This window comes from Aptenodytes patagonicus, chromosome 5 (assembly GCF_965638725.1).
Source record: "Aptenodytes patagonicus chromosome 5, bAptPat1.pri.cur, whole genome shotgun sequence".
Taxonomy (NCBI): Eukaryota; Metazoa; Chordata; class Aves; order Sphenisciformes; family Spheniscidae; genus Aptenodytes; species Aptenodytes patagonicus.
In genome coordinates, this window is record NC_134953.1 from 51832161 (window position 1) to 51976339 (window position 144179).

Consider the following 144179-nt stretch of genomic DNA (forward strand, 5'->3'; position numbering starts at 1 on the left):
TAAATAAAGCAGAAAGATGCTGGGAGGAAGAGGGTGCAGGAAAGTCAAATGGGTCCTATGTAGTGCATGAGGCAAAGTATGTCATATATTATGGGGTGACATAACGCATACAGGAACAGAAACTAAAATGAAGTTCAGATATGCCACCTCCCTCTTTCAAAGGTAGGAAAGATCTGAAGTCTTTGGCCCAAATGGGACAAACAGTCATGCCAAAAGACCTTAGCCCCAAAGTGCAAAATAAAGGGAACTGTGGGCATTCCTTGCCACAGTTTATTCAAGGGCCTAAGCATGGGTTTATATGTCCTCTGTGTTCATCGCAGGAGAAAGGCAGAAGATTGGAAGACCTGAACAACTGCAGGTAAAGACAAAAAAATTCTTAATAAGCAACAACTGATATCTACTTGCGGCACTTGGCTCTGGCCACAGGTTTCAGGCTGTGGTGTAATTCACGTGGCTCTCAGGAAAAAAGCTAACATTGGCTGCTCTGCATCATTTACGGCATATGTACTTTGCTGGGCTGCCTCTGTGGAGAAGCGCTCCTTCCCTTTATCCGCTTTTCCCCTGCGGGCCCACTGTTTCATTCAAACTGAAGAGGTACTGAGGCACGCACCCTGCTCAGGGCCCTATTGTGCTAGGTGCCGCACAGACACACGAGCTGGGCTTCTGTCCTTCAAGCTTTGCAATTTGCCTTTCCTAAGAACAGCCAATGTAGGCTTCTCCAGAGAATAACTCGGGACCTAATGAGGTAGGTGTGAAACCCCTTCCTTCTCTTTCAAGGGCAGAAGAAGAAAGAGTAGACAGGGAACTAGCAGGATTACAGAGCTCTTAGCAAGTGCCTCATTAGGTTTGTAACTGGTTATTTAAGTCGATTGGGCAAGAAAAGATTGGCATAGTGGAGAGAGACAGTAACTGTAGAAGAGGATGGAGCAAAAAGCCCATCTACGGAGTAGAGCCTGTCAGGTCTAACAGGACAGCTGGGGAGCACTGTCCAGCAGACTCTGGTGCAGTCGCTGTCTGCACTGTAGAAACGTTTCCCAGCTCTTCCTCTTCCAGGCCACAGGGCCTTTGGAAAAGGCAGAGGGAAGAAACAGGGCTGGGGTGGTGCTCCCAGAACCAACCTGAACTGCGTCTTTTCCAATGGTGTCCTCCTGCCACACAGTCCTGTTAGTTACAGCTACGTTATGGTAGCTTTTTGCTGCTAAGGATATTTCTCAAGTACTCAATTACTTAATAAACAGAAGTGGGTTTCTCTTTTGGGGGGGCAGGGACCCCAACAAAGCAAAACCAGCCCATAACAATAGGCTGCCTTACATACCAACTCCAGAAAAGTCCGTGTTCTCATTCAGGTAGGTTTCTAGACTGGTTGCAAACAGCACCTTCTGCCTGTGAACTACCTGCAATGCAGCGCTGTCTTCCACCGCCCGCGCAGGCAGGCAGCTCCAGTACCTCTCTTGTTGCCTCAGCGCTCTCTCCTGAACCTCACAAAGATAAAATGAGCAGATCACAAGAACTTTAAGGGCTGACAGTTGCAACATGATTTGCACTAGTAAACCAGCTTCACTGTATGTTATTTTTCTTGAGGATGGTCATGGAAGGAATGAAGGTTGTAGCTATTCTCAGCCTTCTCCCAAGAAGAGTGGACAGCTGAGCTTACCAGTGGTGTATTACAGGAATTCCATTAAAGAACCTGCCAGAGGGGCTCGAAATCTCTTGTATCTAAACAGAGCTTGTTCTACTTATTCCAGAAGAAGATACATCTTGTTCCTGTTTCATTTAATCCAGAGTGGATTAAATTAAACAGAATCACAGCAGTCTTATTTCAGAATGAAATGCACATGTTAAACTGTTATCAGACAGCTCCATGCACACACCGGTATTTAAAAGACTTTGAATCAGGTCCTTCATAAGCTCTCTAGGCCAAGGATATTTGTTTACTTTTGCTTTTCCCCACCCTCTGTTGCCCTAGTAAGCTCCTAAGTACTAGTGTGGTACAAATAATAATTTAAAACAAGATCTGAGGCTGCTGCATTAAGTAGATTGCTCACTAAAATTATACTGTACATCTGCAGAAAGCCTGAATAATAGCTAACAGACATATAAACTTCTCAGCCTATGCTTATTTCATTGTGCTATTAACTTTACAGCCTAATTATATCTAAAACACCTGCCTAACCAAACTTATTAATTAATTAGCAGCAGACTGGGAAAGAGGATACTCCTGGGATGGTTAGGGATTGCTGCTGCAGGGAAAGAAAAGAGGAGCTATACAAAGTCAGGGAGAGAAACCAGGAAAAGGAGGAAAGGACAAAAGTTGTAGAAGTTGCTAAAAGAAAGCAGATCCCTCCTCGCCCTATTGTATGCAGGATACAGTACTCAGGGACGGAATCCATAAATACAGATAATTAAAAAGTTACCCTACAGGTCAGACTCTCCAGTCTCCCTCTGACACCCACAGGAAATGCAATATAGATTGAAAAGTCTATGTGCTCATATCTTTTTTCCCCTTTCTGGCTCAGGAACTGTAATTAAAGGGAAAATCAGCCTCTCTCCTGCCTTAGAGAGTATAGTGGCACAGCTGGTTTTCATCTTGGCTAGCAGGCTCTGTCCTCAGGCTACTAAGTGCTGAGTAATTTTTACCAAGCTCTGCTTGCAGATAAATGATGTTCTTCTCTTAGCTGCTGCCAGGCAAAGCTACAAATACTTGATCTTTTATTCTTTTCTCATAAACTCCTAACATTGAATACTAAAAATGCAGCCAGAGATTTTTCCACTGCCATTTATTCTCAGCATGGTCACAACTGTATTACAATTACAGACACCCACACGTTTGCTGAAGCTCAACTATAGTTCCTCGTTAACCTGAAGCTTCCAATTAAAGGCTCCTTCAGTTTCATTGATAGTTTGCATATACTCCAAGGACCCACTTCATTTTTTTTTTCCCCTCAAACACATTCCAAGAGAAGGGCAACTGCTTTAAATAACTTCACACTAATTTTCTGGAAAAGCCTGATGAGCGAGTGCCAGCCTCAAAAGAAAAGCCTGTGTCTGAATATGCAGTTTGGGTAATTTCTCTCACAGCTATAACTATAAAAATATCTGAAAGCTTTTGACTAAATGTGGCACAACTGCTGGGCAGATAAATTGTGGGTTCAAACCAATGGAAAGAATCTAGAAAGGTACAACACTGGAAACCCATTAGTTTAATTCAAGTTTTTTGCAGTGTTTCTAGTAAGATCTTACGTTTTCTAAGAAACTGCATAAGAATTAGTTAAAAATTGTATAGAAAATGATTTAAAAAAATACTAGTTAATCTTGGCAATGCTGTTCTTCCACCTACCTCCAGTAAGCGAAGCCATGAACATGAAGCCAGCACAGGGAGGAGGCTGAAAACTGGTAAGAAATACCATGGCTAATTTTAGAATCAGTTCCAGTCATGCAGTATGAAACGTAGTAACAGTACATATAAAAGTACCGGCACACTTTTAAAAGATAAAACAATGTTTCAAATCAATCTTGATTTCAAAGATATTTTTAAAGTGCAAGACTAATAGTCTGTCAACTTCCTAAACAACCCCATGCCTCTGAAGATCACCTTCCTAGCTCATACACCAATCTCACGGGATTACCAGCTGCTGTTTTAGTAGTATCAGCCCCTGATGCAAGTCTATTTTCTGTTTAAGCCAGAAATGAGGGAGAAGAGAGGAACAATTCTGCAAATCAACAGCCATTTAAAAAAACCCAATGAGGTGGAGGTAGCTTTTCTTTTAAAAAGTGAAAATTTGAACTGCTGTCTTGATGGCTGTGGCAGAGGGCATTTCCATAAACTTTCTTGTGTCTGTTATGGGTGGGGGTACACAACTTAAGAATAGCTTTAGCCTAAACTCTATTTGCACATAGCATGTTTCAAAACATGGCTTAATGCAATCACCGCATTGCGAGTCCAACGTGAAGGTGTCTTGGTCTGTCTCTGCTGCTCAGTCAATGACCTGTGCTTAGATCCAACTTAAACCCTGTGAACATGCAGGACAGGATGCATTTGCATTTTAGGATGGAGAAGTTGGGGGGAAGACTCTGCATCTGGATTCTGAACCAAGTTACAGTGTTGGGTTTTTTTCTCTTGCTAGTCCTCAGGACATGGCTGTCTTCTTGCAGCCCACAGAACTCTATTTAAACACTATGGTAAAGGTATTCTTTTGTAATGTAGTTTCTAATTTTAAGTTTTTTCAAGCATTTAAACTAAATTGTAAATGTTTGAAGCTCCAGGGGAGTGAATCTGTGCCATCTTTCCATTATTAAAGTCTTCAGACCCAGGACTGGACTTTGGTAACTATGTGTCAAGGCGGTGCCAGGAGATGCTGGGGCTTAACAGCATTCCTGTTACTTAAGTGTGAGAGGGAAACAGTCCATGTTAAACACACTTCACACGAAGCATTCTTCTTAAATGCCTTGTAAAACAAATGAAACGCTGGTTAGAAACACATTCACCACTGCTGACCACACAGGTTTTTATATTTAATAGAAATTAAATTAGTAGCTTAATATACATAATGTGACACTTTCCAGTCCAGTAGCTTTCCAATTCTTGCTTTCAAGTCACAGAGCAAATACTGTACAAAAATGGTAACAAAGAGCAACCGAAGAGTAAACACTGTCACTAAAACACTGGACCCAGAAAGGCTAGGTTTATCTGGAGCTACACATGCCAAAGGATACATAATGATGGACCCATTGTGGTACAATCATGCATTACCAATGGATAAATATACTGCTGGCCCTGCACACACTGGTTCCTCCAGGGCAGGTAGCAGCATCCTGAACTGCAGAGCGAGCTGTTTTATCGTGCTCCGTAGCTGTAGTAGTAAGGTTCATCCGGGCGGTATCCATAAGCAGTTGCTGGGCGGCTGGGAACCCCTGGTGATTGACCAAATCCATCAACTCCAATGCTGCAAAAAAAAGAGGAGAGAGAGACTGTAGGTTTTTGTATGGTAGGGAAGGCGCAGTAGTGCTGGTGTCTCCAACTCTTCCTGCCACAGAGATAATTTCGTGAGGCAACTTTGCAAGCCATCTTCTCCTTCTAGCCAGCACTGTTCTGTCTCTTCTTCCCTTGGTGGGAAAAGAAATGCTGCAGAGAAGTCAACACAACTCCTGTCAAGGAAAGCTTTCAAGGCAAATAGAAATCCCAAAAGAGACAGAAGATGTTTCTTCTATCCTTTTATGGATTTACTAGTAAAGGACTTTACTTCTGTGCGTCAATTTCTCTATCTGTACATGAAAGTTAACGTCTTTCAGGAAAGGCTTCAAGCATGCTTCTTGCAAAGCGCACTGGTAACCCTGTCCTACACAGCACATCTGAATAATCTGATTTCCTTCCTTCAGTACATTTCTGAAGCCCCTGGGAAAATACCAGCTAGAAATGAGAAAGTGAGAATATCTGGCACAGCAACATAGTTCAGCAAAGAACAGTGTTTCTGGTAGGATACAAGATTGACAGCCAAATGGCAGAAAGAATTCATCATATACTGAAAAGCTATGTACTAATGAGACAGAATAATTCATTTTTCGCATAGAACAGCATCTTTTACACCTAAAGAGTCCCACAGCAATGAATTAGATACTAAAGCACAAGAACTGCGTAGGGAAAAGTGGCACATATTTCATGCTCAACAATAACTCTTACGCAGGAGGTAGAGGAAAAATGAACATTGCCTAAGATACTGGATTACTGCCTATTCATAGTTATGTCACTTTTTAACTTCCACTTCAGTAGAACGACAAATGGAAAAGGATTCTGATTTATTGTCTGACTAAAGATGCATTGAAAGGAGTTGAACTTCCCCTCTGAAGACTGTCAAAACACAAAGAACCAAAGTGCTTTTGGAGTGGGGAAAAGCTGAACCTCATTACTGCTAATTATACATATGGAACATAGGTTATGCAACAGTCAAGGCTGGGAAAGAATGACCCATCCAGAAGATGTACAATGGGTGGGCCCCAGGCCCTGGCTCAGCAAAAAGCTGGCACTGCTGAATCGGTTGGACTGAAAGGGCTCAGCTGAAGTGGTGGGGGACGATGCCCATCACTCTGTCCCTGCAAAGATACTTTCCTTGGATTGTGCCTCCGTGAGGTCCTAGAAACGGATCCTTGGTACCTGGTTTCTCAGGAAGCTAGTTCACTCATGAGGTATTCTGATAATCATGTGAAGGTGGCAGATCTGAGGCTGATTTTTGTCCTCTGAGAGTGAGAGGACACAGTCAGCAAGCCAAACTGCAGAGAAAATAATTCTGTTTCACCTGAATGTATCTTGAGAAACACAGCACCCTGAAAGTGCTTTGCTGTTTCCACGTCTGCCTGTCCGTATTTGAATTGGCAGTGCCCCTGTCTCATAACTCGTACCCAAAGCCATCAGTCTGACCTTAAAGGCTGATCAGTCCCTTCAGCACGGCAAAGAGAAGCAGAGTAGATGTGGTGTACCCTGTAGCGTTGCAAAGCTATGTGAACACATGCCTCTAGCTCCACACCTTCCTCCGGGCACCCATTCCTTCCTGGATCCACTCCAAAGTCCTATTACTCTTTTCCAAGCCCATTATGAAATGAGCTGGTGACCTCTGAGGCACCTTCTCCAGGTCCCTCCTTTGTACCTGGCAAACAACAGCTTTCTCATTAGCAGGCTTGAAGCTTTAAAAGACTCCTGGAAGAAGGGATTAAGAGAAATCCTGTTACTTTGTCTGTATCTAACTCTCATCTCCAGAAACACCAAACCCTGCACTCACCTTAGTCAGCAGATGGTCCCCGCTTCTACCACTGTTACTGATTTGTAATATGCAAAGGGATTAGACAGACAGACCTCACATGGGCTGCCGTTAGGTATAGCTTTCTGAATGTAGGCCACAAAGCTCTTCCAAACAAGCCAACAGGGACCTAGCATGAAGCTGACCAATTTGTTTAGCAGTTCAGAAAACAAAGAAGTTGAGTAACTACTGTAAAACAATGCTGATTCTTTAAGAGAGTTCTTTCAGTACTGTTAGTATTAGGAGTTAGTAACATACTAAAAGAAGGCATAGTGGGATTTGGAAGTGCAGAGTCCAGTTTTGTTGTGCTACTGTTAAGTTCCCAGTTATACCACACATGTGTAACACTGCAGAGAAGCAGGACCCTTTAAGGCTACCTTTAAACTCAGGAATTCCATTGCTTTCTTCCAAAGCTCCTTAAAGCATCTATGGTTGATTTATAATGAAAAAATATTTTCACAGAAAATGCTTTTCCAGGTTTATCTTTCAATTTTTTTTCTGTTAGTGTAACAGCATTAGTTGTGGATAAGTTGGTTTTATTACTAATATGGTAGAATAGGGGCTCTTTGCATACCTGCTAACTACTGAAAATTTCATTCTGGAAAGATGTTGCAGGTGACTGAGTAGGCTGAGAGTCCTATATGCAGGGAGGCTGCTGACTGCAAGCCAAGCTAGTAGGGGCCATGCCTTGGCTTACAGGGGAGACAACAGTAGCCATCCTCAGGTCTACTGTGGCAGAGAGGGTCACAACAAATGCAGCAGCCGGAGACGTGTCCTGAAGCAGGACTTTCTTCTTAAATGTAAATGTGGCTTCTCTTGGTGCTGCAGAGTTTCAAGAACTTCTTTTGGTCACTCCATTAGATACTCCCAAACTAAAACATTGGGTTTTTGGGGGGTGAGGTGTAATAACGACACCGAGCCACGAGGTGGCAATGGGTCTCTATCACTGCAGGCAGAACTTTCCCAGCTACTTCCAGTTTAGTAATCCTTATTCAAAGAACTTTTAAATGTATTTAAATTGATAACGAAAGCAGGGAAAATATGGTTTCAATCACATTCTCAGCAAATCTTTTTTTTTCATGTATTTTTTTAATAAATGTGTAAGTAATTAGGTAAAGATCCCTAGAGTTTAAACTTTGAGGAGTATCAGTTATTTCCAAATGGTTTAGACATATGTTAGTGTCCTGAAGAAAACTGGAAGAGATGGATCAGCTGATAACTGCTTTGGACAGTTAAAAAAAATAAAAAGAAAGGAACAGAAAATCACATTAAAACACCTTGATCAAATCACCACTCTCTCCTATCTAAATATTTCTCTTAAGTAAATGAAGGCTTGTCCATGCTTCAAAAAAAAAAGCTGGCTTCATTTTTACATGTTAGTGCTCTTGAAACATACCAGCTTTGCCTATTCGATTGTTTGCGCTGGCAGCCCATAGCAAAAAGCTTGCCCTCTTAGTTGAAGGAAAGGCTATTGAACACAGGAGGTAACTGAGGGGTAGAGCAACAAAACAGCAAACGCGTCTGGAGACTGAAGTCTGGCTTACTCATGAGGCTGGCAGGCCAAGGGCAATGACTCTGCAAGAATAACCTACAGAGGTGGAGACAGGCGTTTAAAAACCAAGGCCTGATGAATCCTTGCCACTTCTGCCAAGAACAGCAGAAGGGTAGAGCCAGGAAAGATGGTAGCTTTTCGGCTGTAAACACTTGTTGGGTAATGATTGGCCTGAGATCATGATTTGTGCCATGTGTTCTTAGATTTATACTAGCAATCAATTTCAAAACTTGCTCCTAGGAAAAACGTGTTATTGGCCTTATTTTCACAGCATCTACAGGGAAACACAGTGCTCAGCAGAGCATGTATCAGCCTGTCTTCCTAAAAAAACTTAGGCACACACGAGCAACAATACTCGTCCCCGAATTAGTATTTTTTGCTCCTGTTAGTCAGCCCTGTTCAACTAGGTACCTAGCAGAAGTGCATGCAATCCCTGTAGTTGTAGAGTGGATACAGATCACGCACCACCACAACCAACTCCTCAGATAAATGACTTATGCCATTACCTTAATCTGCAAGTTAAGGCAGTTTTGTTTCACAAAATTACACGCATGCACACAGAGATTGGTGCTTGCTAACCACGTCGTCAAAGCACAACTGTTTTCTTGTGCAAAGTTTACCACCACACCTGGAGCTGATAGAGTTAAACAGTGAACAGCACAGCTAATTACTATGTACTGCTAACCTCAGTTGCTGGTTCATTTTGAGACCCTTTAAAATATGAACCGTGTATTTTACCCCTATGCACTCTCTTAATGATTTGTTTTTTTTAGACTGAAATCACTTCCAGCCATCAGTTATACTCATGGTCTCTACACATGCACTTCTCCAAGCACAAATATTTTTTTTTCCTATTGGTCTGCCAGCCCCTGTCAGAGCAAATTTCACTTTAAACTAAATGCTATGATACTTAAAACCTCTTGGATTACTCAGGCTGCTAGTGTGATCTATGACCTTCCCCAAATGACAGCTGAACTTTCCAATTTGCTTGTACTGCTGGGGAACTGAAGAACACATGCTGAAGAGGAAAACGTTCCTGATGTGCATGAGTGAGGAGAGATTTCTTAACAGCTCTGCTTATTGATACTTACTCTGATTCACAACATCCAAATTAATATGCCCATCTAGGATCCTAGGTGTCCTGACATAATTTAAAATGTAAAGATCAATTGTGTCCCCCCTCACAGCAGGAAATGCGAGCCAGCATCCCACTGTGTCCACAAAATACTTACTTTCCTTAACTCCCTTCTGTGTCCAGAGCCTCAGAGACTAGATAGGCTTTGTGGTGTGTCTGGAAGACTTGGCAGCCTCAGACAGGGAGCACTCTGCCAGCAACCCTCTGCAGGGGTTCCTGTTCGGGTATCTTTGCTGCTTGTGAGTGCACAGTACAGGAAGAGAGGCTCTTGAGCTTAGTCTGAACTAGGGTAATTAGCACCTGGATGCAGACTGACCATGGAGCAAAGCTGCTTTCTTTAAGTTTTCCTGATGTGATAGACACCCAAACCTGTCCACACTAGCATTCACACTGTTACTAGTGCTGGTGCTGACAAGTTGCTCTAAAACAGGTACTAATTCCTCCAGCATAAGCAGAGCCTCAGAAAGGCAAGTCCCAGGTCACTGGGGAAATTCTTGGTCAAAACTAACCCCTTCAAGTCCAACTGGAAATCCCCTGGTAGGATGCATGGATCTCAGAGCAATCCCAGCAAGAAACACTGCTTGAGAAACAGGCCTGCACATTCACAAGAGGCATGAAGCAGCATGGCAAGAATCATACCAGACTGTACTGTAAAAGACTGACTGCCTGTGCAGGTGAAGGTGGCCCAGGAAAAGAGTCTTCACCTTAGAGGGTGAAATACCAGTTTAGGAGCTTACAGGCTTTAGGGCCCAAATTTCATCCTTTTCAGCTTATCAGTTTCATGGTTGGAAGCCCAAAATGAAAGCACCCTGAAATCACTGCCCACTGAAAATGAAATCCAAGCTAAACACATGTGGTGCTTCCGCCACAGCCATGATTTCAGCTACATTTCTTTTCCTCTTAAGCCTGTTCTAAAACCCTGTCAATCCTCCCTCCTTACTCTGCATCAACAAGGCTTATACCAGCCTCATGTCCGAGAGACTCTCAAGCTAGTCACTGGGGATACAAGTTTTATAATTTTATTAAAATAAAATCTGTTTTATTAAAAAAAAAATCTATAAATTTATAATTCACTAGGTCCTCTGACCTTGGTAAGACCAGGCAAACACTACTTACAGCTCTCAACTCATCAGCAACCCTACCACCTCCTAAAGAAGGAATCACACTCAAAGTTCTCCATGTGCTCAAGTGAGCTGTTGAGAGGGTTTGTTTGCAGGCATAAATGTACAGCCCCTGCTTACACACATGGCACCTCTTCTTGCTGCCATTGATCACACCTGCAGCTTTGCAAAACTCCTCCTGAGCATCAGAGAATGAGGTTTGAACCAGAAGGTTTTGGAGCATCCTTCAAAAGCCTGACATCAGTACAGTTCATAGCAACCCCTGTTTCCTCTGTACCTTCTTCCTTTATACACCTTATATTATTGTTTCTAAAACCCACTGTCTTCACTCTCAAAACATCCCCCACCTCACCCCAGGCAGGCACTCAGAATTTTGTGCAGCGCATCCTTGAAGTCCTAATGTTCCCCTTCTGTCAATCTACTTGTGTGTGACAGCACTGTTGATAACATATGGTACGGTTACCATCCCACATTGCCTTATAAACTCTCATGCCATAAACCCCTGTAATCTATAATGCTGTATCAAGTTCCTGTGTATAACAGACAAAACGAGTATGTTCAGATGAATACCGAAGGCTATATTTTTCCCTCAGGAGGTACCTAAGCCTTAGAAATGGTGCACCAGTCTCTAATCTCGAGACAAGGACAGAATTATAACCTGTACAACTGAGATGCAGTTTATTGTTTATACTTGCCAACAAGAGACACAGGAGTTTGCAGCAGCAAAGTCTGTATTTTTTCCTCTTCTCTCAGTGGCTTTTTTTTTTTCCCCCTAACATGTTGGATGAAAGGTGTTAGTCTGTAGGTCTGAGACAACGCCTGTAGTGCAGGGCAGTATTATCACATATGGGATGCGGCAGAGGCTGCAGTCCTGCTAGCTAGATTAGGAGATTGATTAGCAAATGCTGTAGCTCCCTCCCTCCGCAGGTTTCCTCTGCGTAGAGGCCAGGGAAAGGCAGGCAGAGATGTATGGAAAGGCAGGTGGAGCTGGGGGCATCCAGGCTTTGACTCACTGTACAGTGAGGATTCAGGCATGGTGTGCATCCAAGCACAGGAGGTGGGAAATGTTTTTTAATTCCACAGAACAAACACAGACCTCCAGCTTCTTAAATTATCTTTGGGTAAGAAATAGTTAGCTAATCCTCTGCAGGTACCAGCTAACCACCACATGTTAACCAAGGCTCAAAGCCTGTGAAACCCATGAACTCTTTGGCCTTTCTGCTGATGCTCACTGTCAGTTAAATACTGGATGGGATACCATTTTCGTAACACCAGTCATGAAAGAGTGGAGGGCATCAGAAAGTGGCATAAAGCTGGTTGCTCTTCCCCTTGCTTAGAGTCTAGCGATTGAGAAGATGATCCTATTTACTTCTACGTGCCAGCTACCTCTGGTTTTGCTTCACTGACCATAAATTTTGTCTTTCAGAGCAAGAGCACAAACCATGGGTTATAGAGAAACAGCATACAACTGAGAAGCCTTAGAAAACACAATGTTTCTTTTATATAATATCCTGTAACTGTAGATTCTCCCACTACTGGTAATGACGTTAAACTATAAACCACAAGTCTCTTAAATTCTGCCTCTCATGGCCCCAACTTTTTCTCCCCTATCTGTGAAGCTGTTTCTTCCCGTGCTTTCTATCCCTCAAGCTCAAGTGGGAGGGGAGTTTTGTGGCAGGGACTGTGACTGTACCAAGTCCATCTCTACGTTAGCATTGAATAGTAATGTTCCTTAAATAGTAATACTGTATCTGCTCAAAAGATAGAAAATGTCAGAATGAACCTGTGCAATAATACTTTAGCTCCCTTGTGCACCATGATACAGCTTTTATGGATACGATCATGTCTCTCCTTCCATGTGATTCAGCTTTCTTCAGTGCACTGAATGACTTAAAGTTTCCAGTTGCTTCTGGACTTGGTGCCCAGTTGTATCTCAGCACAATACTGCTGTTTCTGCCATTTAATTATAAACAAATGCAAATCTGACAATTGTGGAGAAATGAGTACTGCATCTTCTGCGTCAGGCTCCAGCTATGCACCAAGCAATAAGCATGCCAAAATTCACTGGTGGGGAGGCAGTGTTTAAAAATATATATTTCCCAACTGAATAGTAAGAAAGCACTGAACTAAAAACAAATTACCTTGCTTAGCCAAATTCAGTAAGAGCCTTGCTTGAAAGCCATAGAGCTTGCCATCCCAGCTCTGTGAAAGCAGCCTGGGACTTGGGCTCAGTTTCTTGCTCTGTCAGTTACCTGCTGTGTGATCCCGGGCAAGTTGCTCCTTTTCTCCATGACCTCAGTTTCCCAGATGGAGTATCGAGAGAAAAAACACCCCAAACATTAAAGACATCAAGTGACAAACTACAGTAGTGAGAAGACTCAGATTAGACTGACAGAGATAGAAAAGACTTTTGCTTATTCTGTAACACCCCTCAAAGAAGGAAAAAAAGAGTATTTCTGATCAGCTAGAAAGGCAACAAACTGAGAATACAGCCAGGGGGCAAAATAGCAACTCAAGAACTCAAGTTGTTTCATATAGCTGTCTTGTTTCTTCGAAGGGCATCGGGATAACCTCACTAGCATTCCCTCACCCAGGCTCACAGCTCCACCATGCAGATGGGAGTTTCTCAGCTATTCTGTACCGGATTTGTTAGAAGGTCAAGTGCACAGTCAGACCTGGAATGGAAACTAAGAGTTCTGACTTTCCATTATAAGCCTGACAGAAACATCTCCTGTGCTGTTGGCTCAACAACTGGCCAAATCCACTGATTAGATACATCCATTTCTTAAAAATTAATTAAGAACTAAAACAAAAGAGCCCTGAGGAGCAGGCAATAAAAAGCAAAGATGTCCTTCCCTCCCCCTCCCTTCTTGCACAGTCCACATTATGTCAACTCCATAAATTGAAGAGCGCGTTGCCTTATTAATATAACTAGTAATACGTCTGGCTTGGGAAGGTTTCAAGCATCTCTTTTACTGAGCTCCAGCAATGTCAGTGTTATGTTGGGTACAGAAGCTTCAGCCAGCAGCCTGAGCAGAGTAGAGTAAGATCCTGAAGTGGCAACTTCATAGAGGTGACTGGTGTCACTGACTAGATCAGCTCAGGATCTGGTCCACGTCTTCCACAGGCTTCTGACTAGACTTCCCATTTCCAGATGAGAAGTGTTTCTTGTTTCCTGTGCTAGATTACAGAGCAGGGTCACTGTAAAACGTACTCTGAGATAAACAGCTGAAGTGGAAATGCAAGTTTTCAGTGCCCGGCATTGAAGCACTCATAGCTGAAGAATTATTCCTTTAATTATTTATACAAGCTCCTCAAGTCCAAGCACTGCCACTTGGCTCTGTGCTTCAATAAAAATGGGGAAAACAGTTCCCTCTTGTGCACAAATACCCAGAAAAGCCATGCCAACAGGTTACTGGCTGATAGTCGTGCTGTCTCCAGGGCTCAGCACCAAGAACCAGGCAACTCAATGTGGATGATAATCCAGATGCTGGAGGGAAGGAGGGAGGGAGAGTCAAAAAATCTGTTCTGCTTTGACTTACAGCTGCAGCCAATAAAAGCTTTCAAAGTCTCTTCTGAAAGTTAACATTACTAGGGGATTTGCAGTGTTCACTACAGCGTACACAGCAAATGCAGTTGGAGTGTTATTACTGATGAATCAACTTTAAATATTTTTTACCACCATAGATGATTGTCCAGATTTCAACCGCTTTTATATATCAACACAGGGCCCTAGTGAAATCTCATCAAAATCTATCCCAAATCAGTGATGATTTTAGTGTAAACCAAGAAGGAAGTAAATCTCAATGTCTCTCACTGCTTGCTTTCTTAGGTCTAACACTGGATATATTAGGGAACAAACCAGATACAAATACAGATGTGGAACATTTTCTTGGAGATCTATACCTCGGAGTAGCATTATTATGTAAAAATTTCAACTTTAATTAAATGAACGAAAAATAAAATGTTTCCAAGCTAAAGGTTGGGCAGGGAGTCTTGGAAAAAGTAAAACTTAAAAAGCTCAAAACCCAGAAGGCAAATAAACTCTCTAAACTAGAAGTTGTTTTTTTTTAAACCATGAGATTTAAAAAAAAAAAAGTTTTCCGGAGGGAAGAGAAAAGGGTGGTTCAGTCATCATACTTGAATAACTGAAGCAGATAAAGACAGATTGAGAATCAAATTTTAGAATCAAAACAATTTTAACTATTTGGCAAAGAAATTAATTTGATAGGTTACATTAATTTTTATACTAGAGACTTGTTCGCAGCACACATTCAGTTCAGATAATAACCATAAGAAATATCCCACTGATATGCGGGACATTTAGAAACTACTCATTATAGGTTTAATTTTGAATCCTGTAAGCATGCTTATACATAGCATACAAAACACCCTTCACTTTATTATAGTTTTAAATCTTTCTTCCAGGTCTGGCCTTGCAACGACTTGTCTTGATAAAATAGGTTACTTGAAAAAGGAAAGCTCAATAAAATGAATTATAAAAACAACAAGATTAAACTGATTGTGCTGTTTTTGTACAGTGCAGCTGAATTCTGCAAATATGCTGCTGGCTGTGGTTTGGCATTTAACAGCATGCGATCAGTGAGAAGGAGGAAATTTTATTCTCATTAACTGTTGCAGATTTACTGCAGTGAAAAAGGGCTATGTAACCTGAGAAGTGACAGAATGGAAAGATCAAAGCAGCAGTCTGGAAACTAAATAAACCTTCTGGCTACTTCCTGCAAGGAAAATTCACTCTGGCAATGTAAAACAGAGTCCAGTTAAAAACTACTCTCAGTTTTATGAGCTGTCACAGCAGCTTGAGTGGTTTGGACCAGTCAAGTTTAGAACATTATATTTCCTTGTTTTTGTCTCAGATACTTCTGTAAGCAGTTTTATAGTTTCTTTTTCTTTTTTTTTTTTTTTAAAAGAGAAAAATAAAATTCTTTTCTTTTGGTTGAAATCGAGAAGGTCACAGCTAAACTCATTAAAAACAAGCAGGTCTTCATTTGCACATTCCATTCCCGTTTACTACGTTTTAATATTTTACTTTGAGATTTATAAGCAATGTACATTTGCTTTAATAACTCTTCCGCATTCTGTTCACTTATTGTTTAATATAAGTGCAAATCAGTTTACAGAGCCCAGATGGCTTGTAACCAGGGAGCCAGTCTATTCCTAGTAGCACATCTGGAGGGACTAAGAGCAGCAGACAGAACGTGGGAATTAATTAATGTTACATTTCAGAAGAGACAGACCCAGGTTTGGGGGATTTTTTGGTAAGATATTCCAAAGGACTTGAGCTAACTCCTACAGCATTTCGGTATTCTTTTAAAATTCTTAATAGCCACCTAAAGCATGTCGGTTAAATGAGGCCAACTGCAGGTGGAATATAGTAAAATAAAAAGCAACTAAACAAATGTAAAAGAAGTGACTGCAAGTGAAAGAGGTCCAAGTATCCTATATTCCAAAAGAGCTGAAATGCATTAAAACCTCAATGCTAACTTTCTTCCCAAACAGCATCTGCAACTTGCTGAAAAAATTGCACCTTTAAAATATTCCCAAGCAAGCTATTTCATCTCTTAGCATACTAGTGTAATTGTTCAGAGCAATTAAACAGCTCTTACAGTAAATGAAACAAGTGCAACATGATCCTTCATTACAGACCACACACCTTGGAGAGGTGGTGTGGTCCGGTCACTGGGGCACTGCGAGAGCAGTCAGGAGAGCCACTGCTCTACTCTAGGCTCTGGCACCTGACTTTGGATGAGTAACTTCTCTTCTCCTTGCCTTTGGTTCCCTGCCTGTCTTGACTATCAGCTCTTTGGGGCAAGGACTGCGTGTTGCACTGCAGACATTGTCTGCTTGTTGGGGGATACAAGGAGAGCTGCTTGGAAGCTTCTCCTGATACAGTCTAAGAACAGAATAATAATAAATAAGCACCCAAGCACATAAAAAAAAGTTGCTGTATATAGAATACTGGATGTGAAGAATATTGTCCTCATCTGGATATTCCCAAGTTACAGGCAGTGCTGGGCCCTAATCCTTTAGTGGTGCAGTATGCACAGATCTCCAAATCCTGGGAAAAACCTCATTGATGAATATGGGTCAGAGAAAAATCTTATTCCCCTTGAATAATCAGACTCCTGGTCTTCAAAAATGCTACAATAACTGTCCACATCATAACAGCCTAATTTGATCAAATACATATTAGTGACACCTAAACTGGATTATAATATGATCAGGTTGCAGTAGTTAATTTCTATAAACATGGCTTTGAGAAGACAGTATGAAAAAAACTAATAAAGGTGACAGCTAGCAGGGAATATGACCACTACCTAAAAAAACAGGGAAAGGAAAGAGGTAACTCTGGTTTAGTACTGGTGCAGAAACAAATTATTATAAACTAGACACGAAGAAATTCAAGCTCGCATTCAAAAGCTCTTAGTGATGAAGCACTCATGTTCTGGAAGCACCACTCCCACATTTAAGTACTGAAGGAAAATAACTATACAGGGCATTTTGATTTAGGCCATGATCCAGGATCTGAAGAAATCAAATGAAGTCTTTCAATAAGCTTGTCCCAGACTGCGATCAAAACCCTCTAAAAGGCAGCAGTTCCTGCTTCCTTATTACTATCTTTTAGATGTGAGATCTTAATTCCAAGCATATGCACCACCTGAACAGGCATTGATGAACAAAAAGAAACTTACCTGCCTGTTTCACATGAATAGTCAGTAAATGCTGTATTGTCCAAACGAGAAGCGTGCTTTATCTCTGTTATGTCAAGCCATATAGAGCCATACCAGAAATTTGGTGCAATCCTTGTAACCATATTCAGTTTAACTTCTTTAAAACTAAACATGTAGGCAGTTAGGACAACAGACTATGATAAAAAAAAAGATATGACTCTGCTACCACTAACAACATTTTTGTGGGATTAAAACCAAACAACCCCCTTATTTGTCTCCAGAAACTTCACTGGTTCTGGGCTTCTCTTTAAGGCCTTTTCAAATTCGTTTCAGTGGGATTTACAATTTGCTAGTACTGATGTGTGATAAACTAATAAAACCTGCCTACAAGGTTATAGGCCCAATTTACTAATAAAACCTAATTCGATTCTCTTGGGAAATGCAAATTAAATAGTGTCCAAATGGTAGAAGCTGAGTACAACTCTGCTGAACATACTGCAAAGGCAAAAAAGTGGTGTTTTTTTTTAAAATAAAGTATGGAAAAGAAAAAGTAATACACAGAACTGTAAGAAATATCACTACAGTAAAATGTTTGAAAGTAGAATCATATTGTGATAATAATTTACACCCTATTAGCTTTTCTTTCCATTAATTAAAAGATCTTATATTCACTATATGTCCACCTCTAAGACAGGAAAGCATTACTGCCTCTATTCAAATGATGAGGAAAGAAAGATGTGGATACTTTCAATTCTACTGTAGCACAGACCCCACATGAGAATATGTTTTTTATCTAAGCTAATCTTTCCAAGAACCATGAAACACAGTTTCTTCTGCCACTGATGGCTGTAAAGGGTTGCTGGAGGCAGCTCACTTTTACTGTCTACTGATGTATTAGTTTTTCACCTTCAAAGATAGCCTGCAAGATGGCACTTAGCTACTGAAAGCTGGGAAGGGAATGTTCAAACTTCTAAATAAACTGTGCATATTACTGAAAATACAACATGGATGAGAAATACTCCATAGCAGGGTCACCAACTCCTTCAGTCCTTTCCTTAGGAAGAAGGTTCTTTATATCAACAATATAACCTGTAGGGTTTAGAGACTAAAGCAAGGAAGAGATGAAATCCTAACTTCAATGCTTGAGAAGTACAACATGTGACTGCTTTTAGCAAATCTAATTGAAGATAAGGATCTGTATGGAAGATAGCTATAAATGTCGATGTAGGATATAAGTTACAAGTACAACCATTTAAAAAACATTTTGATAAACATTCACAAAGTGAGCATTTGCCAGCACCTGATGCAGTTCCTGTACCTGACCTGAACAGGAGCTATTCAGCTGTGAGTTCACACCACATTGCAGGAGTCAACAGGAATAGATGGCTACAGACCTAGGTCTTTCCCCATGAAAATTCACATCTGATTTTCATCAGGGTACCCAAGAAAAAAAGCCTGTGGATATGACTATTCTTGCCATTCAGTGTGGACTTTTAGCACATGCAGACATTCCATGTGGGTAGCTTCGCTAGAGATAAGCTAAGTCACAGTAACAGTCTTCCCTGTGCTCCCACCAGGACCTACGGCCATGTATTAAGTTACTGAAGCCCACATCACCGCAGTTTCCATCAACTCAAGACACAACAGTTTGGTTATGCATGCCTGTACTTGCCAACAACAGACACAGCTTAACTGAAGTCAACGCACAGCAGCCTGCAAGGCCCTGGCTCCATATACTTAGGTCACAAAATAGCACAATGACCTGCCATGGCAAAAAGAAGAAATGCAGCTACAGTTTTAGGCTGTAAATCGAGGCAAGAGGAAAGATGTTCCACCAAGGACAGAGACAGACAGTCACCCCATAAAACGGGTTTTGTTTTACATGCCAAACCTCACTGCTTCCTGGGAAAAAGCTTCAATCAGATCTCTGTTGAGAGGAGATGCGAGCACACACGCCAGGAACAGCACACACAGAGAAATGCCTTGTCCTAGTGAAAATGAAGATTGTGCAATGGCAGCTCTGCTACATTTTGTAACGAGGTTAAAGGATTCTGTACTGGAGAAAACTTCCTCGGGAAGAAAAAAAAAAGTTTTGGCTAGCTCCAGCATTCCTAACTATTAATCTTTCTAAAGCTACAGACAGAGAGGATTTGAGAACTCCAATGAAGATATTAACAAAAAATTGGCTTTTGCACTTAAAGTTTGTACCATTATCTAGTTACAGCTGGGAAAGGTTAAAAAGTGGTCTCTTCCCCAAAGGGTGAGAAAAATACTGTGGATATCTCTATTATAAGATATTTAGCCATCACTATTATGTTTGTGTCTTAAAGTAATTAGTCTCTAGAAGGTGATTAAAATTTGATAAATGACCATAGATTCTTGAAGACGTCTTTCAGCTGGTCTTTATCCCTTGCAGCTCAGACACTAAGCTGTCATCACATTAGCCAAAAGGTGAGGGATTTTTTTGTTTGCTACAATCATAAAACTTTCACTCTATATTAAGAGTTATCAGAACCAGGAGCCTTGAATACAGATTTTAATAACAGATGAAAATTTCAAATCTATGCCTAATGCCCATCTGCTTCTGGAAGACAGTAAGATGATTCAAAGCTGGTAATGTAATCACAAAAGTCTTTTCCTAGCCAATGAAAAAAACCTGGATACAAGCTGTCAAAACAACCTCCTCAGCCATGTATTTTCTGCTGAATGGAAAACATACCTTACGATCTGTTTGCATTCTGTTCCAAACCCTTGAGGAAAACAAGAGATGCTGTTTATGTATTTTGTCACCTCTTCTGCGTACATTATATTCTGAAATAATTCTATTTATAGACATCATACACAACAGTACAATCCACTAAGAATATAGTCCAGAAATAAGAGCTGTAAACTATAGCTGCAAAACACACAAGCTAGATTACCAGAAACAAAAGTATTTCTATTTCTAATAACGCCTTGGGTTCCTAAAGTGAGGGTGGCACAGTATTAGAAAAATGCCAACTTTCCAGGTCTTCACTTATGTGCTGCTTCTCCTTTACATTGACAAGTACCAGAAACAACATTATCCCTTGCTTCCCTTCAAAGTTGTTCTGTACTTCATGATGCAGGAATTGATCGTGCAAGATAGCATTCTCAACTCTTGACAGTAGTCCATACTCTAGGTTTCAAAGGAAAGTCCAAGAAACCTTGTGAAGGGAACGCAATGTCTTTGAAAAATGCAGCCCCTAAGATACTCCACTTAATTCGCCAGACCTATAGATGTTCTTACTGCTATACTATTACTTCATGTTTCCCTCTTAAAAAATTATGGGGGCGAACACCCCTATGTGCTAACCCAGTGAGTGCAGGTGCCTATAAATACCTTCACTTTTTTAAACTCCTGTTTTACTCGACTTCAAAAAAAGGACTTCCCTACCCACCTAAGACTGTGCAGCAGGTCTAGGTATGTCGGTCCAGTGACTCCTGGGACAGTGACTCCACAGGAGATGGTTGTGATATTCCTGCTGGGTTACAAGAAAGTCAACCATTTCATCGATTGCACATCTGGATACGGCTGCTGCTCCAATTCCCCTCAATTTTCCTGAATATAACATGGTGGAACTGCAATGGCAGAGGCTGCCCCGGACCTCTGCTAGAACTAGCATCCTACAACCAAGGAAGCACATGGTTTTCACTGTCTGCTCAATGCAGTATAACTGGTATAACAATCTGATATATGGCAGCTGGTGTGGGCTGAGCTCCCTTGCACTATTATTAAATATTGCTTACAGTGAAAATCTTCAAGGTGACTTGAGTTTGGTTGTGGTCCTTGAAAACCTCTCCTCACAAACCCATTTCTTTGGCTCCAAAAAATGAGGTTGATGATCAGAACACACTTAAGCCCTGGTAATGCACTGGGGGCACCAACATTAGTTCAACACTAGCTCAGCTTCTCAGTAACATGCAGGCACTAAAAAGGTGAGTCTTTCTGGCAGACTTGTTAGGCCCTCTTGGAGGCAAGGGGAAGTCCTGATCCAGTCTGAGCACATTGCAAGGATAGGAAATAAACTCAGAGAAATTAGAGACGTAACATATCTTAAGTCTTCCTCATAGGAATGCAGAAAGGAGAAGAAAGAATTAGATATTCAAAGTTGAATAGCAAGAAGTCAGCTCATGGTTGTCACCTACCTCAGATTTCACAGGGTGGTCTTAAATGATGGAAAAGACTCCTTCAGAACTCACCCCATTGCTTAGCAAACAACTGTTTCTATTAAAGAATTAAAAAGCCTAATATAAAAGGCCAAGACCAGAAGACAGAGGCAGAACAAATAAATGTATAACAAAGTATAACAAATGAAAAGACAAAAAAATATGCATCTACTCACTATTAGGCCAACTCTCTCTGAACTCACAAAAAATGTTAATAGTAATTGACTTGCTAGTTGTCTATGCAAATCGTAACTCAGCTTTCTTCAAAAAAGTTTCCAAAAACACATTCAAATATTAATAATAGAAAAATGAACCATTTTTATAACAAAAATCTTGATTTATTAAAAACTGGAACTGGTTAAAAATAAATCCTTGACATAAGGTTCTTGTTAGCTTTAAACTGTAAGCATAAAAAAACCCTAGAATTATGTTTTGGTATGGATGAAATGTACACTATATAACACATAAAAAGAGCCTTGACTTGCTGCTATTATTTTTAATTAGGCTCTCTAGCACGTATGGTTTTACCTTCCAACACCAATTCAAATTTGGGAAAAGGGAGGGTCTGACTCTCCAAACTCATGGGACTGGCAATTCCATGGCTCATGCCTTGGAGCACTAATGCATTTTACATTAGCTCTAAGCATCAGGAAATCCTGGCTTTTGGTGCCAAGTAGTTCAAAACGATAATGATACACATCTGAAAACTAGGATTCGCCGTTCGACTGCCAGTATCTATTCTATCAAACAATTCAGTCCTGCTCTGTTGCAAATAGGACAGAACATTTGCAGCAGTCCACACTGTTTCAAATTAGACTGTGTGTCTGGACTGCAGATAAATCCATGGAGCAATCATCTCGAAAAAAAGTCTTCCTAGAAAACAGAATTCTAATGAGAAATCTGAATATTTACAGAGGCTATCATCAACGGGCAATTACCAAGTTTGTCGTTAGCCAAACTGCAGTTTTCTCTGTTTCTTTCTTGAGGTGAGCCTCCAAAATGCCTTGAGACATTACAAGAAAATTCTACAAATACTTAATTTAACTAAGTATAACACCAGATATATTTTGCTACTCATTTTAGTAGCAAAGTTGTATTCCAACTTGGAATACAATCAGATTAAAAAGCAGCTTACTAATGTAGCTCCCTGATAAGGGATTGAAATTTGAGGTTGAGTGATCTACTTTAACTTTTACCCAAGGACACTCAAGATTTTTTTTTTTCCCAGATGAAAGCTTTCTGGCAAAACAAGAGCATCTTGACTGGGGCTATATCTAAGTTCACTGGAAACAAAGGAGTCTGCAAGCTTCACCTTACACACCTTTCCCCCCACCTCCAGCGGGGGCATGAAGATGACTGGGACCACATACCCACACAATGGTCTGGTTAACACAGAAATCTGTCATCTCCTGGGCTGTATGTCTATTTTAAAGTTGAAAATGGTAAGTCACATAGTAAGACTCCAAGAGTAGCATATAACTCATACTTCCCTCAGTTTCTCTATCACCTGCATGCTCTGAAACAGAGGTTGCGCATTTGGAAGCTATCAGCGCCAGTATCCCCTTCCCAAACATAGGCTCCACACAAAGGGTTACACACTAATCTGAACTTGATCCTTACTGACTATAAACAGTTCCTTTTTTTCAACAGGATCCATCTCTTAAGTCCTACTTTTTTCCCTGATCTGAGCATTTTAGTTATTCTAATTTGTTCTTAAAAATGTTACTACCATTCCACCCTTGCTGAACGTTCAGCTTTCTGGTGTATCACAGGTAGCATAAACACACAAGTGTAACTGTCCACTGCCCTTTAACAATTAAAAGAAGCTAAAGTAAGGGAGAAAAAAAGAATCTTTTTTTGCTTCAGCTGTACATACTGTGAGTTACTCATATTTTACAAAAGGTGACTAAAGTTGTAAGTGGTGAAAATAACATTCTTCCTTTGGAAAGAAACAACTTCAACCACAGGGCTGGGCATGTCCAGATAGCATCCTGTTCAAGTGAATTCTGTACCTTGACTGTAAAGTGTTTGAAATATTTCCTGCTAATGAGTGCACATAATTCATGCTCTATAAAAAGGCATTTCCTAAACGCTACAGGATCTATGAAGATTTCATTCTTTGAAATGAGTCTTTTCTATTTTGAACTCGTGGGAGACGTCTACTCAGAAATTCAAACAGGAACAGATTGCTAACATTCAGAGAAGGAGAGGTCATTGACAAAAGGGGAATTCAGAGAAACATCTCCCAAAAGTCAAGCCGACATCTTTTGCTCATCTAGCAAATTTTCAAAGTAAGCGCCATCAGTAATCTAACTGAGAATATCTTGGGAAGACTTAGGTTAAGGGGGAAAAAACCAAAAAACCAAACCCACAGAAATAGTTTTGGCAGCTGAGAAACTTATTTGTAAAAATTTAAGACTATTGGAAACAAAAGTCTTCTAGGTAATCAGCATCTCAAGCCTCTCTCTAGCTATTTCCCAACAACAATGTCTGAATAGTATTTGAGTAATTGTCATGATGTGTAGTTAGTCGTGTGTTCTAGTTTTACTTTTCTATTCTGCAGCTTCTGGAAAGCTGTGATGTATTACAACACATGTTAATATGTTAAAAGAAACATGTAATTCAGAAGACAGACTAGAACTGCTTTTTCAGTGTAAACCATTTGCACTCCTGTAAGGGCAAAAATTCTTGAACAACCCAAATGAAGCCCTATAAAGAAACCTGAACAGCCATTGTTGGATTATATGCATTCTTTACAAACAGCAATTTACCTGCTAGAGAAGGGATGCTGCCCAACGAGGTCTCCATTCTGAAGATGGTAATCACTGAAGAAATCCGGACTCACCGCTCCATCGGGGGCTATTAGGCCATCTATAAAAACAAGAAAGATACAGTGACTGTATGAAGGAGCATGACTTCAGGGCAAGTGGGCAACACAACCTGTGCTGGTTTGTCTTAGGAATTCATTAGCAACTTGCAGTATTTCTGGGAGGAATGTCAAGCAACAATAATACTGAAAAACAGCAACTTCAATTACAAAAAACCTTACTGGGACTCCAAGTAGCTCAGCCTACTGCCCTGAAAAAAGCTGTACCTAAGAAATATTCTCTTATCCCTTCTTCCTCAGGCCTGTAAAGGTTACATCAAGACCCATCTTGTCTGACTGTCCTGGTTTCGGCAGGGATAGAGTTAATTTCCTTCCTAGTAGCTGGTACAGTGCTGTGTTTTGGATTTAGGATGAGAACAATGTTGATAACACACCAATGTTTCAGTTGTTGCTAAGTAGTGCTTACACTAGTCAAGGACTTTTCAGCTTCCCATGCTCTACCGACTGAGAAGGCTGGAGGTGCACAAGAAGCTGGGAGGGGGCACAGCCAGGACAGCTGACCCAAACTGGCCAAAGGGATATTCCATACCATGTGATGTCACACTCAGTATATAAAGCTGGGGGAAGAAGAAGGAAGGGGGTGGACATTCGGAGTGATGGCATTTGTCTTCCCAGGTAACCATTATGCATGATGGAGCCCTGCTTTCCTGGAGATGGCTGAACACCTGCCTGCCCATGGGAAGTAGTGAATGAATTCCTGGTTTTGCTTTGCTTGCGTGTGCAGCTTTTGCTTTACCTAGTAAACTGTCTTTATCTCAACCCACAAGTTCTCTCACTTTTACCCTTCCAATTCTCTCCCCCATCCCACCTGGGGGGGGGGGGAGGGGGGGGGGCGCAAGCAAGCAGCTGTGTGGTGCTTAGTTGCCAGCTGAGGTTAAACCACAACACTGACCCATCATGAAAGTGAGCCCAGAGAAAAAGTAATGAGAAGGGTCAAACATTAATCTGGGCCAGCAGCATGAAAATAGAAGAGCAGCAAAGGTCTTAATTGTTCAGACTCTACCCTTCACCACTGTATCTCCTAAAACTGGTTAAGAAAAACAGGAAAGCAACTTCAAACCTATTTCGTTCATCTCCCCCATATTTTAATGTCTTCTAGCTATTTCCTAAAAGGGTGGTCTTTTCACATGACACCCTCTCAAGAACATAGGTTACAGTTTTCTTTTGCTTCTTTTATATTAAAACACCGGCATATGAAGATGCAGGTATTTGTAAAGCCAGTAGTATTCCTTAAAGGCTTCACAGTCTCTGCTTGCTTTATAAGGAAGAGAAGAAAATCAGGGGCTACCATTTTCCCTCTGCTACATCAGTGTAACTCCAGAGTGTTTTTGAAGTGAACTGACACCAGCTGAATGAGAGCCCAGCTTAACTCTTTCCTGTTCCCATTCACAAAACACATTTCTTGTTAACATTAAGGGCACAGTTCTTACTTGGTAACTAGTATTAGGCTCTAATCAGATAAAACAAGCTATTTCATTAAAACAGGCCCTACATCAGTTCATCTCCATTACTGTATGAAAATGATCCCAGACTTGCAGTGCAGAAAGCATCCCAATAAAAACAAGGCAGAAACAGGTACATTCAGACTGATACTTCAATAGTTTAACAGGAGAGGGAGAGGGAGAGGGAGAGGGAGAGGGAGAGGGAGAGGGAGAGGGAGAGGGAGAGGGAGAGGGAGAGGGAGAGGGAGAGGGAGAGGGAGAGGGAGAGGGAGAGGGAGAGGGAGAGGGAGAGGGAGAGGGAGAGGGAGAGGGAGAGGGAGAGGGAGAGGGAGAGGGAGAGGGAGAGGGAGAGGGAGAGGGATATTACTAATGACTAGGAAGTTACAAATGCCATTCCACTTTAAAGAAAGAGAGATAAGATCCAGGGAGTCACAGGCCACTTAACTTAACCTCTGTGGTTTCAAAACTACTAAAACTGCCTGTGCAGGAAGCAGTGGAAAGTTACTTACAGACACAAGAGCTTAGAGATGACGACTCAGGCATTCAAACAAATCTCCCTGTGCTTTATGAATTTACCTGATGTTTTTTGAAGATAATATAGTGACAAATGATAAAAGGAATAGAATTGACACATCTAGATTTCTAACAGACATTTGATGAGGTGCTACAGAGATTCATTTAGAAGATAATACCTCATGGGAAAGTGACTGAATACAACGCAACAGATTGTAAATGAAAAATGCTAGCCATGATCAGACTACATTTTAGCAGCATAAGATAGCTGTAAATGGCTATATTCTAATTGTATACATGTGTATACAGTATGTGAAAGGGTATTACTTGACAAGCAAGTAATCTGGCACAGATCGATATTACTGTCTTTCAGCATGTTCAAGCGAGACATGAGTGCTCTGTGATATCATATGGATGCAAAATGACCGACGAAAAAGGAAAGTTCAAATGGCTATTATTGACACTTGTGCCAAGTTTTCCTACCTCACCACCTATTCTGTATTTTTCACAGGAAAGAAATGAGGGGGAACATTAGAACTTTTATACCTGCAGCACTGCAGATCAAAACCAGTCAATTCAAGTGACTATGTATTTTAAACAGTCAAGTTTGGTTAAAACTTACTGGAAAGCAGAGAGACATTAAAAATAACATCTATCTTTAAAGAAAGCACTACATTTTAACTCTGAGGCTAGAGGTACCACTACTTAAAGTGTCTTCAATCAAGAGTGCTACCATTCAAACCATAACACAGTTATGGCTCACATGAATTTATAGGAAAATGAAAGCACATGGATAGCATCAGCTGCATATAATATGATTACACAGTTAAAGGACATCTGTCATGTACATTTCAACATAAATTAGCGTTACATACTTTCAGAGCAAGAGAGACACCAAGCTCATGAAGGTAACTTCAGAGATTCTACCAAGTTTTTCATGTAGGTTTAAATCACTATGCAAGAGATGTTGGTATATCATTGCAATAAGGAACCCATCTTGCCATCAGTGAACTCAAGAACTATTAGGGCTTGTATGGGGAGGACACTTGTACTGAGCATCAGCCATCAGTGCAGGTCATTTCTAAAATTATCAAATTGAAATACAAGCGTTTAATTTCTGACTGCACAAAAATGTGTATTTTTGTTATTTTTTGACTAAGTAATGCTCTGTCCTTCAGAAACCCAAATGCCTACTCCAATTGGTACAATAATCTGTAGCCTTTTCAGAGGAATATTATGTCCTCTCTGGCCACATCTCTAAAGTATAAATCTAGCAGACTTCAGAAGCACACCATTACTGGTACTTGTCAGAAGGAACCTGAGAAGTGAATCCGTATTTTGAATATAATCACATACTCTTATACCTTTAAAAACAAAAGCACTTTTCAAACATCTGCAGAACATATCATTGGAAATCTGCCTCTCCTTCCTGGCCAAATAGCAATTCCAACACAAAAATCTTTGTTCAAATAACATTAAGCCTGTAACATAAATGATTAAAAGCCAGGAAATTCAGTGTTACTGGTGCCACTCCATCTCCAGATTACACTATCGGGAAAAGAAATGGCCCTATGAAATAAGCAAAGGTTTATTATTAAGACCTGTAAAGGGGAGACTACAACAGGCATGCTGGCACATCTTTAACTCAGGAAGCCCGAAGGAGACTTGATGTAATAAAAGACCCTGGTACCATACAACACATGGCTCACACTGCTAACCTTGTAGGTCTAATAGAGCACGATAAAGCTACAGGATTCAAAAGGGAAAAACATACCACTAAAAAGGCAAGTTGCTATGGCTGACATATGTAATCAAAAGTAGAAGAAAAAGAATCCTTAAGTTCTGATATCCTATGAGAATAATTTTTGAAATGCTACTGAGATCTTGCACAACTATTTTCTCACAGCAACTACAAGTAAAGCTTATGGGTTTTAGTGGTTTTGTTTTTCTTATTAATATTCCTGCAAATTCATCCAGAGTCATAGAGTTTTGTGACTCATGCTTCATAGCAAAGGACTGGACACTTATGTGGAAAATAAAAAACCACAGACTCAAACCCAGCAATTAAAAAAAAAAATCCATGGGCACACAGTCATCCAGGAGTTCGAAAAGGCTGTAAAACCACAAGTTTGAGAGCATAAGCCACCTCCTAGTTACAAAAAGTTATGAAGACGTTTATCCAGTGGGCAAATTACTTCATGATTGTCTCCTGCAGAGTTTTTTTGAACCTTCCTCTGAAACAGCTGGCAATATTGGACTAAATACATCAGTGTCTTCATGCAGTATGGCAACTTCTATTTTCTTAGTAACTACAACATCTTTACGGAAGGAGAGACAGAGCAGATTCCACTTGAGATCCCCCAGAACTGTGCCATTATGCACTCCTAACAGGATTAAGCAAAATGATGAGGAATGTCTTTTTTTCTTTAGAAAATGTATTAGGGTTAATCTCAAATAAGAACATGACTCAAGAATAATTTAGGGGTTTTTTTAACTAGCTTCTTCAAATTATCAAGTAATAAAACTTTTTAATATGAGGAACTAAAAAAAAGTATTTACAGAAGAGATCCACATGCTTCCCTAGATATATGACAGCAAAAATCATACAAACAGATTAGCTGAAAGTCACGGAATCATCGCCTCTGCTAAGGAACCTGAAAGTCTGATGTGGCTCAACTGAAGTCTTTCATCAAGATTTGCAATAAAAATTCCCTTACAGAACTAACACACAAGGCAGAACAAAATTCAGCATCAAATCCCATAGCTATGAATTTAACAGGGATGAGAAAAGGTTTGTGTTTGCAAAGCAAACAAGCTATGGACACAAGAAATAGGTGTGAAGAACAAGGCTGGGCCACCTTTATTCAAATCAGTCATCATAGTCCTTTAGCTCTCTGAGATAGGTCTACTCATATTTCTGAAGACCTGTAACGCTTCATAAAGATCATGGATATACAGTACTCAATCCACCTTTAACATCCTAACAAGGACAAGCCCATCCCTGGCTAGCATGCATCAGTGCTGCTCCCAGTGACACAAAAGTGTAACTGTCCCACTGGTTTGAGTCAGCTGATTCTCTCTATAGCCCCAGGTCAAGCTCCCATTCCAAACACAGAGGTAGCAATCCCAGTCCTGAATACTAATATATACTGCCTTACCTGCATTGTAGTAGAGGTCAGGTCTTTCCAGAATATCCCCTTCATGGATGTAGGGCTCAATACGATCATCACCGTACAGATACTGCTCACTGTCATCCATCTGCCGACTCTCCACCATCTCCAGCCACTGAGAGTTGTGCCATCGAAATTTCTCGCTCTGGATTTTTTTAGCCCATTCCTCATCATATTCCTGTTAAAAATCACCACACAGTATTTTAGGATGAAGTATAGACAAAGCTGTTTGGTTTAACAGGAAATAGCAGAGGAATTTAACGTCAGTGAAAGATGTAAGTTTCAGGGCTCAGTGACTTAAATCCTCTATTCAGTTTGCAGAGTACTTTGAGCAAACAAGGGAATGATTTTGCAAGCGCTAGGCATTATTCTGGTTTTGTACATGCAGCAGTACAATCTTCCCTTCATGGTTTGTAACTTTACACCATCCAGAAAAAACTCCTGCTTTGAGCAGGGAAGTTCCATCATCATCAGTCACCTCATTTGGTTTATCAAGAAGAGCCAATTACTGCCAATTTTCAGGGGGATTTCAGTAATTAATTACTAACACTGGCCAAATACCCTGTACGCCCTCATTAGATGAGCATTCACTAGGACAACTAGTTACTAGAAAATACAACATAAAAGGTTGTGATAAAACCAATAAATCTTTATTTTGTTTCATGAGCTCCAATAAGACAGGATTTAATTTTCAACTTCTTGTCAAATTTTGTAATGGTTTTCTGTGTTTAATATTGAATACCTACAAATGTTGTGTACCATTTTGGTGATAAAGAGGATATGGGAATCCAAGATACAAAACTAAAATCTGAGAGGAACTTCTCCAGAAAGCTGAGGAAAACAGGATACAGGTTCTGGCCACTATGGAAACAAAATGTAGGCATGAAATTTCAATCTGGATTACAGCCTAATTGCACTCAAGTGATGTGATATTCAATATAAAGGACCATCAGAAGGAAGTGACATAGCCTATGGTCACTGCAATTAGCTGTTTAGAAGGCTCTTCTAAACAGACCAGACTACGTGGGCTGTTGATTACCACTGAGGGAACAGAGACCTGTGGATAATACTCAGTTTCTCAATATTACTGGAAAGATAGGGCACAGCTAACTATAGGAAATTCATCAACATATGAAATCTGCAGATGTTATCCATTTGGGAAGATTCGCAAATAACGCACCACAGTTAGTACTTTTTTAATCACAGGATTGTGAACAAGAATAACATTCATAACCAAAGTGTTTCTACTTGTGGGAAGAAATATCCTCATGAAACAGGTCCTACTTCACTGCCTTCTAACCAAACTACAAAGGAGAGAAAAACTGAAAATAATTTCTTAACTCTCACGTTGGCTAACACATGATCTAGTCAGACTTTCCTTGGAGATCTAGCTGGAATAGTTTAAGGTTTTTAAAATCTGTTTTACTTAGCCCTGAAGGAGATGAAGAGTGTTCACACAATTAGCGACAATGCCTTGGCTGCGGAAGTGGTAATTTCTTAAACTGCTCCAGCTAGACTTGCAAAAGGAGATCTGTCTATATCCGGAGGTCAAAAAATAGCAGTGAAGACAGAATAAGTTCGCTTAGTGGTTCAGTAGCTCAGGTTAAACTTCTGAAACCCCTATAGACCAAACTTGAGCTTTTAAACTGACTTAATATTCAACCTACCTTGTATTCACTGCTATTAATCTGACATAGGTAACACTCTCTACCCTGTGCCTTTTCCACCCTTCTGACTGGCCGATAACACAAAAACCAGCTGGCCCTGTCATTCTGGCAGAGGCTTCTCTGACATCACTAACAAGTATCTAGAGCATTCAAGACTTCATGGGGAATCGTCACATTGTGCAACCACAAACCCTTATTCTATGGCAATGGGTTTTTAAACTTTGTTTTACTTAGAGAAATGACAAGTTTGTTTCTCTTGGCTTAAAGCAGAATATAAACTCCCTTTTGATGGGACATCCATGCAAGTACCTGCAGATTTGGGGCTCTGATCAGTCTGTGGCATTATTCTAAATTTCTCTAATTCCACCTCTGATCAACACTAATTACTAGACCTAATTCTCCTCCGCACCATCCTGGCACACAAGCAGTCCTGTTCAAAACCTGGTCTCCTGTATAATCCCCATACACAGAGCAGATATCACCTGTGGGATCTATAGATATTCTCAGTGCTCAGTGGCCTCAAGCAAAATTCCAGGTTTCTGTCAGCCATACAGTAATGCAGCAACCTTAGGGAGGGAGAAAGAAAAAACAACACAAAACACCCAAAACATCAAAAAACAAAACACACACACCTATGCCTCATACTGTTTGGAAAAAAGAACATCTCCTGCTATTCCTGCCTCTTGATCTTTTCCCCCACTTCCACTCTCAATTAAAAGGAAAAGCTAGAAAAAACAGTGCAAAACAAGAGTTTCCCTGGAAAAAGCAAGCTCATCACCGAGATTTATAAAATGACCCATAAAAAAAGTGAAAGGGCATGACTTTCAATGATGACATCTGACCAGCATCTTGGAAACATCTCCTTTGTTGCATCTGCCAGAGCTAAACTGTGGGCTATCTATTATGTCAGCCTCCAGCAGTTGTGAATTACTTACAAGCTTTAGAGAAACACCTTGTAACTGCCAGAGATCACACCGCAGTCTTAAGAAAACTATTCCCAGAAATCATGATTGCAAAGAAGTGGGGGAAAATAAACAAATTTAACAAACAGCAAATTAGACTAATATGTGGGAAAGCTGAATCCCTTTTACATTACCTTGTTTACCTTTAAAAGTTCTCAAAAGCAGAAAGGCCAGCAGCTAAATTACCTAATTCACATTTACCATAAATGCACTTTGAAAACATTTTAAACTTCCCAAAGTTACAACCCCAGATGAATCCCACTTGCCCAACACTGCTGCTCCATTCCACACCACTGACTGAACATGCTGAACATCTGTCACAAATAGACATAAACTTCTTATATCCTTCTAAAAAAAAAAAATCAGTTAACATTTCTCAGATCCTAACTGATTTTTTCTTTAGACAATGACAACAGGGCAGAATATTCCTATGTATTCTACATTTCCCATCCTATATTAAGAGGCTTAAAACTCCCAGCTATTTTACCTCAATCATTCATCTAAATTCTGGAAAACAGGATTAGCAACTGAATGGCAAATTAGCAGCTGTAAGATTGAGCATATCTACACATTACTTAAAAATCACAAGTTATCTGTTCAAGCAGTTTGGCTACTTTGTTACATTTGTACCTTGCATTTCACTATGAATGAGCAACAAGAACAAAGAAGTGACCGTACCAGAATCAGATCAACGATCAGTTTTGCCAGGAGTTTCATTCTGGCAGCAATCCTAGAAAAGGATGATTTGCAATAATCTAGAACGATTTACAGAAATGAACTTTTTTTGTGCTGACGTTAAGTACTGCTAGATCAGGAATACGTCTGTAGATTTTCCACAGAAGCGTGCAGAAACACCACTGGGTAAATGATTAATGGAATAACATCAGAATGGAAGAAAAGCTGTAAATGCAGGACTACAGCCAAAAGGCACAAAGAAATCAAATTAAAGAAGTTTAGAGCAAAACAATTCCCTAAAACACAGCAAGTCCTCCAGTAATTATATTTTGAGCTATTAAAAACTTTTTTTTGTATGGGTTTTTTTCATTTTGGTTGGGTTTTGTTTTTTAAACACATGAAGCACACCTTCTTTACTATGGAACTCCTGCAAAAATGAAACAGAAAACTAAACAACATGGAGATACAAACATAGCTTTGTGCCCTCCAGTCCTTTTAAATATTAGGCTACTAGAAAAGCCTCGGGTGGGGGAACAAGAAGGTGGACAGAATGTGCCTATTCTCCAACCCCCTGTCCATCCATCCCTGCTGCCCCCGAGTATTGCATGTCCAGAAACATAAAAGGAGGAATCCTGAAGGTTGATTTTATTCTCTTTGGAGCTCCCTGACATCACTGTTTTTAACATTCGGTTTCCATAAATCCAGAAGTGTCATAGAAGATGTATGGTTTGACTCTGCGAGGAATGTGCCATCCTTTTTGAAGTTCTACTTCCAACTTTGTTTACTACTGAACCATTGAAATATTATGAAGCGTTAACTGGCCTATTATCAGAGCGTGTCTGTTCCCTATCAGGGGTCCCCTTTGTCACTGGCTTCCGTCACACCTTGTATCTGATTAACACACTATAGGATAACATAGAGCTACACAGATCTGCTTTGTGTTCTCTCACAGCTGATGAAAAACAGATTTTCCTTTTCACTTTAATGTGGTTGCCCTTTAATTGGGTCTGTAATAGGGTTCATTTGATGCGATTCCTCATGCTAAACTAAAACTGCTATACAGTAAGTAGAATGCTCATTATGTTCAAGGCTGTAGTTGGTGATATGTTACATTCTTCATTATTTAACCATCCCTAAAACACACAGTTTACATGAAAGGTTAAATTAACCATTTATTAAGAAAGAAAAGATTTATCTTGTCTAGCTATCCAAAAGTTAGGCCTGTCATTTGAACTATGTGCCTCTATAAACCAAGGAGAGAAACAGATGTTGTGGATCACCTTCTGCAGGTGTCTATGACACCTACCTCAGGGTAAGTACCACCAGAGGGCAATTCATTCACAGGCCAAAAAAATCCTTCTACCACTTACACCTGTGCAACGTACAGTCACTTCTTCACAATCAGGTTCATCACTAAATAAATTCTGATGGGAAGCTAATAGAAACCTGTAATATGAAACTAATGGCAAGGCAGAGAAAAGAGTAAGCATTAATGCCCCCTAAATTTAGGTGCCTACATAAAATGCACACCATCCACAGGGTTCCTATATTGTCAATAGCTAAAGAGAGAAACCTTTTTTTTTTTCTTCTCTCCTTTGGAGGAATGTAAGGTATCTCATTGGCAAGCTGTTACAAAAGTAACAGATCAGTGGTTTGGCTCACCTTCCTAGTCTTACAACTCCAAAGAGCAAGCACCAATGCTAGAAGGAAATCTGTCCAAGATTGTTTTTGTCTTCACATAAACCTATCAGGACACGCCTACCCTGTCTAATGCTGCCTACAGTGTGGTTATTCTTCTAGTCCAGGTAGAGTCTTTTCTGCTGGGCACATGCTCTTTGCCACAAAAAGCTACCAGCACCAAAGCAGACTGATTGCAAATTTAACAATGCAGAATTTTATCAGTGAAAACATGTCAACAGTTCAGCCTGCAGCCCCACACCCTAGCTGCAATTCTGCCCTCCTCTCTGTATTCACGATTGTTAGAGGATAAGAGGGGAACGAGAGACACCACAGAAAGGGGGAGTCTTGACAAGTGAAGGGAGAACCTTTTCCCCTGGAGTGACTACAGCACTCTTCATAGAAAGAGGACACCAAGCTGGAGTCAAAGGTTATCTGTTTTCAGAGTATGCTGCCTATTCAAATAAAGCCCCCACCAAATCCCTGTGGTCTGCTCTTCCTTGATTCTAAGAGAGCTGGCCAACATCTTCCACAGCTGGCCCCAAATCCCAGAGCACTGAGGGTTCACAGCACATTCCTGCTTCGTATGTGAAATTCCAGCATTTTCAATATGGAGGATTTGTGTCAGGGCACTTAGCTAACAGGGAAAGATGCACACCGTTCATTAACACAAACATTGTTTGGCATTCATTACAAATACTTGGGGCAAAGAATGAGGGCTGGAAAAAACACCTCAGGCATGAGGCCCTTCCTGAATCACATGGACAATGCTGTAGCTATCTAGAAGACGTTTTGCTTCTGCAGGAAGCATAATAATCCACTCTTGATCATAAGGGAAACAAGATGGTACAGCAGGCCTGGATTCAAAGCTGTAAAAACACTGAATAGGAAAATGGGGGGAAGTGGGGGAGGGGGAAGGCTCGGACTACATAGTCCAAGGATCTGGTTATGGTTAATTAAATATCCTTTGACTAAATGAGGAAAATCATTTAACTGCCATAAGACTGAGCTAGAAACAGAAAAAGGATGAGAAACCTGAAAGATAAATAACCCCCTCAGCTCTTGACAATATTGTCAGAGGTGAACAGAGTAAAACCATCTTGAGTAAGCTGACATTTCTTTCCACAAGCTTTGAGTTGCAGGTGTCCAGGCTTCTGAGTCAGAGGAAAAGGGAGCTTCATTTACTTGAGACTCCTACAGCAGCTGTTGATTCCAGGCTTTCAACTGAGCCATGCGACCTGTCCCGCTTTAGGTGTACAAGTACACTAAACTAGCTGCTTGGTGTCAAGGCTCGGCACATGACATGAGACTGAAGCATTCCTAAATTATCAACGCAGACTTTCTTTTCAACAAAAGGGATCTCTCACATCTACCAGCGCAAAGCTGAGACTCCCCAGTACATACTATGCTAAAGCAGCACATCTGTTTCAGTTCATCAATGGCAGAGTCCAGCCAAGCTATATTAAACAAATCATCACTAGTGTAACATTTCCATAATTTCTGTGACAATTACTTTAGTACAGAAAGCAAATCTCCCCTAAGGCTTATAAGGCATCTGATTTTCTTCAGTGTTATTTCAATCACACTATATAGAGCTTATTGATGAGTGAAAGAAGCATTTGTCTCCCCGAGAAGAAATTACTTTCAAATCTCTTTTCTCCAACATCTAGTTTCTGATTTACATCAGAGGAACTAATCCTGTCAGCATGTATGGAACAACAAGACTGAAAACTTAAGTTTTTCTTGTTGTGGATTTAGCACAGATAAGAAGTTTCACCAATCTTAGAGAGACCGTCTGTTCAGACACCTCAGAAGGCACTGGTTGTGTAAGACTGCCACACAACCAAAAACCTCAGTGTTTACAGGCTGCTTTACCATATCATCTGAGCTGAATGGCAAAACACCTATCAAGATCTGAGGTTCTGATAAATTACTGTTTCATATTTTCTCCCATCACCATCTAGAACATGTTGCCTTTTCTGCCTGTGATTTTTGGTAGTGGGAGACAATGTGCAACCAGCTTACAGCATTGCTGAAAAAGCAATCAATTAGTGGTTCTCTCTGTCTTCCAGAAAAGAAGGCATATTGTGCTTCCCGTTCCCCACAGGGGCATGGTGTTAGTTATGGTTTATGCAACTTATAACCCAACAACTAGATAATAAAGCTAAAAAAACCTTCTCAGAAAGGGAACTCTAACTTACCAGTGAACGCCATTCTAAGTGTGGCACTGCTCCACAACCACAGAAAAAAAATAATTTACCAGCATGCAAACTACTCTCAGTATGTGCTTGATATCTTCTCCCCTATCCCCAGTAACAGCAGTACCACATCATTTCCTCCCTTTATTCCTCCTCAAGGCCCTAGAAGTTCTATCCAGTGCTTCTTGCAAGTTGAAAAGCCTTCCCCATCCACTACCATAGCACTCCTCATTTATTCACAGCTAGCAAAAAGATGACCTCTTCTTAGGGAGGAAAAAAAAAGCCAAGTATATTTTACTCAGATGTTAATATTGAATATGAAGCTATGTCTTAAGGTATTTATTCTTCTAGATTCTATAAAATAAATGTTGCTTAATAATATTACTAATATAATTTTTCAGTAACTAGGTACTACTATGTACCACGTTGTAAAGCTTCCCCATATGAACAAATCAACACCTGAGACACTTGGAAATTGCACTGGCCCCAAGATAAAATAAGCGTTGGAAGCACTCGGATTGTCTGGCCTCACCCAGAAGATAAAAATCTTTCTACTGTTTCCACTGGAGATGTCCCTGGAAATAATTCATCTTGGTAAGCTGAAGATAATGCCCATCATAAGTAAGTACTAAGTGCAAATTCATCTTAGTCGAAATCTTGCTCTTAATGAGTGTCAGCGGCAGCTCTTAATGTGGAGCACGATTTTCATTCCATAGGTCCATGAAGCAAAAACAGAGCCAGATAAAAAGAGTTCCAACACAGAAAATGATATAACATTTTACTTCTTTTTTTTAGATGAATATTAAATTAGAAGGCATTACGAGTAAGTATAACAGAAAAAGACAAAATAGACTATAGAATTGTGCAGCGTAAGTTAGGTCTTACACTATATTAAACCTTTCAGAGAACAAGCTGCAATATGCGTAATTCAACTAAAGAAGAAACTAAGTAGATGATAGGAAAAGCATTAAGGTAGTCAAAGACACTACTCTTGACTCATAGTTAAGTTCTCTTTGGCTTTAAGATTTAATTTCACGATAGCTACTCTACATCCAAAAGGATGTACAGTCTGTACAATCCTAAGACACTACGAAATGCTGAAATTTCTTTTTGTCAATAGAAGTCAATCCAATTAAACAGACCAGGAGGAATTTTAACAATGAAATGCAACTTTTAAGTGGAATCAGTTTCACAATGTCTTTACTTCAATGAAGAACACCATAGAAAATATTAATGCTTCTATAGTCGAGGATCCCCAGAAGCAGATTATACATGCTATAAGAGCTGATAAAGCAATAGCACTTCATAATTTAGTATTCTTTTTTCCAAATTAGCAGTTTAATACAAAACAACTGTCCCAAAAGTGTATTGTGATCAATGGATAGTTGGACAAACTAAGTCATGTAGCTAAAGGAAACCTATCTAAGAGTTGAAGACAATACTAAAAAGTTCAATATTATACTGACTGTTTCCCCAGCAGAAAACAACCAGCTTTAGGACCACCACCCACATTTTCTTTTTGAAACAAATATTGGCATCAGGTGATGTAGAAAAACCTGAATAAAAGCTGCTGGGTAACAAGAGCCATTTGTTTGGAGAATTAAGAAATAATAAAAGCTTAACATACTTATGTGATGTGATTAATTTATTTAAGTATAAAAGCACTCTTTAAGAGTGTCTGTAGTGTAAAGCTAACTGGTATGAATTTTCAAAGTATATATGCGCTTTTTGGAAGTTTGGTACACAGCCTAGATTAATGATTGTCATTGTCTCATGAAAATTCACCTTTTACTTATGAGATTAGAAAGTTACACATGAAAAATATTCTCAATTTGCAAGTTGTTGCTACTTAGTTATTTTACAATTATCTCACGTAAAGAGGTTCTTGAAGGACAGATGATAAAAAAGATCACACCTACCGCTATAATATCCAGAGTGTTGTCACAAACTTTGCGAATCTCAGCATTTTTATCATGCATCAGGTCTATAAGATATGCTGGAGCCTCTGGAAAGAAACTGTTAAGGATAAAAGCTGTATTTTTTTTCACAGCCCTGGGATCTTCCGACTGCAAATTTCATTACGAAACATAGTCAGGAATTTTCTAACACACGTGTTAAGTTCAGCAGCCTTCCCCCAACCACTTTTTTTTTTTAAAATCACATTTTAAGATACCCAAATATTCTTCAAAATTGCTGAAGAAAAGTTACATGCTCCTTACAAAGAAAATACATTCTGATCTGTTACAGGAAATCCATGCACCTAATATTTGAGTCCAAAAGGCATAGATTCTGTGGAATGGTTTAATCTTTTGAGACTGTTACTTTTGTAATCTTTAGGGACTTTCCTTATTTTAAAAAAAGGTTTCCAATGTATATGTCTCAAAAATATTGAAGATAATGTTATTTCCACAATAGGTTAACACTAGTCTCGTTCAAATTGAATGAGAAAAGCGTTGTTCAAATGTTGGTGCTTTATAATTACAGATATAGAAAGATGCAATTTTTTTTTTTTAATTTTTTTTTTTTTTTTTTTTTAAAGATAGCCACCTAGGAGTCCAAGCAGGAGACAAAGAACAACATCCCGAATGGTTTCTTGGATATTCCACAGAGCTCAAAGGAAAAAGGACATTAAGAAGTAGACCTTGTATTGTTAGCAAAGTAATCACTAATCTGCTATCCCTACAAGGGCCCTATTCAACCTATTCTTTATGTTTCAATAAAATTTAACGTTCAGTTAAGGCTCACAAAGACAGCTAATGTCTCCTTCCACAGTTTTCATATCATCTGAATAAGTTCAACATCAGCAGTGATTGAAAGAACAATTAGTAAAGACTGAATAAGTGTTATAGGTACCATACAAAAAAATTTGGATAGATCCATGACACGAGGAAACTGAAAAACAGATTCAGTCATCAACAGACAGGCAAAAAAAGGAGAAAGAGGAAAGCCAGGAACAGAAATCAAAGTCTCCATAGCAGGAAGAAGTTGGGAGACTTATGCTAAACATAAAATTCAAAGAACAATTAGGTGGACAAAAAATACAGAGCAGGCATTATTTATGTTGTCTAGACTGATATAAGAAAGAATGCCATTAAAGTATTTTAATGCACATAACTTCAGACTATGCAATATATATGCATAATGGTGCAGTGCAAGAAGTTTGTCTATGCTATATGTAAGTTTTTCTATGGACTATGATTTTGACTATGATTTGCAAAACAAATTCACACAGCAATTTAGATGGGATAGGAACTACTGGGTCATCTGGTCCAGTGAACCCCCTCCTACCACCCTCCCTGTTTCAAAGCAAACTAACTTTTAATCTCTACTATTAATCTTGCAGTCCCTCTATATACACTGCTTGGATTTTTTATTCAGCTGAAATAAACCATTTACAAAGAAACCTCTGAGATCAGGAGGTTTATGCAAGAGAAATATAGCCCAAACATCAGTGATGGTAAATTAAGTGCTGTGATTCTAGATGTTTAATCTTTAAAAAAAGATACGGGTTTCCTTGATAATGACATCTCTGGTGGCTTGGTGGAAGACCATCTGATAAAATACATAGATGATCTGGCAGACAAACTCATCATCTTCCTGCTGAGCTGCAAGGAAAAACACACCCACAACTTCAGATCTCACAACTAGACGCTCTTGATGCTTAGAGAAAGCCCAGCTCTTACATGTCAGCTAGACAATTCAACGGTATGCATGAGATTTCGTCTCCTGACAACACAAAATGAGTGTTTTCTTCCCTGCTACAGTCAAGTAGAAAGGCCACAGATTGCAGCAGGAGTTGTGGAGGTGTGGGAAAAATCAAATCTATTACACCCCTAGCCAGTATCTCTCTCTCAGTAACGGAGTAATTGCTCCTCCTTTCATATACAAAACACCTACCCCTGCCTTGCAAGAGAAAATGAATGGTGCATTCAGTTACAGCACAGCTACGTCAACTAAACTTCTCTGAAAAAATAGACATGAAGTCAAACATGGCAATATACCATTTAGAAGCTCAATGAGCGCAGGAATGATTCCAGATTTAGCCAGCAGAGCAGCACAAGAGTCATCCATAGAAACTGTTCCAATCATTATCACCACTTCTAAAACAAGGTCATCTTCTGCAGAACCTGGTAAATCAGAAGGCAGAAAGTATTACCTCTTAGAAATTCTTGGCAGTTGTATATTTATCTGTAGATATGATCTGTTCTACAGTGTTGTGTTTCCCCAAACAATCACAAATCATAAAGATAAACAGGCTCTACTCTGAAAGAGCACTCTAAGTATTCTTCAAGAGACTCTACTTTGAAAGACTAACCAAACTTTGTACAGACCTGGTTTTAGTTTATCCTTGAGGTATGGAACCAGTTTGTACTCTTTCAGTACAAGTTCCCAGTCCAGATCTGGTAAGGTCAAATTTGCAAGTGTTCCCAGGCATTCAATCACAAATTCCTCCTCTTCATCATTTGATATTTGAGCTGCTAAATCACCAACATAATCCTAAAGAAAATACAGCAACAAACATTACAGGTTCTGGGGTTCTTCAGAACTCACAACTTGGTCAAATCAAAACTAGTTCTCAAAGAATGCTAAGGAGACCTTTCTCCTGAAATGAGGGCTAATAAGGCAGTTTCAATTTCAGTTGAAGAATGACCCAAGAAAACATTTCAGCATTCTTCCTCTCCATCCTTTCACTTTCAAGAGATGTAGATAGTTTGTTCAGATGGTCCAAAAGTAGCTACTACACACACAGTTTGAGAAAGCTGTTAGAAAATAAAGGAAAGATGACAGCGAACATCATACCACATTAGTGACAGTAATGGAGTCCTCTTCCTGAAGAGTTTGAGAAATAACTACAAGGTTTTCACAGGACATTAACAGGGCCATCATGGATTCTACTTACTAATTCCATACTGCTTTAAGACAATTTGATATTCAATCTTCATTTTAACAGTACGCTCAAAATTTCCACAATTAGGATGTTGTGTTCCCCCCCCTTCTTTTGAAAGGGCAGCTTTACATGGTTAACTGAATATTAAGTATTCCAAGTTTTAGAATATCTACTTATACAAACCACTTGGCAGAGTGAAAAAAAAAAAACAACCCACTTTATTTTGCCCTCTAGCTCTAAAAGCGGAGATTTACGATAACTTAATTGTTATGATGTGCACTCCAGCAGTTGGGTTTTTTTTGTTTGCTTGTTTTTGTTTGTTTCGGAACAGGGACCTACTGGATACAGCTTAAGACCTGTTTTCCCTGTAGTGAGGGATCCAAACCCTGATCTACCAACTGAGATTGCCTTATAAAACAAGACATAAATTAACTCATAACAGCCAAGAAAACTTAAACTGGACACCCTGTAAAGACAAAACACAGCAGCTCTCTAAAGCCAGTCTTTTCCAGTAGGAAGAATTAGAGACCACATTAGGTAATAGATAGTACTTACAATAAACAGGCTTTTAGTTGGCCCATCATGCTGTGAAATATTCCTAATCATCTTCATTAACAATGGGTCCTTAAATTTCAAAGCCCGCTTCATTAACATTTTCAAACCATTTCCTGAAAAGAAACAAACACTTCGGAAATCCTCCAAATAAAAAAAATGAGGAAAGTACTGGCCGATCAAAAAAAGCCAACACCACACACAAAAAAACCACACCTTCAACTTTTAAAAGTTGAAAAGGAAAAAGTGAAGAATCCAGACAGGAACTATTTCTTTTTCCAAGTTTAAGTTCAAAAGACAAGACCTGCTCTGTATAAATTCTATAGCTTCTCTAAAACAACTACTATGACCATATGTACTGGTGGGACACTTAAAGTCAGATAAATAACTAAATGCTAAAGGTGTGCTTAGTTATTTTTTCAGACCAAGAAAGGTTCTAGATCTGAACTATTACCCTATCATCAGTGCAGTTAGTGGAGATGCAGCACAGCTGTTGGCACTAGCTCAGAGACTTCTCTCCCCACTCCACAGAATAAATAGGTTGTCATGGTTTTACAAGATTATTTACCAGTCATGTAGACCACTATGTGGGAATACACATAACAGACATACACAGATTTGAAGTACCTGATTGCACAGGGTAAGTCCCACTGTTACCATTATGTTTCCACATTATCACCTTGCCTATCTAATAAGTGCTACTAGCTTGAATTTAATTGCTACCTTTAATATAAAATTGTATCTCCCTGCTCCCCCTTCTACGGAGCCATGCAGACAATTTTGAAGTGGAATTGCTGGCCATAGAATCCATTGATTGCAATTGTCCCTTCTGAAGTTTAGCAATTTATTACAGTAGTTCATAGTGAAAATTTTGAGCACAAGTGAAAATTAGAGCTACTTAATAATAATGTTCCACTTGAAACTGCTAGTATGAAAGTAATGAAACTTGAAAAGCAATCTAGAGAGCATGAAATGCAGAACGCATCTATACCAAGTAACAAAATACTAGAACCCAAAAGATGCTCAATTTGAAAAAAAATTAATGGAAAGATGCAACTAAATGACATTACTGTGCTATTAATTTGGTACTGGCAGGTGAAACACTGGTTAGCCAAAGATGGATTTTAGGCACCAGGTAGAACAAAATCTCAATCTCTCCATACAGTCATAGTTTCCCAGAGTAGTGTCATCAGTGTGTTTTACAGAACTACATGCACATGAGAGATGTGGGTATATGTGGCTGCTCAGTGTCACTCTTGCCACCAAGACCAATTTTGGGGAGGATGTGGCCATTTGCTTGCAAACATTACCCAAACAGGTGCATTTTACTTTTTAAAAATACATATATAAATGTATAAATAACTCAAATATACATAATTTATATATGTAAGTATATAAAAAATATGTAAACAGTGTTGTCATCTCCAAGAAAAGAGTAAAATTTCAGTATGCTTACCTTCACAGACAAGCTGTACATTTCTTTTGTTAGCAGCAAGGTTAATACAGAAAGAAATAAGTTCCAGGTCAACTCGTTCATCAGGACATTCAAAAAGCATCTTCATTAACTGCCAAGAAACACAAACACACTTAAGTCATTAATCTTTCCAAAGCATTAGAAGAGGAATGTTATGATGTCAACTACAGTAGCTTTTTTTTTTAATTAATATTCAGCATTTCTACAGGCACAGTAGTTAAAAAGGTCAAGGGCACAAGATGTATGGTTCCATTATTTGGGGATAACAATGCTTATAAAGTGCCAAAAACGGCAGTCATTCATCACCTTAAAGTAACTTGGGTTAGTTACATTTTATTGCTACCACTGAATTTTTTATTTTTCCTGTTTTTTAAACTTGTGAATGGATAAATTTGTTTTGAAAGTTTAGGTAGATTTAATATAGAAAAAAACCAATTTAGTTCCACAGAAAGTTGGATTAATACCTGGTTGTTTAATAAAATTATGACTCTGTAAACAGATACTTAATTGCAGAATAATTCTACTACTATTTTGCTTTGAGATTACTCTGTTGATAGGTAAATTAGCTGTGGTGTATCTGCAACAATGTGCTTTATCTTTGTAGCTTCCATTGCTAGAGCTGAACACTGAACACTGCCATATACCAAAGACTTCTTAGTACTAGTCCTATTCTTTTGGTAACGGGACAGAACAACCTGGGTTAACATAAGTAGACAATCGCCTATAACGCTGTTCCAACTCTTCAGCGTCAGTGAATTCCCAGATGATTCCTTAGGCAAATAACCTATGGATTGCCATCATTTTATGCACCTGGTGCCTGTATTGTCCATTACATCACAGGCTATCTAGTCTCATTTTGTTCAATACAAACATTTTAAGTGGCATATTAAATATATGAACATGACTCAAATACATCCATTTCTTTTTCTCTGTTTCTAACCATGGCAGACAAGTTGCATGGCTTCCTCATTGACAGGCTGCAGGACATCATTCTATTTGCTCCTAAAACGTGCTCAGCTCATAAGACACATCAAGATTATAATGCAAAGCAGCGTGATGACAAGACTGAGATTACTGGAAGTAGAAACAACTGAACCTAAAGACAAGCAGGACGTAAGATACAAAAAATGTACCTCTGTGTCAAAAAGAGGTGGGGGGAGAAGAAATCAACAACTAATCACTAAATATTTGTGTGCTTGCCCCCTGGTGGAAAGACAGTTTGTAATGCATTAAACACTAGAGAAAGTAGGTAAACAATCCATTTGGGGGGGGGGGACACAGAAGGAACAATAGGATTGCAGGAATTTCACTCCAAAGTATTTTACTACAGCAACTCTGTATGTTTATCTATTACCAGATAGCAGGCTGTCATTCCAAATGGACCCCAAATAACAAAAACTCAACATATTTAGGTTACAACATAGTTATTAATCTATTTTTCTGGGACTTTCATGCACTAATTTAAAAGCTATCACTGACTTCTTCCTCCCTTTCTTAAAAAGGTAGAATCAGGTTTCCCTAGGTTGTTTTAAGAACTTATAAAATCCCTAGTTTATTAAAACCGTAAGCCCGACAGTCACATAAGAGCGAATTAACCAGAGAAGAAAGTTGCCACTTAACAAGTAGAACATGAGCATTCAGAAATCACCCCCTGCAATTCTTATGTTACAAAACCTTTAAAAACAGATTTTTAAAACCCTTCAAATAATTTGAAGGGAAACATTCTCATTACTTACACAATACAAAATCTGTGGAAATTAGATGTTTAACAAGATGGGATTACACTGTTAATTACTGAACTACTTCTCTATAAAAAGAAAAAAATATATCCAGTTTCAATTAAAGCCGTTCAAATTTTAAAATAATAGTTTCGTACAAGCTCCATGTTTCCCATTATGTCTTCATTTAATTTGATTGCTTCTTGTGCCACTTCAAAAGGAAGAGTAATTGCTGCCAAATAGGAAATATTAAAATTAAATTTGTTCTGCTTTTACTATGTCCATTGTCATCTTTTACTGATTTAACAGGAAGGCAGTAAAAAGACTGCAGCATGTGCAATGAAGAGGCAGTAGTGTTCAATCAGACAAGTCCCATATTGAGTATCAGATACCACAGACCAGGACTGAAATCACTGTGTCTAGACTCTCTGGCACCTGCCTTCACTTATTTACCAGTGACCAGAGGCCAACCCCCACAGCTCTCCATTCACATACACCTCTGTCCAACCCCCTCCCCAAGCCCAGCTCAAACATCTTTGAATGATTATGCCAGAACTGCATGCCTCAGGAATCTCTCCTGACCGGCTACTCCCTAACTCTGCTGTTTGAAGTGATGCTCTGGTTTCTGAACTTCAGCAGATAATGGCGGACAGGAGCAAAGGGTGCTGTCAAGAGAGGACGTTTACCAGCATTAAGCTGAAAAGAAGCTTATAGATCAAAGAGGGGCCAAACAGGACAACCATGGTGGAAAACATGTGGGTAGCTGCGGAGAACTTGCACACTGCTCTGTGGTAAAATATTAAATATCACCATGACATCACTGCCTAACCATGCCCTTTGATTGGCCAGGTTATTACCAATAAAGGCTTTTATAAGCATCTGGATGGCATTTGCACCTATTTAAACAAAACACGCATTGCTGAGGTCTAAACAAGAATGAACTGTTAATACTCACTTTTAACTGTTACTAGAATAGCACCCACTAACTCCTACAATCCACAAGGATGTTTACCTGGGACAGCACGCGCAAGCCCTTGTCAAGCACTTCGCCTGTTCCAAATGACAACAGGGGATGGATTTTCCAATAACTTTCTACAACAGCTAAACATTCATTATTGAGTATTTGCCAGTTTAGATGTACATCTTTTCTCAAAAGAAAACAAACCCACAGAAGGGCATGTGCTACTATTGAAAAGAGAATTTGGTTTTCTAGGGTAGAATCAGATGTCAGGGACTCCTTTTAAAAAGGTCATTTTCTTCTCCTGATGCCTTATCCACTTCCCATGTTTTCTGCCACCTCCGTCTTCTTTAATAACTGTCTTAATTTTGAACATTCATTAATAAAATTCAAGCTCTGATCGTCCAGCTTGTCCTTTTTGAACAGTTGGCAGATGTGATCTGTGAATAATTATATCAACCACTGAAGCATCAATAGCCATAGGTATCCTTCGAATTCTGTAGTTATAGCCAAAGTCCAATGAAGGCAGCAGACTTGTTTCCTGCTCTGTTAGTCTTTGGATACAGCTCTGGAAGCACTACTTTGAGCAGTCACTGCCTATCAGAACAGTGATGTTCACCAAAGCTCAGAGTATGATATCACTGAAGTTTCCACAGCCCCTTACATTTGGCACTGGAGATCTAAGACCCATGCCAAGATTCCCTGAAAGCACGTCATAAGCGAGCCCTGAAACACAGTGCATGAATTCTGCTTTGGCCAGTAACTGCTCAGAACAAAGCAGGTCCCTTATATCATGCAAATGCTTTAACGTATACTTGCTTCTTGTGGCAGAAAAGGCAGTCAGCAGGATGTTTACAAGACCATTTTGTAACATGTACTAGTTATTCCCACCAGTTCTCCCCTCTCTCTTCTCCAAAATCCTCCTGTATTTGGAAAAACATCACCATTTTTGTCATGAGACAATGACTAGAGACATTCTGAAAACTTTCCATGGCAACTTCCCATTCTGGATGTATTTGATGTTAAAAACATGTTTGGCAGGAAAGAAGATACCGCGGTGCAATTCTGAAAAAGCTACCGGCAAGCTTTTACACTTATGCAACACAGGCTTTCTCAACTCCAGCCTCATCAGGACTGAGAAAAAGATCAGTAAGAGAGGATTTGGTACTTGTTAACAAACAAACAAACAACAAAGCACACAAAAAACACACACACAAAACCCAAAACAAATCCCCAAAACCCATGATATTGTGTCTGTGCTTGGATCAAAGACTATGACTGGAGACAAGAAGTCATGCAACAAACTGTAGCCTGAAAGATCGGTGAAGAGCCTTCCATAGTCTTCAAGTCCCCCCTGTTGTGCATGCCTGCAGTTGGAAAAGGAATTGTCACGTAGCAACGTAACACTGCTTGGCTAGTTTCCAGTTCATATCCTGTAACATCGGAGACATTGAAATTTTGATACCCAATGGGATCAGAAAAGAATGTCTTCTAAAACAGTAAAGGAAATACTTTCCACGAGGTTCCCCAAGGACCTGCTGTGCTCAAGCTTTAATCTCTTTCAAGCATTCCCGATCTTCTCTAGAAATGTATCAGGTCACCTGTATTTTTACCAATTCATTGATGCAGCTCAAGTGTTAGCAGCACTGACAGAGAACGTGTCACCTATCCTTTTTCTGGGGACCATTAAAAGACAGCAAGAACACTCAGACTGCCCAATGAGTGGGTGGTTCACTACCGACTCAGCAGCATTGTGGTGGTTCCCACTTTCACCTGTGGGTGTCAGTGCGTGCTCTGCTATGAGTGAGGAAAAGACGAGCACAGGGAAAGATGCATCTTACCACCTCATCAGATATAAAAGCACATACCTGTGGTATACAGTCAGTGTATGCAAACATTGATTTAAAGCGATCATCCATGCTTATGTGATACAGAATACACATTGCTACTTGTTTGTAGTTTTCATTTGCTAGAAGGAGAAAAAAATCCGTATTAATAGAAGCCTGGTATTTTAAGTACTGTAAACATTTAAAGGGGGAAAACAAAAAGCACAAAAATCCTAACAGAGGGAAAATTTAAATTAGAAATGCAACATTAATGAAAGGGTCTCACCTGGCCTACCCAAATGAACAATGTATTTGTGCAAAGAGGGAACAAAGGCAACATTAACTACTCCCCTTCTCTCCAGCACCTCAAAACATTTCCTTAACCCCACTTTGCAAGAAATATATTTTGTGAAAGGAACACTTAACAATGACAGGCCCTCCAGGGAAAGCCTTCATCAGTTTCCAGCTAGGAAATTAAGTATCAAATGTAATGCCAAATTAGCCGTAGATAGTCCTGTTGAAACAACAAGCTTGTCTCCAAATGAAATTATAAAGAATGCAGCAATGCCAGAGAGAAAAATAACAACTACCACCAAAAAGTGTTGTAGAAGGAATTCAGTGCCTTTCAAGTAAGTCACACACTGATTGTTTTATTAGCCTAGATGATATTATCATCCTGTGGGTGCCTTTTGTGTTTGGTACATTTCAAAGACAACAATAGTATATTTTCACATTAATGCTTACACCAAAGAGAGAAAGATTCTCAAGAAAAATTGGAGCAGTTAAATACTTCACGGCCTACTCACATTAACTGAAAGGTTCTATAAAACCAACTTTGACAAATGTACAAGTTTTTTCTTAAGAACACAGACATGTTTGATCCTGACTCACTGCCAAAGTCTGTGCTGAGCATTCTCTTGAGCTCTCCTCTAGCTCTACATTAGCAGGATAGTGGCTATATATGGGATAAAACACTCATCTGAATGTTTATATTAGTTAGACCAGGATGCAATAAGATCATCAACTCAGAATATATTCACTGTTCTTACACAACTGATCAGAAATATCCTACCTTCTACTTCTATTTAAGCTAAGTTAGAATATATCTGTTTAACATTTTGGCAAAGCATCGAGACCTCAAACAGCAACCAACACAGTTAAATTTTTCTTCTGCATACATCATTGGGAGCTGGAATTTCCCTTAAGCAGCAAGGATATGATGCCTTTATCCTGACAACGCAAATTCGTGCTTTTTTTCAAAATTGAATTACCAAAAGAGACCCACGAAACCCTTCTGGCAGTTGCCATACAACAGTGAAGTATTCTTTCCCATGCCAAGCCTAGAAACACAGCTGACCTTTCAGATCCTTCTGGATTCTTACCTGTTTGAAAAAAAACAAGTTGTATCACAGCCCTCCATGCACTTAACAGCTGGACAAAGGATAATGGCCAACTTTGAAAGCTACTCTGACTATTAAAATAAAAGCACAGACAGTACTATAGTTGCTAAAGCATACCCATTCTGTTTTAAGCAAACAAAATGAAGTGTTTATTACCTTCCATGCTTCTCTTGTGACTGGTCATCCTACCTACATGTTCACTTGTAGCGACACTGTAAATCCAACAGTTACATGAAAAAAAAAAACTTGCCATACATACAGCTAAAGGCTGCTGCTAAGCAAATATAAAAATTTAAAGAGTAAGTTATGCCCTGAAATTTCATGGGGCTAGGAAAAAAAAAAAAAGCTGTTTACACTGCTCTTACCACTTCTTTCCATGCCTCCATTTAAGACTCAAACATCAAGACTCAAATTTAAGACTTAAATTACAATTACACTTTGCTGGATAATGCAGGAAACAGTATGTGAAGTAAAAGACAAACCAGTATAAAAGGGAGGAAAGTTGGCTCCCCAGAACAGTAACAGGAAAAACAAACTAGAGTGAAGTTGGACCAGACCTTCAGTGGGTATGAACTGGAAGGCAGTCCACAAGAATGGTGCTACTTTCTATCTGCTTAACCTCCGTCCTTCATGATTTTTTTTCATCCTTATTTTTGCAAAGCTTCATTTGTGCCAAGAGAAAGCATCAGTTAAGATAAAGCCTTACACTTGGTAGCAATAGTAGTTTATTTCCTGGTATTTGGCAATACTGGTAGCTTATTTTCAAATAAAATAGCCTACTGTAGCAGCAAAGGCCTTCTGTTTTTTGAGAAAAAAACTCTTTGCATAATTTTCTCTCCCCTTTTTTCAAAGGTCCAGTCTGTCACAATAACCTTTCTAATGCCTTAAGAACACCTTGGGTATCACTGCTGAATGACAGCACTGCCTTGGTTTCTAAACTGCCAAAAATAATAAAAAATACCTAGATACTCAACTTAAAGTGTGAAGAATATCTAGGATTCAAATAAATTTATTTTCTCTGAATGAACTCTTAATGAGTTGGCTCTTAATGATTAGCACTTAAATCATTCTCCCAAAGTATGTTCCATAAGGCAGATTTCATGACACACCAAAGGCAAAGACAGCTATAGTTTCAAAAAGAAGAGTTGAATTTAAATTTCTTCTTGCTCTGCAGTTACCTGACCCATTTTCCCTGAATTCCCCTGTCCTACTGTCAACACAGGGAACAGAGAGGGGTTTAGAGCATTTAACTCACAGGCTCAGCATGGAAATATTTTTCAATTGTGAATAAATGGAAAAAAACCCCTGAATTCTACTAACCTGGAGATGAAAGTAAACTACAGAACTGAAGTTAAAAGAAAACAGTGTGCAGCTAAAACAGCTTTAAAGTATTTAATGGTGTATGTATTTTAAGTTTCATTTCATTTTAATTTTGCAGAAAAAACAGAATCTCAGGCTGATCTCTGGAAGTTTCACTGGCCCACTTTCCCTATGGAAGCACTTTGGTGGAGGAAAAGCAGAACCTCCTGACTTTTTTCAGTTCTCATGCAGAACAGTGGCAACTCATGATCCAAAGAATCAAACGCTTCAGGAAAATCAAGAGGAGGTGGTTGTTTCTAAGCACAGCCAGCATGATTTAATGCAATTGTTAATCTCACACTCAATTAGGAAGCATACAGCCTATTGGAAAGTTGACCAGAAACAGTGAATAACTAGCTTGTCTAAGATTAGGAAGAGAACAGATTCAACAGCTACAGCGTTTTAAACACCAAGCATCATCTTGCAGGCTGAAGATTGTATAAAAGGATAAGAAGTGACAGACTGAAAAATCCACCAACGGGCCAATTGCCATCCTTTTACTTAGGGACTTCACTCCCAAAAACATAAACTGGCAGCTATTGACTATTACTTGAATATGCCAGTACCAAGATTACTTTTTTTTAATATAATTATTTTATACTCATCTGAATGCTAATGAATAAAGCCCTAAATCATTGTTTAGAGACTTGGCTGTAAAAAATTCAAACCCTGCCCAGTACCTGGCTGGAGAACAGCTTTCCAAAGCATGGAAGTGATACCTTTTCTGCTATTTTTGACCACTACTGAAGGCCACACATGAAAAAGCAGACACTGCAAGAAAGACTTCCTTATGACTTGGTACAGTAGGCATCAATTATTGCTCTAACTAGAAAAAGCAAGAGAAAGAAGAGACAAAACAATTCTCTGCCAAACGTGTTCATAAAAATCACCAAAGTTTTGGTGGGGTGCCAGAAAGTTGTGGCCTACAAACGCTGGTAGTTTTGAGCATCAAACTTTTTATGACTGAAGGTGGAATAGCCAAATGGCCTAAAGCAGTAAGGGCAGCCTGGAAAATAATGGCCTAGTCATTATGGATTCTTCTGGTATTTATGGCAATAAAACATGAATCATAATGAACTCATTGGATATTAAATGTAGGGGTCACGAGTACTTTGATAGGATTTCCACAAGAATTTACCATTAATTAACCAAATAATTATTTGAAAGTGTTACTGAATTATCCTTAGTTCTTACACAGCCATGCCAGAGAAATTGGTCATTCCCAGCCGAGTGTAGTTAATGCCTTAACAAACCGGTCATTAACTGCAGTTACTGATTTTGTGGGAATTATTGTGTTATAAAATACACTCAACAGTTTATAGAAACAATACTTAGATTTTTTTTTTTGCAGCTGTAGTTCAGCTGGAGCAGCTGGGATGGAAAAATATCAGGTCCCTCGGGCTGTTTTCACAACTAGTTTTCTGCAAATTAGAGAGGGAAATAAATACATGATGGGTTCTGTGTTCAAAATGGCTTCAGATTTTTAGCCTTTGAACATTAATAAGAAGCCATGTGCCAGTTCTGTGGACCAACGCCTGAATTCCATGTCTAGTTCTTACTAAGGTTAAAGATCTAAATGGTTCTAGTAGCAGAAGCTAAAGAAAAAAAATACAATTTCTTGATCACGAGATCAGGTCCTACATTTTGGTTGAGTTTGTGAGCTTAAAATGAAAAAATCCTCCATCAGCTCCACGATAACAAAAGAGAAACTCTAAAGCTGTAAAACTGAAATGCCAATTTGAGTTGCAGTAGCAGCATTCAGCTTTCAAATGCTAAAGTAAAAATGAGAATATAAATGATGGACTAAATTATTCAAATGTAACACTATCAGTAATTCAAGTAGCCATCATTTCTAATGGAATCATCAATGCCTCCACATTAGATATGAAATATACCCTATCCAACTCATGTGTAAAATATTAACTATACTATATCAAAACCAGAACACAAACGAAGGTAAATTCCTACTAAAATGGCAGAGTGAATCTTTATTTCAGTTCCAAACTCTGATACTCTGAAGTGAACTCTGCTGCAAAATTAGGCAAATAAGAAATCTAGATGGACAAGAATGTCACAAACTGAATATCAGATCTATACAGTCTCACACTGCTGTCAGAAAAAATTGAAATCAAGAGTTTATTCACATGTATCATAATTAGCAGTGATCTTAGGAAAAAAGTGATAGAAAGGTATCTCTGCTTACCTCTATCCCACATTATTCCCTGCAACCAGCTCTGAAACAGTTGGACTAAGTTACTCCATGTGTGGTTTAGACACATATTGGTTTGATTTGCATATGTAAATATAAATCATATTGGATATATCAGTTTATTTTATCAGAAGAACCTGAAAGAATTATCAAATCTGCTCATACTCAAGGAGACTAGGCATTGTAAATAATACATTATGATATTAATTACATACTAATAACCCCTCTTGTGCCACCTTTATGTTATTTGAAACTGGCTTCATACCATAAGCCTAACTTAAAACCCTGATTTCGCCATGGTTGTGCTTTTTTTTTTTTTTCTTCTTCCCAAAAAGAACTAAGTACATGCCACATCTGAAACATGGATACAATTTTTTCTTCTAGGAAACAAAGGAAGTGTAATGATGATTTCTAAGCCAAAGGACTAATAAATGACTAATTTAGGTTGAGTTATTTAATGTTACAGCTACAGACAAAAATGAAGCTGCACATCTGGAGCCTCAGGCTCAATTTCTTTGCCTGGAACTCTATGCAAGGCAGACTGAAAAATACACAGTAAACACCTCACTGCAGTATTGCTACTCATAAAAGACAACAAAGCATAGCCACCGGGCAGACAATATACTGCTAAATTTAGCTATGTCCTTTTTTGAGGCTTGATCTTCCTACAGAAAAAAAAAATTGTTATTTAGGATGTCCTACAACCAATCATACTTGAACTCATATGAATTCACACAGAAATTGGAATATTATTGGTTTTAATATCCCACGCTGCACAGACCAGAGAGAAATCAATTAGAAGTTCAGATTAGAGAGAAAACAGGAGACAATAGGATTATCCCTGAAGGAAGAAGATAAAGCTACTTCTCTTTTCTCCACAAAAGAAATACATTTTGGTATGACAGGTCAAGCTGTCATAGAATCATAAAATCATTTAGGTTGGAAAAGACCTCTAAGATCATCCAGTCCAACCATTAACCTGACCCTGCCAAGTCTACCACTAAACCATGTCCCTAAGCACCACATCTACTCGTCTTTTAAATACCTCCAGGGATGGTGACTCCACCACTTCCCTGGGCAGCCTGTTCCAATGCTTGACAACCCTTTTGGTGAAGAAATTTTTCCTAATATCCCATCTAAACCTCCCCTGGCACAACTTGAGGCCATTTCCTCTTGTCCTATGGCTTGTTACTTGGGAGAAGAGACCAACCCCCACCTCGCTACAACCTCTTTTCAGGTAGTTGTAGAGAGCAATAAGGTTTCCCCTGAGCCTCCTTTTCTGAGACTAAACAATCCCAGTTCCCTCAGCTGCTCCTCATAAGACTTGTGCTCCAGACCCTTCACCAGCTTCATTGCCCTTCTTTGGACATGCTCCAGCACCTCAATGTCTTTCTTGTAGTTAGGGGCCCAAAACTTAACAGCTATGATCAAGGAAGAAGCAAGAGATGGAATAATGGTAGTTAATTCTTTTTCTAAGAAACTGGAAATTAGAAGAGGTGGTTCTTAGTTTGAATCAAATTAAGAAAACATCCACTTCCAAAGTAGGTGGAAGAAATTCCACACAAAGCTGCTCCTTTAGAAGTCTCCACCAAGCTACATAAATTAAATGCTATACAAATAAATTAAAATTTATAGAAGGACATGCATCATTTTTGCCATATCTGCACGACATTTCATTAAACTACATCAACTGCTCCAATTACAATTACTAGAAAATATTCAGACTTCTCTGCTCTAAAACCACCCTTCCAATCTTCCTGTTTGGAATTCAGTGGGAATGAAAATAGGTGGAGGTTTCCCATGCTCCTGGTTCTGCAGGTGCACAGCTCCATAGCAGAGCAGCCTCAGTTCTGAATGGATGGTGCAGCTATATTTCAAAATGCTCCTGCTCAAAGGCAGAAAAAAAAATATGCAGGTTACTACCTTTCACTTTGAGAAAGGGGTGATTCACCACATTGAAATGGAAACTGCTATTACCCATGTTTCAAAGTCACTGAAGCACAAAGTTGAAGTTCACATCTACTAAGCCCAAAAAGTGGAGTTAAATATTGGCTGAGCTTTTGAGTCTTCCAGATAACAAGAATTAAGTTCCCTATTATTCGAGAGATACTGTTCCTGTGCAAGCGCCAGGATACTCTTATTGGCAAAGTCTTGGAAGAAAGGTAAACAATTCAGTTATAATCTTCTTATTGTGAAACATTACAGTTTTGTTATTTAAAAGGTCATTTGGTGATGATCTACAAGTTTCTCATAGATCTGATAGCTTTTCCAAAAAGAACAAAAAGATATTTGAGGCCCCAGCCTCACAAAAAGTTTTGCTTTACGCAATGAGACTACTCGAATATGTAAAATTATAACCCATCCTGCAAAGCATCTGTATGTCAGAGACCAAAGGAACAGAAATTGATTGTATAGAGATATACTAGCACTATACTCACTACAGTGCAATAAATTTTTATGTTAGCATATGTCTTCCCCTTCAGCTCAAAGAGTCTGAAGATAATACTATCAACTGACAAAGGACTTCTCGCCTTAGTGACTGCAGACAGGGGGAATCTGCAGTTGGTCTCCTGCACTGGAGCAGATCATCTGAGAAACTCTTAGATAAACAGCAGAAACTTGTGAGTTAAGATGTTTCCGCATTTCCAAAAGGGAAACCAGATTGTAACCTTCCCCCTTACTTCCGAACTTGTAAAAGCCTCAGGATCTGTGGGACTACTACATCTGTAAAATTGTTCCACATGACCCTTTGAGACTGTGCTGGTTTTGGCTGGGATAAAGCTAATTTTCTTCATAGTAGCTAGTATGGGGCTACGTTTTGGATTTGTGCTGGAAACAGTGTTGATAATACAGGGATGTTTTAGTTATTGCTGAGCAGCGCTTACACAGAGTCAAGGCCTTTTCTGCATCTCACCCCACCCCACCCGCGAGTAGGCTGGGGGTGCACAAGAAGCTGGGAGGGGGCACAGCCGGGACAGCTGACCCAAACTGACCAAAGGGATATTCCATACCATGTGACGTCATGCTCAGCATATAAAGCTGGAGGAAGAAGGATGAAGGCGGGGACGTTCAGAGTGATGGCGTTTGTCTTCCCAAGTAACTGTTGCGCATGACGGAGCCCTGCTTTCCTGGAGATGGCTGAACACCTGCCTGCCGATGGGAAGTAGTGAATGAATTCCTTGTTTTGCTTGCGTGCGCGGCTTTTGCTTTACCTATTAAACTGTCTTTATCTCAACCCATGAGTTTTCTCACTTTTACTCTTCTGATTCGCTCCCCCATCCCACCAGGGGGGCAGTGAGCGAGCGGCTGCATGGTGCTTGGTTGCCAGCTGGGGTTAAACCACGACAGAGACCATCCCTCTGCCTGCAGGCTTCACAAGGGCTCTGGAAAAGGTGCTCCTCTCTTTTCTACCTTGGTCCTCATACAGGCTTTATGAAGATTATATCAGAGATTAGGAAGACTAGCAGAAGGGCCCCACCCCTTCTTTAATGAGATTTTCCAAGAAACTAGAGCTGCTTGTTTCTGTTCTGTCACACTTTAGGCATTCAAGTTATGCCCTGTAAAGCTTTGGATGTCAACAGTTCATGTAGAAGACTAGGTTTACTTTTTACATTTAAGTATTAATTTGCTCTTGCAATACGCAAAGAAACAATTAAAAGAATTCAGTTAATTACGCAGTCACATATTATAAGCTCCACAGTAGAAATACTGGCTCAGGGGATCATTCCCATTCATCAGTTTAGTGAATTTCCAACAACTCAGCTTCCTCATCTTTAGACTGCTGCCATCTCTCCACTCCTGTCCTTGCTGCTGCCATAAGCATTTCTGTTTTCAGTCAACACTCAAAGTTAGTTTCTTGTATTATACCAAAGTTATCCTCTTCATTAAAAAAAGCTAGTAACACATCTACGTACACATGCGCGCTTGTGAGCAGCACACCACAGCAATGAGCTTTCACCCACCTGAACAGTCAAAGGCCCAGTGTTCAGATTAGTGAGGATCCACCTGCAATAGCTACAAAATGGGAAAACACTGTTTCCAACTCTGGACAGTGTTAAAGGAGTCAGAAAAATCTTAGACAATAGACTTCAAAAACTTGTAAGCTTATATGAAAATATGACGTTATGAACTTCAGTTATTCCCTCCTGACAATTCACTACAATTTACCAGTAGCACGAAGCAGGGATAAGGGGAAGGCTTTTACCTTAAAGTTAGTTGGGATTCTATTTCTGCTTCAAACACAGTATTAGCGATACCAACGTCTCTCTACTTTGAGTTCTGTATTTCTCAACATCAGAAGTCAATTTTTTCTTTAATAATACTGAAGTTTGCTGTCTAATCTATAGTTAAGGTATCTAAATAAATGCTGGGTTCTAAGACACATTGTACACCCAACAATCTCCTTAAGTCAGTTAGACGTGCTAGGTTTATTTGTACTTCTAATAAGGATTTAGAAGTTGAATGTTAAGAGTTTTTGTTTTGTGTTTCTTTTGGTGGGTTTTTTTTTGTTTGTTGTTGTGGGTTGGGTTTTTTTTAAGCCTTGGCCATACTCACCACAAATGATAAAAAAACCTACCATTAAAATAAATCCCTTAATAATTACTGCTTTCCAACAGACTGGTCCCTGTAGTTGAACTGTTACTTAATGTGCTTCAGCCAGCCTCTACTATAAAGGAATGGAGACACCCCAGGCAATATTCACACAAGTAGTATTGGAACCAGCTGCTGCAGAGCCACCTTAGGAAAAAAAGGTTTCTCAATTTAATTGGGAAAACAGGAGGAAGCATAAATTTTACTGCCATTAATAACTTCAAGCAATCCCGATATGACTTTACCTCACCCTGATGGCTGGACATGTGCTTTTTGTTAGGGTCTTTGCCACATCTGACCCCTATTGTTTGCTCACTTGATCAGGTAAGAAAATGTATGTTTCTTTATAGGATAAACGAGGCCTATTAAAGTCAGAAAAAACACCGCAGTAGCCTATAAGAAGCTCTATTTTTCAACAGATGTGTGAAGCTCCATAAGTAGTTCATTACAAAAAGGCCAAGTGAACTCATAAAGAGAACACATCTACTTTAAGCCTTCTTAAAAGAAACTTTCATAAAAGGAATAGAACATTAAAAACCCACAGCACTCCGTTAATTAGAGAGCAAAGTACTTCTTGGGTTTTTAAACAGCAGTCAACATATAATCCAGCTTGGCTACATACCATATCAAGACTTGATTGTTAGGAAACCCAACATACAACTGTTTGGCATTTCTTTGATTGCTCATTAAGCCTAACTTGTAAAGAACAGAAAAATATCAGAGGAATTTCAGCAGCTTCCAGAAAAGATTTTAGATAATAAAACTCGCAAAAATTCTATCAATGAACGCTCATCTACTTGGCCGAATACAAATCCACAAAGCCAGTTTTCTTTCAGTCACTGTAATCTGTACTGGAAAACATAACCCAAGATGTTCATCACCACCTAAAATCTTTTTGAGATTTAACACCTTGGCACTATGTAACACTTTCACAGCCACAACCCTTCTGCACTCCATGTCCCATTTGGGCCCAATCTGTAACTGGTAGTGTGTTGTGACCCACCCACTTTTCAGCTCACCAATACCTGTGTTCAATCAGATTTTTAAAAGTAGCTAGTAACTTCGAGCAACCAAGAAAAGACACTTTAGTCTGACTTCCAAGCATAATGGGTTTCATTCTTTAAGCATGGCTTGCACTGGGAAGTGAATGAAAAGAAAATGGCATTTCAGGACAATATGCATTCAGTACACCCAAGAACTGTCCAGCAGCTCAAAGGGATTTGAGCTAAATGCACACATCGTAGAAAAAAAATGTTTGCTCCCTGCATGCAGCCAGACCTACTCCTTTTACCCTTTAAGCAGCAACACAGTTCCCATTGTAACAGCTTCCACACCATTCCCTATCATTTATATCCTTTTGAAAGGAATAATTAACTCATGGGTGGACACAGAAACCCCAGTTACTGCCTGCCACACCTGCATACTGCCAGGAGCTCCTTCTGAACAGGGGTCCACCAAGAAGAGTTTGCAGCCTGCCATAACACACACAGCAGCACTTGGCTGGTTCTGCTGTACAAACTGCCTGCTGTTCTCACGGAGAATGGAAAATTATTTGTCTCACTTCACAAAGGCTCAGATGCAGAACAAAATAGCACCCTTATTAGAAGAATGTGAATCACAAGCTATGCATATCTTTAAGAGAGCAGTATGAAAATTTTTTTTATTTGCTTTAGCCCATTAACTGAGAAACAAAGTGGATTTGGTCCAAACAAGAAGTGAGGTTTTTTTATTCTTCCTTGTAGACAATGTTTTCTTCTGTTTGCTACCAGGGCATTTACTTTAGCAACCAATCACACATCCAGGGGAAGGATTACGAAAAAGGGTAACATTTCCCTCCTGTCCAACAGTGGAAGAGCATTCACAGGGATAAAGGAAGGATCTGAATCTGTTTTCTTAAAGTTCAGCTCTACGTTTCCCCCTTTCAGTGAGAATACTTTCCACAAACAAATACACTAACCACCAAACTCTACTGTATTTGGAGCAAGTCACTCCTCTACTCCACTTCACTTAAATTATGCCACGCAAAGCAAAATGAGAACACTGTAAGAGTGAAGCAAACCTCCACAGAATATTCTATAGTGTACTGCTTTGGTCTCTCCTTCTGAGGTGATGATTACAGGGCAATGAATCTGTGTTTTCCACATTTCAGGCAAACACCTAGGTTAAACCACTTGGTGAATTCACATGAATCTTCACCTTAATTCACTGAAGCAATACTTCACATATACTGGCACATAAAGCATTCACACAGAGAATGTATATAAAAAAAGACAGATCACAGTAAATATAATTTCTAAGTATTAAGGCAAAGCCACCAGTACAAAAAAGTTCACTGCAAGGCCCTAGTGACTCAACAATTACAAGGTTTTCTTAAAGAACTGAAGTCACACAAATCAACAAAATCTCTTTTCATACCTCTTCGAGCAGCTTGTATATAGAAAAACCTGAATACAGCAGGCTGTATCTCATAGGCCTCCACAGCTCTGCTCCAGCTTTTGATTCTCAAGTCTGAAGCCAAGTTTCCCTCAACTGCACCCAGTTCTTTGCGATTCAGAGCGTAACAAAGATCAGCTGTAGTTGATTAACTTGGGTGCCTGGAGGGAGCAAGAGGAGTCTTGTCATATACAATACTTCAGACTTGTGAAGAGAAGCCGCAAAAACTGGCACGTGGTATGGACTGGCAAAGCTACATGGGGAAGCAGGCATTGGCACTATTAAAAAGAAAAGGCTAATTAAAATGGAAACCAAGACTAAGCAGAATTTCTCATGTCCATGCTTTCAACAGCAGCCTCAACACTCTGGAGTGAGAAGGAAAGAAAGATGGTCCTTCTCCAATATACCCATACCATACTTAGTCCATTCCTTTGATAGCTCAGTTGAAGCCAGTCCATCCTCTCTGCTTCCAGCCTCCACCTACATTTAGTACCTTCCTGCTCCCAAGCCACTAAGTGTCCTTTGGGAAAGCTGCATGTCTTCCAGAACTGCAGACTGCAGCCACCTCAGTGCTCAGCCCTAAACCGCTGCCTGACAAATCTTGTCCTTTAATTCTTTGCAATCTCAACTCTCCCCTTAAACACCTACTACACTTAATTTATACTCATCTCAAACCCAGTGCTAAAGTCTCAAAGGCACAGCATGCACAAATGTTAAATTTCAGTAGGCTGAGTCAACAAACTTGACCTCTTGGCATTAGGAGCTGTATGGTAACTTGTCAACAGCTGTTGAGGTGTGTTAGCACTTTAAGGTGACCTGCAAATATAAGCCGAAGGGTACTGACTTGAATAATGTGTATTTAATACCCAAGTAACCTGTGTAAGAGGGACATCTGGCACATGATTATTTTATTATTAAGGTTGCAGGCTTCCCTGAGACAGGATACACAAAGTGATGTATTTGAGAATTATTTGAATCACCATATCAAGAAGAGTCTCACAAATCACAGAGCTGGCTTAAGTAACAAGTAAAGTAATAGACAATATTTCTACCTACACTTTCTAACCAGCACACTGCAAAATAAGTATCAAGCAATTCTACAGGGAGGAGCTAGGGCAAACAGCACATGCCTCCATGTGCAAAAAAAAAAAAAGGAAAAGAGAAAAAGGAAAAAGAAAAAAGAAAAAGGGTCAAACACGTCCAAGTCAAGGAAAGAACTACCACCCATGGCTAAACAGACAGTGAAGCTTCTGGACGTACTAGTAGAATTTGCTGTAGATTATCCTAACAGCCACTTCAGGAACAGACTGGAATTTTAGCAGCCAGTTCTTCTGAGCTAAACAGCCTTCCGCACAGGCCTACTTACAAGTCCAAGAGAATGGCATTTGAAAAGAAATTCTCCTCTCCACATTAGAATCAGACACTATGTCCTGGTTTCGGCTGGGATAGAGTTAATTTCCTTCCTAGTAGCTGGTACAGTGCTGTGTTTTGGATTTAGGATGAGAATAATGTTGATGACACACCGATGTTTTAGTTGTTGCTGAGCAGTGCTTGACACTAGGCAAGGACTTTTCAGCTTCCCATGCTCTACCGACTGAGAAGGCTGGAGGTGCACAAGGAGCTGGGAGGGGGCACAGCCAGGACAGCTGACCCAAACTGGCCAAAGGGACATTCCATACCATATGATGTCATGCTCAGTATATAAACTGGGGGAAAGCTGGCTGGGGGGGGGGCTGCTGCTCGGGGACTGGCTGGGCATTGGTCGGTGGGTGGTGAGCAATTGCATCGTGCATCACTTGCTTTGTGTATTCTTCTTATTATTACTATTAGTAGTAGTATTTTATTTTATTTCAATTATTAAACTGTTCTTATCTCAACCCATGAGTTTTCTCACTTTTACTCTCCAATTCTCTCCCCCATCCCACCGGGGGGGGAGGAGTGAGCGAGCGGCAGTTGCCAACTGAGGTTAAACCATGACACACTAGAAAGCAGATACTTAACTGATGAGTTTAGTCTGACTCTAATATTAAATGGGGAATTTCTGGGAGCAGGGACTTCTCAGTGATTTGTGTCATGCCATTGCTTGGGGTGACAAGTGCCCAGAAGCCCTAGCCTTTGACCACAGCGCTAGCTGCTGTACAAACAAAAGAAAGAGACAAGTTCCTGCTCCGAAAAGCTTACAATCCAAGCTGAACCAGACTACTTAGCAAGATCCTCTCTCAAATGAGAGAAAATACATTTCCTGACGAGCTTCCACTTCTCAGTTTACTTTACTGCCAAATAACATTGTCTTGAGGAAAAAAAGTATAAAGAAGAGGGATTCTAAATGCCATTTTTCTTCTTCATCCTAGCTCAGCCCAGAGGAGGATATCAAGTGCAAACATGGTTGTGGGGCAGAAAACAAAAAGATCTGAGGCATTTCAGGACATATGAAGTAGCTATTAATCACCAACAGGATTAAGGCTTCCAAAGCAGTGTAACTTTCCATGGTATTAACTTGTATACCAAACAGCAATAAGGCCACATTGAGGTTGAATGTAACATTGAGAAGGCAAACAATCCTAAGAGACTATACAAAGGTAGGGGAGAAAACTCATAGATTCACCATTGCATTCCACTTGTTCCATCACATTTGGATACACCAGCTGCACTGGATTTAGTGCATCCCAAACCCAACATGTCTCAGAAAGCTTTAACATGTCTTGCATCAGTGTTTCACACATTTAGGGCTCTACAATACAAGATTCTCAACTCCCACTTAAAAATGAGCACTCAGCAATTCTTATGGCCAAATCCTGCTAAACATTTAGTTTAGCGGGATTAGAGCGGCCTCTAGATAGTATCAGCCAAAGAACACAGAAGGAGCAATTAAAAACTCCTTCCTGAGAACTCCAGCATACAACAATGATCAAGTTGGATAGTCCTCTGCTTTTTCCAAACTCATTATTTTCTCCATGGCTTTCCCCTATGGACAACAAAGTTTCACTTGTATCTGAAGCACTCACATGATCTTAACACAAATTACGGACTGTCAAGCTGAAAGTCTAAAAATCAGTACCGCCTAGAGTTGAAGCTGACAAAGCTGGGAAATTTCTGATCTCTCTATCTGGACCATTAAGGTAACAAGAGACAGCAGGTGCATCAAGCTCCATTAAAAAAAAAAAAAAAAAAGGAGGTAGTTGGTATCCTCCATCAACCAAGCTCCATGAAGTTTCTGGCTATTTTTCCTATGTGCTCCCCCAAAATTACAAGCATCACCCATGTGTCAGCTCACATGGTTTTCAGGTAGCTAAAGTTATTTTTAAAGACCAGAAGACTCACTCAACAGTTTAAGAGAACCTAGGAATAAATCTACTGGGAACCACATTATTTTAAACTTCCATTTAAACCTGCATCTGAAAAGATGATTTGAGTGATAAAAAGTTGGGAGTAGTGAGTAAGTACTTTGGCAAAGAGAAAAGTGACATAGCAACTTTTACACACACTATATCATGATGCAAACAGCTTCACTGTCCCTGCTGAAATATCTATGTTAGAACAAAAGAAAACATACCTAGAAGCGCAGTGAGTTTTGGAAGCAGACCAACTTGTACCATTTTATTTCTCAGGCCTGTGTCAAAGGAGAGATTTAGTAAGAGTCGAAGAGTGATGTTCAGCAGGTCTTCATGTTCACAGGGTACCATTTTCACAAGTTTTTCAACAATATCCATTTCAACCTGTATATCGAGAAAAAGAAAAATCCATAATCCATCCAAACTTAGCTTTGTTGTCAATGTAAAAGCCCTTTCAGTGTGTTATGTATTCACATGTATGCAAATACATATCCAATTTGTACCCATAACAGTGACTGTCAATGCATTTTCATCTGAAGCAGTTTTGCTTATGTCTTTGTGGTTGAAGTCTTCTAGATTGGGTTACTGGGTAATGTTGATTAAAAAAGTTTTTGAACCGAACAGTTCAGATGTCTTGGAAATATTCCTCACAGTTGGAATACTGCAAGAATGTGGTCAAGACATCACTTGCAAGACTAGATTTGGGGGGGGGGAAACTCATTTAAACTTAAACACAAGCAACCCTGGAGCAACTGACATTACAGTCAAAGAGATACCCAACCAAGAAAGACAGAAAATTGGCATCCAAAAAGAATTTGAGACCTTTCATTATGAATTTCAAATGAACCCCTAGACAGAACTTCGCATGTGCTCTCAGAAGAGGCATGCCGTCCTGTACGTTAATTTAATAAAAGCATGAAAGTCATCTTGAAACATGTATCACTTTCAAATTAAAAAGTGGAATCCAGGAACTGAGAAGTGGTATCAGTTCCTGAGATCATGTTCACTTTACCAGCCAGAAAAGACATCTGAGCATTGACTGGCAAGACTTCAGAAAGTTTTTATCATCTTTTAAGCAACATTTCTCTGCTTTTATTTGACATAATCTTTTAAATGCATTCGTTCTTTGTTTCCCAGAATCTTCTCTGGCCAGAAGGAGGCACATAAAATTACTTCGTATTCTTCAAACTTCTGCATATATGTAACTAGTCTTCCAGTTATAAATACACACAGAATGAATACTAAGAAAAGAAACTACAGCTCTCCCCACATGGCATAGTGCAATAATCAAACAACTGACTGGATACCTTTGATCAAAAACAATCAGATAGCAAGAACTCCTACTTCACTGCTTTGAATTTAATATGGCACTTGAATACCAAAGGAGAGAATGTGCCATAAATATATGTGGATTATTCAGTTTTACTTAGAATCAGGCATTGCACAACTCATCTTGATTCATTTTGCTTTCGACATTTTTGTGTTATTGCCCGATACAAATATTAGAACACCTCCTTCACTGGTAGCTTTCCTTAACAATACTGTGGAGAAAAAATTATCATCTTTATTATCAGTAAGAAATGCTCAGACAGCTGACCTGAAGCATACACACAAACCTTTTTTTAAAAGTCTTTTGAAAACTGTTAAAACACTCTGCAATAAAATAAATTGAACAACTTTATTTCATTTGTCTTTCCACTAAATCAAATGGAATGCGGGAAGTGTGCCAGCAAATCAGTGGGCTGGACAGCTAATCCTTATTTTCCTAATAAAGTCCTCCAGGGCACTACACAAGTATAAACTAAATCAATGACCAATCACCTGATAAACAGTCCACATTCCCCCAAAAACACATGCTTGGTGTCTGACTTTTGTTAAGAAATAGGATACCCATACATAAATAAGGGAGATACCTCTTTGTCTGCAGTGTTCAGTCATTCGCATGCATATGCACAGTTCCAGTAACAAAGATGCAATTAATTTTCTACTGCATTTACACAGATCTTTTCTTGTCACAATCTAAGTGTAACATTAATCTCAGATTACCTCTTGGATATGGAAAATTTATCATTTTCTTTTAACAAACAGGCATAAAGGCACACAAGTGAAGGCATGTATCTACTAAAAGCCATTGGGAAATCAGTAAAGGAGATACGTGGCCAGAGTTTAAAGTCATGAAAAAAAAATGATACAATTTCAGAAGTTTGAGACTTCACCTAAAAAAAGCTTATGAAGAATAACACCGCCTCCAATTCTTGGGAGCTACTGGCAGCATGAAGGAACAGTTGTGAGGTGCCTTTGAAGCTGACCTAGGAAATAAGTAAACTAGTCTAGCAAACTGCAAAAGGATAACTACCTCTCTTTCCAAGACAATACATGGCAGAGACAATAGTATGTAGTCAAAAGAGCCTAGTTTGGGGGAAGGGTCATGGGCATCTCCAGAAGTGGGGGTATGACAAGACTTTGGGGTGCTGACTTCAAAATTTGGAATTTCATGTATCATATTTTGAGGTAGCTTCACTGCTTGAGATGACAGTCCTTCAAAAATTTTTGCAGTATGTTATGGCTGGATGTTGTACTTGTTTTCTTTTACTCATTTTACTAGTAACAAAAGAGGATAATCAGTGCCACGGATATTTAGGGTGGGGACAAAGATGTCTTCCTCTTCCCTCCAACCACACAAAGTTTTCAGAGTCCATACCTTTCCAATATTGCAGTAGCGTGCTATGAGCCTTACCATATCATTTTTGTTCTCCATAAAAATGCTGAGTTTCTTCAAGAAAGATACAACCAGGATAAGCAGCTCAAAATTATCACGGTCCAGTGCTTTCACTAACATATGGACAATGTTCTTGTTTCTCATCTTCAGCTCAATGCGAGTATCCTCAGCAAGATTTAGGAGCAGGTAAAGTGCAACTAACAAAGTCCAATACAAATCATACCAACAGATCAGAGATAACAGAACTAAACAAGTCTCTATATACACACTAAGTGCTTAAGACAAGACTTTCAGAAGCATTCCGCTCCCTTCCCAATGCATTTTGAAGGAAACTGACCATGAATGCTTTTTATTCCTGTTTAGAAAGCATGAAGATGATGAATTCTAACAGTGGCTTTGAAAAAAAAAATTATGATCACTAGAAGCTTTTTATATTTTTGTACTTTCAATTCCAATGGGAACCATTAAAAAGCCCTTCCCGGGAAAGCTTTGCCACTCAGATCATTTCAATCTAACATTAAGTGTAATTTAGTACAAAAACTGAGATAGAGTGAAAGCTCTTCCACTTGAGTCAGATACAGGCTGTTAGGCTAAGTTAAAAAACCCAAATCAAACGTACAAAACCAAAATACCCAACTCCTCCCAAACCAACTTTTCTTTGCTCATGATGTTAAGTGGATCACTTCTGCTATTCTTCCTCTAAGACTGACAGATCACTTTAAAAATTGTTAGCATACTGCCAAACAATCTGATGAAGTACTCATCTTCTCCCTATTCTTTGGCAATGCTCTTCCATATTCATCCACACATTCAGTATGTTTAAGACATCCTGGTTATAACAAGCATCCAATAGAACTCTCTAACCACACTCACCAACAAGGAAACCATTTGCTATTTGGATTTGGTACCTCTGAGTAGCTGTTCCTGCTTGACAACCAGCCCTTGATATTTCTTATAAGTTTTCTCATAGTCCTTTTTCAGGGTTTGATTTTCAGGATCTTCATCAAGTAAATTGCAGAAGTTAAGGAGTTCAGATAAAAGTTATACAGTCTAGATAACTATTGTCCTCAAAGGTGTCATTCAATCAGTAATAAAAAGAAAGAGAGCTATGGAATAACCAGTGTAAAGACCCTACCTCAGCAACAGCTTGTTCCACCTGTAATCTACTGCATGATTTTTTTCCTCTTCCTAGTCCTGGATTACATCCTAATAGTCAGCAAAAATGTTCCTAAGACATACTGCTGATAAAACATTTTTTTTCTTGTGTTGTTTTAGTAACTTCAGCTTAATCTCTTCAGCAGCCCAAACTTCTCACTCTTGGTCTTCTTCCTATCTGCAATTATATTTTGCACTTTCTAGTAAATTCCACTGCTTTCATAGGAGTTGCTGTATGCTCATCTCGTATAACTCAACAACAGCTGTCAAGTCAAGTCAGAATCCATCAAGCTGCCCCAGCATATCAAAAGGATATCAGCTTTCTTCTTTTTAGCAAGTTCTTCCTGCCAAAGCTCATGTCTCTTCAGTTCATGGTCTATGATATTCATACACAGAGCTCCAATTTTGTAGTGTGTGATTATTCCATGAAATTGAGAAAAACTACATTGAAGAAAAAACACCTGTGAGGAAAAAAATAAATGCAAACAACCCCAAATCTGTTTTGACATCTATGGCAGTAATGTCCCAACACTGCACCACGTGAAGTATTAAAAAAAGAAGTATTTACTCTGTGCCCCATTATAACACTTCTCTATTGGAAAATTATTTCAAAACAAAAACAAATCCTGAAAACATGATTACTTTTTCCAAACTTGTAGAAGGACAAGCAACAGCCTGTTGTTCCAAGTCAAAATAAAAACACATTGCAATTTTCATGCGTAAAGGAAAATGTTTTTATATTATAAGTGCTTCAGAGGACCCTCTACTCACCAGAAATATAATAGAGGTCTCAAATCAAATTGCAATGGAAATTCCATTTGAATTATTTCTAGGCAGGGTATGCTGAAACACTGGCATATCTAAGTAAGAGCAAGCACTCACTTCAGTTTTGAATACCATTTCTTCCCTGTAGGAATGCTGAGGGAAATAAAAGGGGGCAGCTCAGCCTATAAGCTATGGGTCAGAATCCTTACTAGTTTCTTCCCAGCTCTACTACACGCTGCCTCACCATGGGGGTTCTTTTTGTGCCTCAGTTTTGTCCTTTATAAAAAGTGTGTTTCCGTCTCACCACATTTTTTTCCTGTTTCAGTGAGGTTTTGTAGTGCAGTGCAGAAAACAACTGAAAAGCCACTAAGCAAAGTTCCTTATGTCCCTATACACAGGGACTCTGCACTCACCTTGAAAAGCAGAAGAAAATATAAATTATATTGGTAGCAAGTTCCACGCTTTGTTTCCAGTCTTCCCTCAGCACTCTAGCCAATGCACCCAGGGCAGTTTCTGAAGTGAAACAAGATTTAGATGAGCATCAGCATTTCACCTCCCTCCTTTTGTCTTGTGAGACTCAGAATTTGAATACACCTTATTCTACATCTATCAGTTTTCTAATGGAAGATTTTCAGAGGTACCTCACTTTAACATGTAACACTGTTCACAAGTTCTGTTTGGAGACAGTACTAAAACAGAGAATACCCTGGGTGGTCATCCAGTCACAAACCCTAAGAAGAGGCAACATGCAAGGAAACTGCAACCAACCATTAACGTCATCTTAAAACTACCACTAACCTTAAGATTTGTGACCTCTGCCAACTCTATGTTCCATACTACACTGTGGCCCCTACCTAAAACATTATCAAGTTCACTTCCAAATCCTCTTTAAATTCTACCTTGACAACTATCATTTTTCATCCACCACTTTCTATTTATTTTTTCCCCCTGTAGCAGCTTTGTATTATTTAATAATTTGGTTTATATTTCTTCTTGTCATACTTCAGCTTACTTTTCCTCTCTGAATCACTTATCTTTTCCATTCTCTTTCCCCTATCTAGTTCCCCTTCACATACACCATGTTACATGATCAGAATGAGAAAAGCAGCAACCGGCAATTTCAAGCAACAGAATATTCACAACTCATGGGGACAAGCCATTATTTGATGGCTTACCATTCCCCTCCTAATTCCAATTCTTAGAATAATCTCGCTTGCTGACATTGCAGGATGGGTAGAGTACATATTGATGTCATCATTTACTCGAGGAATGTGGGGGGTATAAGGGCTCAGTAAAAGAGAAAGGGGGCAAGGAAAAAAATTACTAAATTAACAAGACATGTACCTGCCGTCACTTTGGAGGTCTGGTTTGGATTGCCTTTATCTTTTGTCTGACACCTTTACAGACTATAAGGTCCTTTTTTCACCCCCCAGAAGAGAGGGGGCAATGGGAAATGAGAATGTATATACATGTACACATACATATTTACAAACACACACTATTCCACACTGATGTAGCTCTCAAAATGCACATGGCACAGCACATATGTATACAGACACAAAATGAAAGCAATGTGAACATCGTATCATGCATTCTGGTAAGATTTTCAAATGGATCCATAAGCAAGAAGAGTATGGCGTGCTAGTGAAATACTTTGGTGATGCACCCACATTCAATTTATTAATTCCCTTGGAAATTGGACACCTATACTTATGTCAGCCTGCAAATCCCATTTTCAAAGCAAGTTTCCTGATCTTCAGGATACAGCTCTATATTCTCTCATCTCCAGCAGCAATGCCAACTGAAGTTAACTTAGCACCAAAATAACTAGGATGAGAAAAAACAGCTGAAGCCTATTGAAGCCAGGAAGATTTGTATGTTAGGCCCACCTAAGAAGCATCCATTTGTAGAGAGATCCAACTGGGCTTTCACAGCCAGCTTATTATGGACTGAGAAGCAAAGCCTAGCAAACTACAGAAAATCCCAAATTAAAGGTGAACTACTTTTCCCTTGAGAAGAAAGCACCACAAATAAACAGCATAACATTAAGAGAAGTTACCGTTGGGTTTTAAAGTTACCATTGATAAGCAGTTCTTCCAAATTATCAGGATTCCTAGCCAGCTGTAGGATGAGGGCAGAGCCGCGCACCTTGTCAGGAATGTCCTCATACAGTAACTCAATGTACTCATCCATGTCATTGATATTGGCAACTTCATCAATCTGAAAGCAGTCATAAGCAGGGGTTTCACAGAGAGAGATGTCAATTCAAGACAATCAATCACAACGTTATTCAATTCCAAGACAAAAGAGTGCACAGCTTTAAGACCTTAGGAAAAAATAAAATACAAGGGGAAAAAAAACACATCCAGAATCACTGCCAACGAACACCAGGAAATCTGAGAAGATTTAATTACAAAAAACAAAGGATGCTCAGACATGACTCCCTGTATCCTGTCCGATGTTCCAGACCTCACTTGCTGTCCTGCTGCGTGCTATAGTTGGAGGGGGAAGTATACAAGTCAAATATTTTACCCTTTATGGAGACGATTTTTATTCCATTGTGCAATATTTCCAAACCAAGTTCTTTGTTTAAAAAACAAGAAGCAAAACCCCCCAGAATTCAGCATTTCCTCTCCCCCCCCTTATATAACTGCTTACTTAAGAAGTAAATGGGTTTTGCATTTCTCTTCTAACACCAGTATTTACCTCCATTCCTTCAAATGGGGGTGGATCTTTTGGCTTACTGGATTTCTCTTTCTTCTCTATAAAGAAAAAGACATGGTTGCAGTTAAGTTATGCATTTTCACAGACAAAAAACATATCCAGTATTCTCATAGTAAACATTCTGGTTAAATCAAGGTCAAAGTCCTTTTGTGTCCAGCGGACCTGTCAGACTAACACAGCTGAGGTATGTCAGGTTTCTGAAGCTGAACAGCCCACAGGGAGCAAAATAAATCCTCAGATGCTTTTTGATTCCTCACCCTAGATGATCAGTTACAGCCCAGTCAGCTGGGGAGACAGAGGGTAATAAACATTAGTGCAAGTCCAGACTGACAAAACTCACTTTCACAGTGAGATAACTTAGCAGCTTTGATTCTGCTTGTACACTGTGGCAAAGCTGCCCTGTGATACACCAAGACACATATATACAGAATAAAAGAGGGTAAAACACCCAAAGCAGTTACAATCAAAGCATACAAATAACATTAATCTTTGTTTTAAACTCATCCCATTAGGATAAGAATCCAACTTGAGAACAAAGCTTACCATTTCATGATTGCAAGAAATCTTGCTAACCACAAGGTAAGGCAGGATCAGATGTTAAATATGAAATTGTCCCCTGAGCAGAAAGTTTAAGATGAACTTAAGACATAAATAGGACCACCAAAATGCCTTGGCATCAGAGCAGAGAATTACTGTTCTCAGTAACTTGTTCACCAGGAACTTAAGACAAGATGAGAGAATTACCACAAGCTGTCTGCTACACTGTACCAAAGCTTGTCAGACTCAAACTCTTCACCCCAGCTTTACAGACAGTGCAAATTCAGCCTAGGAACACTATATACCATTGCAACAGGTGACGACAGAGATCTTTCTAGGAAGATCCTCATACAATCTTTTGATGTCACCGCAAGTGCAGATGCAATATGAAGAGGCTGTACCAAACAGTGAAACCTGTACCTCTCAAGTCTTACCAAAGCACAAGGCAGCCAGTAAGAAGCATCAATACTAAGTTTAACTAACTGAAAAAATAAACTTTGGTTGTTAAAAAGATAATTCTCCCCAATCTCTCCCCAAGATTGTAATTTTTTCCAAGTGTGATTTTACTATACATCTTCCCCACTCATTATCTCTGAAGAACTCATATATCAAGTTAGGACCTCAGCTAGAAAAACTTCACACAGTAGTTGTTCAATGCTGAAGCACTCCAGTCCCAAGCTACTTTGTTCCTGTATTATTTACCTTTTCCTGCTGAGGCATCTCTGCGATTCTGCAGATAATACAACAGCTGTTCTACTTCTGCAAGTTTGGAGGGGTGAATGAGCTTGCATTCTTCAACCACCTTTCGAGCCAGGGAAGCAATGTCTGTATTTGCATTAAGACTCTTTAGCCGAATGCTGCAACACAGATAGGTCTCTTTTCAGTTTTTAAATTTTTGTCTCTTCAGTCCTTTGATTTATGTTTATATAGTAATGAATTTCTTGAAGCAGAAATGATCTTGATACCCCCAATGCCTGTGCCATGGCTTACAAAGGTAATGGCAAAGCAGTGGCTCTCTACAGCTCCAAATGGCAAGTAACTGTCAAACAGATTTGAGAGTGTAACTGTCCATCAGCTGACAAGCAGCAACACTAAATGCAGCTGTATGAACAGATCCCTTATAACCATCTTAGACACAGCAGCCAGTAACTTATTTGCAATACCCAAAAAAAGTGCACAGGACTGCAAAGGAATACTGCATACACAAAAAATGCAAAATGAGAAACAGCTATGGGTGTTGACTACACAGGTAGGTTCTTTTGCAGTGCCTGCAGATGCAGTGTCAGGAGTCTCCCATAGCTCTGGCAGACCTGCAGCTAGGTCCACAAGCAATGAGCAGTAAGAAATCTCTGTGGGCATTAACAACAGGATGGATCAAAAAGGAATTCCACCACATTGCAGATGCAAGTTATGCATCATCTGAAGTTATGATTCATCTGAAAACAGATGAACATTTCTAATATCTTTAAAAATTTGAGACAATTTAAGGATTCTCTTTTTCTTCCTCAATTATTCTTCTTGCATGCACTCACACAGGTAGCCACTTCAGCTCAAATTTTCAAAAATAATTCAGTACAGAGATAAAACAAACTTAGGAAAGGTCCAAACTTGCAGCTTGGAAACTAAAGTTATGATAGTTCTCTGGGCTTTTCCAATGGGGAAATGTTTTAATGCTCTTAAAAGAAAAATACCAGGCAAAACTAAAATGCAGATACCGTATTGAAATCACTAGCAGGGGTGACAGATCAAAACAACAGGAGAGCCAACAGCTAGAGCATAAGGCTGTCAGAAGGTTCAACAGTATTACTTGCTCCAACATTAACCATCATTTGAGTAGGAACCAATCACTTGCTCCAACATTAACCATCATTTGAGTAGGAACCAATCACTTCACTTTTCTCTACCTCAAGTTCCCATCACGTAAAATGGGAATAATCACTTTTCTTTACAAAACACCTTGAAGTACATGGATGAAAAGCAGTTTACAACACGTGTTTTAGATGTTAACTTTCCCAGGCAAATGTTATTCCCTGGTTTCTAAACCCTCCACTAATCTAGCACTGAGTTTTATAAAGGTTAGAACATATTATTTCTTACAGTCTGTCGATGCTTTGAGTTATTGAATTTATGACTCTGAAAAACAGAAAAAGCTATCTGAGCTTGCTATGACCTTACATTTTCTGACATTCCTTGCGCTCCCCCAGCATGGGGTCTCCCAACTCTCCCAGAATCGTTGCTTCCACTTCATAGTGGACAATGAGGGCTTTCTCAGATGGATGCACATCTATGTTGCCTCCTTTTACCTTCCTGCCGCGAAGAAAAAAAAAAAAATTACTGATTAAATGAAAAGCTCGGAAAACATACCAGAACATAGATCAGTAACAATGACCTGTATCCTGTTCTATTCAGACCCTAAACCCAAGCACCGCCCTCCTTCCACACCATATTTCATTTCACACAGCTTAGTGCTAGCGGCATATTCTTGACTATTACCTCTAGTACATACAGAAACACCCAAGCCATTGGTCAAGCCTTAGTCACAGAAGTCAAGTAAGGAAGAAACAGGATGAATCTTTGATTTCTAAGTCTCCCAGCTCTCTTAAGGAACTACAGTGAGGAAAAAGATGCATTTCACAGAGGTGGTGAATTTCCCAGTTGATTCCCTCTTACATTGTCAGTATTGAGAAATCTTCTGCTAATGGCATCTATCTAGTGCGGTCATTTACAAATGGAAATTTTTCCTCAAAGACTCTTGGCTAAATCTTAACAGTTAAAAATCTACCAAGAATTAATTACAAATAATTTGAATTTCAAATTAACTATTCTCTCCTGAAGCACAAATCTCTTTGCTACTGTTCTTCACCTCATTATGTCTGTTGCCAGGCTCAGGGGATTACCAGATCAACAGCTGCCATCAACAGGTATAAATCAAGCATGTCTACCTACTTTACTACAGCTACAGATATTTTGGAAAAGCATTCTCCAGCAAAGCACGCTGGGTATGTCACTGCCAAAAGGCCCTCTCCTGCTCTCTCCTCCTTCGTGCCAGCAACTCCATGTCCACACAGAGATACAAGGGCCATGAGGACAGGCCATGAAGATACACCTCATCTCTGTTTTCAAGTGATGGCAGAACCACATCCAGAGAATACAGTTACACATTTCTGTCTCTGGTGGTAAAGCTGACACTTGCCCCTTTTCCCTTTGGTACTGCCAGTAGAGTATGTATAGTCATGCCATAAACCAGGCTGCTAAAACACTGCAGATTAAAAACAACTCCCTAATGTGACGGGCTTGTTTTTTGGTGTGTGGGTGGGGTTTTTGTTTGTTTTAGGGGTTTGTTCTGCTGTTGTTTTTTTTTTAGACAGATCATGTCAACAAACAGATTTCAAGTGGCCTCACCAGTAGTTGTATCAGCATAAATGAGATAGCAGCTAGCTATAGCATTGGGTCAATTACCAGAGAAAACTACTTCAGCCTCACAGAGCTGGAAATGTTAGCAAATCCGGATGCAGCCTTTGGTGTAACCACTCTCTTCAGAAAATGTTTGAAATGTGTGCCTCCACCTACCCAGCTACTATGGTGGCTGCTTTCCCCTCTGCAGAATACAACTGCAAAAAATACCTTTTCTTGAAATACAGCTGCCCAAAAAAACCCACAAACCACAGAAAGGTCTGCTGTGGGAAATGAAGAGTCTAGTTCAACTACCAGCCTTAGAAGGACATAAAGCTACAGGGCAAACAAATATAGCTGCTAAAGAGCAACATCTTCCTTGATGAGATTGCAGCAGAACTCCATTTACCACTCAAGGTTTTTTTGAGGAGACTTGTGGTTTTTTCCTTTAACAGTACTTTGAAGCAGATGCTTCATTACAGTCTGTTCTCTGTTCTCACGAGGTCCAGCCTTGCAGGGTAGAAAGCTTACAGCAAGTCTATTTCAAAAGAAAACAGCTCTCACTCCTCACCCCCAAATATATTTCCCCCATATTTAGACCTACCAGGAGATCCCAACCACAAGAGAATAACACTTCCTATCTATGAGCAGGGATAAAGAGGAAGGAGTGAGACCTCCTCCTTTTGGCAGCAGTAAACCACTGATGAGCTTAGCAACCAGCAGAACCTCAGCCTAAGACTGCTTAAACAGTTTTAGCATTTCCCGTATTTAATTTTTTCCTTAAGAGGGACAGATGAGTAAGCTGAAGAACTTACAGCTGCAGATATTTTCTGCCCTCTCACATTGATAACCACCCTCACTACTTGAGCTATTTCCTAGCTAACGGAGTCACAAATCAATTCACATTCAAGTTCCCTCTCTGAAAAATCTTACCTGGTGAACTGCTTGAAGACCTACACTAAAATGCACTACCCAACCACTAAAGATGTTTTCCATTTGGAAAACACTGCATTCAGATTGCCAGCATCACAAAAAAAAAAAAAAGAAAATCTTTATTTAAAGACACAATCCCCCCCTTGAATCAAACATCTGCTTTACTGATTTTCAACCCATCTTGAGTTTGTAAGTCACATCATAAAACATTTAAAAATACAGACACTCTTATACCTGGTAGAAGCAGCAATGCACTGGGGAGCTTTCACACACATCAGCCCATCCTTGCACTTCACTGCCTGCTTTGTCAACAAGAATCCTGCTCTATTAAAGGTTTAAAAGAGGAAGGCCTTTTCTACAGACAAAAGCTGTGCTAGCTGAGCTCACATAACCAAAGCTGGTGTGTGAATACCCTTTATTAACTAATTCCTTCAGGGGGAAAAAGCAAAACCAAACTATCCTAATTACAAGTGGCACAAATTGTGCACGTGGATAAGGCTGAAAATCCAATAACATATCCTAGCAAGTCAGACTTGGTGGGAGGGGGACTGCTCATGGAGGATGACAAAGGGAAATAGGGATCAGAGGAGTACCAGACTTGCACACAAGCCTAGTCATGTTAAACAGCACAGCGGATGTTGTTTGGTTTGTGCTCCCTAAAAAGAGAGAAAACTACGCTTCTTGCAGGGGTAACTACAAAATAAAGAAGATTCCTCCAAAATCACAGAAGATGGCACAAACAGAATATGCAAGGCTAAAAATAGGCACTGCTCTAAAGTTACAGCTATTTATTTAATTACAGGTGGCCATTTGATTTTTACCTGTTATCACATTTATATGACAGAACTAATGTTCAAAGATTATCAAGAGGCTTTTTTCCACTGTTTCTGATTATGGGTCTTAATACGTGGCATACGAGGAGAAAAAAAAAAAAGGCAAAACCCAGACAGCCTAAACAGCAAGTTCTACAAATGCTAATAACTGGAAAGGAAGTAAAAAAAAAAAAAAGACCAGGAACTCCACAGGATTCCAGATGTGATGGATAAAATCACCCGCATGGTAGGAGAAAGTGACACTGTTCACACATCATATCTTAACAGAAGCCTAGATGGCCTGACATCTTTTGGGATTGCTAGCACTTTTGCTCTGAAACAACTGATGGAGATCCAATAGTTGCCTACTCAGACCCTATTCTTTAGGCTGACTGGTCTCACTGCCAAGCAGACGGATAAAGACACCATTCATTCATCACATCTTTAACATCAAACCCAGATCACCCACTTTATACACCATGGTTACCTCTCAGGTCCATCCCAACTCCCAAACCATTCCATTCATCCCACCTCATTACCTGTCATCTCCCCCCCCCCGATCTGCCATGCCATGATCTAACATCTCCAAATCAGTTCATGTCTCCCAGCTGCATCCTGAACCTGCCCTTACTGCCTAATATCCCCTCCCCGGACCTCAGCCTGCCTGTTCCCCAAAGCAACCACCTGCCCGATCCCAACCCCCAATACCCACACGACCCTCCTCATTCATCTCCTAATAGCATCTATTCTCCTCTCAGCTTGCTGCCACCTCAGTGATTCATCCCAAAACAGTGCATCCCTCCAAACTACCACCTTCCCCCAACCAGTTACCACCAGCATGCCACCCATCCCATCTCTCAGCCTGCCCTAAACCCACTTTATAACCTTCACTCATCCCTAACCCAGCCTCCCAGTCCCCATCCAAGTCTCCTGCCCACCAGACTAGGCAGCCACCCCTCAGCCTGTCCCAAATAAATTTATCTCCCATTCCCAAACCACTCACCTCAAAGCCTCCCACCCATCTTCCACACACACACCACAACCCCCAGCCATTTTCCAAACCAGCCACTCCTCAATCCCAATCCCTCCACCCACCTTACGATCTCCCCTCTCAAAACACTCTCCATTCTCATCTCCCCATCCATAACCTCCCATCCATCCCCAAGCCAGCCCCCACTACAACCTGCAACACCTCAGCCCCACACCCCATCACCTCCCCACAACCCCTTCTTGCTCCCCTAACCCACAACTTCCCACTCAGCACCCACCCACTGAGGCTAAAACGCCTCAGCTCCCTTGTACTCCCCCAACCCATAACCTCCCATCCACCCCCCGCAACAGCCTGTCTCCCACCCCACAACCTCACACACCCCACAGCGCGCCGCGCCGCGCCACGCCACGCCACGCCACGCCACGCCACCCCTCAGGACAACCTGCCACGCCTCAGTCCCACAGCCCCACGCCCAGCCCCCACCACAACCTGCCGCGCCTCAACCCCACGGCCCCCTTCCACCCCCCGCCACAACCTGCCGCGCCTCAGCCCCACAACAGTCGTCTCCCCCCCCACACCCTGTCCAGCCTCCCCGGTTACCTCTTGAGGTACCGGGCGTCCTCGCCCTGCATGGCGGCGGGAGGGGGGAGGCCTCGGCAGGGCGCGGCCCCGCAGCGGTGCTGTTACCAGGGTGAGCGCGAGCCCCGCCCCGCGGGCTCTGAGCGCGCACGCGCCGCCGCCACGGCCCGCGGCGGCGAGTGCCCATGCGCACTGCGTGGCCCCCCGCGGCCCCCCCTGCGCCGGTTGCCGGCCGCGCGCGGCGGGGGAGGGGGCGGGGCGAGGCGAGCGCGGCGCCCCCTGCAGGCGTGGGGGAGGCGCTGTCCCCCCGGACCCGGCCCGAGGCGTGAGGCGGCCTCCCCGCCCCGTCCCCGCCTTACTTGGCGGCCGGGGCACGAACCTTGCTGGCACCCATGGAGGTGCCGTGCCGTGGCTCCCTCTGCTCCCTGTAGGTGCAGTGACCGGGCAACGGCCCCTGCCCACCGCGCTAGGTAAGCTCCCCAGGCCTAGGGCCCTCGCAGAGCAGGGCGTGTAGCTGATCCCCCCACAGGCCTCGGCACCCCCGCGGGGCCGTTACCAAACCCCCTGGTCAGCAGGCCTCAAGGTTTGCCTGCTTCTTCACGGGAGGGCCAGTGGGACATGGCAGCTTGCAGGCCCCACGCAGGGCAGGCTGGGCGAGGCTGGTCCTCCAGCAAAGTTAGTGGTGCTGAGGAAAGCAGGGGTCCAGGTAGGGCATGGCCACAGGTCCTTGAGCCCTGAGGGAGTCAAGAAACAGTCCTGTCCTTACAGAGAGATCTACCTGTTTCATACATGGTACTTCAGGAAGCTGCAAGTAGCAGGAATAAAGGGACTTTATGTTCCTGGTTGCAGTGTTTAGGGGAGGATTGAAGAGGGGCTGTTGTCATGTCCTGCCCCATTATGGCCATCTGAGCTGTCACTTTTCCTGAGCATCACGTCTTAGCTGAGTCCAGCCTTAAGTCAGCCTTGGTCAGCAAGATGTTTTGAAATACAGTCTTCCTCTTGGGTCAGCAGCATTGTTGCTCACCTGCTGATCCGCAGGAGGCGTGTGGGCAATACTGCTATAGCTCCAGCCTCAGCCAGGTGGCTGGAAATCCAAAATTGTGTGGGGATATGTTATATCGTACAGCCAGCACCTGCATCCTCTGTTGCTTTACCTTGTTTCCCAGCCACTGTACAGAACAAGCAAACGACATCATATCCAAGAGGTATCAGAAACCATCTTAATGGTCTGTAGTTTAACTAAAGTTTGTATCAGAGCAGGATCCAGTCCCGAATGGAGATTCCTCTGAGCTATTTGTTCTAATACTCATGATAGAGGTAAACCAGGCCCATCCCCAGCTGCCTAAGGGTCCTACTGTTCGTCTGGTTAGAAAGTAAATGGCTAACACATACAACTAGAGGCAGCAGTGTCTTGTTGGCTTTTTGAACTCTCTCTGTACTTTCTCAAAATAGGATTTTCATTTCTACTTGTTTTTGTAAAATTCAATAAAACTGTTGTGTGGGATTTGCAGAGATTATTTATTTCAAGAGTTATCTGAGGAGCATGGATTGTTGTTTGGGTTTCAGAATAAAAGGACAATACTACTCTGTAGCAACTAACAGCAGTTACATATAAGATGCAGGGCAGATCCATGCATGTTTGTTTTCTGGAGTGCTCTTTGCTGCGCTACAGCCCCATTACATACAACTGAAATGGCTGTCTACCCAGAGTCATAGGGGTAATACAGAAATAAATAATAGTCAGGTACCTAAGCTTCTGTTTTTATTGTGACAAAATATTAAGAATAAATACTTAATGTCTACTGATCCTATTGAACACTAAAATTTTTTATATTTTCATAATCTGTAACAGAGCAGCAAAAAATATTTTGCGGTATCCATACTGTGCCCTGCCTTTGTTTTAACAGAAAATGGAAAAAGAAAGTATCCTGTGAAATATAAAGTGCTACCTTAAAACGATGAATTTACAAAACATTGCTAGAACATAACATTTTTGTTACTATCCTTATTCTATTTTTTATCACAGTAATATTTTCTATTAATGACTGTCATAAAGAAAAATGTATATATGACTACCTGATCAGAGCAACAGTTGTTCAGTGATTTCAGCAGCTCTTCAGATAAGCATGAGGCAAATGTTAAACTCTGAGGTCATATAAATAAATAGTCTGATATTTTCTGAGTACTAAGTACCTGACAATCTCCATCTATTTCACTGAGAATTTCTTTTTTAATCTGGTCACATATGCCTACAAATGGAGAATAGTTATAGAGACCTATCATGGAATCATGGAACCATTTAGGTTGGAAAAGACCTTTAAGATCATCCAGTCCAACTGTTAGCCTAACACTGCCAAGTCCACCACTAAACCATGTCCCTAAGCGCCACGTGTACACGTCTTTTAAATACCTCCAGGGATGGTGACTCAACCACTTCCCTGGGCAGCCTGTTCCAATGCTTGACAACCCTTTTGGTAAAGAAGGTGAAGAAATTTTTCCTAATATCCCATCTAAACCTCCCCTGGCACAACTTGAGGCTGTTTCCTCTTGTCCTGTCGCTTGTTACTTGGGAGAAGAGACCAACCCCCACCTCGCTACAACCTCCTTTCAGGTAGTTGTAGAGCGCAATAAGGTCTCCCCTGAGCCTCCTTTTCTCCAGGCTAAACAACCCCACTTCCCTCAGCTGCTCCTCATAAGACTTGTTCTCCAGACCCTTCACCAGCTTCGTTGCCCTTCTTTGGCAACTATGAAAAAGTAGGTCAAAGGTTACAAGATGAGAATGATGCAAAAGAATGCGAAACCTGAAAAATATGAGAAATGGAACATTTATTGCAGTTAAGCGTGCCACAATGTTTGAGCTAAAATTGGCTGTTTGTCAGGGCCTGAAAGGACAGCGCGGCCTACCTCAGTCTGACAGAGTCCAAATGAAAATAGCTCAGCTTTGTAGCACTTGAGCCACAAGCAGCACCAAGATCATATAATTTTGTCTGTCAGTGACAACCAGTTGATGCTGGGTTTAGAAAACCGCACGGCACAAACACTAAAAACCTTGCATTGCATGGTAGATTCTTTTAAAATTAAATTGTAAAACAAATGCCACCCGAGGTCTGGTTCTACAGCCTTTCCCTGAGCTGTTGATGTTGCTTTGCACAATTTCTTATGTCCCTTTTGTTATAGTGTGATGAGGTTTATGGCATTACCACAGCACCCTGGAGATTCCCCTCACCTGCATGTTAGAAGCATACACAAGGAGAAAGAAAGAGTGGTACCTGAGACAGAAGGGTGGTCGAGTTGCAAAGAGAAGCTGGAATGTGCAGTATTTCTGGGTTTCTCCTTTTTTGTTTTGTTTGGGTGGTTTGGGGTTTTGGTTTTTTTCTTAGAGCAGTTGTAATACTGTTCTAGAGTCAGGTAGAATAGAAGATTTTTTTAGTGAAGGAATATAAAGAAGGGTGGAAAAGAGCATGGGAGTTGCAGAGAAAAGCAGAATAGGAAGAGAACGGTGGAGGAAGTTGTATGAAGAGAAGTTAGGTGAGAGAGGAGCGAAGCAGGTGGGTTGGGTAAATAGAACAAGAGGAAAGAGAACTGTGGAGTGTTCTCAAGTTAAATATATGGTAGAATAAGTGTAGAAGAATTGGACAACAACATTTTTGTAGAATAAGTGTAGATGAAGAAATGAACAATATTCTTATTCTTTGTTTGCATTAAAAAAAGTGAAAACCCTTTTTAATGTCATTGAGGAACCACACTTTTATGAAAAAAAAACTGAGATTCTTTTTCTTTTTTTTTCTCAAAATGTGGCCAGATGTTCTTAACCAGATAGACAGAATACACTGTGACATCAGAACAACACTGACCATACTGTCTCATGGTAACTTAGTTTTATTTCTTCCTATTTGTTCTCTTAGTATAAAACAAATTCATTATGACTGAAAAGTACTGATGCTAAGCCTGATTTTGAAGTCAAAAAAGATGTTTCCATTGTCTTCAATGAGCTTTATGTGGGCCTTTGGTATTGTCCTGGTTTCGACAGGGATAGAGTTAATTTCATTCCTAGTAGCTGGTACGGTGCTGTGTTTTGGATTTAGGATGAGAACAATGTTGATAACACACCGATGTTTTAGTTGTTGCTGAGCAGTGCTTACACCAGTCAAGGACTTTTCAGCTTCCCATGCTCTACCGACTGAGAAGGCTGGAGGTGCACAAGAAGCTGGGAGGGGGCACAGCCAGGACAGCTGACCCAAACTGGCCAAAGGGACATTCCATACCATGTGACGTCATGCTCAGTACATAAACTGGGGAAAGCTGGCTGGGGGGGGGGCTGCTGCTCGGGGACTGGCTGGGCGTCGGTTGGCGGGTGGTGAGCAATTGCACTGTGCATCACTTGCTTGTTTATTATTATTATTATATTATTATTATTGTTATTATTTTATTTCAATTATTAAACTGTTTTTATCTCAACCCACGAGTTTTTCTCACTTCTACTCTTCCAATTCTCTCCCGCATCCCACCAGGGGAGGGGAATGAGCGAGCGGCTGGGTGGTACTCAGTTGCCGACTGAGGTTAAACCACGACAGGTATATAACCACGAGACTGCATGTTGAAAATGCCTTGGGGTCTGATTTCTTCAAAGTTTCACTGAATCCTACACAGATTTTTTTACATCACTGTGAAAAAAAAATTCAAACAAAATAACCAACGTTGCTTTTCTATAGCAAATGGAATTGTTAAAATGTAATAGATTAATTTCTGTCTTGTGGAATTAAGAAACCAAAGCAACCCTGAGATTTGTAATCTCTCCATCAAAGATTGCATCTTGCTCTCAGGAAAAAAAGAATATGCGTGGATTTCAAGGGAAAAATAGTGAATAAGGGATATTTTCTGAGACCTGGTAAAAATGAACTATGTATAAAACTCCTTAAGGCCTTTTATTACCTAAAATAAAGTACAGCAATCTGAGAGGATGACTTTCAGAGAAACATTTTAAGTGATTAGACTGTGCTGCTCAGTGGGGGACAGAGATGATGTTGTTCTGATGTGCTGTCACGTAGTAAGTGATTGAGGTATGGAGGTAATAAACCCTGGGCTTAAAAGTTTATATTGGAAGGAAGAAGTGAGACGAGGCAAAGCAAAATCTGATATGCAAAGGGAAAGTCTGGCTTAACTCTTCTGGATGAAATTAATCTTGGGACACAGATCAAGGTGATTCTTGAATGCCTTTTTGATCAGCAGTGACAGGGACATCTGCACAAGAGAAGGGCATGTTCAATATGACACATGATCGTGCTGGTAAATACTGGATGCTCTTGTTATCCTTGAACACGAGACTTCACAAAAATGAAAACAGGAGTCTCTATGGAGAACTTGATTTGTATTTTATAATATATCTAATTCAACACTGACCTAAGTAAATGCATCAATTTGTGGCTCATTTAAACCAGTGAAGAATATTAGCTGTAGGTTTTCATTGTTTCAGATGTAGAAAGAAAAATTTAAAGATGTGAAAAGAAGCAGACCTCTTCACAGAGAAGCAGAGCTTTCTTTTAACAAGACATTATAGAGCAAAGGGTATACTGTTTTCTCCCTTGGCTTATTCAAATCAGAATTGCTCACTTCCATGAAAGTGATCTTGTTTGATGGCCTTGTATGCTCATTCACTTGGCTGAGTGAGTATATCCACCTGGTGGTGAACTGACCTCTGCCATCTTGTGCCTCAGTGCTCCTCAGCAGCTGGAGTGTTATAAACTCTGCGTGTGCAGACCTGCGCAAGCCTGCAAGGCAGGAATACAGTACCCAAGCTCAGCTGCAGCTGGTGATGTGGCAAAGCAACCATCTACATAGACTTTCAGCGCCTGACTTGAGACTTGAGGGTTACTCCTTGTGGAAAAAATACCAGTTTACTCATGTCCTAAGCAAGGCTGATCTAAGAAGTGTTGGAAGATATAACATGTACCATAATGGTGCTACATTACCTTTTTTTTCCTTAAGGGATCAATCCTTTAAGAGGGAATTTTGCTGTGAGGAACACAGAACAGCAGGTTGTGTATTTTCATAGAATCATAGAATCATTTAGGTTGGAAAAGACCTTTAAGATCATCGAGTCCAACTGTAAACCTAACACTGCCAAGTCCACCACTAAACCATGTCCCTAAGTGCCACATCTACACATCAGTATGTTCTCTGTGTGTATGTTCAGTATGTACGGTGCACTAGAATTTGTGTATTTCATTTCTGCTTATTTTATGACAAACAACCTGAAATGCAGTATCCTGATCCAAAGAGCCAATGATGTGCTTTCAGTTTGGGTTAATTTTAATTGGACTAAGGAAAACGTAGAAAGATTAAATATAAAAGTGTCCATACAAGAGTGAGCAGATGGCCTCTCTCTGCTAATATCATCTTGTGGGCCCCAGTGACAATGAGGGAGATTTCTTGTGCAAAATCCTGGTTCTGCTGAAGTCAATGAGAGTTTTACCATTGACCCCGATGGGGACAGAATTTTACCTCTTAATGTTTATTAGATGCAGCAGGCAGAAAGCAGACTCATAGCTATAAAGGCTATGACATTTTATGGTTCTGACTCTGCAACCACTCAAGCACATGCTTAATTTTGCCACAGTAATAAAGTTAAGTGCCAGCTTAAGTGTTTTCAAGAAAGGGTCTCCTTTACACTTGAACAAGTCTATATTCTATCATAAATCAGGAATTGCCCCTCTTCCTCATCCCTCCCCTCCAAAAGAAAAGGATTCTGTATGTGATCATCAAATTCTTTCTACTTCACTCAAAAATAATTGCCATTTTTTTCAGTTTTTGTCAAAAAAAGCAAAGGGAGAGTAAGGAATGAGTACCTCAGCTGAAGTGGTGTTGCTCAGGTGACATTTGACTTAAAGCAAGTTACTCATTTCAAACAGATTCAAAAGGGAAATTTCTGTTTCCAACAATTCATTATAAGTATCTCAGACAATGGCCATTTCCTTAGAAAAAAATGAAGATTTTGCACAACACTTTACAGCCAAAATATTTTTCATTAAGTTTTTGAACTATCCTGTACAACACTAGCCTTGTTCTTCATATCAGGGCAAATCCTGCTCCTTTTGTAGATAGCAGCATCTGTGTATTTATTTCCACTTAATCTTAACCAAAGCACATGAGGAGTGTAGCAGAGTGGAAGCACAAGGAGAGACATTTAAGCTAGATGAATTCAGACCTGAAATCAAGCATAAAATTTTAGTGGGATAGCACTTAACCAGTGGAATAACTTACCTTAGGATTTATGACTGGATGCTTCCCCATTACCAATCTTTGTGTCAGGAGTAGATGCCTTTGTGAAACAAATGCTCCGGCTTAAACAGACTCATAAGTTCATAGCAAATTGTGCTGAGTCAACCTCTTTCAGTCTATCCCCCTGCCTCAAGCCAAATAATTTGTACCCATATTATTCCTATCACTAATACCATCTTCAGTGATGTGCTTTATAGTCTTCCTGGGGAACCTGTTCCAGAACTGAATTGCTGTTATTGCAGGAAAACCATTCCTTTTTTGTATCAAAGCTACTCAGTCAGCCCATGTTTTTCTTGAAGAGCCATGCCCAAACCTGGGTACAGTACTTCAGCTGAAGTCTTTCCAGTGCTGAATAGGTAAGAAGGATGACTTCATATCATTTATGGGGATGAAGTAGTCCTTCCGCTTGGTAGTAATAAGGCTGGTCTTGATGCAGGGATCTATGGATGGGGGTCTTTGGTGTGTATTATACTGAAGGGCCAACTAGATGGTCATGGAAGTCGTTCCTGGTTTTAAATCTAAGAAAGAGAATGTGGATGATGAGTGTACAATAAATTCTTTCACGGGTTCTGTTCTTACACTAATTTGTTTTATTTACATCGTGGTTGATAATAATAGAGGAAGTAGTCCACTGGGTAGGGGGGATGATGAGTCAGTTTTAGACTCATCAGGAACCCAAGCAGATGCTGTACTTCTGTTTGATTTAGTGCACTTGCCCCTTCACCCTATTTGGTCTTCCCAGAACTGTGGCAATGTGGCTGGGTTGGAAACTGGAAGAATGTATACAACAGAGTCAGTTGTATGAAAAAATGTAGCTTATGTGACAGCTGGGAGCCAATGACAAGCAGGATGCAGAGAGTGAAGGCTCATCATGGGGGCTGTGGCTGCATTTCCCTCACAGTTAGGAGAGCCTTAAGGGTGCACTTGCTTACTGCCTAGACCCCACCTCGTACTCCACCTAGGCCATCAGTTCTGGGTGGAATGATATCAGGCAAGATATCTTTTCCTGAGGAGCTTTCCAAAATGCCTCTGACAAGAGTGGATGTCACTTGCAGGCAGCCTGAGCTCTGGAGCAGTGTGCATTCCAGGTGCTATCCTAGCCGGCTCAGCACAGAAACAGCCAGAGGGATTGCTGGCTGTGAAACACAGTGAAGGAACAGCAGGAGAGTGTATGGGGCGCCTGGAAGAGACTGTGTCAGAAGAGGAAGGTGATGGTATTCAAAACAAGGTGTATGGGGGGCAACAGGAGACTCAAGAGGTGGAAGGGAACATGGCGTGAAGAATATTTCTTCACCCTCCCAGCTGTACTTTCCAGGAGTCTGGAAAGCACTGGGGGAAGGAAGGATTGGGGGCTGGTCTGGCCGGCCCGTGGGTAAGAAAATACGAGAGCCCCAGAGTTTAGCTCTGGTAATTACTGTTTCTCATGAGCTTCTGGGTTACAATAATGGAAGTTTTACAATGCTGTTGAGCTGTGCGTTGAAAAAACAATCCTTCAGCTTTCAACTAATTTAGTTACCATCTGTAAGCTGTTTAGGTAATAACTCCCCTCATTTCACTTTCCCCATTTAATTTTGCTATGTATGCCTTTTCTTCATTACACCTCCTACATATGCATCTGTACGGGCATAGAGTAGCACATAGGTGTGTAACTCAGGATTTTCCGTAGAACTGGAAAACACAATTGTCACTGATGTGCTTTGTGGGCAGAACGGGATAATGCTAGATTACAGTAGCCCATCCACAGACTGTAGGCATTTTGCTGTAGGGACCTGTGGTCTGTTCCTCATACCAGTGTATTTTAGACAGACACAGAAAGTGTGAAATACATAAATAAAAAGTGCTTTATCCTACAAAACTCCAACACTGGTGTTTGTATAGGTGTCTGAGTTTTATTTTGTGCCTTCTGTACAAAACTGAATTCACTGTTGGATTTCAGATTTCAAAGTTAACATATTAAAGTTGTCCTTAGTTCACCCAGGTCCAGCTAAGTATTGCATCTCATATGATTCATAAGATTTCCCTGGAACCCAGGGACATATCAGTTGTTGTGGCAAGGCACAGCGAGGTGAGTTAATTAATAGCATTCCAGCATATCCTGGGCTTTATTGGCTAGTATTGAAGAATCCCAGAAGAAGGAAAGCACTGTAATTGTGCCAGATCCATCCTGTGTTTCCTATAGTTTCGTTCTTGAATTTTTTTCACATACATTATATTGTCTCGATGCCAGTGCTCATGGTCTCTGAAATTAAAAGCATTCCTCATAAAGGGGATTATGAGATTAAAAATATTACTCATAAAGAACACATTGATCCTCACTGGGAGGATGATAGACATAAAAACATCAAATTACTGATGTCACCAAATAAAACTAATTTAGGAGATAGTGCATTTTTAAAGAAATAGTGGGGATGTGTTAGATTTACAAACTGCAAGAACTTTCCTTCCCAGTATGCTCATTCTTCATTTATCATTTTATAATAAGAAAACCCCTTAAACTTAAAGTTAGTCTCATACAAATGTCACTTGCTAGCTTTCTTGCTAATCCAGAGGAAATATTATCCTAGTGGTCCCTGAGGTCCAATGTCTAGGTGTTGGATACATGATAAACTTACTTGAAGCTTTCTTAGTGAGATATAGTCCTCTGGAGACAGCTGTGGATTTAATTTTTCAAGCTTTAGTACAACCTAACCCCTTAAAAATAAGATTTAAGTTTCCCTTGTCAGGTCACTTAAGAGTTTCTTCTTTTATTTTACTCTTTTTTTTTCCCTCCTCTGCTACTTGCTTAGACTTCTAATCCCCAGCCTCTGGAGGAAACATTTAACCATCTTGAACTTTTCATGTCTTGATTATTTTTTGGTTCCAAAGGACAACACACATACACTTGGCTTCTGAATGGTGCTAGTCCGAGAGCTCAGACAGAAAGTGTTTATGCAAATCAAATAGTTTCTAGTCTTGATCATTTAAGTTTCTACTTTCAGTTCTGAACAAAGGTGGTTTTTGCGAATTTTGAGCCACTCCTCTGTGCAAGAGCAGTATTTCACAAGAGGAGGTGTGTTTATAGTCTCTGCAATCCATGTTCCTGTGTGTTTATGCTGTCCAGGACTTGGGCTTAATCTAGTTTTCTTGCCCCTTGATACTTATCACTTAGTTTTCCAGAAACTGAGTTTAATGTTCCAAGGCATGCACAGGATTTAACTGCATAGTTCCTGGTATTGTGAAACTCCACACAACTCGGCAACAAGTTAAAGATGAAGGCTATCCAAGCCAGCAATGTCACAGATACACTGTATCTGAAATGCAAGGGTAGTATACCCATGATACTCTTACTGATCCAGTAAAAATGCTGCTTACAGCTCCTGACCCCCTCTAATTTCCCTGGTGTGCAACCCCCGCCAGCTTCTGCCAGACCGTTTCTTCTCAGGAGCTAAAGGTGGAAGAGGCCTTCCAAGGTCACTTGTCAGATTTGTTCCCTACAGTCAACTTTTCTTTTTTCCTTTCAGCTTGTTTTCCTTTGGCTTTCTCAGGAAATTAGTTTTATCTTGCCTTACCTATCCATGCATTCATCAGGTCTCTTCTTCCTCCCTCTAATAACTTCATGACATGTTGGCCAAGTGCGATCACCATTGAAAGATGTGTGCAGAGTTTGAAAGTTAATTAAGTTTCTAGAGGTTTGTGTGCTCTGGCTGCCAGGTAGATGAGAGAGACCCATGATAGGGACTGCACTGAGGGAGAGTTAAGCAGAGTTCAGCTCTTTGGCAGCAGCAAGGGGTCAGTCACTCTGTGCACACTAGCCAGACAGACAGACAGCACAGATGAACGGGCTGGCCAAGCTGTCCCAGAGCAGCTCCAGACTGGCTGCAGCCCAGGCAGTTTCTTGTCCAGGGTGGATCTTTCACAATAGATGGCAAGTCGGAGGAGGCATGGCGGTTATTTCAGGTAGAAGCAGTAAGACGCAAATCTAAAAGAAACTAAGCGTCATGTTGCTCTATAGCTTACAGAACAATACATTTTCCGGTCTAGTTTTAACTGCCCTAACAAAAAGGATGTTCTCCACCACTGCTGTGAAATAAGCTGCTGTACCAGATCAGGGAAATGCCAATCTTACGTTTGCCATCCTAGCCAACAGCAGGGAGGTGTCCACAGAGCTCCAGATCTGAAAGCCTGGATCTTTACATCTCAACCTCTCTAATAAGAGAGGCATACTGCAGAAGGTTAAATGATCTCTCCAACCCATGGTCTGCCCACATCACTTCTTTCTACAGATCTGTTGTTATCCATTGCACTCTCTGCTTCCTCAGGTTGGAGTTTCTGTTTTGTCATAATATTCACACTCCAGAGAAAGGTTGTCCCCTCCTGGCATCACCACTCTCATGTCCCGTCACATCACTAGCATGTGCCCTCCTATGCCCAGGATGGGAGCCTTCCTGCCTGGGCCTTTTAAGAGTTCAGGAAAATACCTGGTCTGGCTCTGTGCGGGAGCAGTGTGTAAGTGCTAAGAACCAGCCAAAGCACATTTCCTAGCTAATGGATTTGGACTGTTTCCCTAGGCATTGCTGCTGTTTGCTGTCAGAGACAAGATAACTGGGCAGGATGCTTTTTGGTCTGAGCAGATGGGTCAGTCATATGCCTTAGGTAGGATGGATCCAGCTGAGAGGAAGTGGAACGGCATGTTTTTCTGGCAGTGCTGTGTACAGAAGGAGCTTTGATGGTGTGAGTTGCCATCTTTCTTTTGCTTTGGAATTGAAAATAAAGGCTTGAGAGACTTTCTACCTTTACTGCATTTCTGGCAGTTGCGTGCCAGAGCTGAAAGAGATTAAGACTAATTTATCTCCCACTTGCCCAGTTCTCCCACAGGCTTTTCTGTATTGCTTTTTGTGCTGTTTCTTAAGTGTGCAACATCCTCTTTATCCTGGCTCACCAAACCACTATCCCCTCTGGTCACTCCTTAAAAGTCTCTTATGTGCAGTCCACAATGGCTGAGACAGCCAGTTTCCAGATCCCCTTCCTCCTTGGTTAAAGAGCTGTGCCTGCATTCTTAAACACAGAGCTATGGGGGGATGTGAACTATGCACACACGCACGCACAAGGCTACAGCTAACTTGATCCTGCATTTTCCAAAACCCACAAACCCTGCTGCTCGGCCAGAAGGAGATTTTTGTTAGCTTTCACCTAGAAAAGAAGCTTTATCATGCGCTTGAGCCAACAGAGGGCAATATATGCAAAATTCAATATTGAGAAGAAATGCTTTTAAAAGACAACTCTAAGCAGCCCAGCCCTTACTGTATCTGGAGTCACATATCACAGTGAAAGGCAGCATTCCACACTGGACCTAAAACCTTCTCAGGCTCCATCAATTAAACCACCACATATGGGGTGGAAGAGACTCAGCAAGGAACTCTCACTAGGGTTCAATGAAAACCAGATGTTGTGGGCAGAGCTGTCATGCTTCTTATCAAGAACAACAGAGCAGCCCCTGCTGCAGTTTCATCAGGAACCCTGCCCTTCCTTTCCTTCAGCCCCAGCACTACTGAGAGTCCCTAACCAGAACCAAATAAAATCCTCACAGCCAAAGCATGCAGGAGTGCTCCCCAAATATCACTATTTACATTAGCATACTGTTTATGGATCTCCAAATCAGGGTCCCGCTGTGACTGTCGCCGTGCTTGAGACATGATGAGACAGGCTCCCACTCCTACCTAAGAGTGGCTTCACTCACTCCCTTAAATATGTAATTTAGTGTTGGCTCCAGAGCTAGAAGGATTAGGGGGAAAGAACTGTGTATTCCCTCCATAGGGATAAAGCTCTGGCCAATTTCATTTACATGAATTATAATGTATTTACCCATAGGGCTCACATGCTGTGTTTTGTTGCTTTAGATGGAATTCCAGATTGCTAAATTCCAATTGTATAAATGATAACAGATTGCTGCTGTGACTGCACCCATGAAAGCGCACAGGAATTGTGCAGGATATGCCCTGAAGGGCGTGAGTCATCTTGACCTACAGGCAGTGAACTCTGCTTTGGAAATGTCGTTCAAAGCCAGGGTTTCTCATGAGAGATCAGAAGTCCTATCCCAAGGTTGGGTCTTTGCCCAAGGACCTGTTTTCCTCTGCATTTCCTTGGGTCCTTTTGCCACAGGGTGATTTTGCAAGACTGACTAGTCTACTGGTGACAACAACATTATTATTGTTTGCACTTGTAAATGATATGCTGAAACCAAATTTACCTAAATTTAATTACAAATAAACAAATAAAGAAGTGGAAGAAGGGAAATAACCCTGCAAACAAAACAAAACGTTTTGTTTGGCCTGACACAGAAATTTTTTTTCAGATGAGAAAAGAGAAATATTTCAGTTTCTCGTCAACCCAAAACACTCTTTTTTCTCAATTCCACACTCAACTCAAACCCAAATTATTTTCACAGTAATACTTCTGAAGACTGCTGAGTCTAATTGGACCCATGAGCAGAGTTTAGGTGGGTAAGGATTGTGACTAAGAGTTCTGGACTTCAACAAGTCAGACAATTAGTGCATCCATTGTCATATTACTATTTCCCAGCTTGACACCCAGACACTGGCATACACTGTTGCTCTGTTGCTTTTCTGGCTGCAGCAAAGTCAGTTGTAAAGGTTACCACCTGCCATCCAACCTGCAGCTGTTCTTCACTGTCCTCATAACTGCACGTGTTCTCTCTGCCTGTGCCTCTTCTATCAACATGATCCTGTAGTTTTCAGGAACTTTTAAAAACTTATTGTCAAAGATAAAACAAAAATTACTTGCTTTAACCACATCTATTCCTGACAGCATATGCCAGGCGTGAGCATGAGGGAGAAGAATTAATATAGAGGCCTTTTTAAGATAAAGAGACATCTTACAGCAATCTTGATAGCTTGTCCGTGTGGAAATCAGATTGCATACCAGGTGTTTTGTAAGCAGAACACAGTAATTTAAAGGCAAAATTGACCCTTTGTGACCTGCATGATATGTGGAGCTAGTGCACATGTTCTTCTTTTTCTCTTCTGTGCAGCTGATGTGTTTCAGAAGTAGCGTGTACATCTCAGATCTGCAGAGACAGGTAGTTACCTACTAATATAAAAGTAAGTCCAACTTCTCTTTAAATACCCTGATGCTCCAACAAACAAATCTGCCTTGGATCTTGCAGTGGCTCATCATAAGCTGTCTAATACCTTATTTTAAACCTGCTACCATCAAGCAGAGATCAGCTGTAGGTATTTTAACAAGAAGCTGCTCTAGCTGATCCTTCATTTTAATCTGTGATAAACCTGATGTCCTGGAACTGCCTGATCTCATGGGGAGGAAGAAGACACTTGGAGGAACTATTTGTTTACCTACATAAACACAAACACATTCTTGTTTTAGACCAGAAGCTGTTCGAGGCAATGACTGTCATGCATCATGGCTGTGTCTACTGTTATTTTAGTGTAGGGCTTCAGTTTATCCAGAGGTCCAGATTCTCCAGTGTCCCTACTACCAACAAAAAAGCTGGCTTCAACTTCAGAAAGAGTCAAATGGCCGCTTGGGAAAGAAAACTAAAGTTGAGAAGTGGGTTTACTCACATTTCAGCAGTGATCCTACAAGTAGTATGGGTGCCATTGTGCTCATACTCATGCCCCACACTTCTTGTTAATGGATATGTAGGATATATAATAGTGCTTAAATTGTTTGCAGCTTCTGGGTAGACCGATACTACTCCCGTTCAGAATATGGGGTTAGGAGACAGCGCGAAGCAGTTGTGAGTTGTTCTTAGCACAAGACATTAAGATGCTGCTGTTGACAAATAGGCAGAGAATATAGCATCCACTTTTTGAAAAAACATGCTATTTCTGTGGCCTTTTTCAGGCACTTCTGGGCACAAATCTATGTTTCTGCCTAACCTTTGACAGCAATAGGAAGTGCTTTGAAAGTGCTTTAAAAGGCTTGATGCTGTTGTGATTCACTTAGCTGCACTAGTATCTGAGGACTAAGTGTGTGTTCACAGTAACTCTTAGATTATAGAGCTGTTTCTAACAGGGACTTAGTCTTGATCACATGCAAACAGAATAAATAGAATTAGTGTTTATGCAGCCTTCTGTAGATCTTCACTCTTTTTGTGTGGGGCGGGACTACTGTGAGTCAAACCCACCACTAATTTATCAAAAAGAGTTATAACCAACATTCAGCCTGAAAAACTAATCCTGTGAACTGTTGTTTCTGACATATTTGTGATGGATGGTTGAGAATGGTACCTTTGAAAGAGAGGTGCAGATGCACCTGTGCCCATCCCTCCTTATGGGTTTTATGGTGTCTCAGAAGAGCAAAACTCACTTTGCTGAGTGACACCAGGATGAGACCTGTCTCTCTACCCCATCTACTGTTTTGATGCAAGCTTTGAAGTAGTTCTGGGATTTGTTCGACATAGATAGGTTTAAATGTTGCTTGGTGATGGGGTAATAAAAGTCATAGAGACATATACAACATGAGTGCACGTCTTTTTTCCTAACGAAAGCGGGCTAGGAGTACGTTACAAGAAGATCACTAGCAGGGCATTAAAATGATAGGCAGTGACTCTGAAATATGCCCTGTTTCCCATGTGTAATTCACTGTCGTAATTGGCCATATTCTCAGAGGGTGTAAATTGATAGAGCTTCACTGGAGTCACAGTCGCTAGGGCACTTTGTAGGCAGCGGGGAACCCAAATGTGCTGCTCCAAAGAGAAAGTTAAGCCCCCCTTGTGCACAGAAGGCTGGAGAAACTGCCCTTTTCTGCCTTTGCACTTCACATCCTCCTAGCGAATGTAAAAGCCCAGGTCCCCATGGACCATATGAGTGTCAAAGCTATGGGGAGCCCTGGGGCTGTGGTCCCAGCACCCTCCACAGTGCTGTCCCAGGGTTTAACTTCACTAGGACACATGAGGGCTTAGGTTTCATGCTTGGAGTCACTGCTATCTCTAAGCAGAGGGGTCATTTTGCTACACAATGGGCATTGCCAAAACTACAGCCATGACAAATGTGAAACATGGTGTCAAATGCAGAATGGGTGGGCTCTGAATTCCTAGGGGTGTCTTTTGTCGGTGACAAAGTGAGCTTGTGCAACATCTTTCCAAAGCATTAACATGCTGTCTTGATGCATCCGTTCCTGGCGCACTAACTGGCAAGTGGCTGAAAATAGATAAGCAAAGAGAAAGGGCCAGATTTGTGAGAAAAACAAGAGATACACCAGGATTGTGTCTGGGCCCAGATATTTCAAAATTAGTTGGAGAGAACCTGATGCTTCTCTGATAGATACATAACCAGGAAGAAATTTGAGACAGTTATTTCAAGGAATGGCTGAAATTTCTAAGGCTGCATGAACAACATCGCGCTCTGTTCAAGGAAGGGCTCAGACTGTGGTGCAGTGGCATCAGAGCTATCTAACCACTGCCATGATCCCACTCTCCCCACCCCATCCTCAGCTGCCCACTTCTGCCTCCCTTCTTGCACTTTTCTGGCAATTGTAAGTTTTGCACTGAGCTGGTTTGCAGTGCTAACTAGACAGAAAAAGCCAACTGATGTAGCAAGCTGAAATGTCTCAGCAGAGACCCCAACAGTGGGAACGCATGAGCAGGGAGGGATGGGAGCATAGAAACATATCTTCCAGTACTTAGATTACCTTTGGCTGTCATGGAATCACCTCCAGCACACCTCTCTAACAGGATACAGGGAGGACATCTGCACGATTGATAAGGCCGCTGTGTATCATGGCTGTATGGCTACCTCCTCCCCACCGCCATCCCAACTGGCTGTTCCAGCCCCTGTATTGTAGCACATGACAAATTCCCTTATGTCAGCTGCAGGCTGGATTGGGGAACTGATCCCACTTGAAAGAAAATAAGTATATTTTTCTGAATAAGATTTATTCACTGATCTGTTCACCAACATGTTTGCACAATCATGTAGACTGGAACAGCTGGGGGAGCAGCATGCCAATGAAGTTAGGTGAGAATGAGTAGTACAGGATGGTAGTTGAGGAAACAAGAAAGGCAGTAATACCCAGGGATGGTTTTGCCCCTAAATACTTTTAATAAGTAATACCAAAGCAGAGATACAAAGATTGACTCCTCCAAGGAAGCAAGTCATGTTGGAAAATATGCTTTAATTGATGCATTGCTAAATGCTGCTTAGCATCATCTGTAGCCAAATTACTAGCGATTTTCCTTGGTGGAGGCTAGGTCTTCTTTGTTCTGCTCTCAGAATCTTCATCAGATGTTTGTCAGGAGTTGCAGTGCTGCTCAGGACATATGGCAGCCCTTTTGTATTGAAAACATCCAACTTTCTGATCATGTGTTGCTGTGTTATAGTGTGCTTACACTGCAGGCAGCTGGAATAAACAGCTTGGAAAGGGGAAACCCTTATGGGCACAATGTGTGGAGGTCAGTGCAATCAGTACAAAGCCCCCATCCACTTGCTGGGTACCTTTGCAACTCAGGAGGCTTGAAGCTGTACCACACCGAGTGCCTGAACTACCAAGGGGCAAACAAGGTTTTGAAGCAGTACCTGTCTCTCCTTGTCCCTTGAGGGCCTGATCCTCCTCTGGGATGGGACATACTTATGATGTACAGCCCCCTTCAGCAGCTTAGCATTCTCCATCCTAGAAGCACTTCAGCTTCTCACTCTACTCCTCCTCTTCTATAATTTTGCCCGCTGTAGTGGCCTGAACCTCCTTCTCTTTTCCAGCCGATGTATTTGTCTAAGTTTGTTAATGGGCAGTTTATCGCCTTTTGTTCTTCTGTGTATTTTGTTAGCTAAAGCAAAAAGCTCTTACCCTTCCCTGGCTTTACCATTCCTGTGTTCCCAGACAGCAATTTCTTCCAGCTAGCCTCTGCTGATGAGATAGTCTGTACCATTTAAACAGATTAAATGAACCCGGGCAGATTGTAGTGCACAGAGAGTGTCTTGTCCTGCCATACACAGTGGCAAAGCATGAAGTTGAATCTGTTGCTTTCTCTTTGCTTGCTATAATCACAGTTTATTAGGACACACAGTTTGTGTAGAGGCATGCCCATGTTCTGTCTTCTGGCCTTCCTCTTGGGATGCCCTGGACTGAAAAACAAATAGCGAGGGAGAGACAGAGAAGCAAAATCACCCTGTGAGATATAAAAGAGGGAGACGGGAGATCCTGGATAATATCTGAGTTCCTTTGAAGTGAAGGCTGAATAGATTAGGAAAAGTGTAATTGAATTAAAGCCACTCTTTTTTAGAGTAGATATACTTTTACCCTGGCTAAGCAATTTCCTGGTTGAGTTTTTTATCACTTCCCAGCACCTGCTCATTTCAGAGGGCGACACTCCAGAGATTACTCTGAGCCAGTGCCAACAGCCAGCATTTCTCACTCCCCTCTCGCCCGCCTCCACCGCCTGCACTGCTCTAGACACACACCCTGATATAGAATGACAGCACATTGCCACAATTTAAATGACGCTGCCTCTGCCTCTTCGGAAGGACCGGTCCTCCAGAGAGCACCAGCCACAGCAACTGTCCACCCTTGCAAAAAACGTCTTCATCATGGCGTATAAAGCAGCACATTTGGCCTTTAAGTCACGCTGGCACAAGACAGACGAAGAACTCTGTCGGCACAGTATGTCCTTTGTCTTGCATAAGGCGATCCGAAATGACTTCTTTCAGAGTTACCTTTATCTGCTGGAAAAGCTTCCCCTGGGTGAGTAGCTGCTGGGCAGGAGCGTCTGTGTGCGTGTGTGACCATGCTCTGGAAAGGCGTATCATGTTAGATGGTAGAGCGCAGACACATTAATGACAGTAAGTAGTAGTGTGAGAAGCCCGGCTAGAGAGACTGCAGTGCTAGCTAAACCATTCAGTAGTCTCTCTCTCAGCTCCCTCTAATTCAGTACCCTTTTGTTTTACCTAAATACTCCACAGATTATTAGAAGGGGGCAAGAGAAAGACCACAAGAGTGAAAGAAAGTTTGGTTTCTGGCTAATGGTTCCTCTTTTTGTCACAGTTTAAGTAAAACATGCATTGACCTGTTTGGAACTTGGAAGGACAAATGCAAAACTAGCAGAGCTGACAGGCCTTACTTTCTGTTGCCTAATACCTGTTTTGTTGTCATTCAGTGTGTCCTTAGCCTTGTCATTTGTATTGTTTTGGACAAGTGATTGAAAGATAATGATTTTTGAATTCTTTTTTCAAGAGCCTTTGTAATCCCAATCTCTGCAGCAGGCTGTCTAACCTACTCTTTGTAATCTGGGAGGAAAATGCTTCCAAGATATTTGTTTATAGCCAAATTTCAGTGAAAGCCTCTGGTACAGGATGCTAAGACATTTCTTTTTAGATGCAGAAAATGAATTTTCATTTCTTATGAAAATTTGACCCTGAATAAGAAACAAAATTTCCCCAGGGCAACATAGCTAAAAAGTAGATTTGACTTGAGTCTGTATTACATTAGCATGTCACCTTTTAAGCAGAATTATTCAGCCTCCACTCAACGTTAGAACTGTAGGAATTTAAGATGGAAAGGATGTGTCTGTGCAACTACTCTTCACAGTGAATTCTTGAGGGCTCCTTCCTAATTGAATGATCCATTTAGGCAAGTGGATTATCTTACCTGATTGTGTGAAACTATACAGACCACAGTGAGAACTCTCCTCAAAATGGTAGAATTCATGAGTCCTGTAAAGAGAAAAAGCATTTCTGTGTTATCTTAGTATTTTGACGTGGCTTTTCAAATGCAGCAATATCTGCAGCTATTTAAAATGAAACATGGAAGATAAATACTCCTATTCCTAGTGGTAGGTAGCTGTGAACGATGGAAAGGAAGGAAAGACGGAAAGGAAGGAAAGTCAATTATAGGTCGATGGAATCTCAAGAAGTCTATGAAAATATTATTCTTCCATTTGTTTTGAAAATAAACACAACGTATTAGAAACTGAGCAGGATTTCCTACAGTGTTAACTGTTAATGTAAGTACTAATAGATCATTTTAAGGCTAGAAGGTACCATTATGAACATCTAGCTTAGAATTTAATGTAAAAGTTCCTGCATCATGTTTGTAACTTATGACTGGGTCACAGTATATATTTATGAAGACAAAAATACCTTGGTGTAAGGGCTGCAGATGACTGAGAATCCATCAGTCCATCATTAAACTGTTTCCAGGCCTAATTGCTTCACTCTTATAAAACTATATTTTATTTCTTGTCTGAATTTTATTTGAATTTCCATTCCCAGCCAACAAGCTCTGTAGTCCTATCAGACTAAAGATCCCTTCTGCCAGGCTTTTCATGATCTGAATCATTAAAACTTCACTAAAGAGCTCACAAGCTTATTGTCAGCCTATCCAAATTAGTTTGACTCCATGGAAAAGGTACTGTGAGTCCAGCCTTCATGTGAACATGCAGTATGTTTGTTACTCCTTGGTTATTGTCATGAAGTAAAAGTGTGCATAAGGACAGGTACTGTGGGGTAGCTCGTGCGCTGTGAATACACATGCAAGAAACTTCACAGCATGCTAGATGTCATGGTCTGGATGGGTGGACAATCAGATGGGTAAAAAGTGGTTGGGTGATTGGGCTCAGAAAGTCGTGGTCAGATCTTGAGTTCAGTCAAGTAGCGGAAGGGTCTGTCCTGGGACCTATCCTGTTTAACATCTTTATCAATAACCTGGAGGAGGTGAAGGACTGCTTGCTCATTACATGTGCAGATTGCAGCCAACTGGCAGGACTTGTCTGCAAGTTCTAGGTCAGGACTGCCATCCAGAGGCACCTAAATAGGCTGGAGGAAAGAGACAGTGGGAACCCAGTGAAATTCAAATTCACTGAAATTCAAAGGCAAATAAATGACAAGTCCTGCACCTGGAGAGGAAGAACCTTTGGCAACACCACCACCAGCTGGGCAGTGGCTGGCCGGGGAGCAGCCCTGCTGATAGGGTTTTGGTAGACAGCAACTGAACGTGAACCAGCAGTGTGTCCTGGCAGCAAAGGCGGCCAACAGTATGCTGAGCTGTATTAACAAAAGCATGGCTAGTTGATCGAGGGAAGTGATTATCCCCTTTTATGCAGCAGTCATTAGACCATATGCATGGAGTCTTGAACTCCCAATACAGGAAATGACATGGAGTGATTTGGATGACCTCCAAGGTGGTGAGGGAACTGGAGCACATGCCCTGTGAAGAGAGACTAAGGTAATGGGGCGTGTTCAGCCAGAAGAGACAGCTTCAGGGAGTCCAAATATCAGCCTGCCGGTACCTACAAGAAGATCATGAAGAAGATGGAGCTGAGCTCTGCACAGTGGTGTGAAGCAGGAGGACAAGAGACAGTGGCCATAAATGGAAATAAAAGAAGTTCAGACTGGCTATAAGGGAAAACTCTTTCCCCGTGAGGACAGTCAGGCATTGGAACAGGTTGCCCAGCGAGTTCGTGCAATTCTCCATCACTGGAGGCTTTCAAAGCCTAGCTGAATAAAGTCCCGATGAACCTCATCTGACCTCGTGTCTGTCCCTGCTTTGAGCAGAAGTTTGGACTGGAGACCTCCTTAGGTCCCTTCCAACCTGGATTATCCTGTGATCCAGTGCTCTCTATGGTGGAGAGGACAGAATGTGGCAGGTCTGAACATCTCTGCAGAATGACATTTTCCAGTTCAGTTCAGAGTGGAACTGAGCAGAAATGAACTGAACTTCTCAGGCTTCAAGACTAGATCCAGATATCTCTGTGTAAACAGTATTAAACAACTAAAGCAACACTAAGACTGTGACCCAGCAGGGTAGTTAAGCGTGTGCTTAACCCTAAGCATGAATAATCACACTGAAATCAAGCCTCACATTGAAATTTGCAGTGCAGCCCAGGGTCAGCAAGGTAGAAAGTTTGCTTCAAGCTATGCTAGCTCCACACTCCCCCCACTCCATTGCTAGGTTCAGTGGTAGAGCACTTAGGCATGTTTACCTATGAGCTGAGCATATCTGGTATCACAGCCTGTTAAGAGAAACATGTCACTTTTACAGTCCAGGGCAACATTTATAAATAAAAGACATGAGTAACTTTAGGCCCTGATCCAACAATGTACTTAAATGTGTGTGAATGCCCTTAAGCCCAGTGGACTTTAATGGAGCTATTCAGATGCTGGAAATTATGCATGTGTTTACATGGGCTGTGGGACTTGGTGCCAGTGGGGTGAGATCTGCAGTGGAAAACTCAGATGATGGGTCCAGAGAGACAAATATTCCCGTGTGTGAGGCATGTGTCTGTAAGTAAAATCTGCTTTGGGGATGGGCTGATGTTCATCCTCTATAAAACAGAATTTAAATGGTTCTCGGACCACAGTAGAGAGGTGAATTCTACCCTGCACCCAGATAACTATTTTTCAACTGATGCACAAAGCAGATGTTGCATTTAAAAGGGAATACTCAGCCAAACTGGAATTAGTTCAGTATCTTGCAGAAAGCAGTTGGAGCCACAAAATAATGTTCACAAATAAAAACTTCAAAAAAATTACTTGCAACATTTACTTTTGCCAGGGAAATGTAGCTGAGTGAACCCTGCAACCAAGAACTGTGAGACAGTCTACTGCAGGTTGGGACTGCACCCGGTGTTACGTATTAAGTGGTCCATTTCTCTAGAGATTTAGATCAGATGCACTGGGAAACAAAATTTTGAACTGATCCATAAGAAAATATTAGAGATAATGTTTTGGACTTTGCAGGGCAAAAGGGCTTAGGTAGATACTCTCTGTCTAGTCTAGGGGTTGGCATTCTGCTGTAGATCACCACTCTGCATCCAGACTGTGTTTGCAGCGACTGAAAATTATTAATGTCTCATGACTGTGGAGTGACCTTTAGGGAGCCAGTTCCTGTTCTCAGCCTGCTTTTGCAGTGGGTTTGTTTTAACCATTTCCACTTGGGGGACTTGCCAGCAGATTCAGCTGAGAGACCAAGTGTGTCATGAAAAAAAGTTTCTTCTTACTTTACTAGAAACTCATTTCTAACCTTAAACCTTACAAGTTACCTGCCTTAACACTGAAAACCCTGTCTGTGAGAGACAGCTGCCCCCCCCCAACGTCTGAGAGACTTACAGCCTCCATCATCCTGTCCTGCCTATGCCCTACTTTACAAAGTTCATTGAAATCAGACTATGTATCCATGACAGACCTCACAAGTATTTCATTTCCTGATGCACGAGATAGTCCCACATGGGTCATGGAAAGGGAGATGCCTCTGGCTAGACAGGTCCTGGGATGAGCGGGAGGCACGCTGGAGCAGAGCTGCAACACTAACTGCCACCAAGGACATGTGTGCCTCCCTGCACTTCTCTTTTGGGTTAGATTCCTGCAAGCTGGCAAACCTTCCTCTCCTTCTGGTCCTGCTGCTGGAGCCTGCATGCCAGGCACAGCTGCAAGGCAGATCAGAAGTGAGGTTGATTGGCTGTGTCTGGAAAATTGGGTTTTGCATTGGGAGAGTTGGCAGTGTTGCAAATTCATGAGAGGGAGGAGTAACACTGAGGGAGGAAGAGGTGGAAATCATCTGTATAGATCACACACTGCATGAGTGAGACTGTGGGTCCGCAGGAGAAGACTTTGGGTACAGTGCCACCCTTTACGTTAGTCTGTGTCTTTGCATGCCCTCAGGTGGGAGACTTGAATAAAAAGATCTTTGCAAAGTTTGATGCATAGAGAAGACCCTATGGATGCTGAGACCAGAGCTGATTTTGGGCTCTGGAGCCCCAGCTGGCCTGGGAGGAGCCGCAGTCAGCTGGTGTATGCGTGCAAGTCCCGTCAGGCATTCTGCAAGCCTGATACTGGTTCTGAGTGAGAAATCTGAGAACACACTACAGATCTGATATCCTGAGCAGCATATCGTCCCCATGTGTTGCCTCAGGTCAGACTCATGTTTTGACTAGAAGGACTCTGAATATTTTGTTGTTCATGCTGCCAGCTGCCTGCAACACCCTGTCCTAGTGTGCAGACAAATGCCTTTACCTTCAGTCTAGCAAAGCAGGATAAATCGCTGTCCCTTGATAGGTCCATTAAGCAAGCCCTAGAAATCATCACTGGACTCTTATATGAAAGATCTTGCAAAGCCAACATGCAGGGATTCAGTTCTGTTCACCAGACAGGCTGGCATCTGAAATAGAGAAAAAAGAGACACAGAGAAAACAAGATGGTGCTGTTCCCGGGGGAAGATGGAGATAGTTTACTGGAAGAATCACAGCCACTGGTGGAGTCTTTTTCCCAGGCTCTGGGAGCCACCCTGGCCAAGTTGTGCTGGGGATTGGCTGCTGCCCCCTTCGTATTAATTTCTTCAGCTAAATGGCTTCTTCTGAGTATGTGAATATAATCAGTGGAGTGTGTAAAACTCCCAGGTTTGACCCTTGCTGGGCTCAGTGCTTCTTGTGGTATAAATTTCTCAAGCATAACATAAATGTGTAATGGATTAAAGCTTTAATAGTATCCGTTCGGCAGTTGACTTAAGCAGGTGATGACAAGAGGGGCTGGTAATGCTGCTTTTGTTGGATGAAGGATATGCTGGGCATGCTGCTTATGTGTAACCCAATAGCACTATTCTGTTCCGAGTGGTCCTTGGTGGTAATTATTCCTCATCCTACTTCCTTTGTCCCCCCCTCATTTGCCTCCAAAATGTCATTCTCCTGCTGAGGATGGGCAGGCACACACTTATCATTCCCTGCTGAGCTTGCTTGCCCTCAATAAATACATTCCAGGCTTATATTCAGGGCCTCTGGCCTAGCTCTCATCCTCTGCGTGGAGGGCATAACTCCTGTTCCGCAGCCAGCGTAAGCAAGGCATGGCCTGTTCAGACCCTTCCCAGCAGCAACCGGCAGTGCTCCCATGGAATTTTAAAGATGCAGCGACAAAGCACTGCTCCCTGGTCCCTCTGTGTACACAGCCAGTGGGGAGCTCTCCCTTTCTGTTGTTATTAACCCAAAAGGTGTTTGCTGCTGGATCATTTCCAGTTCCTCAAGCACGCTGGGAATCTGCAGCAGAGCTGGTCTCACACTGCAAGGTGGTGCTCGCAAAGACTTCTTCCCAGTGTGACTCCATCCCTCCTTATTGCTTTGCTTTCATAGACAGGCTTGTAGTTGTATTTTCGTTGGGAGGTCTGCCTGGGAATAGCTGTGTGTTGTACACACAGGAAAATGCCTGGACACCTGTATGTGTGCATGAGATAGAATCATAGAATCATAGAATCATAGAATCATTAAGGTTGGAAAAGACCTCTAAGATCATCGAGTCCAACCGTTAACCCAACACCACCATGCCCACTAAAGCATGTCCCTAAGTGCCTCATCTACATGTCTTCTAAATACTTCCAGGGATGGTGACTCAACAACTTCCCTGGGCAGCCTCTTCCAATGTTTAACCACTCTTTCAGTAAAGAAATTTTTCCTCATGCCCAATCTAAACCTCCCCTGGCGCAACTTGAGGCCATTTCCTCTTGTCCTATCACTAGTTACTTGGGAGAAGAGACCAACACCCACCTCGCTACAACCTCCTGTCAGGTAGTTGTAGAGAGCGATGAGGTCTCCCCTCAGCCTCCTCTTCTCCAGGCTAAACAACCCCACTTCCCTCAGCCGCTCCTCACAAGACTTGTTCTCCAGACCCTTCACCAGCCTCGTTGCCCTTCTCTGGACACGCTCTAACACCTCGATGTCCTTCTTGTAGTGAGGGGCCCAAAACTGAACACAGTGTTCGAGGTGCGGCCTCACCAGTGCCGAGTACAGGGGCACGATCACTTCCCTACTCCTGCTGGCCACACTATTTCTGATACGGGCCAGGATGCCATTGGCCTTCTTGGCCGCCTGGGCACACTGCCGGCTCATATTCAGCTGGCTGTCGACCAACACCCCCAGGTCCTTTTCCGACAGGCAGCTTTCCAGCCACTCTTCCCCAAGCCTGTAGCGTTGCATGGGGTTGTTGTGACCCAAGTGCAGGACCCGGCACTTGGCCTTGTTGAATCTCATACAGTTGGCCTGGGCCCATCGACCCAGCCTGTCCAGGTCCCTCTGCAGAGCCTTCCTACCCTCAAGCAGATCAACACTCCCACCCAACTTGGTGTCGTCTGCAAACTTACTGAGGGTGCACTCAATCCCCTCATCCAGATCATCGATAAAGATATTGAACAAGACCGGCCCCAAAACTGAGCCCTGGGGAACACCGCTCGTGACTGGCTGCCAACTGGATTTCACTCCATTCACCACAACTCTCTGGGCCTGGCCGTCCAGCCAGTTTTTTACCCAGTGAAGAGTACACCTGTCTAAGCCGTGAGCCGCCAGCTTCTCTAGGAGAATGCTGTGGGAGACAGTGTCAAAGGCCTTACTGAAGTCCAGGTAGACCACATCCACAGCCTTTCCCTCGTCCACTAGGCGGGTCACCTGGTCATAGAAGGAGATCAGGTTGGTCAAGCAGGACCTGCCTTTCATGAACCCGTGCTAGCTGGGCCTGATTCCCTGGTTGTCCCACACATGCCTTGTGAGCGCCCTCAAGATGAACCGGTCCATAATCTTCCCTGGCACCGAGGTCAGGCTGACAGGCCTGTAGTTCCCCAGATCCTCCTTCCGGCCCTTCTTGTAGATGGGCGTCACATTGGCAAGCCTCCAGTCATCTAGGACCTCTCCCATTAACCAGGACTGCTGATAAATGATGGAGAGTGGCTTGGCGAGCTCCTCCGCCAGCTCCCTCAGCACTCTCGGGTGGATCCCATCCGGCCCCATAGACTTGTGAGTGTCCAGGTGGTGTAGCAGGTCATTGACTGCTTCCTCTTGGATTATGGGGGGTTCATCCTGCTCGCCGTCCCTGTCTTCCAGCTCGGGGGGCTGAGTACCCTGAGGATAACTGGTCTGACTATTAAAGACTGAGGCAAAGAAGGCATTAAGTACCTCAGCCTTTTCCTCGTCCTTGGTGACAATGTTCCCCCCCGCATCCAATAAAGGATGGAGATTCTCCTTGGCTCTCTTTTTGTCATTAATATATTTGTAAAAACATTTTTTGTTGTCTCTAAGATAGTAAGAGGTGCTGGTTTCCGAGCAAACTGTTTATGGCCTGCCTCAATCCAAACTTTTGAGCTGCAAAACATAACTAGTTTTGATATGCCGATGCACATCGAGTATAGAAAGACCCCGGATGCAGAGGATAGGCCTCAGTTTTTTAAAGAATAGGGGAAGGTAGTCCTTTACCCAGCAAAGCTCACAGGTTTTAATAAAACAGCTTCAAACTTATGATTGCTGTATATTGCCAGCAAAATAGCCAAGCAATGAAAGGAAACATCCAAGCCTCTGGCACACAGGAACTTTCCAGTATATCACTCACTGATTATCTCGCTCTTTAATCTGTGACACATGAAAATTTAGGACTGTCCCTTCTAAATTGTCTCGCCCCCCGTATACTCATTTAGGCCTGAGACTACCATCTGCTCTTTGGTTCAGCTTACTTGCAGTGCCACAGACTGTACAGTATCACTAAAAATAAACCAGAGCAAGTGCCTCATTCATCTAGTCTCTTGGTGCACTCTCCGTGCAGCTGTCAATGGCTAAAAAGCATATACGGAAATCTGCAGAACAGTTAGGTTTGTGATAGCGGAAATGATGACCCTGCATAGCAATAAATGCCGCCCACAGCTTTTCTGGGAGAAAATCAAACCCCTTGCTCTCTTTGGCATGCATGTTCACTTCAAACTTGAATGATTTTTCACTGACGTCTAAACATAGTGTCATGACAAAAATTATGTCTGAGCCTGGGAGGCACTGAATTTGCCCAGGGCGGCTGTGTCCCTTCAAGGGCTTGCAGGATTAAATCCAACATCTTTCCTTCCACCTTTACTTTAGAAACAGAGGTTTGGTCATTTGAAGGGTCAACTTAAGTTTATAGATCTTGGCCATCGTGCCTCCAGAGCAATAAACTAAACCAGAAATATCTGTCATTAACAATAAAATAGTGATTTATCTGCTTGCAGTGAAACTTTACGCTTTGACAAGTCAAGTTATCAATGGGGAGATGCAGTTCTACGCCAGGGCCAAACACTTCTACCGGGAGGTGCCAGCCACAGAAGAGGGCATGATGGGAGACTACATTGAGCTCTCCAATACAGACATTGAATCCTCCAGGGAGTTTCTCAGGAAGTTTGTTGGGGTGAGTCATTTAATCCCATCTTCTGCAAGAAACAGTGTTGTGTCATAAATGACATGCACTGTGCCCGGTCACATATATTTTAAATGGCACCGTATGTCAATATTTGATATGCAGTCACAGGTCATAACTGACTGTCATGGGGTCTAGTAATGTATTCTGCCAGGTCATGCATCATCATGAATACACATTTTGCCTGGCCATATGTCATTATTTACCTGTTTTGCATCCCTTTCTTATGCTCCAAAGCTTCAAAGACGATTGTGCAAGGAGTTTTTATAGCTGTGTTTGGGTGGGAGATAAATTCTCAGTGCAGGACTGGGACCTTTCATGATAAAATCCTTGCTGGCTTCAGTGGGAGATTTGCCTGTGCAAATTCCTGCAGTCCATTTGGGAAAGTAACTGAGACTAAATGCCAAGTTTCTGTTTTGCCTATTTATAGATATTTCTGAGAATGCTGCAACAAAACCCAGCCCTCCCTGCGCCCCTCCCCAAACATTAGGAATAAGCTACCCATTAGGAAAAGTATTTTTTTCTTGAACATTCCAGTGTCACTAAGGACCTTTGCAGGTAGATTTCTAAAGGTCTCTAAACATCTTCAAAGGTCTGCTTTGACCTGAGATACAAAGAGATGCCAAGTGGGATTTTAAAAGCACCTACAATAGCAATATCACTTTGGCACTTAGGTTTCTGAAAATCCTGTTGATGCCTAAATGTGTCTGGGAATCTGCAAATCTTTAAAAGTGCAGCCTGATGGTTTTCTGACTGCCCTTCCCTCTTCCCAGGGGAAAAGCCCACTAAATTAGCTCAACAACAGTATTAGATGCTAAAGAATCCACAAAGCTCCAGGAAACCAAATTTCTTAAGTTCTCCTGCTCACAAAATTACTAGTTCTATATAATGCTACCATAGATCTTTCATTTTCTGCTCAAATGTACAAATTTGGGATAGCCAGATGACCTTTTTTTAGTCTTAATGATCTACTATGGGAAAAAAGCTCAATAGGTTAATTAGATGTTGCGTATAAAAAAGGGCACAGTTTAAATGGATTGGGATGGAAAATGAGTGTGGCTTAACAACAAATAGAAATCCTGTATAGCAGTGAAGGGCAACTGATGGCAAAGTTTGCTGTACCTGATAGAGGGAGGCTTTTGGGGCAGTGAGCCAGCAAAACACAAGTGAATAGCTACATTTTTTTCATTAACAGTCATTTTTATTAATGCTAATGCAAAAAGGCTTCACAACATTTCAAAGCCTCGCTGTATCAGGCTTTCTACAAACACAAAATAAGAAAATACAAAGGAAGTTCAGCAAGGCAGCTGAACCTGATACTAAAATGGCATTTTCAGAAAAAATGAAATGCAACTTAGGAGTCTAGGGCCAGCTCAAGGCATATTCCTTAAATTTTACTTAAGTCTTGTTTTAAGGACATTTGTGGAATTCAAGTGGTGCATAAGCGTGTACTCACAGAAAGATTTCACGCTTCCTAGACATCATATAGATTCAGTTTCCTGAACGGCAGGTTTATATCACACTGTTAAACTTTCTCATCTCCAAGACCCGAAAAGGAAAGAAGTACAGTCTGTAGCAGAGTTTCACATGCCAAAGAGAAATCATACCCAATGCGTCAGGTGTGATGACAGATACAAAATACTCCAAAGCAGAGTTCCTACTCCTATTATTAGCCAGGGATAGAAAGAATACTCTGAATGGCCAAGATCAAACAAAAAAAAAAAAAAAGGAACAGAAAGGAATCTGCCTGTTTTGCTAGTTCTGATTTAGTTTGTTAAAGCCTGTCTTCTGTTGAGATCCAGTCAATTGGTTATGTTACTTATGTTTTACTTTCCTTTCTTACTACTGCAATTTGAATCCTACTCGACCAGATACAGATATTTACTGGCTTTCTGTAGTAGTGACTTTATTCTAAAGCTAATTTGAGTTATGTCTTCCCAAGTTTATGGCTGTATGAATAATTTTTTTTTCCAGTAAGGTGATCAAGGTAGAAAAAAGCAATTTGCTTCACCCTAATATAAACTATACTTTCTTTTTTAAAGAGAAGTTTAACAAAATCAGAAAATAGGAAAATTAATTTCAGATCAACTTAACATATTTCACTTAAATTTTTTTATTGTTTTACCCTCTGAAAAACTTTTCCCTTTGTTTTCAAGATATAAGTCAGTTCCAAAATGAAAAATGCTGTTTAGAAATGAAAAGTTGACAAGTTATTTTTTTTTTTCCTTGAAAGTTGTGAATAAGAAGTATCTTGACATTTTCAACATTCTTTCCCATGTTTTTTGGCTATAACTGTTCTCTAGCTTTGAAATATCAATTTCACAGAGAGTTTTATTCTTCCAAAACTTTATTTTCTGGCAAAACTAGTGCTCCTTAAAAAACAGTTGCCCAGTTCCACTCAAATTACCCCTCTTGAGTTAGTTTGGCTGGTGTGGAAATGTCACACAGTGACATTTCCCTTACATGACTGATGTTGCATACCTTCATGTATGGCATTTCTTAGCATGATTCTTAGCACTACTGTAAACTGAGCTACAGATTTCTTTACCATTGGAGAATTTATCTTGCCTGGGCGCATGGAAGGAATTACAGAAAGGACTAAGGACTTCACTTATATTTTAGCCTGTCTCCTTCCCAGGCAAGTCAAACTGAGTTAAAAGTGCCACTGTGCTCAAGTTAAGAGGTTTTATGTGTGTGTGGGCAGAACTCAAACCAAGAACAACATTACTTGAGCCAACAGTGCTGTACAGACAAGCTATAGGCTGTCTCAGGTACAGCCATACTTGAAGGGTTATCAGCAGAGCTATAGCACTGCATATTTATGGCAATGTATTAATGCCAGTTAAAGCCTTGATGTCCACATAGACACTGTGTTTTCAAGTGCCTAATCTGGAGGTAATGTGTAAAAAAGGAAACAAAGAAAACAAAGAAACCATTAATTCAGGAACAGTTGTGAGCTATAGGTGTGTGAAATAATACAGACAGAGATTATATTAACCTTATAGCTCCCTTTCTGCCCTAAACCCTTTCTCCCTTTCTTGCCCGCAGTTCACCTGCCTGATTGGTTACTTGCTGAATGAAAAGCTTCTTGAAAGTGATTTTTCTCCTGTTTGATCAGGGGGATGGAAGAGACGTTGTTGAAAACCTGATTTTTATTTCTTTTTAATTTAGAAAAAAAAACACTGTGATTTTTATCTATTATTTCTTGAACTCTGATTTCTTTTTTATCCTACATATCTACACTGCCTTCCTGCCCTTCCAAGATCTGAAGTAGCATCAGGAACATATTCCACAGCTCTTTTATCCCTAAGGAAATTTGTGAGTGCCCTATTTAGCTTTACAGAAGAATTTTTGGGTGTGTATGTGTCCTACATGATAGCGATTCTGAGTAATGGGAAGCAGGTAGTCAGAGGAGCAGTCAATCTTAAATTTTGAAGCCTGTTCTGGCTTAAAATTTTCACTTGTACTATTTTTTTAAATAAGGAGTCTGATTTTCAACTCAATTAGGCTTTTGGGAAAATGATTGCCTTCCAAAGAAAATGTTAATACCCTGTCAAAGCTCTGAGCACTTCCAAACTGAAAATATATTAGCTGAACATGGAATTATGTCAACATTTTCATTACAAACGGAGCTGTGGTGCTGCACAGGGCTTCTCAACTGACTGCCTGATGCTCTTGCTCCCTTTCAGCGAAGTGTGGGATCAAGCTTCATCTCCCATAATTGTCCCCTTTCCTTCTTCCCGATGGCAAATGGAGATGTGTCATCAGAGGTCCTTGCCGTGACACATCATGGGAGATGAATTCCGTGTTTCGAGTGAGGTACTGTGACTGAAACACAAATGTCAGAGAAGTTATATGGCTTTTTGTCGAATTCTGTTAGTTGTTTTGGTAAATCATCCTGGTTTTCTCACCAGCTTTCTCAAAGATTTTTGCTTAATCACATCAGTGTAGGCCTGTATGTATCTGCCAGCAAACAATAGGGAAATCCACCTTGTAAAGATCCAAGACACAGTTCCTTCTCCTTTCATGAACTCCTTGTTACAGCTTAGTCTGGTCCTCAGTAAAAGCCACATGCTCCTAAGTGCAGCCTGTGAATGAAGAATGACTCACATTTTCTGGCTAACTACAAACAGGTAGTCTCCAGAGTCCAATAGGGTTGAAGGCTTGTGGACTCTTGCACACATTGGGAGATTAATCTTCCTAGGTATACAAATTGGGACCAGCAGCCCTGGAGACTGGTGAGAGCCTTTGAGGTCCTTGTGCTCTTTCTACAGTTACTCTATGTAACCAGATGCTCAGCTGGGCTATTCATAGTCATGTCATTGACAGTACTGTCCTTTGACCTTAATAATCTACTGAATTACCCACTGAAGCAAGGCCAAAAAAGCGGTGAGTTACATGATTTATTCTTGGTCATTACAGAGGGGGTCTCCCAATAAGCAGGAAGAGCAAGACTCTTTCTGGGCTTATTTCCGTTAAGAGCAGTGAAGTTGCAGCAGGGACTTTGGCCCATAGCTTTCACTTCAACACTCAGTTCCAGGGGACAGGGAAAAGGTGTTTACATTTGCTTTTAATATATTTGTTTAAAAGATAACTTTGGCCAGGGGAGCTCCTATCCCACAGTCAGTACATGTACAAACTTAAAATTTCTGTTTTACAGAACAGCAGCAGGCTCTTAAGAGCCTTTTTATAGGTAGAATGGAAGCTTTAGGGGTGAAATACAGCTTTCATTATAAAGCTCCTTTTACAGTGACTCATTATTTTCTCATAGACATAGCCTTTACGCCACATTTTTTCATGTCTGATCTCTGTCCAGAGATTATATTTGTGAAGCAAAAAAGAACAGTTAAGCAAAATCTACTCAATCATCTTTCTTGTCTCTGTGCCTAAAAAAGAAATTCTGTATATGCTCCAGTCCAAACGTTTTGAGTTGTCATAAGTTACCTACAACTCCAAGATCTTCATTCAAACACAGCTTGATCTGTGCACTCTGATCCCAAGGATGCTGTGTATCTGCAGAGATGTCCATGGGCACCTTGGGAGTTCTGTGCTGCAGAAGTTACTTCTTGCCTGCAGTATTTGGTATATGCTTACTTTTTTGTTAGGCCTTTACAGGGCTCAGAATGAGGCTTATCTAGCCATGTAGTTGGCTGTGAGGTATGAATATTTAACAGATGAAGTTGCAAGGACTTTACAAAGACCAGTGGATCTTCTGAGAAAGCTAGGAGCTTGTGAAATATTATGTCTCTTCTTATACCAAGCAAACCTTATTGTACAGCAATAAATGCAGGGCTGCAATGATGAAGTCCCATCAACAGCAGCCTGGGAACATAGCCACCCAGCTCGGCTCACATAGGTACCCAAAGCTGTATTGATACTGTCCCAGGTTCTTATCAATCTTAGAACAGCCCTGCACAAATAAGGAGACAAGACCCTAGGCTTGGTGGACTAAAGGCCGTAGCGGGTAACACAGTTGCTATCATCTTTCAGGTGGTATTTTTCAGATTTCAAATGATTTTCTTGTATCCCACAGGGGGTGGGGAAAGCTGGTACCAACCGCGCCCTGGACTGCGGCTCTGGGATAGGTCGTATCAGCAAGCATGTCCTGTTACCAGTTTTCAAGAGCGTGGAACTGGTGGATATGATGGAGAATTTCCTGGCTGAGGTCCCGAACTACCTGCAGGGCAAGGAGGACAGAGTAGAGATGTATTATTGCAAAAGCCTCCAGGAATTCACTCCAGCCCCACAAAGATATGATGTCATCTGGATTCAGTGGGTTTCAGGTTAGTTCAGCATGATTCACCAGCCCAGCATCTCAAAGAACTATACAGCCTGTGCTGAAGTTTATGTTAAAAGAATGGTGCAGCTGTTAAAGGAGGTTCTCAAATCTTTGGGACTGCTTCCTAAAGTCTCACAAGAGACTTCTGAGAGTTCTCCCCAGCCACATGCACAGTGGGTACAAATCAAGTTGGGGTTTTTTAGGTCACGTACTGGAGGAAGGTACATGTTCTTGGAGAGTAGCCTGTATGCTAAGGTGCAGCTCAGGTGTAGGCCTTATATATGGGTTTTCTTGAGCAGGAATCCTCCTTCTTAGTTGCCAGTGCTGCAGACACATACACGGGGTTGACCTCACCTGTGAGCAGGGATTTCTGAATCTGATGATTATCCAGACTTGGGGGTATTTCAGGAAACAATCTGAAAAAAGCCATAGTGAAATCACCAATACCTATAAACCAGATCATGCTTATCAAACAGGTTCACTTAGCTGTATGTCCCACAGTACCCCCTCATATAAGAAATATCTGCTTCTTCTCCTGCAGCCACCCCAGTGAATGCCCTGCAGCATTAAGAGCAGCAGACTGGCGATCAGATAATGTGGGCTATGTTCCTCACCAAAAAAAAAAAAGGTTCTTAATTTTTTGCTAGAAAACCTGCTGCAGTGCTTAACTGTCCTTCCAGAAAGAAGGTTTTCTCCTAATCTGTGAACCTAAGTGTCCACGGTGCAGTTTCAGCTGGCAGAAGTCATTATTCTAAAGCACAAGAGGAGGCCTGAACAACTCCTTCTCTCCAAAACCCTGGAGATAGATAGTTTCTTGCTAGGCAAAAAGAAAGATAAAGGTAGAGAGATTAGCACAGGAGATGTTTTTTTTCAGGAACACTTATTTGTCCTCTACACAAAGTCTTAAAAAGTAATGAAACTGAGCTTCTTAGAACAGGTCTTTATAGCTGTACAAGCAAATTGCTTCAGAACAATATCATTTTCCTTTGTATTTTTGCTTTTCTTGAATAACCAGTCATTGCAGTAAATGTAGCTCCTGCCTCATCTTTTGAGCAAATCGGAGTCAATGTGAGACTGAATGAGCTAAGACTTGTCTGAGGCTATGCTGATCAGCTATGTGGCTGCTAACGAAGGGAGCATATGCCTTTTCTTTAGCATAAACACAGATCTGAATCTCCTTCCTCCATCAATTTCAATGAAATATGTAGTGATTTTAAGTATTAATCAAACTTCTACCCCTATCTTGAATTTGGCAGAAATATGCCAATGAGCTCAACACTTTTTGGTGGAGCAAGGGCAGAACTGTCTGGTAAAGAGCAACACCACGAAGATCTCATTTTCTTAGGAAACTAGGCTAAAAGCTAAGTTAAGAGAACATTAAGTTCCAAATTAGGTGTTCAAAAGCTTCAATGAATCTTGCCAATGCAATCTTGATTTGTCTTATGTATGCGTAAGTATATGAGCCCAGGCTGTTATTTTATGAAAAAATAAAAACGCAAGTTTACATTTCATATAGAAATTACCATTTTCCTTCAACTTGAAAGGTTTTCAGCTTTAGGCTTTGGGGCTTTTTTCTTTTTCTTTTTTCTGGGGGGTGGTTAAAGAAACCTGACATACTATGTCAAAATGTGGTTTTGAAACGACAACTTCCATTTATAAAAGTTTAAATCTTCCATCAAGAAAACTAAATATTTTGACTAGAAAATACAAACGATTATTTTTTTCAAGTTTTTCATTCAGTTTCTGACCACCTGTCCTTGTTAATTCATTTTAGATGTTTCACATGTGAGAGTTCTCATTTTGCTCTTCTCTGAACCCTGCACTACTGATCTCAACAGAAGTATTGATCTTTGAGAAGGAAGGATAAAAAACACAATCTCAATAACATACTGAAAAAAGTACTATTTTAAAATGTATATGGTATATGCAGAAAGCACAACAGTATGGGGTCATATAAAGAGTTTATTTGGCAGTTTGGAAGGCCTTGCATTCCTCACTGGATCTTTGATCCAGAACTCCTTTGATGGGTACATAATGTTACACAAAGTTACAGAGATTTGTAGCATTAAAAGACAGAAGGGACTGTTAGATTATCTAGTTTGACCTACTCTATATCACAAGCTGTTATATTCATTCCTTTACCCGTGTACTGAGCCAGTAGATTGTGTTCAATTAAAACATATCTTGAGAAATTCAACCACGTTTGATTTGAGGACTTCAATAGGTGGTAAACACCACTTCTGTTGGTAGTTTCCAATGGGTAATTACTTACACTGTTAAACAGTTGTCACTTATTTCCAATATGAATTTGTTTGGCTCCGGCTTCCTGCCACTGATTCTTATTATGACTTTAACCACCAGATTAAAGAACCCTTCAGCACCCAGTATTTTCTCCACTATTCCCATTGACTTCTGTCCACATCTGTTGCTACTACTAATATGGATCCTAAATATTGATTTGAGTTTGTAACTGTTGATCTCATTGATTTGCCCAATACGTCATAATTAAATCTGGCAGGACTAGAACTTCTGCAATAAATAGGGTATGGAGACTCAGAACAAGGCACCATTCTGATGTGTGCAGGGGGAGTCTGTTTGAATGGTTAATAGTGATCTGTTTTCCATCTTTTCATCTGTAGGATATCTGACAGATAAAGATCTCCTGGAGTTTCTCATCCGGTGCCAAAATGGCTTGAAGGATAATGGTGTTATCATTCTCAAGGACAATGTAGCCAGGGAGGGCTGTATCCTGGATTGTCTGGATAGTAGTGTGATCCGAGACCTGAACATCCTCCACAGCCTCGTTGAAATGAGTGGACTCACCATCCTACGAGAGGAGAGGCAGGAGGGATTCCCTGAGCAGTGTGTCCCTGTCTGGATGTTGGCCATGCAGAAAGGCCCTGGCCATTCCTGATTGCATAGTGAGACTGCAGAGACTGGACTATGGATGAACCGCAGGACTGGGAAGGAGAAAAGCGTCTACTAGAATCCTAACCATGCACTGCTACTACTACAACTCTAGGGCAGCAACTCCTAAAGGATCATGAGAGAATTACAATTGAGCCAGCTTCTCCAGGGAATAGTCTGCTTCTAAATCCTGCCTGCTTCATCATTCTCTCCATTTTTAAAAGCCTTTCTAACAGCTCCTTGTCAGATCTCTCTTTCATTAAGGAGTCAATACTGGACAAAACTCGACTAATAGAAAATAATTAGGTCTGAAGTTTCTGTAGTGGCTAATACATTTTGGAGTGTTCTGTATGAGGTGTTAACAAATAAGACTGGTTTTTACTATGTCACTTTAATCTTCTTGGAATTTAAGAAGGATCTGTCAGATCACTGAAGCAGGAAATTCAAATAACTTCTGGAAAACCTAACCCAAATTTCGACTGTCATCACTATCTGTACTTTAAAATATTCAAACCAAAAATGTAAGGGAAGTTTTATCCATTTGTTGGCATCAGCTATGCTGTTTATTTATTTTTTTGCATTTCTGTCAGTTTGGACAATAAGACAACCTGGTTAATTTTCCATTTTTAGGAACTACTTTATCTTCCTGATGTTTCTGCCATAGAACAATAGTGGTGCGTAAGGGTTTTCGCACTCCAGAGGAAAACTTAGATGACAAATATATGCATGTTTGCATTGAAATTTTGTGAAAAGATTGCCCCACAAATTACATTCTGGAAAATATTTTTTCAAAATGTTCACAGTGGAAACCACTTGAAAGCTTCTCTTTATTATTCATACCACTGTAAATTTCTTTCTTTCCCACATTCAGAACAAGTCTGGCACCATATGCAGAGCTAATGGGATTTCATGGGGTGTTAGTAGTAAGACTGTAAGAAGAACTAATACAGTATTGTATTAATTAACAACTCTACTAAACTGCAGAGGGTCTTAGTGTAACCCAAAAGCATCTATGATTTATATTCAAACAGCAGCTGTATAAGCTGGGATTTGAAAATACTAACACACATACCATCTCCTTAAGACTCACAGAAATTACACATTAAGCTTCTTGTCCTCTTCATATAGGAACAGAAAGCGCTGTGGGAGGACAGAAGTTCATTTTGCAAAAAAATTCAGAATTTGAAATTCTGCTTCATTCTGAATGAGGACAAGAAGGGAGAATTTTTAAATTCTTTGTGAAGGAAAACCACACAACCACAGACTTTTCCAAATTGATTAAAATTTTTCATTCAGACAAAATCAAATGTTTGTTTTGAATTGGACTTTTAAAATAATATGCATTTAAAATATTACTAAATGCAGTAAAAAGCAAATTAAATATGACTTGTTCAAAATTTTAGAAATTAATTATAACATTAGAATGGACCGTTCTGACTCTGTCAGAATTTTTATTGTGTTTTATTCCCTTGAAATGCAATTCTGGCAAAACTTATCAGACTTTTTAAAGAGTTGCATTATGACAAACCTCCGTGTTCTGATGGAAAGGGGTTCTATAAAACATCCTCCACGTGACTGTAGGCACAATTGTCTGTGTCAAATATTGTCGTCTGTGTTAGATTAACTCACATAGAAGCCTGAAGATAATGAGATCAGGGAACCTCTCAGCTGGATTTTAGTACACTTTGCCATCCTTTGATAACAAAACTCCAGTTTTGGTTTTAATTGCATAACTTATCTTCTCTAGCAATATGGTTGCATATGTTGAGAATTTCCAGTTTATGGCAGAGGGCTTCCTGCCGTCAAATCTTATCCAGTAATTGTTCTCTTAATGTGCCATTGCTAATTGTAGCATTAAGGAAAACAACCCTGGTGATTTGGTGAATATTCTGGCGTGTCATATAACCTAGAAACCTATGGTTCCCATGACACAGATGCTTCTGGAATGTTTTGGCTAGTTCTTCCATTCTAATCAACTGGTAATGGATGCAAATTTAGTATATAGCATTGTTAAAAACCCTAGGTGAACACTTACATTCTGGAATTGTCCCCAGAACTAAGTGCTTCAAACTCCCTTTAAGCCACTACACTGCTTTCGTTCTGCCGAGGCTGCTAAAAGCTGATGTGGTCTTTGCGTGCATATGAGTATGTGCAGATATCTGAAGGAAACCCAGTCATTTGTTTTACAGGAAAGAGGCCTATAGTTAGTAACACTGATTAGCAATAACAGGAGAATATTTAAAAGGCCTTTACGCAGATTACAAATTAATTTGTCCTTCACCATTTTTTCTTCCAGCCAGAGACGTCTGCCATGGCACAGAATACTTGGGGACTGCTGGAGATCCTAGTACAATCGTGTCTGTGCCAGGCGTATCTGAATGGTGTTGGTCACTACAATGGTGAGAGAACGGCATTGTGGAAATAGGGAAGTAAACAATTTTATACAAATCTAAACAGCTGCCACATCTCACAGGGTAGAATATATCAGCTGTTCACTTACACACCAGAGTGGGGGCAGTTCAGTAATGAGAGACGTGGTTCCAAGATGGATATAGAATGTAAAGTGGTTTAGGATGAAATGTAGAATATAAATGACTGGTATTGTTATCAGTGAAATACATTTTTCAAGGTAAAAATGTTCTTCCTCTATTTTGTACATCTTTCCTATTTGAATTTCCAGAATACATAGACATAAACATATAATGAAAATTGGTTCCCTTAACTATGTGAGAACAGAGACAAATAAAATCTTAATTTAGTAGAAAACCCCATGTTTCATGGTTCCCACATTCCTGGAAATTAATGTTTCATGGCTATGTTGCTTCCATAGTAAAATATTAAAGCTTTTCTGGTGACATAATGAACCTCAAGAGTAAAGAAACACAAGCCCTCCAGGGGCTTAATGCATGCTGAAGACTGAATAATATTTTGGTTTCCTCCTTTTCCAAGGTATATTTTAATTCAAGAACTCCCAGTCAACCAGTGTAGGCCACCCTTAAATGTTCATGAATTTGGGTAAGGGCCATTCTTGGATTAAAAGTTCAGGGCTCTCTGGACTCTACCGTAGTATATAATAATAATAATCCATCACAAATTTCAAACAGAAGATCTTGCTTAGGAATCATCTATGTATCAGCTGCTCTTTGGTGTTCAAAGACTGGATAATCAACTCAGTTGCTCTGCCTCAACTTTCAGGTTATTTAAACCATGCATTTAAAGAAGTCTTTAGCTCATCAGATTGCAGTGGGAGTTTGAATCCCATTTGTTTGGTGATCATTTAAGACTTGTTCCCGATCTTGACATTACCAGAAATTTAATCGAAGATCAAGAACCTGGCTGAGGCAAGGTTCACAGAACATTCAGGGTCCTTCAAGCTCAAGCCCTCATTCACCACTGACAGGTAATTAGTGAAATACCCAATTAGTCCTTCAATCAGATGTTTCTCCCAGGCAACCACTACTCAAGTAAACGCTTAGCCAAAGTGCAGTAAGTGCACGTCACCACCAAAGCTCTTGGTAATGCTTGGTTTCCCCATATCAGGTCCAGTGCTTCTATTCTGTGTGACTGAAGGCCAAATATTATCTTTATTATATGAATGTGAGTTTCCTTGCAAAAAGAGATCCTCAAGCCCTGACAGTAGCCCCCAAATGCTACTGCAACCCAAACAAAATGTCCGGAAGCAATTATTACAGCAGTCTGAACAGCAATCCCAACTGTGCAGCTCCAGCAACCATCAAAGCTCAAGCTGTTCATGTTCCGAAGGCAACTCAGACATTACAAATGTCCTTTCATTTCTAATTGGAAGAAAGAGCCATCATTTTGAAACATATCACTGAATGGATGTTCTAAAATACTTTGTTTCAGAAATACTGAAATGATCATATCAAATATTTTTCGTTTGACTTTCTTGTTTGGATTTTATATAACCTAGTCTAAACTGACATGTTATGTGAGATGATAATATAATACATTATATAGTATTGTAATAGTTGAAGTGAAACATTAGTTTCCTACAGAATACGCTAATAAAATCAGTACATCCCCTGCCCCCAAATTTAGTGAAACAAGTCAGCAATTTCCAGAGGAAACAGTTATATCGAGAGGAACAGTTCTGTCAAGAAGTATTTGCCCAAGGTCTTTTTCTCCAGACGTATCCTATCCATTCAGGCAGCTTGCAGTGTGCCTGGTCTAGGGAGCAGCCACCTTAGGCTGGAGAAGAAACTGGCACCTCCAGAGCAATTCAGACCACCTCAGAGCTGAACTGGCTTGAAATAAGAGAGTCTCCCCTCTCCCTGGTGGTTGTACAGTGGGAATGAAAGTGCATCCTTGTTATAACCAGTCCAGCATCTTCATTTTTAATGTCAAACAGAAGTGCAGTGTGATCTGAGGAACTGTACTGTTCAAAACCAGAAAAAGGCATGGACTTGGATAACCAAACGCCCATTAAAAATCAAAGTCATGGTACTGGGGCACTACATTAATGGGAGCAATATATCACTGCGTAATGCCAACTGACAAAAGCTTTGCCAGTTATTTCACTGAGTGCCCTGAGTACCTTTATGCCATTCACTTGTTTTTTCCATTCTCTTAATCCAGGCTCCCCAGAGCGTTTACAATGGCATATCAGACAGTAGGCCTGTCCAGAGGAACTTGACTGTTATGTGTGATTAAAACCAGTTGTGTTGCATCCCATCCCTCTTTTCTTCCTTTGATGCTTCTTCCAACTTGCCAAGAAAATCCCTCCTCCACTTGCCAAAAATGATTTGTTCTCTGTGGACATCACCACATCTCAGTGAAGTAAAACAGATTACCTTTGATTTTAAGACGAGGTAATTCTGTTTATCTGAGAGCAATAACAACACGCTGTATTTCAAACATACAGGTTAATACCTGTCTCTTTCAATTGATGTCAAGTAGGCACTCGCAGACCTTTGTACCAAACAAAGCTCACGTTCTCATCATCACCATAAATAACAGTATTTGTATGACACTATACATCCCTAGACCATGAAGCATGTTTGGGATAAGGAAACTGAGGCACAGAAGGGTGATCTGGGCCACATTACAATTTTACCTAAGTGGTAGCTGCGAGTGATTAACACCTCCACAAATCAGGCCACTACAGGAACTACAGAGTGTTTTGCAGGCAGACATAAACTTATTCTGGTTGTGCTTGGAGCAGATTGAAACAGCATGGTTGTGGTTAGCCTGCTTATTAGGCCAACCTGATATGTCCTGCAAAGAGAGGGCTCAGGCTGAACATTGTGCTCATGAACATAAACAGCTTCTGTTCCTTTCAAAGCATTGGAAGAACAATCTGGTGTATGCCTGCAGCAAAAATAAAGACAGAAAATTGGTGGAAAGTCTCTCTTCCCTGTATCTCTCTTCCAAAAGTGTTGAATTTGCAGACATTTCAACCTGTCCTGGTATTTTCAGGCTCCTGAGACTAAGGTTTTTAGAGGCATTTGAAGATGCAGAACTCCTGAAAGCACACTGTGGCTTAGCAGATATCTACTGGTGTCTTTGAATGCCTGTACATCTCTGAAGATATGGCTTGTAGGAACGTCAGCTTCACACAAGACTACATTTTCAGAATTATCTAGGAGACCAGATTTGAAAGCATTTAGGTGCCTGTCAGTAGAGGTAGGCATCTAGAGGGATTTCTAAAGTGTTTGGCCAATTCAATCAAAGTTTAGCATCAGCATGTCTCTGAAACCCCCTCAGAGAGTTGTAGGCATCTTAGGTACAAATAATCTCACTTGATTTCAGACACCTAAATATAGATGTCTCATCCAAGATAATTGTCCAGGCTCTCTTTGCAGTCAGTGGAGAAAAACTGGCCCATGCAGGAGACATTCATGGCAGGCCCATGCATTCATCCCATTCTGGATAGATGTATTAAAGATCCAAGCAATGGCAAAGTCCTTCTGAAAGCTCCGTTCAACTGTTTCACTTTACAGTGACTTGAACTGACTTGTAGGTACTTTATGCCTGGTTGTTCCCCTCTCCCTAACCTCTGACAATGCCCTGTGAATGTAAAATCCGGATTCAGAGACTGTTTCTTCCAGATCTATAGCAGAGATTCCCAAACAGTGGCACACAGGCCACAAGTGCTGTCAAGCCTCTACAAAGTGGTATGCAACACTTTCTGAGCAGCCTTCTATATGCACGTGCAGCCTGACACTGCTGGGAGCAGCTTCAGTTCCTGCTGCCACTGCTGCTGGGGCAATACTCCAGCGTGGAAATCCTCCCACACTCCTCCAATAACAGAATAACAAACATACAGCATCATCAATTCCAGAAAGTCAAAAATCACAGATCTAGCTTCAAAATTTCTGGAAGATTTATCTGTGTGTGTACACACACGGTTAACAGTTTTACAGATGTATACGCATGCATGTGGTATATATGCAGTTTGTATTAGCCAAGGTGACCTGTGGTCCTTGGAATATGTGTGGCTTGCCAGCTTTTCATAAGGCATCTGCTGCAGTGGAACAGGGGCCGCTATGTAATGAGGATCCCCAGCCACACAAAGAAATGGTCCAGCACCGTTTACCAAGGCAACTTGTTGCTGCATCAGCATGGGATGTCTTCTGCTCAACCTGGCTCCATCCCAGGACTCCATGGCAGGATCCCTTGGGTGACACCTGGCATGTCTTACTTGTAAAACCCACTCAGATCTGCCCTAGCCTCTTTGAATTATGTTGGTTGTATCTTAAGCCTCTCAGTCATGTGAGGATTTTGTAATGTGGTACATAGGATCAGCTAAGATGACTTAATGACCTTGTGTCTCCCTTCTCTATGGCTGCACGTAATCACAGGGCATACCAGGCGTGAGATGCTTCTCACCTAATTTGGACATCTAAGAGACACTTGTCTGAGGTTAAGGTAATTGTCAAGACATCCCATGATTGTCACTGGGGAGAGATCAGCTCCTCCCAGAAAGCTTCTTCCCTCCTGCGATGGTTACCCCATATACTCAACTGTAGAAGAAGCCTACAGGACTGTCTTAGGTTCATACAAGTCATTCTTAGGTGTTTAAGTGAAGTGAGATGAATTCCAGCTCGAGTGTATGGGAATTCATGGACCCCACCATGAGACCAGTCTTCAGTGCATTCAAGTCTGTTCTTTCTCCCACAGATGCAGAACTTGGATCTGCAGCCCCAGCTGTAAAAATCTTACAACTCTGAAAGCCTCTACTGAGGATCAAAGTGAAGGTTGTTGGAAATTACTCCATCTTGGACCTTTTAGCATTTTCCTTTCAGAAGGTATGGGCACGGATACTCCTGAAAACTCAGTGGAGTACAAAATTATGCCGATGTTTGGCTTGTACCTCCCACAGATAGACATGATGAGTTTCCTGAGGGGTGCTTTTTGCACTCTGGATTGATCGGTTTACCAATGAGCCAGGGCTGACCCTCTGTTGGGTCTTATTAAATAACACACTAGTTTTATTTATGGATCAGTACATGTGTGCATTGCTAAATAAACAAGTGGCTTCTCCTAAAATCAGGGTACCATTGGCAAACTCTTAAAAATCCAACCCATAAAATAAACAGACTCCAGGAGTTACCTGTGACTCCCACCACTGCAGTAACTTCAAGGTAAAAAGAAGTCAATAAACCCCCATCAACAAAATCCCCACTGGGATCCAGCAGCTGAGACTCTGAAGCAACAGTCATCAGGAGAAACTAAGTGATTCAGTAAAACATTAACGTTCCCAGAGGAACCATATTTGGGCTGCCTTGATTTGGTGAGAGAGGCAGCCCTGACCACTTACCAAAGGCAAAATGTAGGCCATTGAAGAGACTCCTGTTTGGATAGTGGCTGTAGAGCCACTCTGCTATCTGACTTGCTCCCTGCCTGTGATTAGGCTATATATCATCCCTAACTGTCTAGGTGCCAAGGCAGAGGGACCCTGAGCAAGTGAGTACTTTCTCACCCTACACTGTCAGTTCACTGCTCAGGTAGGATTCAGTCTCTGACTTTCTGTTCTCCCAGATCTTGCAGATCCCCAAACTGATGTCTGATAGTGCCTTCAGTTTGCAGCATGCAGTAATTCTGATTTCAGTGGGCAGAGCAAACCCTGCCTTTGCCCTAATGTAGCTGAGATCAGTAACTAATGACCTCTTTTTCTGGGCTCTTTCAGCACAGGCAGCTTTGTCCTGTCTCCCCCAACAGACTGCACTCTCTACAGCAAGGAGAGAAATAATACCACCTTACTATAGCAAGGAGAGAAATACCACCTCACAAAAGATGGCTGAGCACATCATTGCGGTGATCCAAACCAGCCATGCAACAGGCAGGACAGGTGCATGTACCAAAGAGAAAGGATGTAGGAACCAGTGGACTACCTTCCATTGCTGCCTTCTCAGGCAGACAGATCTACTTACAGTCAGGCTTTTATGGCCTCCAGCATCTCAGCATTACAGCATGTTATAATAATTAGTACATTGATCCCTTCCACCTCACTGTCAGGTGGGGAAGTACTAGTTAGCTTCATTGCATGTATGGGAACCCCAGAAAGCAGAGTTACCTTCATCGCGTTTTACTTCAGCTGCTTAGTCCAACTGGTTATTGGAACTACCTAATAATCAGAGAAGCAAGGCCAGTACCTCTGCAAGACTTTTCAGTCCATCTGATGCTAGTGGAAAAACCTGACGTTAGGAATATCCTGTCTCTCTCTGCTGCTGGTCTTCAGCTGGGACCATATACCTAATGTTAAATGAGCTGAATCTCACCTTGAGGGAAGAGGGGCCTTAGAGAGTTGTATGCGTTAGAGCAGGGAACAGAACCCAGCTCTCCTTAGTCACAGTCATGTGCTCATACCCCTGAGCCATTTTCTCTCTTATTTGTGTAAACTGAGGGGACTTGGGTTTCCAGCATGGTAAACAAGGATTTAGCTACTTCCTCCCTCCTCACAAATAACTTTCCCTGAAATTAACATGATAAACACAACCCTTGCTCTAAAAAAGCCTTTCTGCTTAGTGTTGTTTTTGTAACCGATCCTCTGCTGGAAAACAAGCAACTAAAATTTCTGCTAAAAACAACCCAAGGGAACCTCTTAACAATAACATTACAAGCAGTCTTATACCCTGCTCCACTGGGTCCTGTGACAGAAGGGTGGACACCCACCCACGGATGGGTTTGTAACCCTGTGTGATAAAGAAGCGCTAGGGCAGCTGGCAGCACACAGACAGCGGCATAGAGTGCCTCGCTACCCTCCAGCTTTGTGCCGTGCTTGTCAGACAAGAGTGGACAGAGCAGCCCCTAGCACCTGGGATCAGGAGCCAGAAAGAAGCTGTGGCCTCATGCTGGGCATGTGTGAGTTGCAACAGTGGTGGTGGGAAAGGAGTGGGGTGTTTGACATAGAAAGCGGGAGACTTGACAGGCTGGAATATTTTCATCCTCAAACACCCCACTGTGAGAATGGCTTTCAAATAATGACATTTTAGGAAATAATAATCTTGTGCTTCTAGTTAACACCCTTTAAGGCTTAACTGCATCGTGAAGGTTAGAAAGTTGTCCTTTCAAAATGAAAATTCTCACATAACTAGAGAATGTAGAAGTGGGTCTAACCTGGCTTTGCAGATCGTGTCCTTCCTTTCTGTCCCATAAAAATAAGTGCACACAAATAGCCTGATGTATCTATAGAAGCACAGTGGCAGAAATCAAAGATCAAGCCAAAGGTGATGAGTAAGGAGAAGGCAGTCACAGATAGGAGAAAAACAGGGATTGTGCTACTCCTTTTGACTGGGGAATACCGAGAAACTTGCTGCCTACCGCATAGTCTAGGAATATGTGTTGGAACTGTGCCTTCTAAATGTCTCTACTTAAGGTTAGGCCTAAAAGCACGAAGCAGCTTACAGCACTTTCATTCATAGGTCTCAAAGGAGACAGTGCAGAGAGGGGCATATGGTAATCCCTACTGTAGAAGGGAAAACAGTGGCCCGGAGCATCGTATCACTGAGTAGCCAAGTTGGGAATCCCACCTGAATCAATCCCATCTCTGGACAAAGCTGCCACTTCCCTATGAGTACAACAGGTAAGTTTTCACAGGCTGGGGCTAGGTTTTCTGTGGCGTGCCATGTACCTTTCCTTCACAAGGGAGCTGAGAATGACAGCTAGCAACCAGCCCTCAGCCAGGACCTCACTGCTGCTAGAGGCAGAGCAGGGCCTGCAAGGAGAGTGTCTTGGTACGGTAGGACGGGAGTTCCAGCCAGGACGGCTGAGGTGAAAATCCTGCTCAAATCCATATGAGACACCCTTGCAGCTCAAGACATCCATCAGCTAATCCTCCCTTTGGCAATCTCCACACTTACCCCTTCCGTCAAAGGAGCTTGGATTACAACGGCTGCTGTCTTAATGAGTGAGACTCCGAAAGAAGCTGGTTTCTCCAGGACAAAAAATAAAGTGCTTTTTGCACTCTCTGGATCACCTTGCCTCGTAAGAGAACCAGGCATTTAACAGTTACTGAGCCTCAGGAGGGAGGCGAGTGCACCCAGAGACCTGTGCGTACAGACAAGTTGGGGCCGAGAGAAGCTAAGTGCCTTGTCTCATGCCACAAGGTAATCATGACCTGAACTGGGCACAGAATCTGCATGTCCCACCTTGCAGGTTTTTGAGCAGACTGTGAGGCCAAGGCCCTGGCCATTCACTGTCACTACAGACCTAGTGGTGTTCTTTGGCACAGGAGAGGTGTTAACTCACGTTTCCTGGCCGCACTCCAATTTGTCTGACTATATTCTTGCTTTCTTAAATTCCTGCCCCACCCAACCAACCAGTTTTGGCTGTTTGCCGAATCCCCCAATCGCTTGTTGCTGTTGGTTGTGGAATGGCCCCTCTTTCACCCTGGAGCTCACTGCATTGTGTTGCTTAAATGATCTCAGGTTGTAAGGTTATCTACCATGACATTCCCTGTTCCAGAGAAGCACATTTGCAAGATGAGTTCCCCCCCTTCCTTTCCAACCCTTGGAAGTGTGGCTGTCACAAAAAGGATGGTGGAGTAGGATGGTCTCATGCGCTGTTGCAGAGCTGATGTGCTTAGAGAGGGCTTTCCAGTTTCTCAGTTCCTCTCATTGCTGTTTTCCCTATAACTATTGGAACAAACTGCCCATGCCCGTCTAATCAAAGAAATGTGAAGTTAGCAAGAGGCCCCAAATACATTTCCTGGCAACAAGACAAAAGTAAGTCTACTGAGAAGTTTATGCAAAGAGAATATTTCTAGTGTATACAGTTCTGTCTTGTTCTCAGATGCCCATACCAAAGCAATTACTGTTCAGGAGATGCCAACTGGCTGGAAGAACCTGTTCATTCTGGGCCTGTAATGGAGTCTGTGAGGAGCTCAGCTTCCTGGTGTGGAAGAAGGTAAGTGTGTGTGAGGAAGGGAGGCTGGGACATGTTTATTTGGGAGGGTAACCTTTCTGGGCTGGGAGCCTACTTTTTAATTTATTTGGTGGTCCGGGAAAATTCGTCACATCACATTCTTCAGCTCCTATTTCCACTGAGGTGATTACATCACCCCAGAGTCTTAGCTAGCTAACAGGGATGCAGCTGTATAAAGTGCAGGCTGGCTGTTTCATGATGGCAGCGGTGCGGTTTGTCCCTAAGACAAAGAAAGTTGCACAGGAGAGGTAGAAGTCTGGGTCCAGCCAGGGAAATGCAGATCCAAGGCCAACCCTGAACTTCGAGCCAGCTCACGGATGTTTTTTTCCATGTCTGCTTTTACCCCACCCTTGAGCTCCTCACGTCAGATCCAGAGACGCATGTGGCCTCTATGTTCCTGTAAGCACAATGGCTGCTGTTTCTGGGTTCCTGGGAGAAATGCCCAGGACGAGTACCAGGGCTTTCAAGTGATAATTCCAATGGTCTGAGAAGCATTTTGATGGTCTGGAGTTGCAGGGCATCTTGGCTTCTTGACAGCACTGTATTTTGCAAAACAAGGATGAGAGATCAAGGCCTGCAGGAGTTGGGGCAAAGACGGAGAGACAGGGTTGTGGCAAAGCACTGAGAGCTGAAGAAGGTGGAAGGGGAGAGCCCTAGAGTGTGGGGTTTCTACAGTAGAGAATCAGTGGCTCTCCCACTCACATACTCGCTTTTTGGTGTCATCCCACATGCTAGCATGAATACAGGAGAAAACTTGGTGTCTGCTGGGTCACAACCCCTTGCTACGGCGTGCCTGGGTTCAGGCTCTCGGTATTCAAAGGGACATTGGGGTATTTACTCACGGAGTCTCACAGCACCTCTGAGAGGTGTCCGAGTACTTTACCACTGTTTTGCTCACAGCAGTGGTAAAGCAGTGTGGGGAATCGCCTTTCACAGCCAGAGAATGCGGCAGTGTCAAAGTCAGAAGGAGAAAACTTAGGGCTGCCTGGTGCTCAGCTCACTGTGTTCTCTTCCAGACGCTGCTGCTTCCTCTGCAGAATGCTGAATCTGCTTCTGAACCCCATGTCTCATGTTTCTTGTCTATCTTTACACCAAAATCTTAACAGCAGTTTAAAACTGGCATAATTGGTTTTGATGAAATGCATCTCTCAGCTCTTGCAGGCAGGGATTCTGTTTTCAAAAGCTGAACTGTTCCTCCTGCAACGCAATGCAACCATACTTTCAGAGAGTTAATAAATCTATGCGTGCCCTTTAAAAGAAGAAATCAGGAGGATTTTTTAGACATTTTTAGGCAAAGGTTCTTTTTTTCTTTTTTTTTTTTCATGCAGCCTCCTTGGTAACCAGTTAAAACAAATTCCTCTAGACTGTAAACTAGAGATAATGGAGTTCGCCTTTAATCTCAGTCCGCTACAGATCAAGTTACCTCTTAGAAATTACTTATCCTGGCCAAGCAAATGAATTGGAATTGATGTTCTTAATTGTTTTCTAAATTGCTGTTCCCCACTCCCTTCCTCCCCTTCTCTCCACACAGCTGTTTTGCATCAGAGTCTAGTCTAATGGGTACTGTCACTCACACGAGGGGGTGAAGTCATGTGGTCATAAAAGAGAAAGATTGGGGGAAGAGAGGGAAATACCACCCAGTGCATTATCTGGCTGTGACACACACAAATTGAATAGAAATAATTCCTCCTAGGGGGCTAGTCCCAACAATGGACACAGTTCTCTCTTGGGCTAGAAAAATGTGGAGACTCACTCCGTTCTCCGATACTCGTTTCTCTTTCACAGAGAAGGAAGATGATTAAAGTGCTAGTTTGGGACACAGGAAACCTGAGGTGAAACTGCTGACTCTGCGGCAACCTCCTTTGTCTGGTTTTGTGCAAGTTGCTTTGTTCATGCCTTAGTGGCTGTATTTGTAACACATAAATAATACAATTCCCTTCCTTTCTGCTCAGGGCAACAATGGTCTTTCATTAGCTGTATCTTACAAAACAGCTTAACCTGCTCTCTGTCTCCAAAAAGTGCTTCAGTACTCCCTGTGTTTATATATATTAGTCTCCAGCTCACTTGGAACTTGCGTTGCAAAGCCTTTGGGCTCTGGGAGCATCAGGCCAGGACTTAACACCGGAATCCCATCCCTCCACATCCTCTAAAGTGGGAACAGATCTCAAGTCTTAAGCAGGAACCATCTCCTGAGGATATTTTGCTCATATAAAAATCATTCCTGCATGTTAAATGTATGCAAACAAACCATTTCACAAACTTCATGTCCTGCCACTATGTTCCCTCCCAACCTACAAATGACCAATAATCCCAGTTTTGCTGCCAGCAGTTTTTCAAAATTCAGCTGTTCCCTTTCAGACCTTGTACTTCCATAGACTGGCAACTGTTTTCTGCTCATCTGTCCATTCAGAGTAGAACCTAAAAGAGCAGAGGTTATCCTCTTCTTAACCTCTCCCAGAAGGTCTTTCTTGACAAACAACAGTCTATCACTTACTCTCGTTACACTGTCAGGTTAGGTTTCTGAGGGAGACCAGGGAAACGGAGAATTTGCTGCCCACATAACGTCCTGAGGTGCCTGCTGGAAAAGCAGCAGACTCTTGGATACCTGTTTGTAATATCTGAGAACACTGTGTAGAATAAGTCCAAGAAAAAATGGCAGGAAAGAAGGAGTTTTATACAAAACAAGTTAAAAAATCATGCTAACTGCTGGAAGTGGTGAGGAAAGCTGACTATCATAAGCGTGGAGACTTTTTCCCTCCTTTTCAGTAAGGAGAATGTGGATTGCTTGGGCTTACTGCAGCACTGCACACAACTATCAGGTACCAGATCATTGTTGACACTAGCAAAATCACGTGCATTTATTCTGCAAATGCTAGCCTGCAGGAGCTGCACATTTAGCATTCTTCATAACTGGAAAGAGACTCTAACACTGGCTGACCTGTCTTGTTTCTTAGGAAGTGTAATGCAAATAGTTATGATGATTCATGTTAACATCACAGTGCAAATACCCTTACCTCCACGGAGAAAGGAGAAGGGAAAGAAAATCTACCTGTGACAAACCTTAGTTACGTGTCTGGGAGGTGACCTGAGGTGGTTATGGAGAAAATGATGTGCGAATCCAGAGAGAATGGATTTTGCTTTGCTTTGCTCTTCTGCAGTTAGTCATCTCTGAAACAGGTAGGGCCAAGAGCTGGTCACTGTCCTGGAAGGAAGAAAATCGAATGTGCAGGTGTTGGGTGTTGTGAGTGAGGTTTTCAAAAGCATGAATGTGAGTTAGGAGCACAACTTCCAAGTCATGTGAATCAGGTACACCTAATTGTCTAAATCTGGGATTCATTCAGCTGTCTAATAGTCTAAGTGCCCAGTTCAAAGCTAGTTTTCTGAGATGTCTCAGATCTCAGGGTAGCGAGACAGGCAATTCATGAGGCTGATAGATCCTGCCCATCACAGGCACTACGCTAGAAGGCTAGTTGCCTCTATCAGCAATCACAGGAGTCGTCCCTTACCTGGTTCTGTCAAAGTAAACCAGAACAGCAGACTTAGTATTTAAAGTGACTAAGTATGACTGTGGCTCACAGGAGAATGACCTCTAGGAAGGAATGGCTACAAAAAGGTGTAGGTAGGCAGTAGTGTCCTTCTTCTGCCTTCACATGCAGGCACTATTTTTCAGTCTGGGACGGAAAGCAGACAAAAGGTGATTAGAGCAATGCTCAGGAAGGAACTCTGACCTTCTCATCACAGCTTCCTTTTATCACAGGAGGATTTTTCTAGCTGTCAGAGCTATAAGCTGAGCTCCTGCTCTTTTTGCTTCTCACTGCGTTACCAGTAAGGAAGAATCTGCAACCAGCATTTTGCTGAAGAGGTGCCAGGAAGAAGGGAACCCAATGTGCTTTTTCTGTAGCAGTGTGTGCTAATAGCAGGAAGGAGAAAAAATTCATTTATGTCAATGAAGCAAACAGATGTGACCCTTAGATGGTGCTACCCTTGCTGACATTAGGTACTTGCTGACTCCTTGAATAGCGCCATTCAAATCAATGTAACTGCTCTTGGAGCGAGGTTCTGCTCAGTGTTAATGAAGATGTCGGAATCTGCCCCATGGGGAATAAATGCGTTGAGCAAGAAGGGGCTCTTTTATAACCTCTTTCCTAGAACATGTTTGGAGGCCTACATTTGCAGCTGGTTCCTATCTCAAAGCCGGGCCAAACCAAGCCCCCCTCACCAGAAGATGCAAGCGTGCCCAGACTTTTGGAAGTTCAGCTCCAGATCCAGACATGAGGCCTGATCCAAAGTCGATAGACTCCCACTAACCTAAACAGACATTTGGCCCGAGCCTCCGTGACTTGGGCCCATCCTGACACAAAGCAATACACCATACACCAATACTACTGGGGTGTCTGGGCCCATGTTTGTAAGAATATGATCCCTTTTCATTTTTTTCTTCTTGTTTTTAATTTTTTTTTGGGGAAGGGATTGGTCTCAAGGAGGCATAAACTCCCTTCTTTTCCATCCCTGATTGAGTATCAAACTCCTCCGCTGAGATTTCTCCATGGAGACATTGGGTTTTCCTGGCAGGCAGGGTTGCAAACTACTCAGCGGAATGTCTACAGCTCTGCAGCTCCGGAGGAGCCAGAAGGCTGGGCATCCCAGCCAAGGGAAATACCGCTGTCGTCCCAAGAACACTTTCATGGAGACTGAGGTGCATACTGGATTAGAGGCGGCTAAGCTGGGTTCTTGGGGTTTTTTGTTGGTTTCCTTTTTCCCCTCGAAAATCTAAAGCATGGGGAAGAGAAATCCACAGACGAGAAATCTGGGGATCCTTGTGGATGTTGCGAAATGTGGTTTGTTAATGGATCTTTTTACTTCTGGTACTTCTGGCTTGTTCAACACATACGCACACATACACACATACAGAGAATAACTTGGCAAGCTTGTGTTTTCGTGGCACAGCACCAGGAAATGGGAGTTCCCCTCCCAACAGAGAAGATCAGGGCAATGAGGCAAAGGTACGGAATCAGACCCAGCCTGAGTCTCAGTGGAGTGCTGGCCCGGACAACTCTTACACAAATAATCTCCAGGAGCTCTGAACCCATGCTTCATTGTGGACACAGACAGTGCTGTAGAAAAAACAGACTGAAATTGCTTCTCTTTCATGGCATCTGTAGTGTAAAAACAGTTTTCGTCCAAGACATTTGTGGTCGGAAAATCCTGACACCTCATAAATTATCTCAGAGGCGCAACAAAGCTTCAAAAAGATGAAACTCAATGCTGAGGTCAGCAGGAATTTTTTTGCATCTTCTGCAGTGGAGGAGCATTTTCAGGAAAACCACCACAAAAAGAGGCAGCAAGAAGAGAGAATATTTCTTGGCATGAGAGCCTCAGTGCTCAGGGGAGTAAGGCGTCTTCTATTATTTATTTTTGGCCACCTCTGTGTTCACACATCATCAGAACATGATCCAAGCGACCAGGGGCAGCCTGATAGCGAGGTGGCTGCTGCAGTTAGGTGACACTTCCAGGTCCACCTAAACACTCAGGCTAATTACCCTTGCATAGTGCTGGGGGCTACATGGGTTGAGCACTTTCCAGGATTGGTCTGACAACACTTTATAGGTGAGGTGGTGTGGGATAGGGGTGAAGTACTGCAAAACCACAGTAGGCTTCAGTGTGAGTTTGCAGAGAGCATGGAACAGTCTTGCGAGGAATGGTTTATGGTCATACACACAAGCAGTCAGTTGGCATTTTTTAAAGCTGTTTTCCTATTCCTCTTGACTAGAAATGCAAACCCACTGCTGGAGCTCTGGCTGCCCTGCTGCGTGAGGCTAAGCAGGCTGCTTAATCCCTCACCCCTTCCCATAACTATAGCTAGTCTGAATGAGGACAACTGCGTGGCAGTTTCCCTTGCTCTCTTCTTGGGTATATTTTCTTTGCTATATAGAGGAGAGTTTCCTTCTTCCAGACAAGAACAAGGTAGAGAAAGAGGACCCTGAGGGTGATGTCACACACAGTCCTTTTTAACACAAGAACCTCTGCAGGTTCTCAGTTACCACATGCGGGTATTGGGGTGGCAACCAACTTTCCTCTGCAGCACATTAAACCCCGTGTTGGTCAAAACAGAGGGAAATTGAGGTGGTGCTTGAAAGGAGAACAGACACCTGGTGTCCAGGATGACCTGTGGTTCCCCTGTTGTGGCGTGTGGCAGGAAGGACCTAGCCAAAGCCAGTTAGTTCAGGAAAGAAAGGCTTTTCTGGGGGGTGAAAAGTGGAAGAGATGTTTCTGTCAGGAAGAAATCATCTGTCCTGTAGCAGGCCCTGTTGCTGCTCCTACCAGCCTGCTGCCTTATGTAACTGCTGCCATCCTGATCTGTGCCTGGCCTTGCCCTGCAGTGCTCATGGCAGGAGGTCTGGTGTGCTGTGCAGTGCTGGAGTTGGGCCTGCAGCCTGGTGAGGGCTGCTTGGGAAAGGCAATGCCCAGGATGTGACAGCCAGCCCTCCTGCAGGGTCCCAGCACAAGGGGGATGCTGCCAATGTAAAGCCAGTTTTGCAGGCGGGGACAATCCCCCCTGGGACAGACAGTGGGTTTTAGGGTTGTTATTTATCCCCTTTACCGAGTGATCATCAAAATGGCTCCATTTTAATCTGTAGCATTGCCTGTTGCTTTTATGTGTCTTATTTTGGAGAGTGAAGTTACAGGGTAAGATATGAACTGCTTTCCATTTCTGTGGGTGGACAAAACTTTCAGATTTAAAACTTCTCTCCATATGTTCAGCCCTCTGAGTCCCTAGCAGGATCTGACCTCCCTGCCCACTTAGTAAATCAATGGTTTCTAAGGCATGTAGAACTGATTTTATGGCAGCAAGATGCATTTCACTAGATTTATGTTATTAAACTGGAGGGGGGGAAGCCTCCTTTTATTTGGGGCAGTCCTTGAGTTTTACAGGCTTGTTTGAGTAAGTAATTATTTTGGTAATGCCGGGGCCTCCTTTATTGAATCGTAAATGCATCCTGAACAGCTCTTGGAATAACAAGCAGACCTTTCCCTGAAAGTCTATGGATTGCCCTGATTAGCAAATCTGAACATTGGTAGTTTACTCTCCGATTAGCTTTGCTGCTGAGGGCTGCCTTGGTTCACTTCTCTGGGGCTACTCACAAGATTAAGCATGTATGTAAATGTTTGCAGGACCAGTGCCACAAAGGAAAAAAAAACAACCCAAAAGTCGTTTCTTTGGAAACATCCTCTCTGACCATGTTAGGAAAAAGGATCAGATAATTGGGATCTTTATGATGCTTATTATAAAAAATGTTCTGGAACTAGTTCAAGCACCAATCAGAAACCACATTGTTCCACTAAATCACTTTCAGATGCCATTTCAGATACAGAATACAATTACTCCTAGTTTAAAAATATAAATGTTCCCTTCATAAAACACACACACACACAACTATTTTAATTTCTTTTATTTTTATCTGTCTTGGCTGGAGTTCAGGCCTTCCACAGATGATCTATCAACAGATTTTGTACCATTTCTTTCTACCAGGCGTTGTGCAGAGCCCACCATACAGTGCAGTAGAGCTCTGTGACATGGGCATTAGGACTTTACATACAAAAGAGCTCTTGCACAAGCCAGGGGGCTGGAGGCCCAGGCTTGGATGTGTATGTGCTTAAGAAATCTACTCAAAGCAAAACCTGGAACAGAGATTCTGCCTGAATGTTGCATTAAAAACCCACCCGAGATGCCTGGAGGGATTCCTGGCCTGTCATTTTTTGTTATTGGATAGCTGTGGGTTTTGTGAAGCAAACTCCCATCCCTACATGGTGGCTGCCGCCCACGTGCTCTCCTTGTTGTTAAGAGAGCGTGGAGGCCATCTGTGATGAGCTCAAACTGCGAGCCTGGCCCTGTTCGTAATCGGGGGACCCGCCTGCCATCCGTGCTGTTTATGTGCGAGCACATGCTGAGGTGCAGGCAAACGGGGAGGTGTGAAAAAGCTGGAGGAGGGGGAAAAATCTGTTACACCATGGGCTGGATGGGCCGGGCACCCTATGCTCACCTGGGGTCGGCACAGCATGAGCCCGCTGCCCCGACACAGCCCTGGTTAAGACATTGAGTGTTGGCAGACACATGCAATCTCCTTCCTTCTGAGTCAACACACAGACAGGCACCTCCAGAGGGTTTCTCAGCCTCTCTGTAAGGTGTGACTCATTTTCTAGGAGGGAGCATCTGTGCAGAGAGGCATGGAGGGAGACAGAATAACTCGATAGCTAACCCCAGGGCTTTGGTAGGCAGTAGGCTGGTTGGAAAGGGCCCCAGTCTGCCCAGCGGCAGCCCTGGGGCAGGCTCCTGAGCCTTGTGCTTTCATGGTGTAGCTGCTGGGCTGCGCAGAGGACTTTTCCACCTCACCAGAGCACCATGCTGCCTCCAGGTTGCGACTGACTGGGACATTTCTAATGGAAAGCTTTCCTTGTTGTCAGGAAATCATCCTTCGTCATTGCTGAAATCCTTCTCGAGAGTGGTTCTGTTTTGGTGAGCCCAGCCCCAGCCACGAGTCTGCAAGAGCGCAGCCTGCTCTCCTGCCAGCCGGCTGCGTTGTTTTCCAGGGCTTGGGGCCCCTCTGCTGCATTCAATCCTGCTGTGGGACAGGAAGCCCACAGACACCCGGAGTGTTGCCCCAGAACCCAGACAAATCCCCCAGAGATGCCAGACCCCAAACAACCTGGCAAGAAGCCCTGGGAACCTGGGATCAAAACAGGGATAACAAGGCTTAGCTTTCTACCCCAAGGCTAGGGATGCTTGAGGAAGCTGCCATCTTTCAGACACTCCACGGACCTTCCTTTATTTTTTCTTTTTCTGGGGCGAGCAGAGGGATTTCTCAGCATCAGGGCAATGTGAGAATCCTGAGGGCTGCATTTTGGAAAAATTTATATGGAAACATTTTCATACTTTCCAGAACAAAAGATGCTAAGGGGTTTGTTACTAGGGGAAAATCCTCTGCTAGTTTTGCAAAGGCTGAGATTTCTGAGTTTCCTTAGCGCTGCTCATGCTTTCTTTAGGAGGGCTTTAGTCCCAACATTGAGAGGAATGGCCTTTGAACTCAGTGGTAGCTTAAATACAATGTGTGAAATCCTGGCCCCAAGGAAAGCAGTGGACTCCCAATGACTTGCACCAGCAAGTGAGATCAGGAACTCGGGCATGGTGCATTAGCTGACATTGCTTGGGCCTCGTGGTGGAGTAAGGGATCTGCTCTTAGCCACACTTTTGGCTGGGATGACCAAAGACCACTTTGCTCCTGTGTCTCCGATGGCTGGGAAGTAAAGTTTGAATGGAGAACAAAGCCGTTTCTGAAGAATGGATGTTTAGGCTGATGTACGAGTTGAAGAAGCGTATTATAGCAGTCTGAAATAAATCCAAGAGAGGGGATTTTCAGAAGCACAGGCTGTTCTTCCTACCACCAGTGACTGATTCTGCAGTGGGAGCAGAGTCAGGCTGATGCAAGGTGACTGTGGAAATTTGACGCTCGGTGCTCAGGGCTTTTAGTGTTTCTGGCCAGAAGCCTAGAGCTCTTGCTGAGATGTGATTACTTCTGTGATGTTTCGTTGTTACAATAGAGTCACAGAGCCTCATTCAAAGGCCAGGACCCCCCTGTACCTTGCTGCATCCCTAAAGACCATCCCAGAGATTTTTGATCCAACTGGGCAATACCCTACCCAAGTCAAGAACAGTTCACAATCCCCTTCAATGAGTATTTTTTAATTATTACATATTAGTAATCACTAATCAGTAATAATATCATCATAATTAGTAATCAGTCATTAATCACTGTTTTTCAGCAAGATTGTTGTGGCCTTCGCTGCAACATGCTGATTTCTGTTTAAAAGAGAGGTTGCTGACAAACGTTTCACAACCCTTGCATTACGATGTGCTTCTTACCTCAGGGATGCAAGTTTGCTCTGCAAACAGGAAACATTTTTCACTGCTATGATGGGGAAATGTTACAGATCCTGATGTTGCTAACTAGAGATGCATTATCAGATTTGAGGCTATTCATGAGGCACTAGTCACTGGTAGTGTGTGATTATTCAAACCTCTCAGGTTTTCTGTTTTTCAAGACTATATTCCTAGCCCTTCTGATTACAGAAAAATTTCTAGCACAATGAGTCAACTGCACCTGAAAGCCTAACAAAACCTAGAAAACCAGTAAAAACGTGTCACATTTCTTGTTCTTTTCTCTCTTTTTCTTTCTTCTCTTCCTTTTCGTGCCTGCCTCCTGATTCAATAGTGAGGTTTGGCAGCATAGAAAACTGCAGTGGGAAGAGAGCCAAGGTTGTTTGTGCAGACGGGTTTAAGCTGCGGTATCAAAGGTGCAGCTCCAGCCTCGGATCCAAATATCACAGAATTCTGTTTCCGTTTGCTCTGATGGTTGGGCTTGAGCTCTTCTGTACAACAAAGAAAGCTTAATTCACCTATGTGGAGGTGTGGAAAACCAAGTGTCAGTAGTTATTAGCAGCAGTGAGACAAGTGCCGTGTTTCTAGGTACGCGCCTCTTCTGGGGCTCACTCCTCATTCCACGGTAACATTGAAAATGCCAGAGGAAGCAGAAGCAGCAGGAGCAGAGGTAATGGGCTCAGAATGGTGCCAGAATGCCACGGGTGAGTTTCCTTGCAAGCTGCCCATGGAGAGGGCCCGTCAGCGTGTACCAACAGAGCCATATTTCATTTGCACATGAGAACCTGGGATTGTCCTGGGAGGCTGCGTAAGAAATGAGGCTCCATGGTCGGTGCGAAACCAATAACAAATACCGTGTTCCCTCCTACCAAGAGATCAGAGCGCAGGGGGGTGCCTGCAGCGGGGGAAAGCTGGGACAAGCACAGAACAGCAAGGATGTTTGTTAGTTCTTCATTGTATCTCTTACCAAGCGTAACTAACCTCACCAGCATTAGTAGGGATTGTGACCATGGAATGAACCCAGCTCTGGGACCTACTGGACATTTTTCATTAGAAGATTTTCAAACAAGACATGTTATTTTTTGTGCAAACATTAAAAAGTACCTGTTTTGAGTATTTTTTCTGGAGAAAAGAAAAGCAAAGAAAACCCAGTCTTTCCCAAAATGAAACATTTTTATAATGCAAGAAAGTTCTGTTTCCACAGTTTTTGAGTGTTCTGAAATTTCATATTTTCCAATATGAAATTTATTTGGTTATATTTTTTGAATGTTTCAGAAAATCAGTGTCAAAGTGGAACATGTGTGCTCATATATCTATCAATATAGTTTGACTGTGAGAAGTTTATTTTCAAAATATTACCTTATCACCAATATAAAATGTTTTTACCCACTCTGGAAGAGCAAAGGAATTCAAAATCATGGAAAAAGCTCATGAGATGGAGGACCAGAAAGAAGAGGAAGGCAGGCAGAGATGAAGAGAAACAGAGGAGAAGGCTTTAGGAAGGAAACAGTGCATTCAGTGAAAAACCACCAAGGTTAAAAATGGAGAAAAGCAGGATGAAGCTGCTTGCAGGATAGATTCCCTAGTGTGGAGAAATCCTGCATCAGAGGACAACTCTGGATGGTCCACAGGCTTTGACCCACGTTCAAGAGGTTGTGCAAGAATGGTGATGGCAAGGAGGATGGGTATGCACTCAACACTGTGTTGCTTTGTTTGGATCTATCTATAAGTTTTATGCAACCTACCGTAAAAAGTAACAGTAAAAATTTTGCAAAGCCTACATGTCATGGGCTTTGACTGTCATGTGTCACTGAAGAGATGATCCCTAACTTAGAGTTCCCACAAGGCTGCAGGGGTGGGGATATGTGTGCTTTGATTAGTAGCATGAGCATGACACAGTGGCCTGGAGGTCTGGTTTCCATGGGGGTGGTATCAGAGCTCTTGGGGTCGGGAGGTGCAGGGAGGGCCCCCGAAGGAGGCAGCGCTATAGGCTCAGGAAACCTAAGGAGTACTGTTCCTGTGTGCTGCTGGGAGCCTGGAGATCATCCAGAATAGGGGCAGAGCCTAGCTTGCAGCACAACAACTTCTCCACAGCCAAATACCAGAGTGGGGCCGACAAAACAGGAGGATGAAGATGACGCGCTTTACTCCCAGCACCTCTTGGTCACTGGCAGGCAAACCTGTCCCCAAGGGTAAATTCTGCAGAGTCAGCTGCAGCCATCCCCCTCTGCAAAACACCCACACAGTGTGGGGTTTCAGAGGCTTGCAGGGGCCTTGAAAACCACCTCTTGGGTGTGCTCCAACCTTGAGTAAACACTTCAAGGACACTACCAAGGTCCCCTGCCTCTCAGTCAGCATGAGCCAAAGTGATAAAAATTGAAATAAAAACCCCAAAACAAAGACAGAGGAAAGAGAGAGAAAATGCTGTGAGGCCCAAAGGGCTAAGGATGTGGGTACTGCTGGGCTTAATTGTCTTCTCCCTTGCTCTGCGAGGAGGAATGTTGCTGGGACAGTGTCGCTGTCTTTTGGATTGTTATTGGTTGGGTTTTATTTTAGTATTTTTTCTCCCCCAAAGCAAACTGGCAAATGACGTAAAGCAAATGGAATTGCAGTTCTGAAGCCGAGAAAGTCGGAGATGATCCCAGGCTGCAAAATCCAGATCTGGGTTTTGAACTCCCTGTGTAGCACAAGGCTGTGGAGGCCTTCAGCTGGGCTAGGTCTGCCGCGTGGAAGAGGGGGCAAGCGGCCAACTTCAGAGTCAGGTTCAGGTTTGGATTCTGAAACAAACCTCCCTCACTGAAAGTTCAGGGTCGTTCCCGGAGGCTCAGGGGGGGAAGAGCCGATTCCAGCCCTTCTCCTCTAACAGGTCTTGGACTTACTGTAACAATTCATCTGGGCCCCTAATGAGGAAAGCCGTCTTCTTTGTGATGACAGTTAAGTATGTGCTCAGGCTCATTCCTCAATCAAAGGTTTACATTATATTAGGTTTAAATTATTTCTGTACTGTGGGTGCACCCTGATTTCACAAACCTTGCAGGCTATTCTGGTTTGGAACATGTGGAGAAGTTCTAAAGAGTGTTGAATTAAAGCAGGTAGATGTCTTCTCACAACCTGTGACCTTGTTTCCATTATAAGCCTTGAATCCACACCATTGACTTGTTGTACAGGGACGTGAGGGGCTGGAAACATCTGGAAATGACACATAAAACAAAAGCCTTGAGCTCCAATAATCACTGCAAATCTGTGATTGATCCTTGGTTTGAAAACTGGAATTCTCCCCAAACTCATGGGCCGACTGGACTGTCCATCGAATGGTTGGAAAGGAAGCAGTTATGATTTGATCAATATTTCAAGTAAATCAATGAGGTCAATTAAAAGTGAACTCTGAGAGCATGTTCGCATTGTGGGTTAGCCACAAAAGAAATTGCTTCGAGCTCTTAAGCCAGGAGAAAGCATTACAAGTCAATCACGCCTCCTCATCCTCATGGCCTCTGCAGGCACAGAGTTGAAGGGCAGTTCAAGGAGATGGAGCTGGTACGCACAAAGTAGCTCCTAAGTCTGTGATTGACTCAGGTCAGTGAAAGAGGAGTAAAAGAAGTGCAGTTACTGGGTAGGAAATAGGGTCCATGAAGAACGCAGGGATTTCAGACACTGGGATTTTTTGCAACGTTTATTGGAACAGACAGGCTAAGAGCACTGAGGGATAAAGGATCCCAAATCAACAACCTAATTGGTCTCAAATGGAGTGACTAAGGAACTCCCTCCATTCCAAAATGGGTCAAATTGCATTTTAGAAGGAGATCTCTGAAATTTGAGTGGGAGGCCTGGATAGAAAAATGAACGGATGAACTCATAATTGACATGGATTCCATTATGGCTAATACCTATGTCAAAGCTGCCACCGAATATGTCCTGCAAATCCAGTCTGGGGGAATTCCCTTTAGAGGTGTGACCCAGGTGAAGCAGACTATTTGCCATTAGCCTGTGAGGAACTGAGACTTTAATTGCAAACATATGGCTGGGTAACTTTCCAGCAAGTGAAAACTGGGGGATAGATAGAAACCTGCTCTGAAACAGATGATCCAGAAGGGCTTTCACTATCTCCGATCCTCATAGTGAGTTTCTGTGCTCTCATATCACTTTATGCTGAACAAAAAATTATAAAAAAAATTGTAAATTTTTTTACAAAAAAATTGTAAAAAAACTATGATGTCAAAATTTAATGTTGGCACAAAAAGCCCAGTGATTTTAGGAAGAATAAGGGTGAAATTAAGTTCATTAAAGTGTTTTTATTTAGACTTGGTTCCCTGTTTTTGTCTTCTAAAAGACAGTGGTCTGATCTTCAGCTTGCTTCTGTCCTGGAGAAGACGTAAGGTGGCTTGTGTCATGAACAGTTCTGCCTGGGGTCAATTCCAATCTGAGAAGATGGCCTGAAGGACAAGATCATCACCCACTTGTGATGGGGACCAGTGTGGCTGCTTAAATTGCCCGTCCTGGTGTTCAAGCAAGCAGGGTAAGTGCACTGCAGCCAGGAGGACCTGGGCACCAGATCCTGAATCTGATTGCTTCCAGGGACAATACGGAACACCTCTCCCCTCACATCCAGCATCAGGATCAACAAGGTGTATGAGCACAGGCAGATCTACAAGGTAGCTGAGGCAAAGACCAAGGGCAAGGGCCCAAGTTTAAAGGCAGCTCCCACGTGAAGTGGGGAAGGGCCCTGTAGAGCCTTCTTGCATTTACTTCACATTGTTTTTCACAGCAGTCTGATCACAGCTTGCAGTTGCACTGTATCAGAGCTGGCCTGTAGTGCAGGTGGCCAAACCCCAAGGAAAGGGGAGAGGCTGCAGAGCTTTTCGGTGCATTTGGGGCCCTGGGAATGCCGACTGTGGGTTTCATCTTGTCTGCCGTTATCTCTTCTGACTGTGCTGAAGGTTTTCCATGCTTTGCAGAATACCTTTAATACTAGGAAGTCCTTGTGTGTTTGTGCTTTCCTCTGGGACTTGGAAGCATGTCCTTATGCATAATGAGGGGTGTAGAACTATTGTCCTGGGTGACTGGGAAAGAGCAAAGGGGAACGTGAGCTGGTATTGACCACAAGAACAGAAGGGATGAGCTCAGGGGAGTTTTCTTTTCTGAAAGTGTTTTTGTTTGTCAGGTGACCTTGACAGGACAAGAACTTAAGACAAGAGCTACCTTGTGGTAGCTAGACAGGAATGTAGCTGGGTCGGTTGAGTTTTGTTAGGTTGCATGGCATCTTCTGGGTCCTGGCTTGGGAGAGGCAGCTCCTTGGTGTTGCATATGGCCAGTCCATGGGGAACTTGGGCCTTTTCAACACTGGAGTTGTTTGACTCCTGAGTGTTGGCGGCTCAAGTTCTGGAGTGAATTGAGCAAGGCCTGTACTTGCTGAGGAGAAGGGATTTCTCCTTCCTTGAGCAGGCATCCAGGTAAGGCAAGCAGCACATCAAATGTCAGCTGGGAGGCTGGCTTTTGGAAGAGAACCAAAGATGAGTTTGAACAAATATGACAACCTGTGAGTGCTGTTTTTGTGTCCATAACTACACTCTTCCGTGTGATCTAAATATTAAGGTTGAAGAGGCAAAGATTGTAAGTAACTTACAGCCTAATTGCTGCTTTGTGATGATGTTTAGCAGTTCACACAGGCCAAAGCACCAATTTTGGTCAGGATGATTTTTTTAAGAGCAGTGTCTGGGACGTCTGTGGCAAAGGCTCTGTTATGCCGAGTAGTCCTGAGAATGGAACCAAGAAAAGTTGGGTCTGCAAAAACTGAGGCATTTAGCAGTCAGTATTCCCTAAACTGTTGACCACATGTCTGAAAAGGAAGATTTATGCAAAATGGGAAGGGACGTTTCATAACAGCACTCTGTAATAAAATAACAACAGTGACGTATGCACACATGTACACACACACTCATTCCAGATAAGATCAAATATCCAACACTCCAAAGATGAAACACTTTTCTATTTATTTTTCTCCTTCTGACTATGAAATATAATTTTTCTTGGACTGACAGTTCCAGGCAGAAATGCTGTAGAGAATTCTTTCAGCCAGTGCTGGGGGTGAGCTCTCTCCTTTGCCTGTACCAATGTACGTATAGAATCATAGAATCGTTTTGGTTGGAAAAGACCTTTAAGATCATCCAGTCCAACCATTAACCTGACCCTGCCAAGTCCACCACTAAACCATGTCCCTAAGCACCACATCTACTTGTCTTTTAAATACCTCCAGGGATGGTGACTCAACCACTTCCCTGGGCAGCCTGTTCCAATGCTTGACAACCCTTTTGGTGAAGAAATTTTTCCTCATGTCCAATCTAAACCTCCCCTGGCACAACTTGAGGCCATTTCCTCTCGTCCTATGGCTTGTTACTTGGGAGAAGAGACCAACACCCACCTCGCTACAACCTCCTTTCAGGTAGTTGTAGAGGGCGATAAGGTTTCCCCTGACCTTCCTTTTCTGAGACTAAACAATCCCAGTTCCCTCAGCTGCTCCACATAAGACTTGTGCTCGAGACCCTTCACCAGCTTCATTGCCCTTCTTTGGACATGCTCCAGCACCTCAATGTCTTTCTTGTAGTGAGGGGCCCAAAACTGAACACAGTATTTGAGGTGCAGCCTCAAAAGGCCTGTACCCCAGGCCTTTCCTGCCCGTAACTCTTCTTGCATATCCCAGTCTTCCTGCGCCTCAAGTCCTGCTCTCTTTGCTCTATGTATCCCTTTCCAGGACACTGGAATACGTCTCCACTTCGATGTTCTGTTGTAAGTGATTTTAGCAGATAATACAGAGGTAGGGATTGGAGTGGAGCTATCAGAGCAATAGTGGAATCTGTTGGAAGGGAGGAAATGCAGAAAGGAGAGAGAAAAGGAGGTAACAAGATAGAAGTGGGAGGGAGAAGAAGAGAAAAGGGGAATGTGGAGAAGGAACACAAAGAAAGGATAGAAAAAGCAAGGATCCCAAAGAATGACAAATTACTCCTCTGAGCCATGTTATATACTGCATAATTTATAGTAAATTGAAATACTGTTAATCTATAAAGGCTTTTTTGTTCTCTTTTTCTCTTGGCCAACTACTGCTGACGTAAGCAGGAACTCTGCTCTGGGCTGAGGAAGTTGAGAGCCTAGCAAGCAAGGCTGGCACCCAGACTGGAGCTGGAAGTGGGATTTGGCCTCTGCTACAGAAAGACTTTGAGGACTCAGACTTAGAGGAACCCAGGGAATGTGAGGCTGTTGAGCAAGCTTCAGATAGGAGCTTTTAGTCAGTGTTTCTTCTACAAAAGCTAATAAAAATACATCCTTAAATCTCTTCCAGGAAGATGTCAGAGCTCTCCTGCAGATTTAACATGCCCAACACAGAGACCAGCTTAGTCATTATAGGATAAGGCATAGGGGTTTAAGTCCTGCCAGGAGTTCATATATCCTGCAAGCTTACTAAAGGAGGTGCTGCTTACTCCATGATGTGTATAAATGTATGTGCATGGGTGTATATATATATATATGTATGTGTGTGTGTATCACTGTGTATAAGCTTATGCAGCTATCTGTTTTCTCCCAATAATTCAGTAATTCTGCCTTCGGCTTTGCGGACTTCAGGATCCTGGCCAGCTGGAGCAGGAGATGCTGCCAAGTCCATCAGGTTGATGGAGCCAGCAGGCTGCTCCACCTGACTGTCTGGAAGCATTCTTTTGCTCTCTTGGGATGTTCCCAGTTCATCTCCATTTCCTCTGAAAGAA

General features: G+C 41.6%; 2 protein-coding genes across 2 annotated transcripts; one reads left to right on the plus strand and one right to left on the minus strand.

Moving 5' to 3' along the window:
• Positions 1-4491: 4491 nt before the first annotated feature.
• On the minus strand, positions 4492-78143 carry KIFAP3 (kinesin associated protein 3). The gene is made up of 20 exons (XM_076339744.1): positions 78036-78143; positions 73482-73613; positions 72009-72163; positions 70752-70807; positions 70124-70265; positions 68459-68558; positions 67597-67721; positions 67034-67132; positions 66144-66322; positions 63628-63790; positions 48126-48226; positions 43564-43672; positions 42111-42223; positions 40999-41164; positions 40669-40794; positions 40174-40272; positions 38587-38672; positions 29477-29666; positions 24248-24347; positions 4492-4943 (listed from the first exon to the last, which is right to left on the minus strand). Exons 1-20 carry the CDS (start codon positions 78065-78067, stop codon positions 4835-4837), a joined length of 2382 nt encoding a protein of 793 aa, XP_076195859.1. The 5' UTR covers positions 78068-78143; the 3' UTR covers positions 4492-4834.
• An 18574-nt stretch (positions 78144-96717) lies between these two features.
• On the plus strand, positions 96718-117879 carry NTMT2 (N-terminal Xaa-Pro-Lys N-methyltransferase 2). Its single transcript, XM_076339745.1, has 4 exons — positions 96718-96986; positions 106239-106414; positions 111957-112206; positions 114842-117879. Exons 1-4 carry the CDS (start codon positions 96743-96745, stop codon positions 115114-115116), a joined length of 945 nt encoding a protein of 314 aa, XP_076195860.1. The 5' UTR covers positions 96718-96742; the 3' UTR covers positions 115117-117879.
• Positions 117880-144179: the final 26300 nt, after the last annotated feature.

Coding starts and splice junctions, on each gene's coding strand:
- KIFAP3 (XM_076339744.1), bottom strand. CDS start 78,067: ATGCAGGGCGAGGACGCCCGGTACCTCAAGAG. Junction 70,808..72,008: donor AGATGCCTCAGCAGGAAAAG/GTAAATAATACA, acceptor TTTTCTTTATAG/AGAAGAAAGAGAAATCCAGT. Junction 24,348..29,476: donor TGACCTCTACTACAATGCAG/GTAAGGCAGTAT, acceptor TTGTTTTTATAG/ATGGCCTAATAGCCCCCGAT.
- NTMT2 (XM_076339745.1), top strand. CDS start 96,743: ATGACGCTGCCTCTGCCTCTTCGGAAGGACCGGTCCTCCAGAGAGCAC. Junction 96,987..106,238: donor GCTGGAAAAGCTTCCCCTGG/GTGAGTAGCTGC, acceptor ATCTGCTTGCAG/TGAAACTTTACGCTTTGACA. Junction 106,415..111,956: donor TTCTCAGGAAGTTTGTTGGG/GTGAGTCATTTA, acceptor TGTATCCCACAG/GGGGTGGGGAAAGCTGGTAC.